Consider the following 144,179-nt stretch of genomic DNA (forward strand, 5'->3'; position numbering starts at 1 on the left):
GCCTGGCTCCACCTTGGGGACTCCCAGCAGGGACCATCCCACAGGGAAAGCCAGGACGGGTTCCCCAGCGTTATACAGCGCCAGGAAACCTACGGGTAGCAGTGCGCTTTACAAGCTCAAATATTAATTAATTATCTTGCCAGTATATGGGGCTTAAACAGTTGTGAGAAAGGGTCCTCTTTCTGCATAGTGCGCGCCCACTTTTTGATGAATTGCTGATGTTCTTTGACAGAGTGTGCTCTGGGGCTACTACTAATCAGGTACCCAGGGCCTATGTGCCTTCCCTAAAATTGCATTAAAGCCTAAACCCATATAACAATTGCAACAGTCCAGTGCAGACAAAGTCAAAACAGACTATGTTGGTATTCATCAGATAAACACAATAATTGCTGTGGTTTTTCTTGCTTCTTTTAATGCTTCTTGGCATAAAGAACAGCCAGCCGAAACGTGTTTCGTCAGAGAAAAGATCTCAGACTCTTCAGGGCCAAGTCGTAATAGCATATATTGATGATTACACATACCGTCTGAGCATCTCATACTCCAATATGGGGTCGATGAGGAATAGATAATTGCTCCGAAGGGCAATGTTTGAGGCCAAAGTATCCAAAACCGGTCCTCTGTGACACTTCCGGATTAATCGAGCAACCGCCAAGACATGGGGTCCACGTCTGATTCATAACTCATCAACACTTATCCTGTGTCAAAGAGGACCAGTTTTGGATACTTTGGCCTCAAACATAGACCTTCGGAGGAATTATGCGTTCCTCATCGTCCCCATATTGGAGTATGAGATACTCCGCATATATTGAAGATTACAAATACCGTCTATTACGACTTGGTCCTGAATGTAGGAGAGTAGGGTCTGCAATCCTATGATCACCCAGATTTTTTGCTTTTGTTTCACTGGTTTACGACTTTCTCTGGCTGTGGGCCTGCCAATCAGACCCACAGCCTGGCTGTTCTCTCTCTAAATTACAACATGTACCCTAGGTGCACTTACCAATTGGTACTGGGCCACCTTATCAGACCCTGTAACTCAGGGCATAGGTGTACCCAGGGCCTACCAGGGGCTGAAGCATGTATTATGCCACCCCTGGCTGGCCTCCTAAATTTGACACAACTGGCTGCATGACAGCTGGGGCAAAGTCGTGTAATCACCCTTTGCTGTAGATATAGTATACCTATATCTAACCCTAAAAATGGACACACAGATTCCTATCAGTCACTCCTATGGCAGGCCTTGACAATCCTGAAGGCAGAGTGCTTGGAATCGTGTGAGATGGTGCTCTGGCATGAGCTGAGCCTGTCTGCAGCTTGCGGAACCAAGTCCTAATAGCTGTTCCATGATAACGCATACCATATACTCTTAAGTGCATTATAATCCTCGCGGTTAAATGCTATCTTTGGTATTGCTTTATCAAAACATGTCGAGTAAGGTGTCATACGAATTGGAATACTAACCCCTCGCCAATTCTGGCGACGGGGTTAGCATTCCACCCTTCTAGAGGGACACGACATGTGTGTAACTGTGAACCCCGGTTAAAGTTAAACGAAGCCTCAGCTCCACAAAGTGGATGCTGCCACCACAGACATGAGTCTGACCCCCTGCAGCTGGGAGTCCTTCCAGCGAGGGGAGCCTGGACAAAGGGTTTCCTGTTGAGGGCGGTGCTAGCACCGTCCCAGACAGGGTTTTGTGTATCCTGGGTAGGCAGGGCTTTACAGGAAGGTGACTGCTGAGTGGCACCCCGGTGCTCACTACGCATAGGCCGGTCAGAACCAGTTCCAGGGGCACACAACAGCCCCTGGCCTGGGGAAAGTCCGGCATGGGAGAGGGGTGTAACCACCCCCCTCCTAGTCCCACCCATAGGCAGGACCTAGTCACCGGGTCAGCCCCTTTTTTTAGTATAAAGATAGGAGCGGGCCCCCTCTTCAAATTAGATCATCTTTGGAATCAAGACACGACTTTCTGCGAAAAGGACATCAAGATTTCTTCTTCAAGATTCTCCCTTGTGGCTAAGGAGTAGTCACCCTGCATCCGCAGGCACCATCAAGAACACTGCGGTCTGCTGCAAGTCCTTCCTCAGGAATCAGACGACACAGCTCGACGAGACCCGGCTTCCCTGGCACCTCTGACCTCTACTCACCTCTACAGCCAAGCTGAGAACCGTGAGTGCGACGAGACCTCGAGGGACCGACGATCGCCAAGACTGCACGACTTCTTCACAACAAGCCCGCCGAGTGTCCCTCTGGTGAGTGCTTTGGGGTCCGAGAAGCCCCGACCCTGAGCAGCTCCAGCACCGAAGATCAGCCCTCCAGCATCTCCACGATCTGCGTGGGGCCCTTCTGCTTTTTGCTGCTTACCGCGTTGTTTGGCTACTAGCCCGCTGGCTTGTGGCCTTCTGAACGACGCCCGACGACATCACTGCTGCTGGTCTGGTTGCTCCAGTCTGGCCCTTGCTTCCTTCTTCAAGAGAAGCACCCCGGACCATCCTGGTCCACTCCAGACGTCATTTTGAGTCCACCGCGTGGGCTTGAATTTGCCAAGGCTTTGTTGCCCAATCCTGGGTCCAGCGACGCCGACAGCTTCATCCATCGTGGGACAGCTCGCTCCTCCATCCTGGTCGCCGACAACGCCTCCTGGTCCGTGAGATCTGCAGAGCACAGCGTCACCCACTCACCTAGTCGAGGTGACTACCATCCGGTGCCCTCCTGGTGCCCCCTGACTACTGGCTAGTAGTCTCGAACTTGGTCCCCTCTGCTTTCAGGTGTCATCTATCTTCAAGATCCAGGCTTGGATCACTTCGAACTCTCTTCACTGGTCGCCTGCCAGCATCTTTCTTCCAGGCTCCTGGTCCGTCTACGAGGATTCCCGACGTCTTTTGAGACATATGCAGCTGCAGCCCCTGGGCTAGGTAACTTCGGCATTTCGGTGCCCCAGCATAGCCTCACTATCCAAGGGTCAGAATCCACTTTCGTTTTCCTCCTACCAGGTCGGGTTCGCCCGAGAACACTAACTCTGTGAAATCTAGCTACCATAGACTTTGTCCCGCATCACGCGTGAGAGTGCCCACTCTGCACCCGAGTCCCCTGGGTCTCCTAGAAGTAATCTAACGATTCTATAGTCAAGTCCTAGCGATTCCAAAGCCTATTAGTACTGTACTTACCTGCTAGTAATTTCGCATTCCACTTTCAGAGTATATGGTTTTCCGTGCCCCTCGGGCATTTGTAAATACTGTGCTAACTTAAGTATTTTCGTAAGAGTTTTGTTTTGTGCTTAGTACCCTGTCCTCATAAAGAGTACAGGGCTGTTGTGATTTTAATAAATACACTGTTTATTTTCATAACACTTGTGTGGTGTCCTTTCACTTGGTGTTCAAGGGGTATATGTGTGGTATAACAGCTGGCTTAACACGCCCTCTCGAGTCTTTAGCCTTAGACTGCTCGTATCCACGCTACTAGGATAGCTGGTCTATAAGGTTGACTTACAACCAATCATCAATAAGGGTTGCTGGACTGATACATAGTGTTCACTAGAATAGTGAGCACTGCATATCAGGCCACCTTCTCACATTGGTGAGCAGCGGTTGGGATTTGAGCTTGCTGTTGTTTTACCACACGTATCCTAAGAATATCTTGTTGAAAGATCACATAAGTACTTCAGGTACATATAACTTAGCTTAGAATACTCTGAGTTCTACTGAACCAGCTGTTGTAGCTCCACAAGGCTTAGCACACCTTGGCTGCAACTCTTAGCAAGGGATCAGTAGGCAAACACATAGTGTAGGTAGGTGCATCACTTACACCACACTAGAAAGCATGTCTAACCACGGAGAGTCTACTGAGACCCCTCAGGTGGTTGAGGACCCTCCATAGGCCTCTTCTAGATATGCAGCCCTTAGCTTCCAGGAGATGAGACAAGTGTGTACCTCCAGGAAGCTAAAACAGGGGTCTAACCCCACAATCCCATTTCTGATTGGTCTCTTAGAGACTTATGATGCTAGAAAGGCTGAGAAAACTCTTAGCTCTTCTCATCCAGAAGGGGACATGCCAGCCCTAGAAGGAACCAGGGGTGACCCAGATCTCATCCATCTCTCAGGTGAGGAGGATGATGATCAGGATACATCTGGGGATGAGGCAGACAAAGGTCCAGAAGTAGTTAGTCAGCTAACTAGGGACAACTTAAGCAGACATGAGAATGGTACTAGGAGAGCCCTGGGACCCCTCTCAGGCCAGCTTAACATTGGGAATGGACGAGTTAGGTCTCTATCAAGAGGCTCTGGCAGATCCATTCAAACCAATGGCTCTCAGAACTCTGCTTTGAGGAGGATGACCTCCCCTCAGAGGAGAGTGTATGAAGCTAAAGAAAGAGCAGCCAATCTGAGGATTGAAAGGGAAGAACTTGCCCTGGCCAAAGAGAGGCTTGCCTTTGCTAGAGAGCAACAGTTAAGTGGGGTAGCCCCCACTGGTGGCAGCAATGTACCTAGCAATAGGGAAAGGAGTTTTGAGACAAAGCACCTGAATAAGATAGTGCCCCCCTTTAAACAAGGGGATGACATCCACAAATGGATAACTGCTTTGGAGAGGGCCTGCACTGTGCAGGGTGTTCCCCAAAGTCAGTGGGCAGCTATCTTGTGGCTCTCCTTTGAAGGTAAAGGTAGAGATAAGCTCCTCACTACTAGAGTTGAGGATGCTAACAATTACCAAGTCCTGAAGAATACACTGATTGATGGGTTTGGCCTAACCACTGAGCAGTACAGGTTGCTGTTCAGGGATACCCAGAAAACTCAGTCTCAGGATTGGTCTGATTTTGTAGATTGTGCCACTAAGGCTTTGGAGGGCTGGTTGCTGGGCAGTAAGGTTACTGATTATACAGGATTGTACAATTTGATCATGAGAGAACAAATTGTAAACAATTGTCAGAACCAGTTGTTGCATCAGCATCTTGTTGACTCAGATCTGACCTCTCCCCAAGAATTGGGAAAGAAGGCAGACAGATGGGTCAGAACAAGAGTTAAGCAGAACCAGGGCCAGAATCAAGGTGGTCAGAAGAAAGCAGACCAGAAGGGTAAAGATTCAAAGGGGGAACAAAATGACCAGAAGTCTTCGACAGGTCCCCAACAACCCAAAGAGGGTGGGGGGTCAGGCTCCCCAGAAAAAGAAGAATCAAGAAGGCCAATCTAAAAGGTGGTGCCAATACTGCAAAAGTAAAACTCACTGGTTTAGTGAGTGCACCAAGAAAGGAGGAGGGCAGACTCCTGCCACTGCAGCCCCTAAGGCACCTGTGCCCCCTAGTACAGTCAGCAGTGGTAGTGCACCTCCCAAGGGTTTAGTTGGGTTAACCTTGGGTTCTGAGGGGTATGACAACTTAGTTGGCACACTCACTCAGGCTGTCCTTGTCTGTACAGGGGATGTGGATATATCCCCTGATGTAAGTCCCAATACTTTGGGCAAATACAGACAGACACCTTTCATTAATGGAAAAATGGCTCAGGCCTATAGGGACACTTGTGCCAGTGTCACAATGGTGACACCTAACTTTGTGGACCCTGGACAGATCATGCCAGGTACAGATTTCCTGGTGACCAATGCAAGCAATGTCACTACCAGTCACAGTATGGCAATTGTAGCTTTCTCCTGGGGAGGGGTAACTGGCCAAAAGAATGTTGTAGTTAGTTCAGACCTCCCAGTAGATTGTTTGTTGGGCAATGATTTGGAGTCATCACAATGGTCAGAAGTGGAGCAGAGGACTCGCATGGAGATGTTAGGCTTGCCAGCACATGTGTTTGCTGTGACTAGGTCACAGGCCAGAAAATGCCCCACTGAACAGGTTCTGGATCCTGGAACAATGGACCAGACACCTTCCAAGAAGAAGAGCAGTAGGGTTAAGGCATTGCCTTCCCCCTTGCCCCAGGTTGTGGATCAAGTCTCAGAGGAGGCTGACCTACAGGAATTGAGGGAAACTGAGCCTAAAGAGTTCGAACTTGATCAAGTTGAATTTCTGGGTTCAGGTGGCCCCTCAAGGGAAGACCTGGGGAAGGACCAGTTAGACTGCCCCTCTCTTGAACCCCTCAGACAGCAGGCTGCTGCTGAGGCTGCTGGGAACGCCACAGGTACCCACAAGGTATACTGGGAAGATGGACTCCTGTACACTGAGGCAAGAGACCCCAAGCCTGGCATGGCCAGGAGGCTGGTCATCCCCTTGTCTCAGAGAGGTTTCCTCCTTACCTTGGCCCATGAGATTCCCATAGCAGGTCACTTAGGCCAGACAAAGACTTGGGACAGGCTTGTCTCACACTTTCACTGGCCTCACATGAATGAGGATACCAAGGAGTTTTGTCGCTCCTGTGTCACTTGCCAAGCCAGTGGTAAGTCAGGTGGCACAACAAAGGCCCCCTTATACCAATGCCTGTGGTGGGGGTGCCCTTTGAAAGAGTGGGGATTGACATTGTTGGTCCAATGGAACCCCAGACAGCATCAGGGCACAAGTTTATACTGGTGGTAGTGGATCATGCCACCAGGTATCCTGAAGCTATTCCACTTAGGACCACTACAGCACCTGTAGTGGCAAGGGCCCTAGTTGGAGTGTTCTCCAGAGTGGGCTTCCCTAAGGAGGTTGTCTCTGACAGAGGTGCAAACTTCATGTCAAGCTACTTAACTGCTATGTGGAAGGAATGTGGTGTCAACTACAAGTTCACCACACCCTATCACCCACAATGCAATGGGCTTGTTGAAAGGTTCAACAGGACCCTAAAAGGGATGATTCATGGACTACCTGAAAAGCTCAGGCGTAGATGGGGTGTCCTGATTCCCTGCCTTCTGTTTGCTTACAGAGAGGTCCCACAGAAGGGGGTTGGCTACAGCCCTTTTGAACTTTTGTATGGGCATCCAGTAAGAGGACCCCTGTGCTTGGTGAAGGAAGGATGGGAGAGACCTCTCAAAAAGCCTGCAACCAGCATAGTGGACTATGTACTTGGTCTCCGCTCCAGGATGGCTGAGTATATGGAGAAGGCATCTGAAAACCTTAAGGCCAGTCAAGAACTCCAAAAAGCTTGGCATGACCAAAAGGCTGTCATGACTGTTTATCAGCCAGGACAGAAGGTGTGGGTGTTGGAGCCAGTGGCCCCAGCAGCACTCAAAGACAAATGGTCTGGGCCCCACACAATTCTTGAGCAAAAGGGAGAGGTCACCTACCTGGTGGACCTTGGAACTCCCAGGAGCCCCCACAGGGTGCTCCATGTCAACAGGCTCAAAGCATATGTCGACAGGAAGGACATGAGCTTGCTCATGGCCATAGATGAGGGACAGGAGGAAGAGAGTGACCCTCTCCCAGACCTGCTCACTCAGAATCCTGATGATGGGTCAGTAGATGGTGTTGTCTTTTGTGGCAGCCTCTCTGAGCATCAACAGAAAGACTGTAAACAGGTTCTTCAGTCTTTCAGACATATGTTCTCTCTGACACCCAGTCAGACCAATTGGTGCACCCATGAGGTTGACACTGGTGACAGTCTGCCAGTCAAGAGTAAAATCTACAGGCAGCCTGATCATGTTAGAGACTGCATCAAAACTGAAGTGCAGAAAATGTTGGAGTTGGGAGTCATTGAACCCTCAGATAGCCCTTGGGCTAGCCCAGTAGTTCTAGTGCCAAAACCTCACACCCAGGGTGGTAAGAAAGAGATGAGGTTCTGCGTAGACTACAGGGGTCTCAATGCAGTCACTAAGACTGATGCCCACCCAATACCAAGGGCAGATGAACTTATAGATAGATTGGCTTCTGCCAACTACTTAAGCACATTTGACCTGACAGCTGGGTATTGGCAAATCAGGTTAGCTGAGGATGCCAAGCCCAAGACAGCATTTTCAACCCCTGGTGGGCATTATCAATTTGTGGTAATGCCCTTTGGTCTGAAAAATGCACCTGCCACCTTCCAAAGGTTGGTGAATCATGTCCTCACTGGGCTGGATGACTTCTGTGCAGCATATCTAGATGATATTGCGGTCTTTAGCTCCACCTGGGAGGATCACCTGGTCCACCTGAGGAAAGTGTTAGAGGCTCTGCAAGCAGCAGGCCTCACTATCAAGGCCACCAAGTGCCAGATAGGGCAGACACAGGTTGTATACCTGGGCCACCTTGTAGGTGGAGGCCAGGTTCAGCCACTGTAGAGCAAGATACAGTCAATCAGGGACTGGGCTCCTCCAACCACCCACACTCAGGTTCGAGCTTTCTTGGGCCTGACTGGTTACTACAGAAAGTTTGTCAGGAACTATAGATCAATTGTGACTCCATTAAATGAACTGACAAGTAAGAAAATGCCAAAAAAGGTTCAGTGGACAGCAGGCTGTCAAAAAGCATTCGATGACCTAAAGCAGGCCATGTGCACAGCACCTATCCTCAAGAGTCCAGACTACTCCAAACCATTCATTGTCCAAACAGATGCTTCTGAGTTGGGTGTGGGAGCTGTTCTATCTCAACTGAATTTTGATGGTCAAGACCAGCCCATTGCTTTCATAAGCAGAAGGCTGACCCCCAGAGAGAAAAATTGGTCAGCTATTGAGAGGGAGGCCTTTGCTGTGGTTTGGGCCCTGAAGAAGCTGAGGCCATACTTGTTTGGCACTCACTTCAAGATTCAGACCAACCATAAGCCCCTCTTGTGGCTAAATCAGATGAAGGGTGAAAACCCCAAACTGCTTAGGTGGTCCATTTCCCTACAGGGGATGGACTTTACAGTGGAACATAGACCTGGTACTGATCATGGCAATGCCGATGGGCTCTCCAGATATTTCCACTTAGAACAAGAAGACTCACCTGGTCAAGGTTAGCTTATTGTCCCAAAGTTTGGGGGGGGGGTCATGTAGGAGAGTAGGGTCTGCAATCCTATGATCACCCAGATTTTTTGCTTTTGTTTCACTGGTTTACGACTTTCTCTGGCTGTGGGCCTGCCAATCAGACCCACAGCCTGGCTGTTCTCTCTCTAAATTACAACATGTACCCTAGGTGCATTTACCAATTGGTACTGGGCCACCTTATCAGACCCTGTAACTCAGGGCATAGGTGTACCCAGGGCCTACCAGGGGCTGAAGCATGTATTATGCCACCCCTGGCTGGCCTCCTAAATTTGACACAACAGGCTGCATGACAGCTGGGGCAAAGTCGTGTAATCACCCTTTGCTGTAGATATAGTATACCTATATCTAACCCTAAAAATGGACACACAGATTCCTATCAGTCACTCCTATGGCAGGCCTTGACAATCCTGAAGGCAGAGTGCTTGGAATCGTGTGAGATGGTGCTCTGGCATGAGCTGAGCCTGTCTGCAGCTTGCGGAACCAAGTCCTAATAGCTGTTCCATGATAACGCATACCATATACTCTTAAGTGCATTATAATCCTCGCGGTTAAATGCTATCTTTGGTATTGCTTTATCAAAACATGTCGAGTAAGGTGTCATACGAATTGGAATACTAACCCCTCGCCAATTCTGGCGACGGGGTTAGCATTCCACCCTTCTAGAGAGACACGACATGTGTGTAACTGTGAACCCCGGTTAAAGTTAAACGAAGCCTCAGCTCCACAAAGTGGATGCTGCCACCACAGACACGAGTCTGACCCCCTGCAGCTGGGAGTCCTTCCAGCGAGGGGAGCCTGGACAAAGGGTTTCCTGTCGAGGGCGGTGCTAGCACCGTCCCAGACAGGGTTTTGTGTATCCTGGGTAGGCAGGGCTTTACAGGAAGGTGACTGCTGAGTGGCACCCCGGTGCTCACTACGCATAGGCCGGTCAGAACCAGTTCCAGGGGCACACCAGCCCTTGGCCTGAGGAAAGTCCAGCATGGGAGAGGGGTGTAACCACCCCCCTCCTAGTCCCACCCATAGGCAGGACCTAGTCACCGGGTCAGCCCCTTTTTTTAGTATAAAGATAGGAGCGGGCCCCCTGTTCAAATTAGATCATCTTTGGAATCAAGACACGACTTTCTGCGAAAAGGACATCAAGATTTCTTCTTCAAGATTCTCCCTTGTGGCTAAGGAGTAGTCACCCTGCATCCGCAGGCACCATCAAGAACACTGCGGTCTGCTGCAAGTCCTTCCTCAGGAATCCGACGGCACAGCTCGATGAGACCCGGCTTCCCTGGCACCCCTGACCTCTACTCACCTCTACAGCCAAGCTGAGAACCGTGAGTGCGACGAGACCTCGAGGGACCGACGATCGCCAAGACTGCACGACTTCTTCACAACAAGCCCGCCGAGTGTCCCTCTGGTGAGTGCTTTGGGGTCCGAGAAGCCCCGACCCTGAGCAGCTCCAGCACCGAAGATCAGCCCTCCAGCATCTCCACGATCTGCGTGGGGCCCTTCTGCTTTTTGCTGCTCACCGCGTTGTTTGGCTACTAGCCCGCTGGCTTGTGGCCTTCTGAACGACGCCCGACGACATCACTGCTGCTGGTCTGGTTGCTCCAGACTGGCCCTTGCTTCCTTCTTCAAGAGAAGCACCCCGGACCCTCCTGGTCCACTCCAGACGCCATTTTGAGTCCACCGCATGGGCTTGAATTTGCCAAGGCTTTGTTGCCCAATCCTGGGTCCAGCGACGCCGACAGCTTCATCCATCGTGGGACAGCTCGCTCCTCCATCCTGGTCGCCGACAACGCCTCCTGGTCCGTGAGATCTGCAGAGCACAGCGTCACCCACTCACCTAGTCGAGGTGACTACCATCCGGTGCCCTCCTGGTGCCCCCTGACTACTGGCTAGTAGTCTCGAACTTGGTCCCCTCTGCTTTCAGGTGTCATCTATCTTCAAGATCCAGGCTTGGATCACTTCGAACTCTCTTCACTGGTCGCCTGCCAGCATCTTTCTTCCAGGCTCCTGGTCCGTCTACGAGCATTCCCGACGTCTTTTGAGACATATGCAGCTGCAGCCCCTGGGCTAGGTAACTTCGGCATTTCGGTGCCCCAGCATAGCCTCACTATCCAAGGGTCAGAATCCACTTTCGTTTTCCTCCTACCAGGTCGGGTTCGCCCGAGAACACTAACTCTGTGAAATCTAGCTACCATAGACTTTGTCCCGCATCACGCGTGAGAGTGCCCACTCTGCACCCGAGTCCCCTGGGTCTCCTATAAGTAATCTAACGATTCTATAGTCAAGTCCTAGCGATTCCAAAGCCTATTAGTACTGTACTTACCTGCTAGTAATTTCGCATTCCACCTTCAGAGTATATGGTTTTCCGTGCCCCTCGGGCATTTGTAAATACTGTGCTAACTTAAGTATTTTCGTAAGTTTTGTTTTGTGCTTAGTACCCTGTCCTCATAAAGAGTACAGGGCTGTTGTGATTTTAATAAATACACTGTTTATTTTCATAACACTTGTGTGGTGTCCTTTCACTTGGTGTTCAAGGGGTATATGTGTGGTATAACAGCTGGCTTAACACGCCCTCTCGAGTCTTTAGCCTTAGACTGCTCGTATCCACGCTACTAGGATAGCTGGTCTATAAGGTTGACTTACAACCAATCATCAATAAGGGTTGCTGGACTGATACATAGTGTTCACTAGAATAGTGAGCACTGCATATCAGGCCACCTTCTCACACTGAAGAGTCGGAGATCACTGTTTCTCTGACGAAACAGGTGCGGCTGGCTGTTCTTTGTGCCAACAAGCATTAAAAGAAGCAAGAAAAACCACAGTGAATATTGCGTTTATGTGTTGAATACCAACATACTCCATTTTGACTTCATGTGTGCACAGGACTTTTGCAATTGTTATATGTGGTTGGTTTTCCAAAGTAAGGGGTTAGTAGGGTCGCCCCTTTCCTGTCAGCTCAATAGTAAATAGATCTGTGTCCATTTGACCTCCGTATACCTTGCAGAGCGCCCGTGGTTCCTTTACACTAAAACCCTAGTTCTTAGCATCAAAGCCTAAACCCAATTGGCATCTCTGACCACAGGTCAGCTCCATGGTAAATGGTACCACAGGTACCCAGGGCACGGTGACCAGAGAAGGCCTCTAAGGGCTGCAGCAATTATTGTGCCACCCTTAGAGGTCCTGTACCCAGATACTCACACACTGCCTTACCAGGCAGCGTGTCTTGGTGCATAACAAAGTGAAGAGTCGACATGGCACACATCCCTGGGTGCCATGCCTACAAACCATTGCCCTGGCATAGATCAGTCACCCCTCTAGCTGGGTGCACTATACCAGTGGTGAGTGTACAGGTGCATGAGCCCTGTACCCCTACAGTGTCTAGGTCCATTCTTAGACATTGTTAGTGCAGTTCTGCCATTAAGAGTATATGGTGCTGGGAGTTTGTCATTACGAACTCCATAGCACCATAATGGCTACACTGAAACCTGAGAAGTTTGTTATCAAACTTCTCAGCACATTAAACCCACACTGATGCCAGTGTGTGATTTAATGTAAAATACACGACATAGGGCATTTTAAAGATGCCCTACTGAAACTCAACCCACTTCTAGTGTCCCGACTAAAGTGGCCGCTTAGGCTGCCATCAACAGACATGTTTCTTGACCCCTGGGTCAAGAGCCTGCTGCTCTCGGGGGCCTGAAACAATTCAAATCCTGGGACGAGGTGCCAAGCCTCCTCCCCCAGGATAGGCAGGGTTCACGAAGGGAAGCTTCAAAGGCATGCAGCCTTTGTGAGCTTCCCCAGACCACTTGCTGCTTTCAGTAACGGGTCCCCACTGGTACTACCCCCACTTTAGGCGGGAGAACCGGCGCGAAAAACAATTGAGGGAGAGAGGTGTGCCTACCTCTCAGGTGGGGGTGGGGGGGGGGGGGGGGGGGGGGGGGGAAGAGGTGAAGCACAACTCCGAGTCCCTGCAATCTTGAGGATGGGGGACCCAACCAACCGGGAACAGGCTACTGCCCTCCTCCCACTAGAGGATACCCACCCCAGGAAAGGACCATTGGTCCCTACCCTTTACCTACCTGTAACACCCCTAAATCTAGTATTTAGGGGCACCCTGAAGCTGGCGTCCCCAGATCCAGAAACAACAAGAAAGAAGATAAGGACCGAAGAGCCGTGCAGTGCTAACAAGAGGACGACGCCCACGGACTTGGCCCCAGCTCTACAGGCCTATCTCCCCATGAACCTGCTCCTGCAAAACCCCGGTGTGTCCTGCAGCCAGCAACCTCAAAAACCCCAGAGGACCTGCCTGTCTTCACTTCCAAAGACTGCTTCTCCCGCGAACACCAGATTTGTTCAACTGCAACCTCTGGCAGCAGCCGGAAACCGGAATCCAGCCCACTCTGCACCGCCAAACCCAGCCAGAGTGGAAAAACACCTGCGATCCTGAACATAGATCCGGCGACTCCAGACCTGCCTCAAGCCTCCAGCCGACACCTGCAGTCAAAATCCAGAAGGCCCTCTTAACCGCGACCAGGAGCTGGTAAGATGATCTGACCCCAAAAGGCACCCCTGCACCCGACGCCTAACGGGCTTGTGTGCCCAAACCGATGGTGCCTAACCAACCCCCAACTTACCTCTTGAAGTGGTGGTCGCACACAGAAGTCCTTAGTCTCCCGGTCTGCAGTGCTTTTGCAAACCAGAGGTTCTCCATTGAAAACAGGGAGTCCAACATCAAAACAGCACTCTGCACCCGGCTGTTTGGTTCCACCGCTGGCGCGCGTCACGTAGAATCAAGCAGCCGAGTCTGAAGCCGGAGATCGAATTCTGAAAAACACATCGAGGACACGACGCTTTTACTGAAGCCAATGAGCCACGCAGTAGTCCTACTCTGTGAGGAGAAGTGCAGAGAGTGAATAAAGGAAACGACCCGCTGACCAGACACCAAGGCAGCCATGTGGCATCTGAACTTGTAGTAACGAGAAGTTCAGAGCGCTGCGTCAACATCCAACTAGTGTAAATCGTTGACAGAACAAGGGACCGAGAAAAACAAATAAAGTTCCAAGACATTCCCCGTTCTACCACGCAAGGTAGACAGCAGCACTGGGAAGAGAAAAAGATATACAGGCCACCTCCAGTCCATGTCCTGAGGAGAACCCCAGAGCAATCTAAGTGTTCGAAACGCGTTGACTCTACGCTGGAACAAGAATTATAATGGGTGGTTCAGGGATACAGCCTAAATAATCTTTCCCCGCAACGATACTCCGCCAAAAAAGACAGTTTCTAGTGTAGTTGACAGGCAGGCCCCAAGTATTGATTGGCCGCTTGTTATTGTATATGAAATATCAGGACTGGTGCCCCATGAACATAAGATTTGGAGGCATCCCCCACTTATTTTTCCCTTGTTTATATGGTGTATATATGAATGTCTTTCATTTTTGATTTATGTATATTATATGCCTGCATCAATGGTGTCCAATGTTTTTGATAAGTGTCTCATTTTCGCACATATTGAATTAAAAAAAAATATGAAAAAAGTAAAAAATTATCAGAATGAAAATGTTGCCCGCCTAGGATTATTGGCTAGGTGTGGTGTGAACTGATTGAATTAATTGACCTGAATCTAGGTATCCAGTACCGAGTTAGAAAAGTAACGTAAAAAGTAACTGGACTGTAATTTACTGAAAAGTCTATTAATTTCAATGTACTGTATTTGCTAAGTATTTCAATCTACTGCAACCCCTGTAAATCAAAGTACAACTCCTATTGGATTTTCAAACAGTTCTACATTCAGTAACTTATTACTATAAAGTATTGTGCCAGGCTTGCTTGGTTCTAAAAATAAAACGGTATATATTTTTATACAAAAACAATTGGCCTAGAGTTCAGTTCTTTAGTGTGTGGATTAATTTGCTGACTGTGTGTACAATAAATGCTACACACTGTCCTATGATACTGCCTTACTGCTCGACCACTGTGCCACAAATAGAGAATAAGGTTCTATTTAACTTTAACCTCTGCCTACCTCTAGGGTCACCTGGACTCTATACACACTATACCTTATTGTGGTGTAGTATATATAGAGCCAGTTTCTTAAAACAGTGTAAACAGCTTTAGTAGAAATATTGTAAATGCATGCAGCCAGGGGTAATTTAAAAAAAGTACTACACAAAAGCGAATGATCACAGTAAGTCGGCTTTGGGAACTGATAAGAGCTCCCTTCGAAGATATAATAAATAAAAGAGATTTTACAACAAAACCTAAAAAAGTAGTGCCATGTGTGGGGTGGGAGTACATACAGTTTGTAAAAGCTTTCATGATGTTATAGCAAAGACAAGTAACCAATATATAGACCATTTGGGAAGCAGAACCCATGTGATCATGTTTCATTTTGCATTTGTTGCGAATATTTTAAAGGGCAAAGTATCATGCATGCAGTGAGGTCACCTTGCGAAAAGGAACTGCGGTCTCAGTAGTTTAAACCTTTGCATTAAAGTACAACACCAAAACCGATTCACAATTTTACATTTATTTAGAAAAAAACGTTCCCCACAATACATTTTACCAAATAGGATTTGGCTTGTACAAAATATATATATATATATAAAAAACACAAAAAACCTGTTCCTGCAGATCGAGGACTTCATAAACATGGAGCACAGGAGCAGAAATAAATATTGTGGTCTCAAAACACATACTTTTCTAGCATAACTTACAAAACAAAATGCCCACACATTTTATCCCCAGATAGCCATTTCAGTCCTTGGCCACATGATCTAAAACAACTTTAGTCATGGATGCCAAAGGACCATTAAATAAACGTAAAAGCACCAAATGAAGTGAGTTTTAACATATAGAAAAAATACTGTGCACATACTATTGCTTTGAACTACAGCCTGTGCACACATCTGTCTAAATGGTGATTCATCTATCCTCGACACGCAAAAACCTCTTTACCACATTAGGAAGAAGTCATGCTTAGAAAAGATTTGTATTCATGATGAAAGTACTGCCAGGGACCCTTTTTACCTTCTTAACTAGTCATAGCTCAACGAGTTATGTTGTTAAACAACAACAGTTCATTACATCTTCCTGTGCAGACTTGCAAGACCCTCGAGAAATGGACCCAGGAGCTTCTAGACCGAACATGGATGCTGGCAATGCATGCGTTCTCGTTAGGTAGGGTCATTATACGTTCCGACCCTTGTTATAAAGAGTTTTGGTAGTAAGAGGTCTTTTACCCTGAGCCTCATCGGTTTACCAGCAAGGAGAGCAGCATGAAGTAAGGAAGAAGTGATCTGTGCAAAATGCTCTGTCCAGATATAATCTTCACCAGACCCAAATTCACACCATCTTTACTCAAGAGATGCAGTGAACGCTGGACAAATCAGGATGTTTTGCTCTAATGATGGACCCGATCCATGGGAATGGCAAATAAGGACACACAAGGAATCAAACTGTAGGTGTATTTTTAGGGGTAATACACATTTGTCCTCATATCACAATCCCCATGGCTTCATACTGAGCCTTAGTGCAAGTCATTCTCTTTGGAAGTTCTTGATTTGCATATGTGACAACTCCCACTATGGGAGCCACTGCTTTTAAGTAATAAAACAAAATCCTGTTAATGCACAACAATTTTTTCCAGCGGTAAATATGTTGCAATGGTGCTTTCTGAGAGCAAATCGATTTCACTGTCCGAGTCTTTATCCTCAGAGGCTACTGAAGGAAGCTCATTCTCTACAGAGGATGTGGTCTCCTGACTAAATCCACACGTCTCTCTTTGCAGTGCCTTCTGAAGCCTCTCAATACCTGTAAAGGAATAAAGTAAACAGTGTTATTGCATATCAGTGAAAATGCATTCTGTCCAAAAGTAGACATCCTGATGTAAATAATAGAATATGCTATTTTTTTACTATTGTAAAGTATAGGGGTGCAGTGAAGTATAGGGGTGCAGTGAATCATGATAAGTAATGCCTTAGGAAGGGTCATTATGCCCCCACCTCTAAACATGGGATTTAAAATGAAATGAAATGAATGAAACTTATATAGCGCACGACTTACCCTGGGGCATCTCAGCGCTTGCTTAGGGAACCCGTCCTGGTATTCCCCTGTGAGATAACCCTGGCAGGGTATCCACAAGGTGAAAGCCAGGCATCCCACCGCGAGGGGCTGTTGTGGAGATTAAGCAAGCTATTGCCCAGAGTCGCAGAGTGTGAACCCGTGAGTTGAGATGGCACCGGAGCGAGAATTAACGAGTCCGTGGAATTTTGAGCCCAAGACCCGCCGAGGCGGGGAATTGAACCCTGGTCCCGGGCCGAACTCAAGCTCCAGGTCTGCCGCCTCTAACCCCTGAGCCACACTTCTCCACTAAATAGCATTTTACGCTCAGTGCATACGCATATATGTTCTGTGCAACCTGTGACTTCGTAAACAGCGCTTTTTTCAGCTCAATTTCACTGTACTGTGGTACTTAAATGGAATTTCAGCTATGTAATGCAGCAATAAACATATGGATCTCTGAGTACAGCGGCTCTAAATAAATCTCCTTTTACACATTGCTAGCATTTAAATCAGCAATCAAACCATCTGGCATGTTTAAGTGGAACGTCCAGCCCAATGAACCATTCTGCCTATAGGTTGTGAAACAAGGTCTGTGGTGCAAGAGTCATACGTTTAATGATATTACAGAGTCGTCTTGATTCATACAAGTGGAGGAGTTACATATGTATTCTCTATACAAGAGCACTTTCAAGGCTATAATATGGTAGTCATGTTCTCAAACACTGGAAGGCGCATTTTGTTTATAGCACAATGTATCAGCAAGATGTTACTTATAGATGCGTGGGGCGCATATTAGTTTTATCTGTATTTAATGGCATTTTTATATTTCTGTATTTACTGGCATTTTTATATTTGTTTTAACAAAAGGTATGTTTACAAAATGTGTTCAGTAAGGTAAAAACGACATTGAAGAGGATTTGTTATAGAGAGAGTTATTTCCCTATGTAAAGAAATGGTTACATACAATCTTTAATGCAGTGAATAGTGTTTTTCTCATTTCAATTTTGCTGTACTGACACCTAGTGATAGAAACCTTAGGATGCCGAACAGTTATGGCTGTGTTCGGTTCCCATAAAACCCTGGGGTCATACCTGTGACCATAATACATGTAAACTAAATGTCACTGTTGCTTTCGAAATTTCCCACATGCACTGCACCCAGTTTAATTGCCTATGGGCACACAGATCACATCGAAAACTGACAGTTGTGTGGTACTTCCATACTCGGGAGACCCAGGGTTGGGGGTGCAGAGGCGATGGTCAGGCCTTGGCCAGGAAACTAAGGGAGTTGCCACAATTTGGAAAAAAAGAATGCTACAAATCTGACAAATGTTATGTTCAGCACATTCTGCTGCTAGTCAGTGACAATAAGGAATGTCTGGCTGGTACCCACCACATTCCTTGGGCTATACAGAATTGGAAAACATGTTATGTTATATGGATTTGTACAGCGCACTAATCACCCAGAGAGGGTAACCAAGCGCTTGGGCAGGTGGATACGTTTGTGGTCCCCAAGGTGCTTATATGAAGAGTGATGGTCTTCAGCTTCTTGAGGAACTCAAGAATTGAGGAGGAGGCTGTGATGTGTTGAGGGAGGTTGTTCCACGTTTTCGGTGCAATGTAGGAGAATGAGCGACCACCAATTTTGCTTCTGTGGATGCAGAGGATGTGTGAGAGTGAGGCAGAGCATAGGTATCTGGTGGGCTGATGCGGCTGTTTATTCAGGTATTCTGGTCCTGCATTGTGTAGGTCTTTGTATGTGTGCGTGAGAAGTTTGAATTGGCTGCGCTCGTGAATGGGGAGCCAGTGAAGCTTCCTGGGGTGGGGTGCGATGTGGGTGTGGCACGGAAATCGAAAAAGACTCTTGCAACAGCCTTCTGGATGGTCCAAAGTCTATGTAGGAGTGGTTTTGAGATTCCAGTGTAAAGAGTGTTGCCGTACTCCAGCCTGCTGGGGATGAGTGCTTGTTTGACAGTCCGTCTGGTGTTCTGAAGTAATAATTTGAAGGTTTTTCACAGCATGCATAGGATGTGGAAGCAGGAGATGGACACTGCGTTGACTTGAGCCGTCATGTTGAGTTTGTCAGTTAGTATGATGCCTAATTTGCTTGCGTGATCTGTGGGTGTTGGTCCTAATTTCATCGGCAACCAGGTGGAGTCCCATGAGGAGGCCTTATTGCTGAAGACCAGCACTTCCGTATTTCAGAGTTGACCTGCAGACAGTTCATTTGCATACAGTCTGCTAAGATGGTCACGCAATTGGTGAAGTTGGGTCCGGTGGTGGTTGTTTTGTCCATCAGGGATGAGGAGTGGGTGTCATCAGGGCAGGTGGTGGTGGTGAGGTCTTGTGATCGGATGATGTTGGCGATAAGTGCCACATGTATGTTGAAAAAGGTGGGGTTGAGGGACGATCCCTTTGAGCTTCCGAAAATCAATTTCATGGTCTCCGAGGTGAACGGTGACAGCCTGACCCTTTAGGTTCTTCCTGTGAGGAAGGATCTGATCCATTTGAGAGCAGATCCTTGCATGCCATTGTCATGGAATTTTCTGAGGAGGGTGATATGGGAGACAGTGTGAAGGCCGCAGAGAGGTCCATGATGATCCAAATGTCATCTGGGGCGGAGTTAAGTGCTGTTTTGGTGCTGTGGTTCTTTCTGAATTGTGATAGATTGTTGTTGTCTAGAAATAGTGAACTTTGAAATGGGTTGCGAGTTGCCTGACGTTGGGCTTCTCAATCACTTTGGTTGGGCTGGGAAGCAGGGAGATGGGTCGAAAGTTGCTCAGTTGATTCAGGTCAGCTGTGGGCATCTTGAGGAGGGCATTGATTTCTGCAAGTTTAGATTTATCTGTGAAAGTGACGGATGTGATCAAGGTGTTGATGTGGGTGCAGGTGGTCCTCATTGGTGATGTTCCCAGCTTGTAGTTGTGATGGAGCATGGTTCCGTTGGGGCTCCTGAATAGATGGTCTGCATGATTGCTGCAGTGTCATTTCTGGTGAGGGTTGTCCATTTGGTCATGTGGCCTTCTTGGGCGGTGGTGGGTAGGTTAGCAATGAGTGCTCTGGAGTTGGGTTGGTGTGCGAAGTTGCTGTAGATGTTTGTGCTTTTGCTGTGGAAGAAGTTGGATAGGGTGTCTATGAGCTGTTGGGAGACAGCGATGTTGGTGACAGTAGCTGAGGGAGAGGTGAAATCTTTAACGATCTAGAAGGTCTGAGCATCTGTTGGGAGCTTCCTTCGATGCAGTCCACTAATAATTTTTCTTGGTGTCTCTTATTTGCTGATGATAGTGTCGGAGTACAGCCTTGTAGGTAGTTCTGTCAGTGGGGTTGTGGCTGCCCATGCTTTTCCTTTCTAGCGGTTTACAGTGTTTTGGAATTCTTTAGTGCACTAGCTGGGCCTGCTAGTATGATCTACTATGCTGGTTGGGTTTTATGGGTGCCAGGAAGTCCCCGCAGTTCTTGATCCAGTTGTTGATGTCCTTGTCAAGGTTGTCTGTGGGGTTAGGTTGATCCATGCCGAGTGCGCTGAGCCAGTCTGTTTGTGACTTTGCCTCAGCTGCGCCTTGGAATGCTGAACCTGGTAGGGGTGTTGACTTGAGATGTGTTGATTTCAAAGTGCATGATAAAGTGACCCGTCCAAGTGAGCAGTGTGGTGGAGTTGTATTTAATGTGACCACTTGTGGTGAAGATGGGGCCCAGTGTGTGTCTTGTGGTGTGTGTTGATTCTGGGACGAGCTAGGTGAGATTAATTTTGCTCAAGCTTTCGAGTACTGTGAATCAGGTACTCTTTCAGTCTTTCGGGTGAAGTTGAGGTCACCAAGGAAAATCTAGGCTCTGGGGTCAGGGGTGAGCAGAGAGGGGTGGGGGTGGGGGGGGGGGGGGGACTGGGCGGGGCGGGGGGACCGTGACCCCAGGAGTACAGCGGAGTATCGCTGGACAGTGATCGGACCAGGATTCCTGGCACTGGGCACAATCCAGGAGCAGACAGGCTTGCCTTTGGCGTGCCCGCTGCGTCTCGTGGTGCAACTACCATTAGGATGGGGAGAATGTTTTGGCCGGAAAACCAGTAACCCTGTCCAGAAGGATGATAGCAAATTTAGTAATGTCGCTTCCTGTGTAGGTGGATGAGGAGATCCAGTGATGTCACTTCCTGCGACGATGGGTTATGGGAAATGTAGTCCTCTTGCTTAACTTCTTTTAAAGACTGTTTTGGCAAGAAAACCAGAAAGGTCTTGGATGATGGGAAAAGTGATGTCACTTCCTGTGCAGGTGAATGAATAGAGATTCAGTGAAGTCACTTTCTGTGCTGATAGAAATAACAGCTTTTTTACTTTTATTATAGTCCTGAATTCAATACCCGTCATCAAATGGGCAGTGCTCCATACAGTGATTCTGCCACAATTCAGTGATCTGCGCTTATATTACATCATTGAAAGTGCACACTACATTTCCTAGGAAAACCCACATCTATTTGGTACGGCTAGACTTTGGTCATTCAGGTCAAAAGTAAAACCTCCTTGTTTGATGACACAGGGTTTACGTTTGTCCATGTGATAAATGCAACAAAACATTGTGCAGATATTTTCATTCTTTCAAACAAATTTGCTCATTATAACTATGCTTTTAAGCTGCAATGACATATTGATGCAGGGTTTGTAACACAACACAGCCTTACATCTGTCAAAATATGCATCGTTTTTAAGTGTGTGAACAACATATCAATTTTTAGGTCTAGCATTTGAGACAGAGCTTTAGCCGTTACCATACTATTGTTTTCCCTAAAAAATAATCATACATTATATACATAGTAAGAGAGTCTTTTGGTAAGTGGGTTTCATTATTAGTGTGTTAAATTGCCCTTCACACTTTGCTACCGTCCACTTCCAGAGACTTAATGTGCAATAGGTTAGCCACATTACCCAATGGCTCCTTTCAATTTGAGTGTCTGCACAAAGTCTGTGCAGGTTGTTGACATCTGCCTAAAATATTACCTTTCTCTTCCGTTTCGGAATCAGTTCAAATTGTGTTTTTTTTTTTTATATTAACTTATAATGGCAATTTATTTTGCCTGCACTATGGGTGCCAAGTTAGATGTTGATTTATCTTCTTGTGTTTTTACATTTGCTGTAATGATTTTTAAGTGACACTGCAACAGTCTAGGTGGCTGCAATTTTGAGTGCAAGGCTTGGTAATGGTTTAGTCTGGTTTCCTCAAGAAAAATAAAATGCACGGAACTGAAAAGATTGTTCTTAAAAACAACACTAGTGAAATGGTCAACACAGTGCATACTCTAAATAAAAAAAATTCATTGCAAGCACAAGACAACCATGTGTAGGTGGCTGCACATTATTTTCCATATTATTTTACGGCACAGGCTTGCATGGAAAAAATAAATAAGCACTCCACCAGCGAAGATCAGATTTATTGGCTTTGTTAAAAAAAAATTAATATATACATACATATATTATATTATATCTCCCCATATCCCGTAGGTGAGGAGATGAATATATTTTACACTGAAAAACACATTATAAAGTGTTCCATGATCCCACAGATGCATAGCTGTAATTTTAGGGATATCTGAAAGAATCCTACGATGAAGAAAAAAGTAAAGTACTCTGCTGGGGAGCAGTGGGCTGGAGGCAGCAAGTCACTAGCATGTAAAGAAAATACAGAACAAATTACAGATTGCTGCAAAAACCTGGGGCAGCGCAGTACAGAAGACTCTACACTTCAGTGCCTTAAAGCTCAAAAACTTGGCAAAATCAGAATCAATAGGCAGAACATCTTAATTAAGCACCGTTGGAAGCAGCACATACCGTTGCTAATGGTCCAAAGCCAAACTCCAGGTACTGCCTACCACCCCCGTGTGGTCATTTTCTGTATAGCTTACAACAGCTTTGAGCAATACTGCAATCATTCCGAGCCTAACATTAAATGACTGTCACTTTCCATAACAAATAGCATCTTAAGCGGTTTTCTATTCCTGCCACAAAGTAATGAAACAGTTAGATCTACTCCTAACGGGATAAGGCTAAACAAAACAAAAACAAAAAAGTCACTTTGCAAACCAAAAATAGTAAGCCACAAAATGGTCTGAATGCATACACATATCCTTTCGTCTACGTAGGCTGTTTACTTTTTATTATTAAAAAGTTTCCGGTGTTAATCTCAAGGAATCATTTCAAAATACGCATTTGTAAATCTCAAGGAATCATTTCAAAATACGCATATGTAACATGTGCTTCACATACCCCACTGATACACTATTCTTTAAAGTTCATGCATTTAGTTCATGCATTTAGTAGACGGCTTATTTAATCAAATCACTTACACAACTTAATATTGTCCATTGAATCCGAAAAGACCAATCTAAACCATCCAGGTTCATAGCAGTAAAATGCTTGACCGGGGCTGATGTACAGTTTTTCTTCAAGAAGTGTCCTCCATAATTCCAGTTCAGATTCAAACGTTAGAGTCTTCATAAACTATGAGGCAAAAATGTGAGAAATAAAAATTTTTTTTTTAAACCTGTCCATTTTAAAATGCAGTAACACAATTAGAGTGCGGCATTTCAGAACAAATACTTATCAGTAAGAAACCAGTTACTTCTTTATAACAATTAACATTTTAGGCATAGATCATATAAACTATAAATCATCTTGACCAGAGTAAGCCCACAATGCCAAAATATATAGGTGCCACTTTTAAACTCTGTTTGCACCCTTCTACTTTGTGATTTAAAAAAAAACCACATATTTGTGACAACTCCCTTCCTTCACCAGGGAGGGTTCAACGTGCCATAATTATTACTACAGGTAAGCAGCTAGTTACTTTGCCGCACGTATCTATTCTATGTGCACATGCTGTGTATAGATTATTTAGCGGTCTCCTCCTGGCCCTGGGTCTCTGGTGTTCTGTTGTGAATGGAATTTTGAAGGGTACAAGAAAGATCAAGAATGTCAATCATAAAGTTAGTGATGAATGTTTAGCATAAAAATCAATCACAACGGAGAGATATAGAATTTAATTAAATAATATTAAAATTTCCACTTAAGCTCTTATTACAAGTGCCTCGAAAACTATGATGTGGCTGGTCACGAGTGACCTGTACAATCAGAATGTTCAACTATGTGGAAATCCTGCTGTTCTGTGGTTTATAACCCAGGGCTTTCACCCGCTGTACACGGATGAAGTTTCCTGGAAAAGTACTGGGGAAAACATGTGGGAATCGCACAGTAGATCAGACTGCCGGGTGTTATTCTCCAGCAAGTTGTATGCTCTGTTATTTCCCTCATCCCAGAATTAACCGGGACCCCCAATAATGCAATTCAGAAAAAGGGAAATAATTTGGGTTGTTCCAGACCACTAGTACGGGGGTCTTATTTGGCATGAAGCCTGAATTTTTAGATCAAGAGATTCTACTCTTTGACTTTATTCTGCTCACTTAAGATTGGTAAATGGCCTTCTTGAAAGTTACCAAATTCGAGAATGGCACTTAAAAGGCTGAAGCACCTCCTTATAAAAAAAATTCTGAATTAAAGCACTACTTGAAAAATTCTGGAGTAGCTGTTTAGGTCTCGCCTTTACCATTCCGCAGGAATGGGAAATGGGGAGAATTCAAGTCGGCTATTTTCTCTTCAAACCAAAGGGCTTTCAGCCCCGCGGTTTTCATGCTGTTCACGTGAACCACGTGATAACATGCACGCGCATTCAGGGCCAGCCAGCCCAGCACATCAAAGGGCTTCTCCTCCCCTAATTATTCATGGCCGGCCGCAGGCCGGGCGTACTTTCAGTTTCCCGAAACGGCTTCTCCTCACCTAATTAGGGGAGGAGAAGCCCTTTGATGTGCTTCACACCAATGCCCCTCACAGTCATTCCTCTTGTTTGTATTTGCTTTGGCTGCCATTCTCAGACTCCACGATCTGCTCATGTGACATGGTTGCTCCACAAGACGCTTTACACTTTACACTCATCTGCCTGAAGTGGGAGAGCATATGTCATAAGTACATATGTCCTCTTCTTTTGCCTCTGAGTTTTAAACAAGCAAAGCTGGTCCTTCTGTACTTGCAGCCACTCACTACGCAACGCCACTCACACATGCAACGCCACTCACACATGCAACGCCACTCACACATGCAACGCCACTCACACATGCAACGCCACTCAACTACGCAACGCCACTCAACTACGCAACGCCACTCAACTACGCAACGCCACTCACACATGCAACGCCACTCACACATGCAACGCCACTCACACATGCAACGCCACTCACACATGCAACGCCACTCACACATGCAACGCCACTCAACTACGCAACGCCACTCAACTACGCAACGCCACTCAACTACGCAACGCCACACACATGCAACGCCACTCACACATGCAAGGCCACTCAACTACGCAAGGCCACTCAACTACGCAAGGCCACTCAACTACGCAAGGCCACTCAACTACGCAAGGCCACTCAACTACGCAAGGCCACTCAACTACGCAAGGCCACTCAACAACCCAACGCCACTCAACTACGCAAGGCCACTCAACAACCCAACGCCACTCAACAACCCAACGCCACTCAACCATGCAACGCCACTCAACCATGCAACGCCACTCAACCATGCAACGCCACTCAACTACGCAACGCCACTCAACTACGCAACGCCACTCAACTACGCAACGCCACTCAACTACGCAACGCCACTCACACAGGCAACGCCACTCACACACACAACGCCACTCACACACGAAAAACCACTCACGTTGCCAATAGGTCTCGCAGTACGAAAGTTGGAGCCATTACAATTGCAAATAACAATGCCTTTCACTTTGGTTATCATTTTAAATACATAAAGGGCTTTGTCATTTACAAAACCAATAGCTCCAACTTTCCTACTGCGAGACCTATTGGCAACGCCAGTGCTTGTTTTGTTAATGTTCCCTCTATTACCATCCCCTCTACCTAGAACATGGTAGTAATTAATTTTAAATGAAAAGGCTACTGTTACAGTTTTGAAAGATATTTACAAGTGGTACCTTAAACCATAACTTAAACCATAACCTGTAGGTGAGCCGAATTACTCTCAAGTTTTACAGCTCTTTAAGGACATTAGAAAATGATTTGCGCACTATATAAATGTTCTAACGGACTACCAAGATCAGCGAACACAGCCACTGTAGCTTGTTGTATAGCAGTTTTTAAAGATAGTTTCTTTTGGCTACATTGCAAAGATATTGTAGTTTTTGTGGTCGAGTATGGTAATCGATTTACTCTACATTCAGAGAAAGTGCAAGAGGACAGTACTGTCCCCAAAAATATAGGGCCAGATGCATCAATGCACCGATTCCCTAATTTAGAATCAATGTGATTCACAATCAGAAAAATCGCAAATCGGCATGCATGAAAGTGTGAACACTTTGTGCAATTCCATGGGGATTGCAAATGACCTACCTTATGAATATTAATGAGGTAGGTATTTTAAGACCCCCTGGGAATCGCAAAAATCACAGGGATGGTGGCCTGCTGGGGTCAGCAGACCACCATATCCTTGATTGCTTTTAAATAAAGCAATTTTATTTTGTAAAGGAGCCCATTTTCCTTAAAGGAAAACGGGATGCTTTACAAAAATAAAAATGAAGGTTTTCCTTTCATTTTTTAAGAGCAGGCAACCACTGCCTGCTCTTATAAAACATGCTTTTACAAGCATTCGCAAAGGGGAAGGAGTCCCTCAGGGACCCCTTCCAATTTGCGCATGGGTTACCACCTACTTGAAGTAGGTGGTAAAATGCAAATATTTTTCGATCGCATTTCGGTCACAAAACATTCCTACGTACCAATGCGATTCGGTATTAGGAAGGGACGCCCTAAATAAGCCCCTTTCTAATAGCGAATCTCAAACCCATTTTGCGATTCGGTAACATGTTATCGAATAGCAAAATAGGGTGTGCTGCATCTGAAAAGCATTTTTTGCGTTTGCAAAGACAAAAATGCTTGAGGCATGTGCCCCATAGTGTTTTGTGAAGACTCCAGAGCAGAACACCCGGATTTAGGCTTTTCATAGTTGGAGCTAAAAGCATTACCAAGTTATGGTACAGAGAATTGTGAACCCATGGTGATAGAATTTGGTTGGAGAATCATGGTAATGCAATTTGGAACCAGTTCATAATTCCGAAGACTACCGGCACATCAGTGGCAGTGAGTACCTGGAGATATGATGCCCCGTATTCGAATCAGAGTTGGGAGTGTTTCCAAATTTTCTCTCTCCCTCCCTGTGTCCCCCAGAGCACAGAGGTGCCCGGAACTGTGGGTTCAGGGACCACCAGACTAGAGCATGCTTGCTGAAACACGAAGGTGTCAATTCCTAAAAGCGATGCTTTACAGAAGAGACTAATTACATTCTTTAGCGCAATCCAATGATTGATTTATATTTCACCAATCAGCGGTAAAAGGCCTAACAGGATTAGCTGGTTTAACAATGTGTGAGTTATGGTTTGGATGGCTGCTGTGGAAGTTATGGTTCATGGTACTAACCATAACTGGTAACTTACTACGTTTTATCTTAATCAGCAACCATAACAGAACTTTAACTGTGCTTTTTTAATGCGTCTCTCTCTCTATGTATACATTTACATTCCTACACACACGTTCGTATAAACACCCCCCCCTAACGTTGCTCACTATAGGGAGAGATTTTACATTGCAGACGCCTAAGGCGTTTTAAAAGGGACATCACAGGTGCAAACACAGCCAGTTTTTACAGTAGTTTTGCTGCCCAATAAAAGGTTATGCTGCTTTATCTCAATACTAAAGTATATACTAGTGTAGAATTGCTAGAAGCATGCTTACTTTTCGGAAGTCAGCCCATACGAATAGTCCGCCTGAGCACCTGTGCACTGGTATTCCAATCTCATTAAGCCCATTAACCAGAAAGTTCTGTGCCTCTCGGAGTCGCCGTTTATTGGTTGGAAAAAACACATTATCTAACCAATCTGTTAGGAGAGAAAACGTATATTATTTTTCTAAACTATACAGTTGAGCAAAGCTAGATGTAGCGATATATTAATTTTTGTTTACCTCTATCACTGATCATTTCACTTAGAACGTACTGGATGGGGCCTGCGCACTGGTGGAAAGATGCTAGCTTCGTAACTGCTCGGCAAACTTGTTGGTTTGCGGTGTGCAACACCCCAACTCTGACGCCAGCCATTGCAAAATCCTTAAAGGAAGGAAGGATTAATGTGTTGATAAACATCTACAATAACGCATGGCTTCCATGTTAAAGCGGAACACCTCGGACCAAAAAAAATATTTTAGTCCATGTTGCACTCTCTTTTGCAAACAAACTGCATAAGTAGCAGGTCTGAATCATATCGTTGCAAGTACAACATTTTCCATCCAACATTTGTGCATAATTCATCTTAATGAACACATTATTACAAAACACTTTGATAGCAAAATAAATGGAAATACAGGGGAAATAAAACAAAAACCAAGCTACATAAAGTGCTGTGCTGTTCAAGAATGCAACAAATCCACATAAAGGTGGGTTCCTACTGCAAATGAGTGTTGTTGTGCCTACTGATGTGTAGTTTTTCCATGGTTTTATTTCCAGGTGTACCGCACAGTGAATTTAGGGGCTTGTTTCAGGACACCACGCCAAGAAAGAGGAACTTACGTAGGGTGCCACCAGCAAAGAGAGATAGGTTGTTAATTAGCACTGCGACTATCCGTTTGCCAAGGGAGTGCAAGGGACCAAGGGCTCTTGAATGGAGTATACGTTTTCTCACTATAGGTTTCTAGTTACTGTCAAGTTGCTAACTGTATAAATTGGAAATTGAACAAACAAGTTTAAAGTCGCAGTTTAGGGTCTGCACGAAAAGAAATTCGAAGGGCTTATAAAACCTCAGCATTCAATGTAAAAAGGTGCCCAATACCAACTCTATCCATTGCATTGGTACAGTATTTGTTGTTGGCAACACTGCCACACGTTTACAATTCATTAACATTTCTGCTGAGGTTTCAGTCTGTTGTAAAGGCAAAGGTGACTACAGCCTGACTGATGGTTCTGATTTGTGCGCTAGAGATAACAGGCACACAATAACGGTTGCACATGGAAATTGCTCTAGCGTACCTACAGCTGATCAAATGGAAAAAAAGTATTTATAATTCAGAAATATTTTCTGTTAATGTACATAGCATTTAGTTGTTTTGATTTGACATTGCTGAATTTACTTGATAATACCTGGTCAGTGATACCTAAATGCCTATCTTAAGGTTAGGTTTGTTATGCTAAAGTATTGTTCTTGCTCCAAGCCCATGTCGGATTTGCGATATTAATTTTATACACAATAGCGGTTTTATTGTGAGGTAATTAGTGTACTAACGTGCATATGAAAGAAAGCGTACCCGCTATACAATGTGTGCAAACATGGATTTCTTGAGAACAAGAACTTCCCAAAAAGAGTGGGGTTATGGTTACTTTCAAGGAAACAAAAAAGAAAACCACCAAGACTGTAGAATATTGCAGCAATAGTATGCGAATCTGTCAGATAATATGGACAAATATTTAACTTAGCCCAGTTTTGCAGCTGCTACGTTCAACCAGCAAACACAAGGAGATGATAGACGGGGCACTGAAACTTTTCGGACACTCACCCCCAGTCACAGACCTGGGTTGAATCCATAATCGTTCTTTAGCTCACTACGCAACCCTCCGTTCAGAACCAGCTATATGCAAATCAGTCTTGACTCTGTGCCGCATGGGAACAGTCCAGCCCGCACTACCAAGCCAGGCCTTCCCTGAACCGGAAACACGCATCTTGGAACTGGTTTTGGGCTAACACCCCTCATCTGCCAGGCTAGCTTGAATTCAGTGGCAAAGTGAGCAAGGGACCCACGTCTGGGCATACCCTGCCAACTTAGGGCAAACAAAGCAAACACAAGGAGATGATGGATGGAATGCTGAAACTTTTCAGACACTCATCCCCAGTCAGGTGTCGAGCAAAAAAACAAACAACCCCAAAAAAAAAAAAACATTCCTTCTCCTTCCCTTATATGATGTCCATAAAAAAAGGCATCTGCAGCCTTTGCAATGCAGGAAGTCAATCTGTGCCAACACCAGAGTTGCAAAAAGATGGTGTCCACCTGGTCTATGATTTTGGATGGCTTAAGGAAGAAGTTAGGTAACTTATATGCTACTTTTGGATCCAATGAGATTCTTCAGATGACCATTTCACAAATGTCTTTGACGCTCCTAGTGTGCTTCCTGTCCTTCCAATAAGAAGTCAATTAGCAGGGTGTGCATATTCAGTCAGTAACACGTTTTTAGGTCGAGCCTATTCCATCCTATTCGGATGGTGGGCGAGATTTATAGTAAGGCTTCCGAAAAGTCTCCCCAAACTGCGGATTCGATACAGTTCATGTGAGCCAGGCGCGTGCACATCACCAGGCACATCCCACACCATGCCTCGGCATCAGACTTCAAAGGAAGCCACTCCCCCGCACACCCATCAGACTTCAAAGTAAGCCGCTCCTCCGCCCCCTTCCGCGCAATGCCGAGAGCTTGTTTAAGCAGCCTTTTGGCAACTGAGAGACTCGCGCACCTCTCTGATACTTTGCTGCATTCTTTGTTCCCAGCCAGCTCTTATTGTCGCAGTGTAGGTTGTTCTACAACAGCAACCAACATCTGCTCATTACTTCGTAAAAAAAAAAAAGACGATTTTAAACCACTCTTATTTTAGGAATTGTTTACTTCGTTCACTGCCCACGAGTTAAAATGGTAGACTGCACTAGCTTATAAGATTCAAACTTGAGCCTGCAAGCACAATGTTCCGTCATGCGAGTCCTTGTAATGTAATTACACTACGTCACTCTGAGCCTGGCCTGAAGGACTCTATAACCTGCCATATTGTTGTATGTTTCACAGAGAGTGCACAAGAACCTGAGTCCTCTGGAACCTGCAATGCTGCCATTTGTGAGCTTAAGAGCACTAAATCAAAAGCACTCTAGAACCTGCAAGATTCCTGTATGCTTGAGAAAGAGCACAAGATAATGACCTCTCGGGGACCTCCAGTACTGCTGCCTGTGTGCTTTGGCGAGCTATTGTTCATACCTCAGTCTCGCCTCTCCTGCCTGTGCTTCATCACCAGAGCTCCTGTTCAGCTATATGCCATCTGCTTCTGTTTGTTTTCTACTGCTCGTATTTTTCCTTCTCATGCCGTGTACAGGAATATTTCTATCATCAACCGCCTTGTGAACTCGGAGTGCACACCACAACATACCTCCGGCTCCAGCAGGGAACAGCTTCTGTGGGTTATCTTCATAGGAGGGAAACTGACTGCAACTTTTAAAATCGTTTACATATATGGCAGCAATGCAGTGTGGCTCACCGTATTAATTTTGCAGCTAGTGGGCACAATTATCATCTGTTTTTGTGCAATATCAGGTCTGATGTCCTGTGTCTGTCTTCATTTAACCCACAAACCTCCCCTCATTCAGCGCCCCACCCCCACAGTCTAGAATTACTTGAGCATGACAAGTAAGAAAGGTTTCTGCCGTCACCCGACTTGTGTGGTCCCTGTGCAGTTACTGAAACTTTTGTCTGTCTACCATTTAAATGGCCTACTTAAGCGAAAGCATCAATTAGCACAGAGCACTTACGTAGAATCCCTGTATTTAGTTCATGTGAGCCAGGCACGTGCACATCAAACACCATCAGCCTGTGAGCCTCTCTCCACACTCACACTTCAAACGAATCCGCTACCCGCCCCCCCTCCGCGCAATGCTGAGAGCTTGTTGTTTACACACAACACCCCAGCTGCTTTTGATCCGGAATCTGCTCCCGAGACCCGTCCGCGCAATGCCAGAGCTTGTGGTTGCCTTCCTTCTCTAGTCAAACTGTATGCATACTGTGTGATTTTTTTGACCAATTGATCACTATGTCGAAGGATTAGAGCAGCCGGAAAACAAACCTAGCTCATTTACTAATCAGTGTTTTTTGAGAAATCTGCAGAGTAGTTAAAAGCACATATAAGGGATGCCCTCTCAGCCGGCATGATGAAGCGAAAGAGGCTTCTCAGTCGGAGCGCACTGCCCACTTTAAATGACTGGGAGGCTGGCTTCATAGGAAGGCCAGAAGTTTATTATCTTCTAGTGTGTTGTAATATTAACCTATGACGTCACAGCACTTCTGTTCATGCGCCGACCATTTGCTGCCTCCGTGACCTGAGAGAGTAGGAATTCTCACCAGGGGCCAATGCGCAGCTCGCAGTCCGGGGGTGTGTTCTGCAGAGTGACCCTGTAGAGGGCGCTTCTTATTCACCATTGATATTTCCCCCGGACGCGATACCACTACCAACATCTACAGGGTCCTTTCATTTTCTAACCGCACCCTGCTCCCCTATATCTCCTCGTTCCCGTATTCCTGTATCACTCGCTGAATGCCTCCTACTTCTTCCTCTCCTCCATTGGTATTACCCTTCCTTCATTTTCACACTCCTCATGCCTTTCCATTGTCCGCGGATGTTTCCATTTCTCACTGCATATCTTCCTTCCACTGTCTCCCTTTTCATCTGCCTTCCTTGTCCCTCCTCTCCCACTGTACCCCTTCACGTGCCGTTTATTCCTCCTTCTTCCCGTTTCCACCCATCCTTCCTTTTTTCTTTATTCACCCTTCCGCTCTATCTCGCTACTTCCACCAATCGCCTCCATTTTCCACATGTAACAATCCGCTACCACCTCACTCTCTTTTTCCATTGACGTAACCATTCTGCAGTGTAACTAGCCCTACAATTCTCTTTTACGTCCACCTCCTCTGGAGTCGCTCTCCCCTCCCCTTCTCGCCATCATGTATTTAATAAATGATTCGATGTACTAGATATATCAGAACTCTCCATGTTGAATCTGCTTAGGCCTCCTTTCACAACTTGAAACAATTCTCAATTTAAGTGCAAAACAATGTAGCAGTGTAGGTTTAGTGTACAGGTGAAGATAGCCAGACTGCCACTTGGCATTCAAAAAGTGTGTTCTTCACTCAAGAAAGATTTGCAGAAATATTTTCGTGTGTGGAATTCTCCTATAGAAAAATTGGTGCTGCACTAGTGGGAATGCCATGAAACTGAGTGCAACAACCAATGCACATTGATATTCAAACGCTTTTTCCCAGGACTATTTATAATCTGGAGAAGGCATATCATTACCCCTCTCTCTCTACACCTCATCTCTCTCTACACCCCCCCATCTATCCATCGCCCTCACTCCCTCCATCTATCCATCGCCCTCCCTCACTCCATCTATCCATTGCCCTCCCTCACTCCATCTATCCATCGCCCTCCCTCACTCCATCTATCCATCGCCCTCCCTCACTCCATCTATCCATCGCCCTCCCTCACTCAATCCATCGCCCTCCCTCACTCTATCTATCGCCCTCCCTCACTCTATCTATCGCCCTCACAGCATCACTATGCGCTACCACAGCATCACTGAACGCCACAGCATCACTCGTCGCCATCTCAACATCACTCAGTGCCACCACAGCATCAATCTGTGCAACCATTCAACAACAAATGGTTCAAATATGTTCTCTCAATGTTTCAAGCTTTATTACAAATGTCACAAAAAGATGTTAATATTTCACTTCTGTTCTTGGATTTTTGTCACAATAAAATACACTGAATATAATCTTCACAAAAGTGATTTACAAAAGTTTAAGCTATTGCCATTATAAATTACAATAACTTTTATTTAAGTATTATTTAAAAAAAAATAAAAGCCATTGTTATTTGTAATATCAATACATCTCAGTCACGTAAATAGAAAACATGTTGCATTACAAATGCTATAGGTGTCACATTTGCAAAAGTTAAAAGTATTGTCCTTGTAAATTCTAAAGCTATTAATTTCGCTATTTTCAAAACCAACACATAAATAAAAATTTGTCATTTACAATACCAACAGAGCAAACTTTCCTAATACGAGACCTATTGCATTGCAAATGCTTGTTTTTAATACTACCATGGAAAGTTGTATTGTACAAGTAGCACTGATCATCTGAATATCAAATCTTAGTCCATGGACTTCTAGACAGACATCCATGTGCAGTCTGCATGACACCAAGAGGATACCTGTCAATCTGCTGGATGAGGAGCCAGTTTTAGAATGGGTTATTAGTTTACAGCCAGTTTCCTGGCAGAAACCCTCTTGCCTTTCTTTTGTCCAGTACCACTTTTAAGTACTGAATGATATGCAATAGCCAAGGACTAACTTTCCACATTGGTGAGGAAATGGAGATCTTAAAGGTTCATTTTAGTTCTCAACCTGGAGAGTTAGGGTCGGATTCGGCAGACAGGATATTCGTATTAACAAATGCATTTTATCCTATGGCACTTGTAATACGGTGGACGGGATACCCCTCATGTTTCTAACAAAGTATTGTGTCCGCTAAAATTTAATTCAGGTGCCAAGTAGCCAGTTATTGACACAAGACTAGATAAACATCCCCTAACGACTGAATAAGGGCGTCTCAACCACCATGCACTTGGAAAAGGCTCAAGGCCCGATTTCAAACAGAAACAAAGGACTGTATACTCGTAGGGATTCTTAGCAGTCATGTATCTTAACAAGTGTCTGCTTCAAACACACCGGTTCTAAAACACATTCAATCTCATTGAAATGTATGGGAAAATACAAGGCGAAGTGGCAACATTTTTCATTTCTCCCTCTTGGCCCACTGGTTTCATTTCAGATCCAGAATTGGATTAGAAGTGTATCTTCCTGACAAGAAAATAGCATTAGTATATTATCTCTCTTCTACGATGTTATGCAAGAGCATGCCACTCTTTACGATGTGCACTCTGACCCACCTCGCCTAGATAAAAAAATTCCTATGGACTTTGTGAAACATGAGGTGGTAAACACGTAAATCGTATTTTACTCTTCCATTCAGCAAAATATTTAGCATAGATTTGTCTTCTTATCCTTCATCGTTGCCAATGCTCCCCCTTACAAGGAGGTTATACAGTGTGGACAAGAGTGTAACGTTTATATGTGAATAAGTCTCTCCAGAAGTGGCTGATTGTTCTCTGCGTTTAAAGTGGTTTATGCCGGCCTATTGTGGCAACTAATGCAGGCTTTTAGTTTACAATTTGAACTGTATTTGTTTTCCAAAAATCCCCCTTTTCCACTTGCTTGAGAGTTTTGGCTTCTCTTCATATTTTGAATCACAGGAAGCAAATACTGCCAATAGAGGGCCCCAAGTAATGTATTTACATATGCAGTTAATGAAGTCAGGCACCGCCAGGTTTAACCCCTTCTATGCGGATGACGAACCCAAGCCGTCATGCACTACGGTGCTCGTGTGCTGATGACGGCTGGGGTTCGTCACGGCCCGCCCCTGTTCGTGCTGTTTACAGCACACCAGGGGAATCGCGGCCGCATCGAAGGGGTTAACACGTCATCGAGAGCCCATGGTATATTGATTTCATTAAAGGACACTCCTGATCTACGTTTTAAAAGGTGATCATACCTTCCTTCATGATGTCTTGGAAATTGTAAATCATTCTTATTTATAATTAGAGAGTAAATACATTAGTACATTGAGTACCAAAGGGTGTGATTATATCAAAATATAATTTTTGTGGATCTTGATACTCTGTTTCTACAGGGATGACACATTTTGCCATAGTTCCTTTCTCATGCTTGCTCTCTTCGTTGGAGTTTCAGGTGGGGATCCAAGTCAGTTTTATTTCCTTTTTTTGCAGCAACTACTGCTGGAGATTTTGAGACAAGGGCAGCAATCATTTTTTTGTTGCCTTTTAACAGTTTGTATTGTAAAAGGTGACGGAAAAGTGTCTTCGATTGATTCAGACTTCCTGGAATCAGAGCGATGGTTGGGTTTGCTTGTTGCTTTTTCCACCAAAGCGGTAATGGTTTCCAGTAATTAGTTGGATTATAGCCATATTAGAGACCCCATGAAAGCCATTACATCAGCTATAGTCAGACCCTCCAGGATTTCGCGGTTTGCCGCGAAATCGGCAATTTTGTAAAAATGCCATTTTTACAAAAGTGCCCGCAAAATCGGCACTTTTGTAAAAATGCCGCGATTTTTTACAAAAGTGCCTGTGAAATCGGCACATTGATAACAGACAGATGACTGTACAAAAAGTTATTCCTCATTCCTAGACCACGAGAACCAATGTCATCTTCTACTTAAAAAAAAGGCTCCAGTGCACATTAGCCAATCCCCAGAGGTGCATCCAGCCACTGTAAAGAGACACAGTAGCGAGGGAAAACGAGTAATATTACAAATGAAAAATTAATGTTCCTGTGACAGTTATCTCCCGCCTCTAAATATGCATCTTCCACAGGCCAATTTAACTAATATTACATAAACTGACTGCAGGTGTTAATTGGAAAGGAAGTGCCCTGTGGCATAAAATGTGCTTCGTTTCTTTTTGCAGAGGTTTGGGCTGATTGAATAAGTAAAAAAATTGATTTTGCATATATAGACAAAATAAGAACATTCATTGCAGACACTTAAAAATAGCACTACTTGCTGCGAAAATTGAGCTGTATAGCATTGAAGGTGACTGTTAACATTACTCAGTCTTGAAGACTGTTCTGTCATTGAATGGTCAAATATCGTTATGTGGCAGAGCATAGAAGTATGTCAGAGGCCCACTGGGTGATGTGGATATGGGTGCGCATTATCCTTTGCTACAAGAGATTTTATAGTTAATTGCTCTTTGGTGATGGGGGGGCTTAGCCCAAATTATTTGATACTTGTTTCACGGCAGAACTGTATACAAGGGGCCGAATTGCATAAGCACTGCATTGTTGCAGCACAATTGTGAACCGACACTAGCACCAAGTGGTGACTAGTGAGAAAAGGAGATTTGTACTGAACAAATGCTTTGTCTGGTTTATCGGTGTAATACTGCTCTCCACCAATGCAAAGGTATGTAAACTGGATGTTTGTCTTTTCCTCTCTGTTTGTGCTAGGAAGTTGGCCTGTTTCCTGTCAGAAGATACACCAGGGCATGTTACTATAATCTACAATCTACATTGCTTCATGTTGTTAAATAACTAAGAAAACTAAGATATCTGTATTTGTTGTAGGAAAAACGGAGTAATCAAATGCCGCAAAATTGCCGCTAAATTTCCATATTTGTGCCGCTAAATTTGATAATCCATGCCGCTATGTCCTGGGGGGTCTGTAGTGCGACTGAGTTGTGTGAGCGGAGTACTATCTTATCAGGATTGCATATCAGAAGTAGTGTGGTGTAAACTAATAATATTACCACTACTAACACTATTAATGCGTTACCATATAGCACTTCAAGCCACACTAGGTTTTAAGCAACATTTAACAGAACCACATACGGTAGTGGTGGATATAGTGTCGCACTTCAAAGACGATGTTGTCAGATACAGGTAAAGTGTGTCCTCTTCACATTTCAACAATTCTGATAGGTGCCACTCCGGGTAAGATACCCCACTACCCAGAGTATCGGTTAGAACAAGGCACAAAGTGACTGTTTGAAAATATAACATGTGCTTTTGAGTAAATATCTAATCCGGTTTTGTATATCAAATTCCGTGACAGAACGTTTCTCTCATTATCCTATGGTGTTTTCGTTGCTGTAGAAACCGATCTACAAACTGTACATGTAATATTTAGAGTGCCGGGGTCCTGTCTCGTGTATTTTAAGCAACATGTATTATTATTAACCAATTTAATGGTGCCCAATTTAACAACCATCAAGGAAATAGAAGGCACAGTCTCCCTTGCCGGAATACGAATTGTGACCAGATGATCCACATCACTGTTGCAGTGGGTGTCATTTCTCTGAAACATACTTGCAAATGCAGTCTTTTGTGCTTTTTCCCCCCCTCTTGGGTTATCTTCCTACATAGTTCTTTGCTCAATAGGTGTCACTTCCCTATAGTAATTTTTTGAGTGAGTATTTGGAGATTCTTCGCTGGGTTTCTTTGAGTGGGGTGCCGCTCTTTTCTTTGTGTGGCAAGAAGGAAGGCGATAGCTGTACTGCAGCAGTCTGTACATTGGGAGTCCTAAACCTCACTGTAAGTTACATGAGTACTTTGCTTCACAGGTGAGATGATAAGCAAAATATAACAATGTAGCGGTCACCACTGTGTACCTCAAGTTAGGTCTGAGTTTCCATAGAAATCACATTTTTTGTTTAGGTAAGAACTTTAGTGGCATTTGAGGAATTTACACTAAACTTTACAAATAAAGTTAATCTCCCACAACTCTTTCATGGAAGGGTTTGTGTCGATCTGTCAAGTGGAGACCCAAGAAATGGGTTGGGGGTGTTCAAAGCATTGATTTCCCATAGGAAATGTTACTCTTCCATACAGAAACAAGCGTTGGCAATGCCAACAGGTCTGCCTTCTATCCACAGTCAAGCCAGATCTAAAAATCCATGCTTTTAATGACGGTCTCTTCCCATCTTTGCTGCGGCCGTAGATAAACGCCATAAATTATCTAGTTAGCTACAATATTTTAATGGAATTACAATGGCAGGTGGATGCTCCTGAAAGTTCACACTCCGGCAGATAGTTAAATAAACAAAATTATCACAGCTTTACGAAGGGTAAGGACTTTTTCTTGAAAGCCCATATTTTTTTTATTATATATTTAACACATGTTCTCCTAGTTCCCAGCATGTTGGCAGAGCCAAGGCTTCTCTCCTGGCGGTTCTCACATAATTGTCTGGCAACAGCCGAGCTTTCAAACGAAACCATAAAAATGGCTAAACAGAATTAGAGATTTGGCACTAAGATCCTTACTCAGAAGACTTGCTTTTTGTAATTTGATGTAAATCCATTCGGCCATATTAGAGAAATGCATGTTTAAAGAGGTGCACAGGTTGGGCTTGTTGGGGTTACAACGTGTGTAAGTCCGGAGTATGCATGTGCATCTACAGCCACACATACTACGAACAAACACACACACAGGCATTGTTCAGGTGTGCTTAGGTGCTCCCTTTTCTACTGTCTGACAGTTGTTCAGTGATCGCTCTTAATGCCTAAACAATCCAATAGCATATAAAAGATACCTACAGGCTCCATGGCACCTCTGATGCAGGCCATTATGTATTCTGAATGTATCCTGTGGCGTCTCTTCTGTGTCTGACAAGTCCTGTGTTTGTAGTAATACTGAATATATTTAAAGCAGGCATTTTGTGGCTGTATTCTAGGACTCATCCTTAATTTCGGTGCCAAAGTCTAGTTCCAGCTCGTGTTTTATATCAGGCAGGTTGACTTGGGTCATGGAACGTATAGCTCTATATAGCCAAGTAACCTGTCCGCCATGACGGTCAGACGCACTCTTCTTCTGAACTATGAATATGTCGATTTTTTTGCTCCCTTTGTGATAAAGTGCTACAAGACCATAAAGAACTGCCAAATGAATCAGTACAGGACCACCTTTAAGTGAAATATGCATGCACGCAGAGCAATAAACATACTACAGTAGCTTACAAATGGAAATGTCTGGCTCTTAACTAGTTTACTAGCATAAACCTTAATGACATATGTACATATTCAAATTAAACATACCTTACTAAACCCCCACATGAAATGTGTCCGCTGCGGATCTGGTAAACTGGATACAAAAACAGAGAGTTATAAATATATACTTCCACACATGAAGAGCAAAACGTTTTTCTTCATTTTCAGAACTAAAACTAGAAAACAAACTAAAAGTAAGAATACATGCGTCTTGTTAATCATTCTAAAAGAACATTAGACAAAACCAGGACTGCATTAACATTTTAAAATGATAATTAAAAGGCTAACACCCATAACCGTTAAGTTTCAAACTTGGTTTGGGAACATATGTACGTCAAGAACCAATTTAGATTGCAAGCACAAATGGGATCTTTGAAGCGGAAAAATCTCAGCTCGCTCAAATTGTTAAGTTAGGGTAAACTTCTACTGTAGGCAGACACTGCACAATAGTACTGTACAATTGTAAAAATACAGTGTGACTCTTTTGGAAATTGAATGGGATGGGAGGAGACCGGGTGACACGGAGCTCAGGTTTTGTTTCTCGAAAAGTTTCTATATAAACACTTCAGCTAAGAACACAAAAACGTAATTGAATGCTGGATATGGTACACACCTGTAACAGTAAGCCTCAAGAATAGCTGGGTGTACAAGTTTATAACTTGTTGAGATGTGTTGCACGATTAGGATTTTTTTAGGTCGACTCATGGTGCAAAAGGCAGAAGAGTTATTTTCTGAATGGCAGGATGGTGGGTGCAGTTTGTGGCTCTGCAGGAAGGGAGCTCAAGAAGGAAGCTGTAGTGAATCAATGTTTTGCTTTGCTGTTGAGGGTTTAAATCTGAGTATTTTAACTAAGATCTATTACTCCGATCTCTTTGGTCTTCTGATACATGGGGGACGGGGGGAGGGGGTTCCAGCGAAGAGTATGAGGGACAATTCAAATGGATGGCTTAAAAGAAATGCCATGAGATTTTTAATGTGAACGTGCAAATGTTTGAAGTCCATGTAGTTACTCGAAGACACCAGTGATCTGGTTGAATTTATGGGTAGAAGACAGGGGACCAGCAGCTGAGTAATGTGCTGCTTTTATGGGGTCCAATGAGGATTGTAATAAAATCAGCCAGGACAGCATTCCCAACATTAAGGTGGGAAACACTAAGGCATAAGCTGCTTTTTAGCTGGGCAGAGGGAGAAGTTTGAGGACTTTTTGAAGTGGCAAATGGAAGTTAGCAGTTTTGGCAATTTTGTTTATGTGTGGCATGAGCAATAATTTAGGTTCAAGAGAGAATCACAACTATTTCACTTAAGCAGCTAGGGATCAGTGGAAACCATCTAATTTGAGTATATCAGTGATATTTAAGGCTATTTTTTTTCTGGAAAAATATGCATTGTGGAGGTGTTTAGCTGCATGAAACCAAGAACCAACGTTTGGTAAGGGTGTGGCAGAGGGTGGGAACGTTGTATATGAAAGAGGGTTCTGATGTGGAGTTAGTCCCTTAAATCCTATTCAGTCTGTTGATAGCAAAGGAAAGTCTACAGTGTGTTTTGGCTACAATGTGATGAATGACAGATGAGATCGCGTCTTAGATACCGGTTACTGGGGTGCACTTGTCTTGGATTCTGCAATCTGGAGCCCTCCCATTCTAGACTGAAATGTGACTTCTTGAATGAGAAGATGTGGTTGTGATCAAGTCACAAGTTAAGATCTTCCTAGTGAGGATATCAAGAACATTCTTTTCTGGAGAGGGTTATTGGCAAGCAGGTTTTAAAACATAGGGTAAGAGAAATGCTGCTGATTAGGACCAAATATGGCTCCTTTTGCTGCCCTGGTTGACTGGGAATAGAAAGAGTACCAGATTTTGCAGACCAAAAGAGGGAGACCGGTCCTGCATCATGGGAGATCTCCATGTGTATGAAGGGAGACTTGCCCTGGGGTGAATGGAGTGGAACTCTGCTTCCTCATCTCAGTTCCTCCAAGATTGTGCTGCGGATGGTGTTTCTGGTGGTGGCAAGCATGGCTACGTCAGACCCATTGCAGGAAACGGGAAGCAAGAGCAGCATGAGAGGGAAGGGTCGGAGTTGGAGGGGGTAAGTCCAGGGTGGGCAGCACTTCACAGAACCCCCATGCTAACTGAACAAAGGAGACTTGCACTATTTAGCAGGTAGTTAAAGCAACAGGTGATGCTGGAATCCTTTTCTAGAATTATCCTAATCCCAGAGTTGCTAGAGGCGCTGACCAAGATGGAGAACTGAACTCATGTAGTGAAGCAATACAAAGTAGAACCAATGTGAACTATGAAAGAACCTGGGAAGTTTAAGAGGTAGTCTATATAGAACATTCAGAAACTAGGTGCTAAGTTAGAGTTCTTAACACTATGCGATGCAGAGACCACTTAAGAATTCTGGGGAATCCATCCTTCTAAGAAATTACAGTTGTTAATAAGGAGGTGTTCCTGCTGGGTGGATGTCAAGGGTGTGCCCTGTAGGTCTATCATGCCCAGTGGATCTATACAGGAGGCCGGAGGTCTGGCAGCTCAGAAAGCGAAATGGTAATGTACAAGGTAGACTGAGAAAAGGGATGTAGAGCTCCAGTGAAAGATTAAAGTAAATGCTACTGTTCTCCAATCTCAACTCAGAGACAGGAGCTGAAGAGCCTCGATTTGAAAGGAAAGGCGTCTCTGTGGACACAGTGAAAGATTTGAATAATCTGAGTATCACCGCAAATCTTGGTTACCCACTAAAAAGCAAAGTTGGGCCACAGGGCAAGAACTATTGTTTTATGCAAGTCGACGTGGCCAAGGCCCTCCAGTCTAATGGAAAAGTGCAAACCAGGAAAATATATTAACCGGAGTGTGAAATGGAGGCACAGAAACTGAATGGGAGGTGGGATGTATGAATCAAACCTTAGGCCTTATGGGCATTGTGATATGCAGTGAGAAGACTACCAGCACACAAAGAACCCTTGTTATGTGGGTACTGGAACAGCTTTACTGAGCTGCACCCACCTTTTGGATGAGCAATTGGAACACAGCCCAAGTAATTACTAATGGCTGAGATTAATTGAAGCACTTCTCACCAACCCATTAAATTTTTGTTTTTCGATGTGGGGGGTTTCCTCTGTCGCCTTGGCAGGATGACAAAGCTGCAGGGACTTTAAAAAATCCATATTAAAATACAAAAACTCCTCAAAATGTTTTCTCCAGCTACTGTTTTTTTTTCATTTCAGTAAGTACGGATAGTGTGTTTTTGCTCCACAGGGGCAAGAATGTTACTACAGGCAGTTTACCAGCTTAAATCTGCAATTGAAAAGTCACTAAAAACAAATAAACCGGATAAAATACTGAAAACGTGTCTTTCTGGAAGTACGTGTTAAAAGTACATGAATCATTGTAAAAGGCTCCTACATTGTGTTAAATGAAGCCCAAAACGGTCACAATACTAAGTAATACATTGAGGTCCATCGAAAAGCAGTATTCAATTACTACTATTTAACCAAACATGATTATCTAGAAAGAGAGTGACATAAAAATAGAATCTTTAAATACTCACTCATCTAAGGAAAGCACGCTTGTGAAGGCAGAGTCATCATAAACGGAGAACATGTAGATTTCATCTACGATCACATGAAGTTTATGTCTATGGATAGATGAAAAACCATATCAGAAATGTACCATACAGGTTAGGCACTAATAAGCACTGGTCAAGGAAACTGTACTGGTGCCCACCTACACCTTTTGCATTCATCCTATAAGAGTTTCATATGCCTGTTTAGATATACACAATAAGACTTAACCACCTGAAATGCTGTAGTTAAATAGTGATTAGAAGGTCTTCAACTTGTTAAGCATTTATCTTTCCGGGTATAGCTCGTATGGCGAAAGAATTGCAGCGCAAACTGGCTGTTCTGCTGTGCCCAAATCTCATTTATCTCGGCTTTCTGTACAGAACCTGAAAGGCTGCATTTGGCTGGGTCTGGTTAGTCCCCTTCGGGTAGCCAGATCCCCGTCAGCCACTAGGACATCCAGTCAGGGGCTGTGGTGAGTGATGCAGCTTTTGCCTTTGCTTCTGTGGGCGCTGTTTCAGGGAACAGTTTGCAAGCAGCTGTGGTGATTCTGGCAGCTAGGGCATCTGCCAGATCCCACGTGAAAACACAGGGATAAGGCCTGAGTTTTCTGCCGCCCTGACTGTCCATTGGGGAGGGTGGGCAACATCCAACTGACTGGGTACAGGATGGGGACGGTGAGCAGGAACATAAGGTGAAGTAGTCTATAGTGTTAGAGGCCTAGACTACGCTAGGGCAGAATATAGCATGCTACAACGCATGCAAAAACATTGTATTCCGTAACAAAGTGGTTGTTACAACGTCCGCGTTGTTACAACGCGATGCCATTACCACGCAAGTCATTACATCGACTTGCAGTAGCTGGCGCTGTAACACTAGGAATGTATAATTTACTATTCCAACTCCAGCTACACAACAGTTGTGAAGGTGCTGGAGTAGTAAATTATACTATTCCTTATGTTAGAGCGCCATCTACTGCAAGTCGATGTAATGACTTGCGTAGTAATGGCATTGAGTTGTAAAGGCATCACGGTCTAATGACTGCGATGTAAAGGTTGTTTCCCGCTAGGCCAATATGCTGCTACCTACCATCCCCAACCATGCATTGCAAGTTGCTTGGTAGGCTAGGCTGGGCGAGGTTTTATGCTATCCTGCAATTACAATTGATAATATGGGGCCTGGAAAACACTGTCTAGGTCATGGGAATCCTCCAACTACACAGCATTGACATGGGAAACAACTACCTAAACTGTCCAGACAATGGAGACCATTACTTAACTGGTTTTCTAGACCATTAAAAACATGCATGAATAGGTTTTGATGGAAAGGCCTGACCTGCACTTCCCACGTACAATGTACTCTGGTAGCCTCACATTAACTTACTGACACATCTATAGTCGGTTTCAGTCTGCCATTACTTTTTTGTTAGGACATTTCATGACGCATTGCGATCTCTCGCTCTGCTGTTCAATTCCTGACTCTGGGCACCAGGTAAGAGGTGATCAGCTTGCCAAGATATTGGCAGCAGATATTAACAAAATGGTATTTTTTGCTAGTGGTATCCCTTCAACATTTAAGGTTGGCGATGACAACTACTGCATGTTCGTAAGTGATACACTTTATCCTCTCTAAATCATAAATGGTGTACGAATACGGTCTTGAAATTACCCCGATAATCAAGTTTTTTAAAAGCATAACAGCAAGCACTGAATAGTCATGTGCTGCAGTGCCTAATATAAAGAGTTATTTCCAAGTACCTTTGTCCTTTGAAAAAGAAATCGAATTCTTAGTGGACATACGCTCAAATCATTTGTAAATGTTCCACCCACTTTTTGTGTTAAATCTTCATCTAATATTAGCAATGTGCACCAAGATACTTCAGATCATACAAATGGCATAACCGGATTCAAACACCCCATTTAACAACCATTCCATTTAAAAACAAGTTTCATGTCGAGTCTGAAGCCAAGCCAGTTTTTTCCCACACCTCTCACTCGTTATTATTGGTTACCTTAAGCCAACACTACATAATTCAAATTCGTTTTTACTGTCTAGAACCCCGCCTCAAACTTTAAAAAAAATTATATACATCTGCGGCCATTTTATCCATTTCAAACGTTTGCACTGTCTCATAACTTGGTTATTATTTGCTATGCTCTTCCTCCAACTCATTCCACCCCCTGAGAATTAAATTCGGATTCATTCCCCTTATAAAACATTCTTAAATCCAGTTTTACATTTCTCTTTTCTTTGTACTATCCATATTCTGCATGGATGAAGTAAATGACAAATAAAACAGTACTACCACACATTTTTTCTAGTGCCTAAGTGAAGCATTAGCCTAAAAATGTTATTGGTTTACACCGCACTGGAAAACTATAGGTTGCCCTAATAATGTAATTACGCCTGCTGTGCCAAAGTTTGCCCTAGCTTTTTAACTTACGCCTTCCTCAGTGACATTTTGTGCAGCAGAGCCAAAGAAAGCCTTACTCTTTGTATGGACCAACTCTCCACAAGAAAAAGAACACTAGGTTTTCTTATATAACCCTCGCCCACCAGTGTTGCGCTTGGTGGCATTCATGGTCATTGGGCCCATCTTAGTCCGCTGCAGAATGAGGCATGCTACAACCTACATGTTAAATTACTATTTATTCAGGATACTAGTTGGTATGATTGAAAACAGAAGATTAAAAACAGTGGGACAAGAAAGTGTAGGTCAGAAAGGCAGGCACATTATATAACAAACACTCCGGTTTTTACGTAGAGACTTGGGTAGCCCATGCGTTGCTCTGCGAGCCATGCTGTATGGAGTACGTACTTGAAGCCCCGCCCACTCTCCACGCATATTAGTCATTGGCTTGGGCCATTGTCCTTCGTATATGCAGACTTCTGATTCGTTATTAGGCTCATCGGTCCCTCCTTAGTACCACCTTGTCTTAATTTAACCTCCCATGAGGACTGGCCCTTTTACTTCGGTCGTTACACAGTACGTCTTCTTAGAGTCTGTAAGCACTATTTTCTTTAATGAGTTTCCTCTTACTGCAGGGGTCTGTGGTGCGGAGTTGTGACCACTGGCTTGTTTTACTCGTACCAGACGTTGAAGCTCTTCAGTGGAATGGGAGACAGAAGGGGGCAACTCAGCAATGGTGTTTAAGCTATTTGCACTGTAAATGACAATGTCTTTTATTTAGGTTTTAAAAACCAAAACATAAATAAAAGGCATTGTCATTTACAATGACAATAGCTCAAACTCGCTTAAATGCGAGACTTATTGCATTGCAGATGCTTGTTAATCATACCAACAAGAGGCCTGAATAAATAGTAATTTGGCTACTAGGCAGGTATTTTTAATCACACTTTCCACAAAAGACCCCCCCACTTCTATTTTACCATCATTTTACATCATGTAATAAACAACAAAATAGTGCTCCCAAGTAACACATAGGTCATAGTGTGCCCGGTTCCGCAGTGGAACAGGATGGGCCTGATGATTAAGCATGCCACTAAGGAGCAACCCTAGTGGGTGAGGGTTCTATAAGAAAACGTAGTGTTTTCTTTTTCTCGTGGATAGTTAGTCCATATAAATAGTAGGACTCTTTGGTTCTGATGCAATTGATAGGAGGACGAGCCTCACTGATTCAGTCTCCTCTCTCCCCCTTTGTTTGACAAACATTTTGTGCAGACTTTCAGCTGTGCAGATCTGCTTCAAATACACAACTGCTGCATGGAGCCGTTGCAACATATCCCCGCCATGCAAGGGTGTGGTCTTCTTTCTGGCCAACGACATCTGGCAAAGATACTTGATTGCCTAGAGAAACATGATTGAAACTGCTTCGTCAACAAGGTAACCTAATTAGTGACTAAATAGGCAGTCCGCTGTAAAAGGTATATACCGGGATCAAGTATGGAAGATGTAGCAGAGGGAGTTAATCCCTCCTCTTAAATTTGGACTGTATTTTTCCGAGCACACACTACCAGATTCCAACATTTGAAAACTGAAACTAGCAACATCTACTTAAAAAGATACTGCTTACAATTCCGCGTCAACTATAAAAATATTTGTAATCTGTGCTATACCTGCAGTATTGATCGAGCTGCAGTAACAGACTTAAACAGGCTAGCACTTAAAGTCATTTAGTAACCTCAAAAGGATGAACGAGTGAGTATTATCAAATAAAATTTTCTTGAACTTAAAACTTCTGGAATTCAAACATGAGAACAAACTGCACACGGCAGACTCCTTAAGGTAAATATATACAAAACGATCAATTCATGGATCTCAAATTCGCCTATTCCTTCCTTAAGAGGCACAATGAGAGGGATTGAGTTAGTAGAAATCATCAGCACTGAAGGAAGATATTTTGGAAATGGAAATAAAAAGGTGAAACATACTGACCAATAGCAAATTATGGGGGTGAAATGTAAGTGAATGAATATGCTACAGCTGTAAACTGACATTGGAGCAGTAAATTCTGCTACATATGATGAAGACAACAGGAGTAGAAAAACCGAGTAGGAATAAATATAAACATTGAAAATATTAAATCATGTACTTGATCTAGGAGAATGAAAATAAGGCAAACAAATTTAGCGTGTAGGCAGAAAGCACGGGCAAATGGAGATTAGCCACATCAAAATTAGGCTCCCCTGGAATTAGGAACTCTAGCAATTCAGAGAGACAGTGCCTTTTGAGCCTACTAAAGAGAACTGTATAGAGAAATCTGAGCCAGTAGAGCAGAACTGACTTGCATACTTTCTCTAGTCTGTGACTATGTCCAGCTTTCGCTCACAGACTTGATATATTACTGGAAGTGGCCAGGCCAAATTATGGAAGGGTCGGGGGTCAACAAAGTGGAGAGATATTCCTGGCACAGTTATATAAACAAGGACTCCGCATGTAAATTTAGGTTTTAAAACGGGAGTCTGGCAGGTATCGGAGGCATTGTTGGACAAAACGTTCACTCTGTATACATTGTGTGTATGTTTTGAAATCAGCGCTTTTGAAAAGAAGTCCGAGCCTCTATTTAATATATTGTTGATTTTCCTATAACAGAGAATCTGGAGAGTTGATGGTTGTGATGAAATCAGAAAGTTTAGGGGAGAGTGGACGGGGTGCTTCTAACTAATAATGGCAGCTAAAATTGGGATATCACACAATTCGAGGAAACTAGAAGTTCCAGAGTCAGCGTATACAACGCCAAAGAGGAGGACTCAATAGAAGCAAGCCCATATTTTCAAAGATTTGTCACTGGTTAATTACAAGGCACAATACGGAGTGGTATTTTTATGGCGAGGGGGATAATCTGAAAGATGGACTAGAATAGGAGAACTTGGAATACAGTGTACTAGTGACATCGCAAATGTATCACAAATGGGAGTGTTTGGCGAATCTAGACAACAATTTGGTTGTGCTGCCTATGGTAGGCACTTACATTGAAATGAAGGAATAAGCCGTGGTTACAACCAATGAGATTTAACTACCCATTCTAACTTTAGATTTGCCCTTTATATATATATATATATCCAGCAAGTTGACAATTTATTTTTCAAAGTGTGGTAGTACTGATGGAAGGTTACTCACTTCTAATCCAATTTCTCCACTGTAGGAATCTTCAATGAAGTCAAACCACAAATAGTCTTCCCCATATTTGGAATCCCAGAACAATTTTACTAAATATATAAGGCAATTCACAAAATAGCAAATCTGCACCCTTACAAACGAACAGGAGCAGATTTTTTATTTTTTGACATTCACAACAATTCCCAATTGTATGACTGGAATGGATAACAGTTTTCTATACACCCCCTCACAGTTTGGCAGGGACAGTCTCTCTTGCCATCCTGGAAGGGAGGTTAATCCAGGCCACCGTTCCCTCTAGGCAGCGCGCGCACCTCCCCTGACGTCAGCGCGCACCACCTAGCGTGGAGCACGCACACAGGACGTCGCTAGAGAGTCGCGCCGCCCGCCGCTTTTAAAAAGCGAGTGGCGCGAACATGAGGCACTTTTCCAGTGGTGGCAGTGGAGCGGGCGTGAGGAGTGCAGGTAAAGGAGGCTTGGGGGGCCTGGTGGAGATTATGGCGATTACAGCGCTTACGGCTGTGTGGGAGCGTGGCAGACTGTGGCCTTTTGTTTAAATATTGTTGACAATCCGAGCCCCTTCACGGGCTCCGTTTAACAGCAATAAAAGGCCACAGTTTGCCCGGCGCTTTACTAACAAAAGCGTAGACACTTTCCAAACACAGCGCGTACTTTAACGCGTTGTGTTTGGAAAGTGTCTGCGCTTTTGTTAGTTAAGTGCGGGGCAGACTGTGGCATTTTGTTTAAGTATTGCTGTTAATCGGAGCCCGTAAAGGGGCTCTGATTATCAGCAATATTTAAATAAAAGGCCACAGCGGCTGGGGAAACGAGCGGAACAGAAGGCAAGAGGGCAGAAAGGCACAAAGACGAGTGGAACACAGGACAGAAAGGCACAAAGACGAGTGGGACAGAGGGCAGAAAGGCAACAAAAACGAGTGGGACAGAGGGTAGAAAGACTGGGAAAGAGGGCAGAATGGCACACAAAACCAGTGGGAGAGAGGACATAAAGACACCAAAAACGAGTGGGACAGAGGGCAGAAGGGCACCAAAAACGAGTGGGACAGAGGGCAGAAAGGCTGGGACAGAGGGCAGAATGGCACCAAAAACAAGTGGGACAGAGGACATAAAGGCACCAAAAACGAGTGGGACAGAGGGCAGAAGGGCACCAAAAACGAGAAGGGACAGAGGGCAGAAGGGCACCAAAAACGAGAAGGGACAGAGGGCAGAAGGGCACCAAAAACGAGTGGGACAGATGGCAGAAGGGCACCAAAAACGAGTGGGACAGATGGCAGAAGGGCACCAAAAACGAGTGGGACAGAGGGCAGAAGGGCACCAAAAACGAGTGGGACAGATGGCAGAAGGGCACCAAAAACGAGTGGGACAGATGGCAGAAGGGCACCAAAAACGAGTGGGACAGAGGGCAGAAGGGCACCAAAAACGAGTGGGACAGAGGGCAGATAGGCACCAAAAAGGAGTGGGACAGAGGGCAGAAAGGGCACCAAAAACGAGTGGGACAGATGGCAGAAGGGCACCAAAAACGAGTGGGACAGAGGGCAGAAGGGCACCAAAAACGAGTGGGACAGAGGGCAGATAGGCACCAAAAAGGAGTGGGACAGAGGGCAGAAAGGCTGGGACAGAGGGCAGAATGGCACACAAAACCAGTGGGATAGAGGACATAAAGGCACCAAAAACGAGTGAGACAGAGGGCAGAAAGGCACCAAAAACGAGTGGGACAGAGGGTAGAAAGACTGGGACAGAGGGCAGAATGGCACACAAAACCAGTGGGACAGAGGACATAAAGGCACCAAAAACAAGTGGGACAGGGGACAGAGGGCAGAAGGGCACCAAAAACGAGTGGGACAGAGGGCAGAAGGGCACCAAAATGAGTGGGACAGAGGGCAGAAAGGCACCAAAAACGAGTGGGACAAAGGGTAGAAAGGCAAAAAAAACAAGTGGGACAGAGGGCAGAAGGGCACCAAAAACGAGAAGGGACAGAGGGCAGAAGGGCACCAAAAACGAGTGGGACAGAGGACATAAAGGCACCAAAAACGAGTGGGACAGATGGCAGAAGGGCACAAAAACGAGTGGGACAGAGGGCACCAAAAATGAGTGGGACAGAGGGCACCAAAAACGAGTTGGACAGATGGCAGAAGGGCACCAAAAACGAGTGGGACAGAGGGCAGAAAGGCTGGGACAGAGGGCAGAATGGCACCAAAAACAAGTGGGACAGAGGGCAGAAGGGCACCAAAAACGAGAAGGGACAGAGGGCAGAAGGGCACCAAAAACGAGTGGGACAGAGGACATAAAGGCACCAAAAACGAGTGGGACAGATGGCAGAAGGGTACCAAAAACGAGTGGGACAGAGGGCAGAAGGGCACCAAAAACGAGTTGGACAGAGGACAGAAGGGCACCAAAAACGAGTTGGGCAGAAGGGCACAAAAAACGAGTGGGACAGAGGGCAGATAGGCACCAAAAAGGAGTGGGACAGAGGGCAGAAAGGCTGGGACAGAGGGCAGAATGGCACACAAAACCAGTGGGAGAGAGGACATAAAGGCACCAAAAACGAGTGAGACAGAGGGCAGAAAGGCACCAAAAACGAGTGGGACAGAAGGGCACCAAAAAACGAGTGGGATAGAGGGCAGAAGGGCACCAAAAGTGAGTGGGACAGAGGGCAGAAAGGCACCAAAAACGAGTGGGACAAAGGGTAGAAAGGCAAAAAAAACGAGTGGGACAGAAGGGCACAAAAACGAGTGGGACAGAGGGGACCAAAAATGAGTGGGACAGAGGGCACCAAAAATGAGTGGGACAGAGGGCAGAAAGGCACAAAAAACGAGTGGCATTTGGCGCCGCAGACACGCGCGGTTTGGTTCCTGGCGCACATAGCCATGGTTGCAGCGCACAGAGCCTCCACTGCCGCACACAGAGGAAAAAAATTTAGAGGGCACATTGCTCCAGGCCCTTGCTGAAGTAAATCTCCGACTATTTTGAGGGTGGGAAATGCTGGATCGGGGTACCCACATATGTACAAAATGTGGCTGTTCACAAACATACAAAGCTAAAAACGCCTTATTCCTCCCACTTCCTGTTGCTTGCATGCAAGGTATTACTGTGTATTTGCCAACAGTCGGGCTGGACTAATACACCGTAGTAAACTCGTTAACGCATGAATAAAGGCATATTCGGCCATAATCATAAGTTAAGGACTGAATATCCCTTTGTGAATTGCCTCCATTAACTTTTTGGATAAAAAATACGTAAGTTGCAAAAGGTTTTATTTTTTCTGCGGACTGGCCACATTTATTTTTTCCCCATTACAAAAGAACCCATTAAATATCGAAACGTTACTAGTGCAACCTAAATTGCTTGCAATATGTTTAAAAAACCGAGCTAGATTAAGCAAGCATCCTCATAGGGCAGAAAAATGCAATTCTCCTTTCAAACCGCCAACGCCCACTGCTATTCAAAGAATAGCAAATAAAATTCCTCTAGGTTCCTGCACATGGGTGGGTCTATTCAGTGTTTATGACAACAATGAAGATTCCATGACGAAGACTCTAGTTATTCATAGTTCACACTTCACAAAAAGAGGTATTACAATTCATGTCTAAGTTACTTCAATTCTACAACGCCTGATTCACATAAAATCAAAAAGGATTAAACTAGCACATGCTTTATTTTTTTTAAATGAGATTTTAGATGATATTCCTCACATAACTGGTTTTTAGCCCTTCCTTATAATGAACATACCTTTCATTACAAAAAGTTGACACAGTAATGTGCAGGAAATGTACTTTCTGAAAATACATTTGCTGCTGGTGACTTTGGTAAGCATTGGTCTAAATTTTATTTGATCAAGCCAAAATCTGATGAACGTAAGACTTTGCTCCTAGGTCCCCTGCTAAGAAATGCCCCATTTACCTCAACTGAGAAATGTACAAAAATCACTTTTCCCAAAACACCATTAAATGACGTGCAGAGAGAATGCCTTAAGGCATGACCAAAGTTACCAAAGTCCATTTTACATTTATTTTACTACTGTAAGATAAAGCCCAAACAAATAGTGCTAGGACTCAAACCTGTGCCCAAAGTATAGACATTCTTTCAGTAACTGTGCAGGGTAAGTGTCCCCTAACGGATTGTGGGGGTTGATCAGGATTAATGCTCTGACTCTGATGCCCTGTAAAAAGAAACACCGAAAAGTAGGAGACGCCAACAATGACGTCCAACACAGGAGCGGTAAGGGTAGATTGTGGATTCCATTTCAAAGCAGCTAGCATTGTACATTTGCAATCCTCTAAAATAAGCAACCAGTGGTTCCCAAATTTATAGGTGTTCAAGGCTAAATGTAATATATTTGAACCATTACAAACTGTTCTTTTCTTTGGTATGATTTAATTGTCTGATGTATAACCGTCAAAGCTGAAGCTCTTCTGATTAGCAACAATCGCTTTAATACGGTATGTTCTACATTACACCAATACAACTTTGCCCTCCCCATGCCACCATAAATAGCCATGCCACCATAAATAGCCCCCATTTAAATGGAATCAAAATGCCATATCCATTTGGGAACCACTGATATAGTCAACTTTGCTCAAGTTTACATCCCAGCAGAAAAAAATACCACATTGTCCAAAAAGACAAATGAATTCTGTGCATTTACGGGGACTCAAAAATAATGGATCCACTTCTATTAGTTATCAAAATGTCTTCTTTAACACAAATTACTGCTTCATATTCCCACTGTTCCGGCTTCACCATTCTTTATAGCCTAAGTGTTGGGATAAACAGACGCTGGTATCACAGAAAGCCAGAATGTTGGAATGAATAGTATAACTAAAGAGAATTTAAAGCAGGTGTTCCTTTTCACAAAGTGTGAATATTTTCTGTACACATTGTTTACCAATATATACCCTGCCCCTTTAGACTCTAGAAAATCTTTAAGACTTTCAATCAAAAAGGCCACAACTTAGGGCACAGAAAGAACATGACTGGTGTGGTAAGGGACACAGATTTATGAAAATAGGTATCTAATAAGAACTGGAATGGCATTACTTGAAACATGTTTGGCGTGAGGAGTCTTGCCATTTGGGACTCTGCCACTCTTAAAATGTCCTTAATACTGGTATTGCTAGATTAAGTGGCTTTGGGGAATATATTCATTAAGAAGGAGAAATTGTAACTATTACCAGTCTTTTTCCAAACTGTGGACGGATACACTGGTGCTTAGAAGGAGTGATGACGTGAAACTAATTCACAATTCAACCACATAGGTTCAGGTAACGAGGGTTTCTTGTACAATGAATACAGCAGACTGCTGCGGGATGCGCACCTGGCTAGAGGGCTCACAGATGGTGCAATTGGAGTTTTAAGTAGCTTTTCTGCAGTGACCCACTAATGATCTAACAGGCTACTCTCCTAAACCACACACTGCCATACATATATATAGACTTTTTAACCACTCGCAAGAAATGTGTCACTTAATCCCATGAAAACAAGTAAAAAATGACAACCACGCACAAAGTCTGTTAAACATGACCAATTACCAACTTAATATTAACACCTCATGGTAAAAGGAACAGCTACTCACCATAGTAACTTCGGTATTCTATGTCCACAGTCCAGACTTCCACACATTACCAAAATATTGGAAACCTCAGGAGAGATGACTGGAAAACGCTTGCACCGTTTTACCATTCTAAGCTTAGGAAGCAAAACAGTCATCTACTGCCTGGAACTCTGCCCCTTAATACAGGACCTGAAACAGCTTTGTCAATTTCACCCTAACAAATAATCCGAATGAAAATTGACCACTGGATAGTGAGACAGGGGGTGTTAGAAGCCTGTCAAGGTTGCTGTGGACTAAGAATCCCAGATTTAGGATGAGCAACTTTCTATCCTTACGTTTTTCTCTTTTAAATGCTTCAAGTACAATGAGCATCAGCTCTGAAACTACATGGCAGCTTGCAGAATCAATGCAAAGTAGACACTGTGGCTCTATAATAGGTTTCCTATAAAGAATGGGTCTCTGGAAAGCCATAGTCTATGCTTCTACTTTGTTCGGATATGTATCACTAGCCTACAAAGGCAACAAACTTGTAACAGTTGTAGATGGAAGTTACAATCCAGAGGCAAATGGGGGCCAGGGAAAACTGTTTGCTCACTGGGGCATAAAAGCCCTATAGGTGACAAATAGCCTCCTTGAACGCCTTCATGATTATGGTTTGTAAGAGCCGGAATAAATTACAGCCTAAGGTACCACTGGCTGATATGTATGCCGAACAAGCTCCGAGATGGCTACCACCATCCAAGTTCTGCCCAGGGATCTCATTTTGCCCCCTCACAATATTCTGAGACAGTGATCTGTAGCAGGGCCATTACTTGAGCAATGGTGAAGAGTCAGTGATTCATGAGAAGATCCTCTCCACCACAGGAGAGAATAACTTGGACAAGCACAGTATCACCGGATGCCTCACTTTCTCACCATAGGACCACATGGCAAATGGAATCTTTTGTTGCCAGGGCGTGATGGGACACAACCAGGACTGTGGCATTTTGATGGGCAGCTGAACAGAGATCTGGTTGCAGTAATGCTCACAAGTGTGGAGAAGTGTGGCTCACTGGTTAGAGGAGGCAGACCTGGAAGCAGAGGTCAGCCTGGGACCAGGGTTCAATTCCCGGCTTGGCAGGGTCTTGAGTCCTAAAATGTCCATGGACTCGACAATTCTCGCTCCGGTGCCTACTCGATTCACGGGTTCACACTCTGCGACTCTGGGCAATAGCTTGCTTAATCTCCACAACGGCCCCTCGCGGCGGGATGCCAGGCTTTCACCTTGCGGATACCCTGCCGGGGTATCTCACAGGGGAATACCAGGACGGGTTCCCTAAGCAAGCGCCTTGATGCCTTCGGGTGATACGTGCGCTATATAAATCGCAATACAATACAAGTGAGACTTCATGCATAAAACCAAGGAGTGGCCAAACAAGCTGTTGCAAAGTACCATGCAACTGTTCAATTGCCACCAGAGAGGTGTGAGGTTAGCCCACAGAATACACCTTTTTGGCTCACATATGCCCAGAGATTTTGATCAGAGAACGCATGTGTGAATTGCTAAACAGAATTGAAAACTGGAGACTGAGTAGCTTGCAAGACACATGATCGGCAGTGCAGCTTAGTGAAATCCCTAGGAAAAGAGGGCTTTCCTTATTCGAAGAGTAGCATCATCGACCTAGGCACTCAGAGGATAAAGAAGCAGACACAACTGTACCTTAATACAGAAGTGTGAACCAAGGACAATAAGAATACAAACCTTCACATTTGCAGTTGTAATGTCCCAACAAGAGAATGAGAATTTCTTTTAAACATAGTCTCTGAAAGGTGTGGGAGATAGCTACTTTTTAAGGGACAGTACAGAAGTTGCAGTAAATGCACATTTTTAAGGGACAGTACAGAAGTTGCAGTAAATGCACACATTACAGGCATCAGCTGTAAAGGTGGACTGGATGCTGTAAAAACTTGGTGGGACTAAATGATGCTGAATAATAAAATTGAAACATAAGAAACGATTGCTCCAGAGAGTGTACCCTAGAGAAAACAAATGGCTAGCTGTTTTCAGATTAATAGCACTGTGCAGCCCCACTGTATATGAAAACTAAACAAGAAGTTTTAAAAAACAATGGAGGAAGGCACACTGCGATTCCTGGGTGTAACCAAGTCGGTCTCTGGTAAAAGGGATCTATGATTGAGTATTTACCAAAAAATGAAAAAAACAAAAAAAAAGGACCAGATGACGGTAAATAGGAGTTTGAAGTGCCAAGCAAGATGAATAAAGGAGATACAGAAGGTGGGGGTGGCTATAGTGGACATACTGGCAGACGAGGAAGAGGTTTAGTGAGCACAGTTGCTAAGAAAATATAAAGGATCTATGAAGATGAAGAAATGATCTATGAAGAACATGTGCTGCATCTTGCAGTAATATATGAAGTTTTTGATTGGCAGCATGCTAAGTCGGCCCTGGATTTCCCGGAAATCAGGAATGGTGGGGTAGGGCGACACTTGGTTGCATGGACGTCAATCTGCTGATACTGTTAATATCAACGTGATCTGATGGCAAATTTTATAGCGCATTTCTAAAACGTGTCCTTGAGCTTAAAAAACGACACTACGGAAGGTGAAGTAGGAGATGTCGCCTCTACTACCTTACGAACAGCAAAGTCATCAAGAATCTCCAGGATGTCATTGCATGAACTGAACAAAAGAACCGAAATGGGAAAGGAGTGAATTTAAGAGGCTAAAACTGAGAACGCTCACCCCTCCCAACTGAGAACACCGATACAAGTAACAAACGGGTGTTGCTAGATCTCAGCTGCAAAGGAGGCAAATAATTAATACATCTGCATCTTAAATAGACAGTGGTAAGCTTTAAAGGTGATGCAGATGGCCTTAGATCCTCTTGGGGATGAGCAGCCACTGTAACGTTGTCAGACCTGCCGATGGAGAAATAGTGGGCGGAGCACTAACCGTGACAGCAACATTTGAATTTGTTGAAGTCTTGAGAGTAAATAAAGGGATGAACCAAGTAGAAATGCATTTAAGTAATCCTGGTAACTTAAATTGGAGGGCTAAACTCTAATAGACAGGATTAGGTGCGCAAAAAATGCTAATCTTGTGCAAGACTTTTAGCTGAAAGAAGAAAGAAGACAGCTCGGTAATCTGCAGAACTAAGAAAAGGTCGTGGTCAAAGAAAACTCCCAGATTTCAGACCTTTGGTGGAGGCCAAAGACTAGCTGGAATATTTGAGGTTTATTGCTTGAAAAAATGATTATCCAGGTTTTGTCACTATTCAAAGCCAGGCAGTTTTGCCTCATCCAGTCAACCAAAACGATCATATAAATCATAAAAGGTTGTGCAGCGATTCTGCTTCGGAGTGTTAAGATACAAAAATGTGTGCTGTCAGCCTCACTCAATCTGAGACCAGCCGAAGAGATCGATTTAATGAGAAAGTGAATATATTAAGTTAAAGAGTAGCGGTGAGGGAAGAATCCTGAGAAATACCAGGAGCAACATCATTGATAAAACAGTAAGGAGAATTTGGACAAGTAGGATTTATCCTAGATCAGTACTTCTGGCGCAAACCTCGAAACCAAGAACAAAAATGTGATAATGAGAGGGTCTTGGGCCACCATGTCGAATGTGGCACACAGATTTCATGAGACCAGAGCCTAAGATTTGTCCTGGTTTGTCCGCAAATGCGAATCCTGTAGTACCAAGACCAATGTAGTCCCTGTGCAGTCAGAAGGCCTGAAAGCAGATTGGACAGCATCCAAAATGGAATTAAGATTCCACAAAAATAAATCTGATTATTCACTGACGTTTGATGGGGAAGTGTGACAGCAAGGTCACACAATTACTTGAAACTGTTGTGTCAGCAGAAGATTATTTAGGAAGTGACCTTCTTCCAAGCTTACCAAAGATGCAGCTATAGGGATTTGTTGTAGATGGCCTGGAGTTGATGGTCACAACAGAAATACCCCCCCCCCCATCTTAAAATACCAAGTGGAAAAAACTCACAATTCCTTACCATCTGGGTTTTGTTCTATACAGGGGAGTTTCCCCTACCCCAGCTTCAGAGGTCCCGGATATGGCGGTTCGAATGGACTAAGACTGAACCCTATCTAAGCAGGTGAGCAAGGTCTCTTCCATTTGCATCAACTGCACGACAGTGCTACACAAGATCCTGGCCTTTCTCCCAGCACAGACCAGATCATTGGTTGTTGGGGTTACCATTCTAAATCAGTTCTATTATTGCAATTCTCTGTTTTTGGGATCTACTGTTACTTTATGACAATACTTACATTTGATCCAAAAGGCTGCAGCTCGGTAAACCTTTACCACACTTAACATTACTCCGCCTCTGAAACACTTAGGGTCTTTCATTGGATTCCTAAATGCAGGCGAGTATGGTTTACAGCTATGTGCCTTGCCTTCAGGGGCTTTCACTGCACTGTTCGCATTATAAGTGACAAATTTCAACCTAGTCTTCCCTCCTGGAGCCTGTGATCAGCCAATGGTCATCTGATATTGCTCCAGAGGGTCCATTAGGGGTCCGAGCACTCCTGGTGACAGCTGCCAAGCTGTGGAATTCTTTATGCTTAGGAAGCAGGAGTATCTTTTAGAATTTCAAAAGACTTTAAAGATCCGGATGTTCCACAACTGCACTTTGAGTTGTAGATTGAATTTCCTTATCCAAAGGAAATTTTCCTTAGTTCTGAGAAATTCTGCTTTTCCAGAGCTCCGAAGGGAGGAGGGAAGATACATTGTTTATTGTAGTTTTAGTCCTTTAAAAGTACAACACACAAGTTGGGATTTAATTCTTGCCTACAGCTCCATCTAGTCCCTCAAAATCAGCATGACGGGATAATTTTTTTAACCCACAAAATGGGTTGTACATGCAAAGACGTTTTGAGGAACACCTAGAAGTACTCCATTTTCTAAGATTTTCCACTTTCTGCAGTATAGCTTAGTATGCATAATACACCAAACGTGCAGATAATGTAAGGTATAATATTTGTTTGGCCTTTTCATGCTGGGCGATTCGGACTATCGAGCGTCCAATGGTAGGAATGATTTGGTTTGCTTTTTCAATTAAGCCAAGCAACCATACCCTTTGGAGGACCAATACGAGCATTACTAAACAGAGATCAGGGTTTCTGCCCAACAGCTGCAAACATAGTAGAGAAGAATATAATGCGAGGTCCACTCGTTCATAATAATTTGAAGTTGGGACCCAAACAAGGTTTCATACCGACCGGGGGGAAATAAAACATGGATGACAAAAAAAAAAAAAAAAACATTGTGCGCGGTTGTACAAAGGACACCACAAATGTCAAAAAACCATATGTAACCTCTATTTCACAATCTTAAAGCTGCACAAGCTCAGATTTTTAGTCACCAATCTCAATTAAATGTTTCCCTTGAGTTGGGAATACGAAAAAGCTGAACATAAAGTTACAATAAACTGGCCTTTAACATTGCAAGAAAAAACTGTTTCAATTAACACCACGCTCCAACCTCCAAAACTCTTCCAGTTTTAGTCTCAGCCACCTTTTTACACATGAGCATTTAAAATAGATTAGTTGGATTTGTTTTTATATCTGATTAAATACTGTTGCCTTCATTGTGTTATTCTGGACGATTTGAATATATTTTTGTTGTTTTGTAAAATGCTTTTGCCCCTAGTAAGTACTCAGATGGGGATGAAGGCTATATCTTCAGTCCATAATGGGATAATAGTACTGCCAGTTTCTTGGCATCCATGCATGTTAGAGTACTGTAGCTTCACCTACTAGGTTTAAGAAGCATTATAAGTGGTGGAAACGGTACCCTTCACTGCGGTTTTCCACCACAGTAACAAAACTCAGGCGATCGGCCAAACACTCAAAATAGAATTAATGAAAGGTATTTATAATATTTAATTACTAGTACGCTCTAAAAGCCCAGGTTAACTTTTGAAAGCAAACGTTTTTCAGAAAAGTTTGCTTCTCAGATCCGATTAAATTACTTTAACTGGTAAATTTGGTATTGCTGTTTAGAAATTTGGCATAAAAAGAGCATATTTTCAATCAACTTAGAAAACCCCAACTAAATTATTTTTTCACAATTTTTAGGCTACTCACTACGTAGATCTAATCTTTCCACGATTATTGGAATCAAGTACATTCTAGGTGAATGCATTTCAAGTGCCAACATTGTTTCTCTTTGCATACCAAAAGGTCTTTAGAAAGGTGTTCGTTCTGCAGCGACCTGCCAATAACTGATGCAGTGCTATGTTTTTTTGAGGTTAGGCGTCCCTTCTACAAATGCTCCCGATAGTAGGCTATTGATTTTTCGATCTGGGTTTATCCATATTTATTTTATTAGTATTTGTAGAGGTTTCGTTTTCAGTTTGTGGAAAAAAATAATCCTCATCTGCTACATGTTCAAATTTTTTAAACTGCCAAACTAAACTCACATTTTAATGTTTGTAGAACTTAGTGTTTCATAGCAATACACAATGAAGTAATACACGCACTTAAAAGTGTCATAATTGCCTTAGCATAACTATCTATTCAACTTTCACAAGGAAATCTAATCTTTTTTTAGCACGGAAAAAGACTCTAAAAAGGAGATCTAATTACTCACAGTGAACCGTTTAGTTTACGATCTGTATTTATACGAAATAAACGAGCTTTTTTTTTAAAATAAAGGAAAAATGGGAGCTTTGAATTTAAGCAGTTTTTAGATTCTGTAATACAGTGCATTCATAGTCATGGTCACTCGAAGGTTTTTACATCATTTACACCTTTGAAAATGTATGTTACCCATTAGGACACCGTCTTTTTACTGGGCATGGGACCTGTAGGCAGAATAAAACACTTTATTATTCAAACTTTACCTGCTCCTTCGCGCTCTGCATCGCCATTTCCAATTTACCAACGGTTAACTCAAAGGGGTTTTCGCCATTGTTACAGGTCTGCATTAAACGGAATAAAAAATAAACCAGTCTTAGTAATTTATGGTAAAGATTCTCACTTAATGTATTCTTCTATAATAGCATATTCCCCATTCCGACCAGAATACCATATTTGCATTGTTACCAGATGACTAGGTCACTGGGATATAATTCTGCAATTCGTTGAGATGGGCTTGTTAGTCCAATTGGTTAAATTGAACTGAAGTAGTAGTACAACAACCACTAAGGTTACTGAACGACTGAAGGTGCCCCGGTTCCATCAAGAGATCTTGCAACCTACACATATTGAGGTCACTTTTCTTTTAATGAAAATATAAGAATCGAGTACAGCAAAAAGTAATTCAATAATCATGCATGATTCGGTAGTGCCCATATAAGCCCAGCACACATCTGCTGACAGAGTAAATAGAAACACAACACCGCATTAAAATGACTAGTTGGCAAAACATTTTAACTTGTCAATATGACATTACATCTGATCTAAAACACTTTCAGGATATCAAAATCATTTTATTAAAATAACATCTAAACAAACATAACAGCTGGTCATACAGTATTGCATATTGATCAAAGTATCATGCTCCCTCTGTATGCAAGAAAAAAGAAAATGTTCTGGTTTTGGAATAGAATATAAACTATACTTGGTCAAATTAGCTTGCATGTCTACAACAGAGTGTAAAACAGCCAGGGGGTAGGGGAGATGGGAATGGATTAAAAACAGTGCCAAAGTAAAACACTTTATACATCCCTCTCAGAGGAAGGCAAAAGAAACAGAAGCGGTTAGTCTAGTTGCCCGCACAAGTGTCCAAACCCCATGTGGTATATGACATCTATCTGGGTTTTGTATGGTAGGTGGTCTACAAATGGTTTGTATGAGGCTACTTGCAAGAACACAAACTGCTTGACACAAATATTTACTCCAAGCTTCACAAGAAAACCAAATGAAGCCACTAATGCCTCTAAATGCCAGACTGGGTTTGATCTCTTTATAGGGGATTTCCATTGTTGAGGAATGGTAAAAATAAAAGCCAGGCTTCGCCAAGCATAATTTTCCCTCTCTGTAGCCTGCAGAATTTTACTCCACCATTCTGCTTTCTGTAGATTGACTAACATAGTGCCTAACATAGTGCCTCCACTTCCCACATTTTTCTTCTTTCCTTGCAGCAGCCTGATGGCATTGACCACCACTTGATGGATTCTCTTGTTCTCCAAACCCAGTAGGTCCCTCAGTACCATACATATTTAGTTTGTAGGGAATAAGTGAGGTTAGATCTTTGCTGAACTCCCAAAACCCTCATCAGTTGTCCCCTGTGCAGACTATCAAGAAGTTTAACTTTAGAATCCAAGACATAAAGGCTTACAGTCACCTAACAATCACAGTAGTTTTAAATGCTTCATGGTTCCCCCACAGCAGCAGGGGTCTTTTATTTTGGTTCAGTTTCTTTAGGGGATACTTATCGCTTCCTGCCCTTTCTACTCCAGTCACTATTTGTTAGCCTCTCCATTTTCTCCACCGAAGTCCTCGCTACTCTCTGCATTATCTGACGTTTCCACCATTTCTACACTAATTGCACTGATGAAGCGTGCACGTCTCTGCTCCTCATTTTTCTCCATGAGATTCCCTCCTTGTCCCTTTCACCTTACCATGAATGTCAAAAACGTCCAGTTTCCATCTTAGCTTGCCAGTTATATTACCTTAAAATCAGCAGCTGGTATCCCAGGTACCTCCTCCAATTTCCCAGTCGTATATGCAGTTATTGTGTCTAGCGCGGCCCAGCAGCCTCAAATGAGTAAGCCTTGCTTTGTGGTTAATGTAAGGCCCTGATGGCAAAGGCCAATCCCCCTCAGGAAAAGATCACAGGTCGCCATTGTTCCCGGAGTCCTCTCGAGAGCCACCACTATCCAATCAGCGCTCTTAATGGGCCTAAACAGGGTCCCACTGTCCATCATCCACAGGTCTCCAATCCGCTGCGTCAGCAGCAGTCTCCAGTATGACTGTCTCAGGCTGAAGCAGAACGCTTGCCTTCTCTGTAGTCTAAGACAGCCCTTGGCTATACCTCTCCCATCTCCTAACCACTGCATTCCAATATTTCACTGCGATTCTAATTTAATATAATGTTTTTTTGTCTCATTTGGGGGAAGCCAACATAAGCATAAAAACAGGTTTTGAAGAAAACTAAGCTGCTACTTCATTTGTTACAGAAGGTCAAAGGTGTTTGTTGAGCAGCTTGTAAACATATCACGATAAATCTCTTGATATAGAGAAAAGCCAAGCCTCCCTTATATTTTCCCTTAAAGATTTCTAGACTTGAAGGATTTTATCTCCCCAGGTAAAGGGGAGTGATTCTTCCAGGAAACAAAATTTGAGGGGGAATACAAAAGTTGAGGAATTAAGTTCATTTAAATGTAAATCATCTGACTAAACCAGAAAATGTCAGGTTTAACTGACCTATCTAGGTCTTTAAATAGTGTCATGGAACAGCTGGAAATCTGCTTCTAGAGTTTGTCTAGCGACGTCGGAATCTTTCTTCACAGGTATTGTAATGGGTCTGGAGGAGATCACTAATCTTCTACGCATTGTTTCAAGGGCCTCATGTGAAGTAATGCATGTGTACAAGGAAGACTTATGAGAACAATGGGCCCCAAAAGACTGAAATCAGAACATCAGTAACAGTTTTTTATATGGTAGATACTTTCTCTTTTAGAGGATACACTTTTCGGTGCTCTGTGTTTCACGTGGCACCTAGATAGTGGAGTATTTGTACAGAGGTCTACTTTGTTTTCAGGCGATTGATACAAACGTCCAGTCAATGTAAATGCGCTGTAGCGATGTTGAACTACTGACACCTCTTTAGTGCTAGATCAACCATATAAGATGATCTAGCACGTAAAGGATATTAATCTTTGTTTTGTTTGTGGAGACGAGCTGCTAACACAGACCTGCACTTTGAAAAAGGTCTGAGGCGCATATTCCAGACTGGAGGGAAGAACAGTATACTGGTAATGGGATTCACCTACGGTGAAACTCAGGAATTCCATGTGCTTCTTCACCACTGGAATGTGGAAGTAGAGCATATTAAGTGCAGAGCCAAAATCCTCAAATTCGGTCTCTTGATCCAGTAGTTGCCTAGTCTCAGGCCCAGACTTCATATGAAGTCTTGGAGTGGGGCCTTTTTATGGGCACCAAAAAATCTAATAGATGCCTTTTCCTCTTTGAGAGGGAGGAAATTGTTCTATTGGATGCTTTTGCTCAATTTCATCAAAATTAACTAGAGCGGATGTTTGGGTGTAGGCTTCGGAGAGATTATTGAAGGAGGGGTTTGAAGAGTCTACCTCCCACCAGAGGGTACAGGAGACAAAGTCAGAGTGTAATTGTCTCCAATCACTTGGGAGCTCCTATGCCAAGTTACCAGGGATTTCCATAAGGCTCCGTCGTAAAGTTCCCTACTATATTAGTTGTGCTAGCTGGCTTAAATGCCATTGTTGCAGATCCATGGCTGCAGCAACGGTCTGCTGTATCAATAAATTGGATGTATGATGTTACCACGCGATCAAAAAGATCGCAGTACATCACAACGCAAGTCGTTACCACGACTTGCGCTGTAGGGTGCTGGACTTAGGAATAGTATAATTTACTATTCCAACTCCAGCCTACGTACAGTAGGAAAGGTGTTGGAATAGTAAATCTACTATTCCTTAGTCTAGAGCGCCCTCCAGTGCAAGTCGTGGTAACGACTTGCGTTTTAAAATCTGCGCTGTGTTTTGACCGTGTTGTAAAGGTTGTTTACCCAATAAATTTGATCTCCCAGTGAGGCTGTACCAAGATCCCTGGAGCAGATGTGTGTTTCTTCCGGACTACCAGGTTTATAACCGGAGTCCTATTTAGGTTCTCGTGTAAGTATACTAGACTCATGAGAAGGCCTGCAATTCAGCAGTCTCTGGGTTACCATTTGTTGTGACTTGGGCGAGAAACTTCTCTGGAAGTTCTGCAAAGCAGAGGACCAAAAGGCAACAGGACCGATGAGCAGATCAAGAGTGTAATATCTCCAATATGTAGACGCTGTGGCCTGAGGGACCTCAACCTCTATATGGCCCTCCCAATAAAAACACATAATGAAAGGTGGTGATGTAGCCTCTAGGTGATTACTTTGCAGGCTAGTCTATAGATTTATTGTGTTAAGACTTCTAGGACAAGTCTGACGAATGATGACTGGATGGGAGAGTCTCTCATACCTAAGAGAGAGTACAACAGGTGAGATGGAACAATTCGGGAGTCCAGATAGGGGTGATGGATGCTTTGGAAATAGCATTTTCCGAATGGGTGATAAAGAAGCACGCCTAAACCATTGCTGATCTTGACGGAGCGTCCAAGGGTATAAGTAGTACCTGAGGAGTATCGAATGCATAAATTACAGTCCTAGATGGCAGAGGTAACACCGATAGTAGAGAAGAAAAGGCATCCTAAAGGAAGGTGGCAAAAACCAGATGTTAGCAGCCTCAATGTTGAGCTTTTCAAATGGTAAATACCTCAATCTTTTTGAGGAGGGCCTCGACCTCGAAATCTGCAACATTGTGTGGCTTGACATCACTAGTAAGTTCTTTAACATCAGTTGACTTTCAATTATGGAGTACTTTTTTGGGGATTTGTCCTCTGCAACATTGGCATCACTCTGGCTGCTAAGCTGACCTTCGACATGTCAGCGACGAGCCGTATTTCAACGATGAGACATATGACGTTGCCCAGTGATCGCAAGACTGTGGCAGTACCTCTATTGCTTTAAGGATCTCCCTCTTTAGAAATCTTTATCTAGAGAGTACACACACTTAGAAGGTTCACCTTTTCTGTCTGACTTGTGATTCTTCCTCCGCCCACAGATCATCTGGCTTGTTTCACAGCCTTAAATGCTTTTTTTGTCATCTTCTGAAAAAATTTGCATTCCTTGATTGAATATGCGAAGGGCAAGCGCACACACAGAACGTGGGTCAGAGGCAGAATTCCTGATCCCAAACAGGGACACTTTACAAAACGTGAAGGTATCCAAGAAGAAAATTCCTTTTGGGCAACATGAAATGAAGGGGAAAGCTTCAAACGTGTTTAAGACACTAAACAAAGACTGCCAGTACGCCATCTCAAGATGAAAGCCTACAAAAAAATGGTGTGAAAAAGACCAAAGGCATTGAGAGACCAGTACAATGCATGGTAAGAGGTGGAGCCTGTGCATGTGAATGGGGTCTGATTATTTTAATTTATAAAATACGAGAAGTATTCCAGGGTCCTAGTACGCAAGCAGGAACATTCCTGGTTTAGGACGATCAATGAAGATCCTGCGATGCAGAAAGATTTGCAAAGAAATAAAGGCGCCCCACAACATACCAAGAACACATTTTTTTAATTAAAGGTGATAGATATAACGGAGTAGTTAGGAAAATTCTAGAGTCTAACCAACAAGCCAAAATCTTTGAGAGGTCCAAAGAGACTTTTGAAAAAAATTGCACCTCACTAACTCCAGGTGCTTTCTTAGATAAAGAATTAGGCTTTGCGCTTTTATCCACAAATATTTTTATTTTATCATAATACACCTGCTCCCAAAGAATACTAATTCTGCTGTTTGACCATCATTTTGAGTAATAGAGATTTTTTTCTGAAACAATCTGTATATAGGATCTCAACAAGAACATGCAACAGCTTTGCATCCCGAAAAACTTGCAGCTCAACTGTTTTAGCCTTGAAATACGTCAACATCATGTTGTGGATGTTGTATTTTTCAAACACGTTGTAGTACAAACACTCTTCCACACACTTAAGACTAATATGTATATGTATATGTATATATAAGTGCCTCCGAGTATGGCTGTCAGCTGAAAACATGATCAGCCCTGGTGGATTATTTTCTCTTCTTTTTATTTCTCAATTTTAATTCTAGGCTTGCATGTCAAACAACTCTTACCTCACTGAATAAGGGTACATGGACAGGTTGTATTCTACCATAAAGTTCCGTTTGCGCATTTACACTCCCATAATATGGCGTTGGAATGAGGTAGCCATCTAAAAAGACAGAAGAAAAAGAAGCTGGTTAATATTAAGAAATATAGCATATTTGACTCCCTAATAAACAATGTAAGAAACAACTTGAACTCATGCACTTAAGTATCCAAGTAGACCTTTTTCAGAAGTGACAGTTATATAACAGTTATCTAAAAATGCAATAATTTATTTAGAAGCAAATCAACTGAAAGTGGATTCAGAAAAATCTATACTTCTTCCCAATTAAAGGAATGTTGTTTACCTCTTACTCCGAATGGCTAAGCCTTTATGTTTCCAAACAGTAGAAATTGATTCTCCACGAGTTAATGTTAATTCTGGCGTGCAGTTTTTAGGTCTCGCCTGTCGATGCGCATGCGCATCGAGCTTGCGAGTCTATGGTGGCTTATCCACTCTTTATCCCCAACTTGCAAGGAATCGTGGCGATTCCTTGCAGTGCACGAGAAATTTAAGCTCAATGCGCATGCGCATTGAGCTTAAATGCGCGTGCACATGCCCCCAGCCGCCTGCCTTGCCTACTCTCCCAGCTGGTGCCGCTCCACCCCCTGCGGCATCAAAGGCTTTCACGGACGGCCGGCCATGCTTTCAGTTTCACGACCGGCCGGCCGTGTGAAGCCCGCTCTCCCTGCTCCGCCCCCTGCTCCGGCCGAGACGCATTTCTCCTCCCTCCTCCCCCCTCCTGGGTCAGGTTACCCTGCTTTGCGTAGACTCTTTCAGGTACCGCCCATCCCGCACATGGAGCAGTCGCAGTCCACTGAACCCGTCACAGCTGTCGCACCATTTCCATGGTCTTCCACTGGCGAGCCCTCCCGGACCTTCATTTTCATCTTGGCCGCCTTCCCCTCACTCTGCCGATCTCAGTGGTTTGGTTCGTTTTACCTTTAAAACGTGGTTTAACCTATACGGGGATGCCGGTTAGTTTGCATAGAAGCATTCGCCACCTTGCTTGGGTCTTACGGCCGGCCGGCCATGCTTTCAGTTTCACGACCGGCCGGCCGTGTGAAGCCCGCTCTCCCTGCTCCGCCCCCTGCTCCGGCCGAGACGCATTTCTCCTCCCTCCTCCCCCCTCCTGGGTCAGGTTACCCTGCTTTGCGTAGACTCTTTCAGGTACCGCCCATCCCGCACATGGAGCAGTCGCAGTCCACTGAACCCGTCGTCTGCATGCGTCTTGCTCTTTCCACTTGCTGTAGATATCCATATACGTTTTGTAAAGCAAGAAGTTGGCTCTTAAAGCCTTCGTTCATCGACTTGTCTCGCTGCATGAGCCGTTGGTACAATCTCTTGAAATCCACCGTGTTTGACCTGCTAGCCTACAGTATTGTATATCCGGGGGGCTGTTGATTTTTCTAACTTGTTTTCAGAGATATGGACCTGGAAACGAAATGTGTAGTGTGGCAAGAGCTTGCCTGACTTGGCAGGAAGATATGATAGTTGCGTGGGTAATGTCCACTGGTTCATTGATGGGATTTTTTTGCAAAGACCCACTTTTTTTAATTTTTGATGGAGAAATTCAGATTACACATTTTTCTGTTAGCGTGGTTAGTTGGTTCGTCTACCAGGCAATTCCCTGATATTTTCATTCCTAGTATGGCAGTCACTGGTATCACCCTCAACCCCTCACCCTCACTCACCCTCAACCCCTCACCCTCACTCACCCTCAACCCCTCACCCTCAACCCCTCACCCTCACTCACCCTCAACCCCTCACCCTCACTCACCCTCAACCCCTCACCCTCACTCACCCTCAACCCCTCACCCTCACTCACCCTCAACCCCTCAAACTCACCCTCACTCACCCTCAACCCCTCACCCTCACTCACCCCCTCACTCACCCTCAACCCCTCACCCTCACTCACCCTCACTCACCCTCACCCACCCTCAACCCCTCAAACTCACCCTCACTCACCCTCAACCCCTCACCCACCCTCACTCACCCTGACCATCACTCACCCTCAACCCCTCACTCACCCTCACTCTCACTCATCCTCACTCACCCTCACTCATCCTCACTCACCCTCACTCTCACTCATCCTCACTCACCCTCACTCTCACTCATCCTCACTCACCCTCACTCTCACTCATCCTCACTCACCCTCAACCCCTCACTCACCCTCAACCCCTCACCCTCAACCCCTCACCCTCAACCCCTCACCCTCAACCCCTCACCCTCAACCCCTCACTCACCCTCACTCCCACTCATCCTCACTCACCCTCAACCCCTCACCCTCACTCACCCTCACTCACTCACCCTCAACCCCTCACCCTCAACCCCTCACTCACCCTCAACCCCTCACCCTCAACCCCTCACTCACCCACCCTCAACCCCTCAACCTCACTCACCCTCAACCCCTCACCCTCATTCACCCTTACCCTCACTCACCCTCAACCCCTCACCCTCACCCACCCTCAACCCCTCACCCTCACTCACCCTCAACCCCTCACCCACCCTCACCCTGACCATCACTCACCCTCAACCCCTCACTCACCCTCACTCACCCTCAACCCCTCACCCTCACTCACCCTCAACCCCTCACCCTCAAACCCTCACTCACCCTCAACCCCTCACCCTCAACCCCTCACTCACCCTCACTCTCACTCATCCTCACTCACCCTCAACCCCTCACCCTCACTCACTCACCCTCAACCCCTCACCCTCAACCCCTCACTCACCCTCACTCACCCTCACTCAGCCTCAACTACTCCCCCTCACCCTCACTCACCCAAAACCCCTCACCCTCACCCTCACTCACCCTCAACACCTCACTCACCCTCACTCACCCTCAACACCTCACCCTCACTCACCCTCACTCACTCTCACTCACCCCCTCACCCTCACTCTCACTCACCCTCAACCCCTCACCCTCACTCATCCTCACCCTCACTCACACTCACACAGTGCAATAGTTTTCAGACCATTTCAGTTAGAGCTTTTAGAAATGTTTATGGCTTTTTTTTATTTGTAATACTTTAGCATTGGCTACAGGAAACAAAAATGCTAAACATTTACAAAAAAAACCATAAACAATTCTAAAAGCACTGACTCTAATGGTGCGAGACCTATTGCATTTCCAATGCTTGTTAGCTATGAATGATTTGTACATGGCCCAAAAGAGTGGAGGCAAAGCCAAGTCGACAATGAGCGGGCATGCAGTCTATCCGTGTGTCAAAATCTCATAAAGCACTTACGGCAAACTGACCCTGCTCTTCAGCTGAACATTGATGTGTTCATAATGTGTAAGACTTCAAGGAAACAATAAAACACTATATTGCGTTCCCAGATGCCATATTTGGAAATCTAAGGGACTGATTCACAATGGTATGTGAGAATGTGTTAAAGAGTCTTCCTATAGGACACTTTCACCTACTTTTAAAATTGTTAATTCAGCAACAAAACAAACTTTGAACATACAGATGGTATTAGTGGTACTACTTTCCGTACTACAAAATGTTTGTGACTCTGCCCCAGAGGGTTCAAACATACAAGTGTTCCTATTTCTACACACATCGAATAAGTCTCAAATAAAAAGCTTCAGTAGTTTACCATCTTCCATTTGATAATCCAACACGAACCAGAGCTCCTAAGGGAAACTAGCAAACTGCGAGAAAGCAAAGAGTAAACTCGGATTAACGGACTACGGAGAGTTTATTAGTAGTGACGCCTGTTAGCTTTGCTAGAAGATAGCACAGTCGTGTGAGTCATTATTGAGCAAATTTACAGCACTTAAGATGCCGCGTTCTCTTTCTCTTGTATGAATAGAAGTGACTGTACAGGTTTGTTCATATGCAAGATTAGGGCAGTCTACCCAAAATGTTTTTGGATGCAAATTACTAAGGTATTTGTAATGAATTTTAAACATTAGAATAACTGGGCCTGATTGGCACGTCTACATGTAACCTTAACACTCCTGAACAGGTCCCAGATTTTGAAGTTGCACGTGGGCCTCATTTTGAAAAACAGATAGAAAGAAGTTTAACCCTCATAGGTTCAAGAAGTTCAAAGTATTTAAAAGATCTGTAACAGGAAAATGCAACTACTAAATTATTCTTATAAATTCGGCTCATGTACTCAGGTAATATAGTACCAAACAATTGAAGGGTTGTCTGTAGGATCACTAGCTACTTTTTTATTCACCTTTCATGTAACTTCAAAAGCTACAGGGAATAACAAACAGAAGCATTTGTAGCAATGGCAAAATACAAAAGCCAGCATACATCACCTCAATATAACATCATGCTTTTTATAGGGTCAGTGCATATAACTGGTAAGTCACATAGACCGTGGAATAATGCACAGCATAGTGAATCCAGAAAAGATTAAGGCTGCAAAACTCTATATTTACATCTATGCTTGTTGGTTACAGTTTAACTTCCAGTGTTTTCCTGACTTCGTAATGACAAAAGTCAATATAATTTACACATACAATTCTCACTCTGCATTTTATAGAACAGACATTATATCCGAGTTGCTCCAATATACAGGTGTCGGGACCCAAATATCATGTGGTCTCGATGATCTATACTACTATTATAAAGGAAGAACTTTGAGGCGGGTAAACTCGGGAACCACAGCGCCAATCCACACACCCGATACATCGTTGTAATCCTCAGGGTGTGCAGATGGACATAGGCTATATAAAGTTAAAAATATGTTATATTTAAAAAATTTACATTATAAAAAAGAAGTAAAGAAGTCCCCTCGAAGTAGCGCCGCCCGCGACCTGCGTGCTGACGTCAGGAGCGCGGGGAGGTGCGGCGTCCAGGAGCACAAGGAGGAGCGGCGGACATGGTGCGGGGGAGGAGCGGTGACGAGCGGCGGAAATGGCGCGGCGGAGGAGGTGAGGAGCAGCGAACCGGCGGGAGGAGCGGTGACCAGCGACGAGGAGCTGTGAACTGAGAAGCGGCGGCTGAGGTAAGGCTCCGGGGGACAATGTCGGGCAGGCGGGGGTCCACTGAACCCGTCGTCTGCATGCGTCTTGCTCTTTCCACTTGCTGTAGATATCCATATACGTTTTGTAAAGCAAGAAGTTGGCTCTTAAAGCCTTCGTTCATCGACTTGTCTCGCTGCATGAGCCGTTGGTACAATCTCTTGAAATCCACCGTGTTTGACCTGCTAGCCTACAGTATTGTATATCCGGGGGGCTGTTGATTTTTCTAACTTGTTTTCAGAGATATGGACCTGGAAACGAAATGTGTAGTGTGGCAAGAGCTTGCCTGACTTGGCAGGAAGATATGATAGTTGCGTGGGTAATGTCCACTGGTTCATTGATGGGATTTTTTTGCAAAGACCCACTTTTTTTAATTTTTGATGGAGAAATTCAGATTACACATTTTTCTGTTAGCGTGGTTAGTTGGTTCGTCTACCAGGCAATTCCCTGATATTTTCATTCCTAGTATGGCAGTCACTGGTATCACCCTCAACCCCTCACCCTCACTCACCCTCAACCCCTCACCCTCACTCACCCTCAACCCCTCCCCCTCACTCACCCTCAACCCCTCACCCTCACTCACCCTCAACCCCTCACCCTCACTCACCCCCTCACTCACCCTCAACCCCTCACCCTCACTCACCCTCACCCTCACTCACCCTCAACCCCTCAAACTCACCCTCACTCACCCTCAACCCCTCAAACTCACCCTCACTCACCCTCAACCCCTCGCCCACCCTCACTCACCCTGACCATCACTCACCCTCAACCCCTCACTCACCCTCACTCTCACTCATCCTCACTCACCCTCACTCATCCTCACTCATCCTCACTCACCCTCACTCTCACTCACCCTCACTCATCCTCACTCACCCTCACTCTCACTCATCCTCACTCACCCTCACTCATCCTCACTCTCACTCATCCTCACTCACCCTCAACCCCTCACTCACCCTCAACCCCTCACCCTCAACCCCTCACCCTCAACCCCTCACCCTCAACCCCTCACTCTCACTCATCCTCACTCACCCTCAACCCCTCACCCTCACTCACTCACCCTCAACCCCTCACCCTCAACCCCTCACTCACCCTCACTCTCACTCATCCTCACTCAACCACCCTCAACCTCACTCACCCTCAACCCCTCACCCTCACTCCCCCTCACTCACCCTCAACCCCTCACCCTCAACCCCTCACCCTCAACCCCTCACCCTCAACCTCACTCACCCTCAACCCCTCACCCTCATTCACCCTTACCCTCACTCACCCTCAACCCCTCACCCTCACCCACCCTCAACCCCTCACCCTCACTCACCCTCAACCCCTCACCCACCCTCACCCTCACTCACCCTGACCATCACTCACCCTCAACCCCTCACTCACCCTCACTCACCCTCAACCCCTCACCCTCACTCACCCTCAACCCCTCACCCTCAAACCCTCACTCACCCTCAACCCCTCACTCACCCTCAACCCCTCACCCTCAACCCCTCACTCACCCTCACTCTCACTCATCCTCACTCACCCTCAACCCCTCACCCTCACTCACCCTCAACCCCTCACCCTCACTCACTCACCCTCAACCCCTCACCCTCAACCCCTCACCCTCAACCCCTCACCCTCACTCAGCCTCAACTACTCCCCCTCACCCTCACTCACCCAAAACCCCTCACCCTCACTCACCCTCAACACCTCACTCACCCTCACTCATCCTCAACACCTCACCCTCAACCCCTCACCCTCACTCACCCTCACTCACTCTCACTCACCCCCTCACCCTCACTCACCCTCACTCTCACTCACCCTCAACCCCTCACCCTCACTCATCCTCACACTCACACAGTGCAATAGTTTTCAGACCATTTCAGTTAGAGCTTTTAGAAATGTTTATGGCTTTTTTTTTATTTGTAATACTTTAGCATTGGCTACAGGAAACAAAAATGCTAAACATTTACAAAAAAAACCATAAACAATTCTAAAAGCACTGACTCTAATGGTGCGAGACCTATTGCATTTCCAATGCTTGTTAGCTATGAATGATTTGTACATGGCCCAAAAGAGTGGAGGCAAAGCCAAGTCGACAATGAGCGGGCATGCAGTCTATCCGTGTGTCAAAATCTCATAAAGCACTTACGGCAAACTGACCCTGCTCTTCAGCTGAACATTGATGTGTTCATAATGTGTAAGACTTCAAGGAAACAATAAAACACTATATTGCGTTCCCAGATGCCATATTTGGAAATCTAAGGGACTGATTCACAATGGTATGTGAGAATGTGTTAAAGAGTCTTCCTATAGGACACTTTCACCTACTTTTAAAATTGTTAATTCAGCAACAAAACAAACTTTGAACATACAGATGGTATTAGTGGTACTACTTTCCGTACTACAAAATGTTTGTGACTCTGCCCCAGAGGGTTCAAACATACAAGTGTTCCTATTTCTACACACATCGAATAAGTCTCAAATAAAAAGCTTCAGTAGTTTACCATCTTCCATTTGATAATCCAACACGAACCAGAGCTCCTAAGGGAAACTAGCAAACTGCGAGAAAGCAAAGAGTAAACTCGGATTAACGGACTACGGAGAGTTTATTAGTAGTGACGCCTGTTAGCTTTGCTAGAAGATAGCACAGTCGTGTGAGTCATTATTGAGCAAATTTACAGCACTTAAGATGCCGCGTTCTCTTTCTCTTGTATGAATAGAAGTGACTGTACAGGTTTGTTCATATGCAAGATTAGGGCAGTCTACCCAAAATGTTTTTGGATGCAAATTACTAAGGTATTTGTAATGAATTTTAAACATTAGAATAACTGGGCCTGATTGGCACGTCTACATGTAACCTTAACACTCCTGAACAGGTCCCAGATTTTGAAGTTGCACGTGGGCCTCATTTTGAAAAACAGATAGAAAGAAGTTTAACCCTCATAGGTTCAAGAAGTTCAAAGTATTTAAAAGATCTGTAACAGGAAAATGCAACTACTAAATTATTCTTATAAATTCGGCTCATGTACTCAGGTAATATAGTACCAAACAATTGAAGGGTTGTCTGTAGGATCACTAGCTACTTTTTTATTCACCTTTCATGTAACTTCAAAAGCTACAGGGAATAACAAACAGAAGCATTTGTAGCAATGGCAAAATACAAAAGCCAGCATACATCACCTCAATATAACATCATGCTTTTTATAGGGTCAGTGCATATAACTGGTAAGTCACATAGACCGTGGAATAATGCACAGCATAGTGAATCCAGAAAAGATTAAGGCTGCAAAACTCTATATTTACATCTATGCTTGTTGGTTACAGTTTAACTTCCAGTGTTTTCCTGACTTCGTAATGACAAAAGTCAATATAATTTACACATACAATTCTCACTCTGCATTTTATAGAACAGACATTATATCCGAGTTGCTCCAATATACAGGTGTCGGGACCCAAATATCATGTGGTCTCGATGATCTATACTACTATTATAAAGGAAGAACTTTGAGGCGGGTAAACTCGGGAACCACAGCGCCAATCCACACACCCGATACATCGTTGTAATCCTCAGGGTGTGCAGATGGACATAGGCTATATAAAGTTAAAAATATGTTATATTTAAAAAATTTACATTATAAAAAAGAAGTAAAGAAGTCCCCTCGAAGTAGCGCCGCCCGCGACCTGCGTGCTGACGTCAGGAGCGCGGGGAGGTGCGGCGTCCAGGAGCACAAGGAGGAGCGGCGGACATGGTGCGGGGGAGGAGCGGTGACGAGCGGCGGAAATGGCGCGGCGGAGGAGGTGAGGAGCAGCGAACCGGCGGGAGGAGCGGTGACCAGCGACGAGGAGCTGTGAACTGAGAAGCGGCGGCTGAGGTAAGGCTCCGGGGGACAATGTCTGGCAGGCGGGGGTCGGGGCAGGCGGGGGACGGGGAGTTACAACAAAACAGAAGGGTACAATGTACATCGGCCGAGGAAAGGCTCTGGGGCACAATGCGGGGCAGGCGGGGGACGGGGACTTACAGCTCCTGCCATGGAGATTTATGCAGAGCGCCTCAACACTGGGCCTTTGTGGTATCCGGGGACAATGTCGGGGCAGGCGGGGGACGGAGCGGCCGGGGGCCCGGGCTGCTGGGCAATGTCGGGGCAGGCGTGGGTCGGGGAAGCCCGATTGCTCCCGGACAAGGCCTGGACGGGCTGCTAGTTACCATAATAAAATGAATCATTACTACAGTCCTTAAACTTTCGGTACAGGCTCTCAGCCTTCAACAAATTGCCACTCTCCCCCTTGCAGATAAAACTATGCAAGTTTATTGCTGTACTGGAATCAGAGCACCACATGCCTGCTGGGACTCCTGTGTGTTCTCACCACTGAAAAGGCTATATTGCACTCCTCGGGGTGCTACTCGCTGGGGGCGCTGCCGGCTGCACTACCGTGGGCCAGAGTTAAAGGCTGAGCTCCTACCCGCTGCAGTGCGAGAGACCAGGGAAAGGCAAGAGTAGACGGGCACCGCAGCAGTCCAGGCGTTGCCTGGCAAATGAGCAGCCAAACTAGCCAAACTAGAGAAGCAGCCGAAGGAGAACGATGCACATGGCCACTCCGTCCCTCTGCAAAGGCCATCTATGACGGGAAGATCCATAAACCGGAACATTGCAGCCGCGCTAGGTCTACGTACTGCAGTCCTGCGGCCGCCGGAGAGGCCGCTTGAGAGCAGAGGAGGTCTCCAGCATAGACGCCTTCATGCGCTGATGGCCAGCGAGTACCGGGTGATGGGAGCCGCATCTCGTGTTTGCGGGCAGCCCCCTCTGGTGAATTCTGCCTAGAGAGGGACCCGAGCGAGGTCTCCTCGTCGGCGGCAGTAGGGCGTGTGTGCACCACACACCCAGATCGTGCCTGCATACTGGGTGTACAGTATCTTGTGGAGAACAGGGTGACATCGAAGGAGGCCCCCACTTTGTGGCAGAAGGAATTACCGAAATTCATGTCGATGGGGTGCAAGATTGCCTATAACCTATGGTTGATGCCGACCACAGGATATCATGTAAGGAAAGCTCAAGCACGCTACATCTATGGAATACCTACACGATCATGAGAATCTGGCGATTGGTGACCCACCTATTATATTGGGTGATGTTGGCATGGTGTGTGTTATGCCTAACCTAACTGCTGCCTTTCTTATGCCCTGATGCAATGTTGCATATTGTAGTTGTGTTTTCCACGCTCAGGCAGGGACAAAAAGGCTAATTCATGCTTCATTTCATGATACCAGATATAGGATAATGAACATTATTTCAGAGTATACCCTGTGCAACCTATGTTTACTTGATTGCACTAATGTTTAATATTATGACAATGGCCTGGGTGGCAAGGAGATTTGTGATCAATGTGACGCCATGAGGTGCCTAGTGGCACAGTTGTCATGTCTTTTGGGATAGTCCTGTCATGTATGCCCCCTTTTACATACATTGTCCCATCCAATCGACAATAAAGATTCTGGACAGGTGACCTTTTACCTAGTAGCTTGCTCCAGTCTCTTCGACACCAGGCTCTTAGTAGTTTTTCATAATCCCTGTACCTGATGTACATAAATATGTACTCAAGCACAGTATCATTATTCTGTATAAGGGTCACCATTTTTTTTATCATTGACCAACAGCCCGCTGTGCATGATCGCACTTGTTTGGAAAAACATTTATGATTGCTTTCAAAACATATAAATTAGAAGAAAGTCTGGAGTGACAACTCTAGTATATAAGACCCTTATTCCCCCCTACAAATCAGAGGAGAATTCCTTCCAAGCTGACACGGGGTCCTGCATACTGAATCTTTGACGCACAGATGTCGGACATCCCTTGCGGGTTGTGATCCTCAAAGCAGAGACAGGGTCCTTCGTTCTTTACCATCAGGTGAGGGGGTTGGTTCTACCCTAGGGGTTTCTTGGCTATACACACACACACACACACTGTGTGTATATATATACACATACATACACACACACACACACACACACACATATATATATATGCTACACATACAGATCTAGTCTAGGTACATTTAGCCAAATTACCTAGGGCACACATTTTAGGAATATGCAAGTGCTACTGTTTATCGGCACTGCTTACGCTCATCTTATTAGCACTATGGTAGAAATGCATCTACTATTTACTATATTATTACTTGCATTCTCTTTCGTACACTTCACGCTTCTGTCTCCAGATTGTCGTAGCAAATATGTTTTACAAAAGACTGACGCTGGACCAATAAATACTTATTGAAACGTCCTAAACGCCACCCTGTGTATTTTCTGTGAATAAGTGAGCACGAGTGACTGAGCGAAAAGTACTGTACTGTTTTCCACGATTCCTGAGGAATCAAGGTTGTCATGTTCAGTGGTTTCCAAAAACTACCTACACCACTGTAAGCTACAGGGTAGTAGTAGCACTGTGGAGCTAGCTGGTCTTATGGCTGACATATCCTGTGGGGGTGTCAGGAATATCCTGTGGGGGCGTCCGGAAGCGACTGGGACACCAAGCCCCCAGTTTAGTCATCCAAAACGTGTAGGTCCTGGGGATTCCTAGGAACTACACGGCGATTATGGTCTTAATTCTGTACAAAGCGGTACAAAAGGGGGTGGTGATGGACGGAGCATCTGAACCAATCAAACACTCACACCGTCAACAGATCTGGGTTTAATCCATCACCGTTCTTCAGCCCACTCTGCCACCCCAGTTCAGACATGGCCATATGCAAATCAGTCTGACCCTGTGCCTCATGGACACAGTCCAGCCTGGACCGGAAGGAATATGCTACATACCAGTATGCATCTGTTCTTGGCATGTAGGGCTGCTGACATTCATATCTGTGCATAGATCGCCGCCTAGTGTTGGGTCCGGATCTATGCACAGATATGAATTCAGCAGCCCACATGCCTCGAACGGAATATGCTACTTACCAGTATGCATCTGTTCTTGGCATGTAGGGCTGCTGACATTCATATCTGTGCATAGATTCGGACCCAACACTAGGCAGCGATCTATGAATTCAGCAGCCCATATGCCTCGAACACAAGCTTCCTAGGACCGGTTTCTGGCATTGCAGCCGTCTTCAGCCAGGTTTACTTGAATCCAGTGGCAAAGTGAGCAAGGGTCTCATGTCTGAGCATACCCTGCCAACTTATGGCAAACAAAGCGGTACAAAAAGGGGGTGGTGATGGACGGAGCATCTGAACCAATCAAACACTCACACCCACTCAACAGATCTGGGTTCAATCCATCACCGTTCTTTAGCCCACTCTGCCACCCCAGTTCAGACATGGCCATATGCAAATCAGTTGGATGATGGACGGAATGTTGCACAATGGCAAAACATTCACCCCCAGTCACAGATCTGGGTTTAATCAATCGTTATTTTGCTCACCAAGCCACCCCAGTTCAGACATGGCCATATCCCCTTTTGTACTGCTTTGTTCGCCATAAGTTGGTAGGGTATGCCCAGACGTGGGTCCTGTGCTCAGTAAGCCACTGGAGTCAAGCTATCCTGGCTGATAGCCAGAAACCGGTCCTAGGATGCTTGATTCCGGTCCAGGAAAGACATGGCTAGGCAGTTCGGGTTGGACTGTTCCCATGAGGCACAGGGTCAAGACTTGCATATGGCCATGTCTGAACTGGGGTGGCTTGGTGAGCAAAATAACGATGGATTAAACCCAGATCTGTGACTGGGGGTGAATGTTTTGCCATTGTGCAACATTCCGTCCATCATCTTGTGTGTCTTAATTCTGTACAATACAAAGGATATTTTTATATAACTTTGTGTGGAGTACCTTTTTGTGGTGTGCCTAGTGTGTCACTGGTGTGTGTGTTGCACAAACGCTTTACACATTGCCTCTGGAATAATCCTGACTGCTCTACAAAGCAACCAAGGGGGTGAGTAGGAGTTATGAGTGTGTAACTAACTGCCTTACCCTGACTAGAGTGGTGGGTTCTGCGTGGCTTAGGTGCATACCCTAGCCAACCATAAATCCTATTTCTAACAGTTACACTGAATTCATATTGTGCTTTGGTGCAATCATAGCCGCCTGTAAGCTCTAGGGGGTGTGATAGATACAGTGCAAGAAATTTTAATGGATCACCCTACTCCCACTAATTAATGATATCGCCCCAGTCTGCGTACGGCACTGCATTTATCAAAATTCATATTTTATTTTAGACGCACATTAAGTGCTCCTCTCTCTATCACCACTTGACCTAAGGCGTATATAACTAACAAATCCTTTGCGCTCTCCTTGAAAAATGAGGAAGCCTCCTGCAGAGTGGCCTTTAGCCTACCATACAAAAATATGCCCAGCAGTGAAAAGCTGTCTTGATTTATAAATGCTTGACTTGCTATAACTAGCCCTCCAGCGAACAAACAGATTTCCCAGTTATTAGAGATTGAGTTTGAATAGCTGATTATGCAGCTTAAGTTCTTGCAAGATGGAGAGCATTGGGTTGACTCCAGTGTAGTTGTGGATGCACATAGTTTAGACTGACCAGCTACCAAGGCCAATCTGTTCCAGCCCATATACTGCGAAAGCCAGCGGAGGTATAGTAGTTGTGATGTGCACAAAGCTGTGCTTGGTAGGCATGGATGTGCTAAATCACCCGCTACAACCAAGTGTACCACTAGTGGCTGAGAAAATTCTAATTGTCAGAAAAAGATTCCCCTTTGGGTGAACTTTTTAAGCTAACCTAAGTCTGGAAACACACATTTACAGTCAGTACAAATATCACAACTTCGGAGCAGCAAATGATGTAATCGATACAGTCATACAAAAAAATTTACATTTTATTTTGATATATTAAAAACAAGGTTAAAAACAAATTTTAAAAAAACAATATATAATGGGACAATACATAAGGAAAATAATTCCAATTCATAAGAGGGAAATACAGTAGTCCTAAACCCTATATAGGATCACACTCCAAAATGTATATTTGGTCACTTTAGAAGGAGTTCTAAATAAATGTCGGCCTTCCCCAGCTCCCCCACCTTATTATGTATTGTCTGGACTACCCACGTGTTTGTGGTATTTTGTGAAATACACTGTTGCGAAATACTACATCAGATAGATTTCAGGTAAGAACTGTCAAAGTTAAAATGTTCACGGGTGAGATAGGAATGCTGTTCAACGCAGTATCAAGATCAAAGATTGTATCTAAATAGTAAGCATTGTATCTAATAAACATTATTTAAATAAAGTGTTTCGAAAGGACCAGTAGCACAAATAATGAAACCCAATCAATTAAATATTTGTATGACTTTTAGAGGGTAGAGGGCGAGTTCTTACCTCCTGGATCACATAATACAGTTGCAAGTGCAGAGAAGATGGACGAACAGCCATTCATAATGACAATCTGAGTAGAGAAAAGAATCGTTTTTAAAAGTCTAATCGCTTGAATTGTGTATTTTGCAGGAGAGAAATTATCTATTGTGGTAAATTGAACAACCCGAGCAGATTCCTTCTTATTTTATTGCCAGAGACCCAACACAGCATGCAGCAAAAAAGTCTGGTCAACTGTCAAAGCTAGACATCCCAGAACATAGTTCTGCTGACAAATATGAACAATCCATAACAAACCAGTCTAACCCTTGCATGCCCCCTACCCCTTTTTAAAATACTCTTACACAACAGCAAACAAATACCTGTATACTAATAGCAGACCGATGAGAGGAAATATGTATACTAAATGCATTTACTCTATACCTCGTCTGCATTTTATGTGCATAACCCTCTTCATACTTCTGAAACATTTATTTTGTTGCAGTCTAAAGAACCTAGTCACCTGCTACTCCAGCATCGAGTCGGCTGACTGTTTAAGCAATTAACTATTCAAACCCTCAGTGTAGGCGAGTTGACACTCAATGTATTTTGATCCTTGTAGGGTTACTATGACATTGCAAAGACTGTATATAAAGAGCACACTAGGCAAGCAATGTATATTTGCTGCCTTTTTACTTCACACCATGTTTTACTTCCTTATTGGCTACACCAACATAGTGGTGCATGGTTGTAAGTAAATAGGTGGCATACCAACGTTTACATGTGTGAATGCGAGTAAGTATTAAATAACATAATAGCTCTTTAATAACTGTCTACAATAGTGATCCGAAAATGAAACTGGCATTGTTGTAAAACACTGACAAGAAAATTCTAGCTCTGTCCAATAGAAGGCCTCATTACTACACATGAAGTACACTAGACACACAATATCACGATTTCAGTAATCAATGTAAGGTGTCGGTTAGGTTCGAGAAAACATTTTTTTTAGATGAAAGTAGCCACTATAATGTATTATATGTGAAAGGGGAGGGACCAAATTTGGAGAAAAATACAAAACTAATGACACCCATACCACAGTGCTGCATGCTCAGATATAGGATCAAGCAATGTACCGATTTGAACTCTCACTTCCATGCAAATAGAGGAGTGTAACATACCAGAAACACAGATCTTGAAAGGTAGACAGAACATGAAAGAATATTACATAAAGCGACAAAATAGGCAACAACATATGATATTTGGCATGTGTGTATCTTACATTATCTGGACTCAATGGCTTCATAGCCTTTCCATACTGGGTGAGGAATCCGGCAATTTCTTCTCTGAATCTAAGTTTAATAAACACAAAAGAAAACGAAACAGGGTCATGGAGAATATGTCACTTTAAAACGTCAGTTGCAATTAAGATCTCAATGCTTCCTCCACTGAACGCTGAAATTAACGAACTACACCGTTTCTGAATATCTGCATTCTTTTTTAATATAATTAAGGGAGTTTACGGTCTAGGTAAAGAGTTACATATTTTGATTCAACAGATTTCGATAAATTAACAAACAAGAATACAATGAGCACAGGGGTGCAAACAGTTTCCAAAAACCTGTACCAAACATGGTCACCATCCATGTTTAAATTTTAAAATGTGAGTTATTGCTCTTGTGCAAGGATAGGAAACAGAGATACGTCTTAGAAGGGAGTGGGCAAAAGCATACACAGAACCCCAAGACCTAGAAATTAAATCTACAAAGAAAATGGTACGGACGGAATTATTAACTAATTTAATGCATTAAAAATTAAACCAGTATCGATCATTTATAGGATACAAAAGTTCATTTTTTTTTTTTTACAAACCATTGTTTTCAGTAAATTATTTTTTAAAGTAACAATTTTCGAAGAAGTCATTATAAATTGGTTCATTTACCGACTTTTAAACTACATATCGTCAGCATTTTAAACTTAGTTAATGTTAAATGTGTTTGGAAAACAAAAATCTAAATGAGCACCATTACTTAGCATAGCAATTGTAATTATTAAATGAACCTACATACCTCTTCATGCCACTTAGTTCAGAATACTGGAATAAACTGGCCTCCAAATAGTTCATGCCACTGCTGGAAAGCTTTCCACACACACAGGAGATAAATAAAGAAATTAGTATAACGCCACATTAGTTGTATCAGATTGATTTTGAATTCCACATGAAATGGATAATGTGTTCTCATAACAGCCCTCGGTTTAAATTTGAAGGTTGTCTGACGTAGCACATTAAATGCATGCCCGTTAGCTTGGCCAACACATACCCCGTTAAACACATGGGTGAATTAAAATTGTGGTACATAGAGAGCAAGTGATTTTGTTCATACAGGCACGTAAGGGTGAGTCTAAAAGGGCTGCTGGTACCCAGATGGAAACCCCTTTTAGAAACGCATGCCGACATTCTTGGGGTGTGCACCTGCAGAAGGATCCTCTTTCCTCTGCAAGTGTAACTCCATGGGAATGGAGAGGCAAGTGTAGACACTGCTACACAGCAATTCCTTGCTAGGCATGTGGGAGAATACACTTTCCTGCTCGCACATCTTAGGGTTGTGTGGTATAACTAGCAATGTGCTGAACGCCCATTTTTCTCTTCCTCCATATTACTTTTTCCCTCAATTCGACAACATGGCTGTGAAAACTAAAAAGGTCCATGTGTTTCTGATACCAAAAACATAAGGTTCTTCGTTTCTAAAGAGCTAGTTTTCCAATGATGTTGCAGCCTATTAATGGTACAGGTCCCTGTTGAGTGTCTCCAATGCATTTTGTGTGCCCCTGGCTCAAATCTCTGTGTCCAACAGTGCATACATTGTATCCCTCCCTATCGCATCACTATAACAATAACTTCAAACAAAGTCCCACATTTCAGTGAAGAGGGCACACAATAATAGTTACTTGGAGTGTGAGTCCTGAGTACTTCCTTAACATAGCAGAACTCTAATAAGCACGAGATGGGAGGACAACTCAACAGGGACGCATATCTGGCTACAAGATTACATCTTGTGAGATAACATCTACTTCCTATAGATGACACCAGCGTCAACGATGACATATCAGTGGTGACTCATACATGAAGATTTACAAATAAATGCGACAACTATACAAGATCTGAAGGAAAGACACGAGCTGCATGGAGGAAAAAACTATCAGTTTCAATGTTTTGCATTCAAAGAGAAACGTACCTTGTCCTGTAACAAATCGAAGCAAAGTTTGTTCTCGCTTGTTCCTATGTTCAGGATGCCCTTTGGAAAACAAATATAAATAGAGTTAACTGAAATGATGATCTTGTTCGACTTTTGGGTTTATTTTCCTACTATTGCTAAAGCACACAGGTAAACACTGAATAATAAAAATGTGCGAGGTGGTCCTATCATTAACAACGTTTCTAGCAGTTTAGGTCTTCCACTATGAGGATGTGAACTTCTACATTAATCCCTGCGAAGCCTATTGTGACCTTTGGTTAATGTGTTGTAAGTAGAACATGAAATGCCCTGCAACTGGACTTACTCTTAAGACAACGTAGAAAGGGAATCCAAAGGTTCAGAATATATTTGGACACAATCGAAAAGCGTGCAGGGGTAATTTAGGGTAGTACTAGCAAAGATGCAGCAGACTTCATCCAACCCTTCGAGCAACATGTTTTTTTTTTTTTTTTTTTTACACAGGCGAGTACCGATAAGAATGTAAAAAAAAAAAGTGCTGGCATCTGGTTTATACTGGACAATGTTCTACATAAACATGTGCTACGGTTTTACTTAGATGATTGGACAGAAAATGTACCGTGAGCTACTCATAATAACTGAAAAGTAGCAATGTCAATAGGTTTCAGCTCTAAAATGCCAACCTGTTGGCGTTGTCAATCCTTTTTTACTGTCATCCGCAAACAAGCACGAGCCGTGGCGCATGCGATCACATAACAACCTTGCTGTGGGGGTTTCTATTAAGAAGATCCATTCCAAGATCGTAAACATGACACCTGCTAGCTATTTTATTGTATTGTTCTAAAATGGTGGGTGTCCACGTTGGAACTGTAAATTAACATGAAGACAGGTGGAACATACAATGAATTGCTCAGTAGCTCTTCTCAGCTGCTGCGACCTTGTAAAAAACAGTAAAGTAAAACAATAAAGAAATGAAAATAAATATTTACAATGGGGGAGCAGAGGAATAGGCAGGGGAAGAGATAAATCACATGTATCTACTCCATTAAAATAGAGCCCCTGGAGTCAGCAGTGGGAGGATAGATACAACGTATCCAGGTGAGTGAAGGAGTTAAAGTTGATGAAATAACTGAATAGGGCAGTGTCCGAGATTTCCGTTAGTAACTGTGGATTAAACAATTATGATTGGTCAGGACAGGTAGAGACATTTCTGGTAAACGGCTGTGGGTATGGTAGCAATTTTTGTAAGGAAATAAAATTGGCTAGGCCGGGACAATATTAGTTGTGGGTGACTGAGTAGTGTTTACACTTAAGAGTGGTGTGCACATGAAAGGGGCGAAACAATCCTACCTGAAAAATAAAAAAAATAAGGGAACAGGGAGTAGTAGCTTGTAACCAGTTTATCAACCGCATGATTGTGAGGTACCGTATGATCAGTTTTTCTGAATGGCCCGTGGCTGTCTCCACATACCTGTATTACTTCTTTCGTTTGATTAGACCTCCTCTAAATATTATGTGGGCGTTTTCCTTAATATTTCCTTATCTCGCGGTCATGGTGTATGTAGATACATAAGTACTGCAGTTAGTGTTTTAAAGGACATACAAACCCTATGTGTAGGACATTTAAATGCAACAGCATGACCTGGCGAATAATCAGTGAAACCCCGAGACACAGGTGCGCCACATGCTGCCTCTGAGCCGTTCTGGGGCAGACCCTACTAAGAGAGGCTCGCTACATGGGCACGAATAGCTAAGGGGTCCAAATGCGAAAAAAATAAATACAAGAAAGGTAAAACAAGCATGCATATAAATGTAAAATCTAACAAGTAGCAAAGAACATACATCAAAATGGATAATTCAAGTATCGACTGAGCTAAACTTAAAAATCAAAAGGTGTCATGCAAAGGGATGTAAGACAACAAATCAAGATATTTTGAAAATAGATATGTGGAAAATACAGGTCTCAAACACAGGCAAGAATAAAAAGGTTCATTATGTAGTAATGCCATTGTAAAATGAAGTGCAAAACAACAAAAATAGGCGTGACATTAGGGTAAACGGAAATATCGGTCAAAATACTGCATCAAGTCTCAGGTACCAATGCAGCCCACAGGATTTTATATAAGTCTTGTTGTTGCGGCCTCGTTTTCACCGGCAGGCGTCAGCAGCCGGAGCGAGCCTGTTTGATCCGGTCAGAGCAGCGCTTCCGCTCTGCGTCACCGCGGCTTCTCAGAATTCGCAGGGTGACGTCTACCATCATGGCGGGGGCTTACCCCTCCCTGAGAGTTCGCAGCCAGAATCCGGCCCACGGTGGGGGCTCGACTTTCTGGTAATGTTCGATCTTTGACCGTCTGCGTGCTAACCCGGGAGGGCTGCACCTGGTGCCCGTCGACCGACTCGGGGAGGCGAGTCACTCCGTCTCACGGTTTTAGTGTGTTGAGAGGGTTCTGTTATTACATTGTTTAAATACTGCTTCCTCAACATAAAGATGTAAGCCCGTGTCTCATTATTGAATTGGGTTTATTGAGAACATTTTATATACATGTAAAATATAAAGCTAACAAATTAATGGGATCAGAATAGAATAGGTACACCTAAAGGTCGCATCACGATGCGGCTTTGCTTTTATATTACCGGTTGGGGAGGGGGGGGGGGGCTCACACTTCTTTTTAGACATCCACTTGTCGGGTTACCTCAACTTTTTATCTACTAGTTTCACATCATTTACGTAATCCAAAAGGTAGCGGGACATTTCCAATAGATGTTGAACAATAAACAAGGTATACACTACAACATTCATAAAACATAGACTACGGGGTTCAACAAGCTGTCAAATAACGTGGCGGAGAGAGGTATGACGCATACCATCCATTAGTGCAAAATACTAAACCAACAGGGTTTTACAATTAAAGAAATGTGGTATTTTCCTTGATGCTTTCTCCATGCTATGACCCTAGGGGCTAACGCCCCGCGGGTTCATCTTTAGTCGCCTGCCCCGTAATCTACTTTGCACTGTCTTCCCCTCCCTCACCTGCGGGTTATTCTCCCGATGGTAGGCGTCCTGCAGGTACATGGTGAAGCCCTGGTCCAAGATGCCCCGGCTGCCCGAGACGCGAGCCCCCCTGGCAGACAGACCCGCTTGCTCCGCGTTGAAGTTCATGCCTCCGGGCGACAGACAGTACAGTACGATGGCAGAAGCTGCTGGCTAGCACCCGCTCTGCGCAGACACCTTGTCTCTGCGATGTGGTCACCAGCTGTGCTAGTTCCAAGTGCTACTGACTCCTCCCGGTGCCCCCACTTTCTATAAAGTCTGCCGCGGGGCTCCACCTTTTACAGGGAGGGCTGCGGATGAAGGAGCAGCTGCAGACGGCTCCGCCTACTCTCCGAAGGACGGGTGGGACGTGCCATGGAAGGCACTGCTTGGGCATGATAGATTGTGCTCAGCAGATTCCATCTCAAATCATTATGTTTTTCCACGAATCGTATATAGTCGCTAATAGATTTCCAGGAATTCTGGATGGAAACAATGCGAGTGCAGAATTGCAGATGCACTGCACCAGAAGCTGCAGCTCCATAACATGAAACAAATACAATCCTTTTCTCCGTTGTGATTAATAATATGTTTTTTTGTTTGTAAGTTATAGTGTTTCAATTTACAGTTTTGGTTGCCGTTTTACTTTACCTGAAATATATCAACAGAATAAGACATGGTACTAACTAATCGCATTGCTCAGATTTACTATATTTCATACAGAGCAACATTGAATGAAAATCAGCAGGATTGCATTGCATGAATGGTAAAAAAAAAAAAAACCTGGCGGGACGTGATCTAGAAAGAGTCAAGCGCTAATGTGTCCACACATGTTTGTGCTAAAAAGCACTTTTCTGTAGGGGCTAAACTTTGCACAATGACAACGCTGCATTGCCTTGTGTGACATTAGACATGGACAAGCCAACAAATTAACAGGGAGAGATGAACTAGAACAGAGACAATCATGGTCTTGCTAGGCTCTTAGAGCCCAAGCACTAACCGAGCCCTGAAAATCTTTACCATGTAAGACATATAGGAAATACAGTAAAATATGATAATTCTCTTCAAAATTCAAAACAGACTGTTTCTTTAACACTTGGAAGGTTTGAAATTAGTAAGGCACCTTATAGCACAGCACTTAAAAGGATTACTTATTAAGATTGATTGATTGTAAACATGAACCATTAGTGAACTAAGAGGCAAGGCAGTTGTCATATAAACCATCTGTGGCCCAGGGTATTAAACAGTACACTATAGTCTATTACAGCAAACAAAATAGGTTTCTGTACAACTGGTATTCTGTACTCCGACATTTGAAAGTGCTTTCCCACTCCATAATGAAGAAAAAGGGGTTTTGGTGAAATACAATATTTGCCTATAGTCACAAAATTTTATGCAGGGAAGCCCACAATTTATCCTGGATTTCTGGTATCAACGGAATCTCATATTGATTTAAGAGTCTTGTCGATCCTACCTACTGTTTCTGTAAAGCGCTCTGATATCTGCAAAGATCTTGTTCGCGCTATATAAAACTTTAAAAATAAATAAATAAACTTGCACAAATCTGTTGTCTTTGCCTTTTATGTTAATGCTGTGTTGTTACCTATTTGTGCATTTTTTTGCAGGTTGTATATAGTATGAAATCAACCTAAACTTATAGGAGCGCTTTAAATAAGCACCAGTTACATTACATAAGGTCACATTAATTTTTTAAGTAAGGGGAGAGTGAGTGATTTGCCCAGAATCATGGATGTTGAGCCGGTGCTGAGACTCAAATCTAGTTCCCCCAGTTCCAAAGTTTGCAGCTCTGGCCAGAATGCCACATTCTGAGTACAGCAGAGGGTATCAGGCAGAAGCCACTTGAAAGCTCAGCTCGTTATGGGCTTGAGGTTCCAACAGGACCTTGAGCTGAGCAGGGCCCATGCCCAGGGTGCCTAGGTTTAGGGGGGCACACAATGGGCTGATCCCACTGCCTACTTTTCTTTATTTTTGTTAATGCAAGCTGCCAAACCAATTCTTTTTCTCAAGAATTCTTTCCACTGTCTTAGTTTGTCTCCCGCTCTTTTTTGTTCCCTTCTATGGTATCTCACCTCCAATTTAGCACCTTAATAGGTGATTCAGATCCGTGGAAGGAGGGAATATTTGTGTTCACGGGCTGATCACTGTTATGGCAATCACCCAGGTCTTGACTGATGCTGTGAACACAAAAGGCTCCCTTCTAAGACCAGGATCAGTGAAGGTGGCAGGACACAAACCTTCCATAACCCTCAACATTGCCTTAATTCTCCCCCAGGTTTGCTCCACAATATCCCCTGCTAGGGATCCTCTGATGAAGAAAGTGGTTACAGTTAGAATAGCAGCAATGACTATTTTGCTCATGCATTAATGAATGAATAATATCTATAAAATGCACAGTTACCCTCAAGAGGGTGTCCTAGCGCTATGATGACATATTGGGTGCCAAGCATCAGACAGTAGAGCAGGGTTTTCTCATTCCCACACAAAGCAGAGCACAAAAGCAGCTCTGTTAAGTTGTGTAATGGTAAACACTATTATATACACAGAGTCACAAGGGTAACAGGAGGGGGGAAATGTAGAGGTGGGATTAGAACGTTTTGCCCAGGGTGTATTTTGAGCAAAGGCAGGCTCTGGAGCTGAGCCATGCTTCAGGCTCGAGCCTGTCTCAAGCTTTCAGTGGCTTGCTCAGCTCTATGTCAAATCTTGTTTTGAGGTACATCATCAAATACAAATTGAAATGCAAAGACAGTCATCCAAAAGTAAACAGCGTGAAATGAGTTGTGCTGCCGTTTATACCAGAAAGCGCTGCCATGTGCAGCGCAAATGCCTGCTCAATTGTATAGTAATTCTGGTTCCAAGTGCACTGTTTAGTGCCCAGGTAGAAAACATTTGCCTCAAGGAAATGAGCGCCCCTTGCATTTTTTTCCCTTTACCTTTCAACATTTTGCTAGCCACCAGTTACTTGGGTACACTAAAGGCTATTCATTTTACTGTACTGAAGCTAAGGAGACTACGCCAATTGTGGCCCACAAATCAGAAAACCACATAATGAACATGCGATATCACTTTTCACGGCTTAGCAAATCTGTTTTAGTTAATGAATTGAGAACAGCCAACCTCGTGGCTTGGCAGTGGCCAATCTGCTACTGGCAGCAGCAGAGTACAAAAGGCACCAAAAATAGCAGCAAGTAGAGAAGACAATACAGCACTATGCTGAACATGTCATGACAAATCTTTCGCTGCTGCGTTCCGGCCTTTTAGGACTCAGATGTTCATGGCGAAGAAGAAATACCATTCTAGTGCAATTTCTAAACGCTAGCAATAAATACATGAATGAACCTGAAAATGAATGTGACTTCACCAGTGTGCCTTCACTGTGTATTTTCTACCGATTATTCTAAGTTGGGAAACAGTGCTTGGCACTTTTCTCACATTTCAGCATTATTTTTTTTTTGGAAAACCTTTATTTACAACACAGTAGTACACAGCTATTCAGCCATACATCCCGAAGGCTTGGCAGCAAGACTTTATGCGGCATAAAGTGGTGCACACAGAATACAATACAGAAGTACATGAGGTTTATTTTATATTATGAAATAAAGAAAGGAAACAATATAACAACGGAAAGGCACCTATAACGGTGCGAATGGCAAGGCAAAAAGAAATGAGTATGGCATCGCCCTACTTCAGGGCAGGATGGGCCTATATAGAAAGTAGGATACATGAACAGGTCAAATGCTTGGGTATCGAAGGGAGGGAGGAGTCAGGACATTATGTATAGCTAAGCAGCCGGAATCAGGGGCTAAGGGGACATTCGCTCCTCCAGGGGCGCTACGTCCGGCGGGAGGCAAATGTCACCTCTATATTCATTCCAGGGCCCCCAAATCTTGTTCCACTTTTTGGGCCTACCCCTGGCAACATACACCGTTTTTTCCCGGAACATGCACCAGTCCATGTTAGCCTTCCACATCTCTACTGTGGGGGGCAGAGCCGCTCCCCACTTCTGTGCAATGTCCCTTTTAGCCACCATGTTGCCCAGGGTGACCCATTGAGTTTGTGAACTGGTGTAGTCTGTAGGGCCCCATACATTCAATAGACAGCGCCGGGCTTCCGCAGGCAAGTCAACTCCCGTCACTTCATCCATCACTGTGTGTACACGCCTCCAATATGTAGCCACCGCCCTACATTCCCATATAATGTGCATGAATGTCGCTAGGGAACCACACCCCCGTCTACAGAGACCATCCTCAGAGTGTCCTATGTGAATCAGTCGGGGGCCAGTGACGTAAACCCTATGCAAGATTTTTAGTTGCACGAGTCGCAGTCTGGCCGGGATCGCCACCTCCTTCGGGGACGAGACCGCACGCTGCCAATCCTCGTTGTCCAGCTCAATCCCTTCCCGGGTCCACTGATCTCGCACCCCTAACAAGAGGTCCGTGCGTACGTTGATGAGTTTCTTATAGGTCAGGGAGATAGCGCTGTCGGGCATATGCCGTCCAGAAACCTGTCCTCCAGTGGGGAAGATTCAGGGATCTTTTCACCCTCCGGTGTAACCGCCAGGAGGGCATGTTTTAACTGAGCGTACCTGAAGAACTCCCTTTCCCCCAGCTGGAATTCACTCTGAAGTGCCTCAAATGTCTTGATCTGACCCCTGGACATCATGTCTTCCACCCTGGAGATGCCTATCAAGTCCCAGCGGTCAAACCCCTTTGTGTGCCACAAGTTGCCCAACAGATCTGAATCATAGAGTGGAGTCAGCATTGTGAGTTTGCCTTTCCATCCCTGTGCTTTCGTCACCGCCCTCCAAATGTGGACCGACGTTTTAGTGGGACCTGTCACTCTCCCATCCAGAGACCTAGAGTACAGAGCCCTGTAGTATTTCCCATCACCCAGGAGCCACCGGTCCATGGCAAAGCCCGGATTTACGGCTGGCCCATAGAATCCATGATTAATGGCCACCAATTGGGACGCCCAATAATACCTGCGGATGTCAGGCAGCACAATCCCTCCGTCGTACCACGGGAGAGTCAGTTTGGTAATAGCGATGCGTGGCCTGCCATCCCAGAGCAGGGCCCGCTGGAGGCCTTCGACCTCTCTAAAGTATCCCGACGGGACCAGGTCCTGGGTATTCTGAAGCACATACAGAAACCGGGGTAGGGACATCATTTTGAACAATGCCGCCCGTCCGAGCAAGGAAAGCGGCAACTTCCGCCATCCCTCCACATCATGCCGAAGACGTGCAAGAGGGGGGAGCAAGTTGTTCGTGTAGCGCACCGTGGGGTCAGCAGAGATGTTGATGCCCAGGTATTTGAACCCCTGTCTCGCAACATGTATGTTACAGTCCTGCGGGAGTCTCGGGACCTCACCCCTCAGGACATATAAGTGGGACTTCGACCAGTTAATAACGAGTCCCGAGTGTCTACCAAAGGTACCCAGGACATCACACACAACAATAAGGGACATACACGGTGAGGTGAGGTACAGGAGAATGTCATCTGCGTACAGAGACACCCTGTCCTCAAAGCCCGGGGGCCACTCAATTCCCCTAATGTCCGGGTGCCCTCTCAACCATGCCGCAAAAGGTTCCAGTGCCAGTGCAAACAAAAGAGGGGACAGGGGGCACCCCTGCCTGGTGCCTCTACTAAGGGCAAATGGAGCCGATGCGCGGCCGTTAACCGCCACCTTGGCAAGAGGGTTGGCATACAGGAGCTTAACCCATCCAATAAACCCCGGACCAAACCCAAACTTCTCCAGCTCCGCCCACAAGTATGGCCACTCAAGGGAGTTGAAGGCCATCGTGGCGTCAAGGGACGCCAAGATGGCCGGCTCCCGGAGGGTACGGACCCTCGCAAGGGCTCCGTGAAGTCTTCTCAGATTGAGGGCGGTGTTACGCTGTGGAATAAAACCCGACTGGTCCGGGTGCACCAAATCAGCTATTGCTCCAACCAGCCGGTTGGCCAGCACCTTAGCCAAGATCTTGGGCTCAGCATTCAATAGCGAGATAGGACGATACGACCGACACAAATCTCTAGGCTTTCCTTCCTTGTGAATGACCACAATGGTGGCCAGCCTCTGGTCGGGGGGAAGAGCACCCGACTCCAGCGCCTCAAGGAACATAGCCCGCAAGGGTGTAGCGACGCGGTCCGGCTTAATCTTATACAGCTCCACTGGGATACCGTTGGGGCCAGGAACCTTGCCGGATCGCAGGGAGCGTATCGCCTGAGCGATCTCGTCCACCGCGATGTCTCTATCCATATCCTCCTTCTCAGTATCCGATAGGCACGGGACCTCTATATCTCGCAATAAGGCATCAGAGTCCTCTTTCGACATCTCGGAGGTTGAGGTATAAACGGATAAGAAGTAGTCCGCGAAGGCGAGGGCAATAGCCCTGGGGTCGGTGACAGCCACGCCACCTTCCCCCAACACCCCCGGGACAACGCGGCTAGCCCTCTCCTTCTTATCTAGCCAGGCAATAAGCTTACCGGCTTTGTCCCCAACCTCATAGATTAGCCCCTGCTGCTCCCTACCCATGGCCTTCGTCGCCTCCGTAACGGTGGCGCGATACTCTGACTGTTTGAGTGAGAGCGCGTGAAGGAGATCCAGCGTCGGGCCGGCCTCCAACTGAGTATCAATCGCCGCAATGTCGGACTCGATAGTCACCACGTCCACGTCCCTGCATCTCCGCACTTCAGCAATAAGGGAGAACGCCTCCCCCCTCAGGACAGTCTTGAATGCCTCCCATAAGGAGACAGTGGAGGCGACCGAGCCCGTGTTTTCGGAGAAGTAGAGCTCCATGGCTTTGGCCAGGAGTCCACGAGTCTTGGGGTCACGAAAGTACCACAGGTTTATTGGGGCCACCCTCTCGGCCGACCCAACATCAAAATCGAAGGACACCCAGACCGGAGAGTGGTCCGAGATGCCCCGCGCCATCAATCTGGCCTCCGAGACCGCCGATGCTTGGGCCGCTAGTGTAAGAACATAGTCAATCCTGGAGAGGCTACCGTGAGCCCCCGAATGGAATGAGTATTGGCGCTGGGTGGGGTGTCGCAATCTCCAGCAGTCAACAAGTCCTAAAGTGTCAAGGAAGTCCAGGAGCCAGGTCTGCGCGCCTCGAAGGTCTCTGGATGGGTGCCGATCTAATGTCCCCGAACCCACTGCATTAAAGTCGCCCCCCAAAAGAAGCAGTCCCTTGGGAAGACCCCAAATTGCGCCCCCAAGATCTCTAAAGGTGTCCGTCTGTAACCCAGGGGGGACATAAACCGAAACTAGAGCCAAGTTACGCCCCTCCCACCTCCCCGTGACTGCGATGTAACGTCCTCGCTCATTGACCACCTTCGAGTCAATCTCCAGGGGGAGGGTCGAGCGCACCATAATCCCCACCCCCCGGGAGCCCGAGGAGAACCCTGAGTGTGCCACCATCTTGAAACCCTTTCTATTAAGTGCGTAGCATGTGTTCCCCACCAAATGCGTCTCCTGCAACAGTATTACATCCGGCACACACCTCTTAAACATTTGCAGTACAATACCCCTCTTAATACGGTCCCCCAGCCCATTAACATTCCAGCTTAGAACATTCAATTTCCTACCCCCCATCATCGAAATCCCCACTCATCCCGCCCTCGGCGGGCACTGCCATTACGTGAACCGAAACATACAACCAAGTGCCTTGCCAAAAGGAAAACAGAGAACAAGAAAAAGCAACCCCAGAACAAAAACAAAGAACCCGGCCACCCCCCACCCTGCACCCCTGCATCAGACTAGATAGCCCACCCAACTCGCAGTGTGCCTGTCGCCCCTAGAAAACTAATCTACGAAAAGCCCCGAGGAGAAAGGAGGTAACCCTATCCCCCCCACCCTCCAAATAGAAAAGTACAGGGGAAGCCCCCTTATGAGTACAGGAGTACCGAACCAAACAGCTGATGGTAAACCCATAGTCCAAAAAGAATCCTATAGCAAATCCTCATTCTTGCCGGTCTTGACCGCCAGAGGCTTCTTCCGATCGTTCCTCGGTGTCTTCACGTCGCTGGGGCAAGGTGTCAAGCCAGTCCGAGACCACCTCCGGCAGGTCAAAGAACAAAGCCCTGCCACCATGTTCGATTCGTAGTGTAGCAGGAAACAACATAGCGTACTTCATACCCATGTCCCGCAGCCTTCGTTTCACTCCCATGAAACTTTGTCTCCGTTTCTGCACGGACTGGGTGAAGTCCGGAAAGAAGTTGATGGCAGCGTTCTGAAACTGCAGAGGCCCGCCACTCCTCGAGGCCTGCAAAATGGAGTCACGGTCCCTAAAGTTAAACACGCGGGCGATGATAGGCCTTGGGGGGGCACCTTCCTTCGGCCGACCCCCAGGCATCCTGTGTGCCCGCTGCACGGAAAAGAACTTACTAAGTCCCTTAGGGGCTAGATGGTTCTGGACCAGGTCTTCAACGAAGGTCCACTGCTGAGTCTTCGGCCCCCTCCGGCACACCAATAATGCGGACGTTCTGCCGCCTAGCCCGACCTTCATAATCCTCGAGCCTCCTCGCAAAAAGGTCGTTGGTCGATTTCAGGTTGCGGACCTCAGTTTGCAAATCGGAGACGTCCGTGGTTAGGCTAGAGGTCTTAATGTCGAGCGACTTGACCCGCTCGTTTGTTTTGCCCAGGTCCGCTCTGATCAGGTTGACATCAATCGCCAGAGTGTCCACCTTGTGCGCCATCACTTCGTGCTGCTGGTGCATCTCGGCCTTCATGCCTTCAATGGTGCCCATGATGTCGCGGAGCGTGGGGTCTTGAGCCTCAGGCGACACCTCCCGATGCAGGTCCTTGGGTCTCGTTGAGGCACCAGGCGAGCCCCTCAGCTGAGCGTAGCGCTCCATATTGTTCGACTGTGAATACGTAGTCTTCCTGCTGACCCGAGGCTGTGTTTTGTCAGCGCCACCCTTGCCAGCCATTGTTGATCTCCGGGCCACCTCACCAGTCAACACAACGGGCCTCACCAGTTCACCAGTGTTTGGGACGATCTAACCCACACTCCATCCAGTATGCGCTCAATCCGCCACCACGCTAGCTCCGTTAGAAGCCGGAGCAGCCAGATCATGCCTCGTCACCTCCGTCTGGCACTGTCGCAGTCACCGGCCCCGGCTTGTGTTACTGTCCCCTGCAGTCCGCAAACTTCCACACGGTGTAACTGCACCTAGGAACGTCGGATTCGGAATCGGACAACGGGATCCGTGTCAGCGTCGGTTCATCTTCAATATATCACGAAACTCTGAGAGGATATGTGACAGGATTAATACGGAGGATCGGAGGGTCTTCGGAGCTCCGAGCTCACGCGGCCATCTTGGTTGCCCGCGAAGCTCCTCCTCACATCTCAGCATTATGGTTTACAAGTAGTTTGAAATACATCTTAGTACCGCCCCTCTTGTTTGTGCAGGAGCCAGAGTTCAGAAATACTCTGTTCTGAGGGTGCAGGTGCCCCATGACCTAGTGTGCCATATTTTGATTCTTAAAGTCTCCAGCTAGGGGATGGGGCACACATGGGGAAGAGTCAGTTTTCCTGGCAGTTCTATCTCTAACGACAGTTGCCTGGGATATTCATAGGCGATGAAGAGGTGTGAGGAGCATTATGTTGACAAACCACACAGCCCCCAGCTAAGTGCTGACTCTAGTATTGGGTTGGTCTTGACTACCCAAAGGGTCTCAGGTAAATGTGCCCATCAACACAAGAAAACCAAGCAAGAACTCACATCTACACCCAGGCTATGTCCCAGAGAGCTCTCTGTGGATGAGGAAAAATACCCATCAGTCACCATTCGGATGCGCCCTTCATCATTTGGGATTTTATCCGTACCACCCGTCAGAGGATTGAACAACTCTCCTAGGAGGTAAACCCGGTGGTAGGGGGTATCCTCACTAGAAAAGAGAGATGACAGTGTGATATACCACTAGATGTAAATACGTGGTAAAGAAAGATGGGACTGGGGTGTGCAGTGCTAAAGAAGGTGTCAAGAAAAGAAACCAGAATAAGTGGGTTTAAAATTGGTTAAGAATAAGCACCAAACGAGGATTTTAATTCAAATGTGCTTACCATACCAACATTAAAAACAGTGCGCCCGCGGGCTGTCTAATTATGTGGACAGCCTCGGGACAAGAGGTGGTCGACTAGTTTCAGCATATGAATGACAGATTATGTCAGAAATGCTTTCTTCAGGACCAAAACAATTTAAAAGCTACTACACCATGTGAGAAAAAAGCCTAACCCTAGAAACGTGAAACAAGTGCAAACAGTCACCTGTAGGTTCTGGGTATCCTTACTGTCTGTGCAAGGCACTGTGGGAAAAAAGGTGAGGAGAGGTTTAAATATGATATATGGGCTCGGACTTCCAACCATAAAATATGATTTGGGTAAACTAATAATTAGAAAAGGCACCATGTGGGTGCAGACAAAAATTATTAAGTACACTTGGATCAAAAGTTTCAGTATACCAAATGTTCGTAGAATCTTACCTTAACATGTAAGGTCAGATGGCCTCACCCCACCTGGCAGAGGCTCAGGGGAAATGAAGCACCGCTCTAGAAAAACATGTATAACACACGTTAAAACATTAGATGCACACACCGAAAAGACTACCAGGACTAACAATAACAAAGAGTAGATGGTCTTCTAGAACCCACTCGACTGATCGTAAGAGCAGGTATGCCCAGCGTATGTGGACAGCCCTGTTGTGAAAGTAGCAGCAAATGGCATGTGGGTTCAACTCACCTAACCGTCGGTACTCCTGGCTGGCGTCCTGGCCATCTGGGGAGGTACCGACGAGTGGTGGGGAGATGTTAATAAACCCTGCCGTAATTGGAGCAAAAGTCACGTGTGGCGCTCGCTCGTGTCTGTTAATCGGCATATGTTCCCAAAGGGAGAGAGGGAGCAATAAAGTGTAGCTCGGTTTGTCCAATCAAAAGCAGCCAGCGCGAAGATAGAAACACACCCACGCCGCTGTTGGACGGGCGGCGATGTGATGCGTTTACCACGCGTATTCCTATTTGGCAAAGACCCGGTGTGAGGCGCGCTCCTATTGGATAGCTAGAGAAACGCCTACGTCACCATAGCAACCTAGGCAAGCCATAGTAAAGAAACACAAACAAGGCAGTGTTTAACGTGCTGGAAATGCACGGAACTTTATGAAAAGCAAAGCGCTGGAGGTGTAAATATAAACGCGCTACGTGTCACTAACCATAAGGCGCTAATGAGGTCAAAACACGCTATCTATCTCAAGAGACCGTATATTGAGAATGCCTCTCAAAATTGGAGGTAGAAGGGGACCTAGCAAGTGACGAGGGCAAGGTGTGTAAAGCCCATCTACATTAATGAAGGCAGCCAGTGTAAGGAAGACAGATATAATGGTGTCTAAACTGTCTGGTTAGAGTGCTGTAGTTATTGGACTGTAGGATATGTATCGAGGGAAGCATGGCACAGAAAATAGATTGGGGTCCTGAGTCGCCCAATCATATTATCCCTGAAGGGCCTAGTGCACTATTCACTGAAACAGTGTAGTATAGACCCCACATATAGCGAGGTAGAATGACAATCATAGGGAAGACCATGGAATTTCATCATTCAGTCCCTCTCTATGTGTCTTCAGTTTGAGGACCCATCGCTGTGGGTCCTCAAACTGAAGACACATAGAGAGGGACTGAATGATGAAATTCCATGGTCTTCCCTATGATTGTCATTCTACCTCGCTATATGTGGGGTCTATACTACACTGTTTCAGTGAATAGTGCACTAGGCCCTTCAGGGATAATATGATTGGGCGACTCAGGACCCCAATCTATTTTCTGTGCCATGCTTCCCTCGATACATATCCTACAGTCCAATAACTACAGCACTCTAACCAGACAGTTTAGACACCATTATATCTGTCTTCCTTACACTGGCTGCCTTCATTAATGTAGATGGGCTTTACACACCTTGCCCTCGTCACTTGCTAGGTCCCCTTCTACCTCCAATTTTGAGAGGCATTCTCAATATACGGTCTCTTGAGATAGATAGCGTGTTTTGACCTCATTAGCGCCTTATGGTTAGTGACACGTAGCGCGTTTATATTTACACCTCCAGCGCTTTGCTTTTCATAAAGTTCCGTGCATTTCCAGCACGTTAAACACTGCCTTGTTTGTGTTTCTTTACTATGGCTTGCCTAGGTTGCTATGGTGACGTAGGCGTTTCTCTAGCTATCCAATAGGAGCGCGCCTCACACCGGGTCTTTGCCAAATAGGAATACGCGTGGTAAACGCATCACATCGCCGCCCGTCCAACAGCGGCGTGGGTGTGTTTCTATCTTCGCGCTGGCTGCTTTTGATTGGACAAACCGAGCTACACTTTATTGCTCCCTCTCTCCCTTTGGGAACATATGCCGATTAACAGACACGAGCGAGCGCCACACGTGACTTTTGCTCCAATTACGGCAGGGTTTATTAACATCTCCCCACCACTCGTCGGTACCTCCCCAGATGGCCAGGACGCCAGCCAGGAGTACCGACGGTTAGGTGAGTTGAACCCACATGCCATTTGCTGCTACTTTCACAACAGGGCTGTCCACATACGCTGGGCATACCTGCTCTTACGATCAGTCGAGTGGGTTCTAGAAGACCATCTACTCTTTGTTATTGTTAGTCCTGGTAGTCTTTTCGGTGTGTGCATCTAATGTTTTAACGTGTGTTATACATGTTTTTCTAGAGCGGTGCTTCATTTCCCCTGAGCCTCTGCCAGGTGGGGTGAGGCCATCTGACCTTACATGTTAAGGTAAGATTCTACGAACATTTGGTATACTGAAACTTTTGATCCAAGTGTACTTAATAATTTTTGTCTGCACCCACATGGTGCCTTTTCTAATTATTAGTTTACCCAAATCATATTTTATGGTTGGAAGTCCGAGCCCATATATCATATTTAAACCTCTCCTCACCTTTTTTCCCACAGTGCCTTGCACAGACAGTAAGGATACCCAGAACCTACAGGTGACTGTTTGCACTTGTTTCACGTTTCTAGGGTTAGGCTTTTTTCTCACATGGTGTAGTAGCTTTTAAATTGTTTTGGTCCTGAAGAAAGCATTTCTGACATAATCTGTCATTCATATGCTGAAACTAGTCGACCACCTCTTGTCCCGAGGCTGTCCACATAATTAGACAGCCCGCGGGCGCACTGTTTTTAATGTTGGTATGGTAAGCACATTTGAATTAAAATCCTCGTTTGGTGCTTATTCTTAACCAATTTTAAACCCACTTATTCTGGTTTCTTTTCTTGACACCTTCTTTAGCACTGCACACCCCAGTCCCATCTTTCTTTACCACGTATTTACATCTAGTGGTATATCACACTGTCATCTCTCTTTTCTAGTGAGGATACCCCCTACCACCGGGTTTACCTCCTAGGAGAGTTGTTCAATCCTCTGACGGGTGGTACGGATAAAATCCCAAATGATGAAGGGCGCATCCGAATGGTGACTGATGGGTATTTTTCCTCATCCACAGAGAGCTCTCTGGGACATAGCCTGGGTGTAGAGGTGAGTTCTTGCTTGGTTTTCTTGTGTTGATGGGCACATTTACCTGAGACCCTCTGGTACCGTTGTTGTTGATTGGTCCTTTTGGGGATAGTACCCAGAGCCTGGTCTTTAAATATTTCCCCTAGGTCCCCTTCCACCGTTTTGTGTTTGTGGTCTTGACTACCTCCAAGAAGACTGTTCCTTTGTTCTCTGATAACCCCAAAAAGCAGGTTTCAAAAAGAGGCTTTGTATTAACATAATAAAAAGAAAGCTATTAATTAGACACCCAATTTGATATATTCTAGTGGTAAAACTTAGGTTACAGTAAGAGAGTGATGAACTGGGTACCTTTTCACTCAGATACTGGGCATGATCGTGACCATCTTATTCACTGTCATGTTCACTGCTGATGAGACATGAAAGGTGGCTCTACGATACAGTGAGGAGCTTTCATTTTGAAGGGTTCATCATGCATGTCTCTTTTTGCAATATCTCTCGTACATTAGTCATGGTTTTGTAATAAAGGAGTGACATGTCTATATATTGCTATGGCTAATGGTTGATCAGTAAAAAATTATCTATAGTAATTAGGCAGCTTGTCTTGTCTGTTACTGTCAGTTATCCTTTCCATAGTCAGTGAGAAGAATCATGTCTGCGCTTTGTGTATGTAATTTTGGATAGTGGTGTAGGAGAGTAGGGTCTGCAATCCTATGATCACCCGGACTTTTTGCTTTTGTTTCACTGGTTTACGACTTTCTCGGGCTGTGGGCCTGCCAATCAGACCCACAGCCTAGCTGTTCTCTCGCTAAATTGATGTGTGTACCTTAGGTGCATTACCCAATTGGAACTGGGCCACCTTGTCAGACCCTGTAACTCAGGGCATCGGTGTACCCAGGGCCTACCAGGGGCTGAAGCATGTATTATGCCACCCCTGGATGGCCATCTAAATCTGACACAACTGGCTGCGCGACAGCTGGGGCAACGTGGCGTACTCGCCCGTTGCTTTAGGTATAGTATCCCTATATCTAACCCTAAAATTGACACCCGAGTTCCTATCAGTCACTCCTATGGCAGGCCTTAACAATCCTGAAGGCAGAGTGCGTGGAATCGTGTGAATTGGGCTCTGGCACGAGCCGAGCCCGGTTGCAGCTTGCGGAACCAAGACCCAATGGCTGTTCCATGATAACGCGTGCCATATTAGTAACTTCGGTATCGCGTTATCAAGACATGTCGAGTAAGGTGTCATACGAATCGGGATGCTGACCCCTCACCAATGCTGGCGACGAGGTTAGCATTCCGCCCTTCTAGAGGGACACGACATGTACGTAACTGTGAACCCCGGTTAAAGTTAACTGAAGCCTCAGCTCCACAAAATGGACGCTGCCACCACAGACACGAGTCTGACCTCCTGCTGCTGGGAGTCCTTCCAGCGAGGAGAGCTTGGACAAAGGGTTTCCTGTCCGGGGCGGTGCTAGCACCATCCCAGACAGGGTTTTGTGTATCCTGGGTAGGCAGGGCTTTACAAGAAGGTGACTGCGGAGTGGCACCCCGGTGCTCACTACGCATCTGCCGGCTAGAACCAGTTCCAGGGGCGCGCAGCCCCTGACCTGGGGAAAGTCCGGCAGGGGAGAGGGGTGTAACCACCCCCCTTCCTGGTCCCACCCCTAGGGCAGGACCTAGTCACGTACCCACCCCTTTCTTTAGGATAAAGGCAGGAGCGGGGACCCTTCCAAATTAGATCATCTTTGAATCAAGAACTACTTTCTACGAAAGGACATTCAAGACTCTTCTCAAGATTTCTCCCTTGTGGCTAAGGAGTAGTCACCCTGCATCCGCAGGCACCATCTAAGAACTCTGCGGTTTGCTGCAAGTCCTTCCTCAGGAATCCGACTGCCCAGCTAGACGAGAACCGGCTTCCCTGGCACCTCTGACCTCTACCCACATCGTCAGCTCAGCTGAGATCCGTGGGTGCGGCGAGACCTCGAGGGACCGGCCATCATCAAAACCTGCACGATTTCTTAACCAGCACGACCGCCGAGGGATTCTCTGGTGAGTGCTCTGGGGTCCGAGAAGCCCCGACCCTGAGCAGCTCCAGCACCGAAGTGCAGCCTTCCAGCATCTCCACGATCTGCGTGGGGCCCTTCTGCTTTTGCCGCTCAGCACGTTGTCTGGTTACTAGCCGCTGGCTTGTGACCTTCTTGACGACATCCGACAACCAACGCTGCTGGTCTGGTTGCTCCAGACTGGCCTTTGCTCCCTTCTGAGAGAGGAGCACCCCGGACCCTCCTGGTCCACTCAAGACGCCATTTTAGGCCCACCACGTGGCCCTGAAATTTGCCAAGGCTTGTTGCCCCAATCCTGGGCCCAGCGACGCCGACAGGATCAACCTCCGTGGGACAGCTCGCACCTCCATCCTGGTCGCCGACAACGCCTCCTGGTCCGGGAGACTGCAGAGCCTAGCGTCGCCCACTCACCTAGTCGAGGTGACGATCATCCGGTGCCTCCTGGTACCCTCTGACTACTGGCTAGTAGTACGAACTTGGTCCCCTCTGCTTTCAGGTGTCATCCATCTCTGATCCAGGCTTGGATCTCTACGAACTATCTTCAACTGGTCGCCGGCCAGCAACTCCTTCCTTCCGGCTCCTGGCTCGTCAGCGAGGACTCCCGACGTCTGTAAAGACTTGTGCAGCCGCAGCCCTAGGGCTAGGTAACTTCGGCATTTCGGTGCCCGCATAGCCTCCTTATTTAAGGGTCCCGAGTCCCTACCACTTCCGACTTGCCTTATCGGGTCCGCCCGAGACCACTAAACTTTCCGTGCCCTCGGGCACTTGTATTGATTGTGCACTTGAAGTATTTTCTTAAGAGTTTCGTTGTGTGCTTAGTACCCTGTCCTCATAAAGAGTACAGGGCAGTTGTGATTCTAATAAATACACTGTTTATTTTCATAACACTTGTGTGGTGTCCTTTCACTTGGTGTTCGAGGGGTATGTGATGGTATAACAGCTGGCTTAACACGCCCTCTAGAGTTTAGCCCGAGGACTGCTCGTATCCACGCTACTAGGATAGCTGGTCTAAGGTTGACTTACAACCAATCACCATAAGGGTCATTTGGACTGAAGCATAGTGATCGCTAGAATAGTGAGCACTGCATATCAGGCCAACTTCTCACATTGGTGAGCAGCGGTTGGGATTTGAGCTTGCTGTTGTTTTACCACGCGTATCCTAAGAATATCTCGTGAAAGATCGCATAAGTACTCCAGGTACATATAACTTAGCTTATAATACTCTGAGTTCTACTGAACCAGCTGTTGTAGCTCCTCAAGGCTTAGCACACCTTGGCTACAACTCTTAGCAAGGGATCAGTAGGTAAACATATAGTGTAGGTAGGTGCATCACTTACACCACACTAGAAGCAGCATGTCAGACAAAGGAGGAAACTCTGAGTCTCCCCTTGTGTCAGTCGACCTTCCACAGGTCACTTCCAGATATGCTGCACTTAGCTTCCAAGAGATGCGACAAATCTGTACATCTCGGAAGCTAAAACAGGGTGCAAACCCTACCATTCCGTTTCTGATTGGTCTCTTGGAGACTTATGATGCTAGGAGGGCGTGTAACACCGACCCTTCTCATCCAGAAGGGAACATGACCCCCCTCGAGGGAACCCGAGGTGCCCCTGACCTTATCCATCTCTCCGCAGAAGGTGAAGAGGAGGACGAGGAGCCAGAGACATCTGGGGACGAGGCAGACAAAGGTCCAGTAGTGGTTAGCCAGCTAACTAGGGACAACTTAAGCCGGCACGAGAATGGTACTAGGAGACCCCTGGGGCCCCTCTCAGGCCAGCTTAACATTGGGAATGGACGGGTTAGGTCTCTGTCGAGAGGCTCTAATAGATCCGTTCGAACCAATGGCTCTCGAGGCTCTTCTCGAAGAGGGATGACATCCCCTCAGAGGAGAGTGTACGAAGCGAAGGAGCGGGAAGTCAATCTGCGGATCGAAAGGGAAGAACTTGCCCTAGCCAAAGAAAGACTCGCCTTTGCTAGAGAGCAAGAATTGAGTGGGACAAACCCCACTGGTGGCAGCATTCCCCCACGGGAAAACAGGAGTTTAGACACTAGACACCTGAGTAAGATAGTGCCCCCCTTTAAGCAGGGGGATGACATCCACAAATGGATTACTGCTTTGGAGCGGGCCTGCACTGTACAGTGCGTCCCCCAGAGTCAGTGGGCAGCTATCTTGTGGCTCTCCTTTGAAGGTAAAGGTAGAGATAAGCTCCTCACTACTAGAGCTGAGGACGCTAACGATTACCAGGTCCTGAAGAACACACCGATTGATGGGTTCGGCCTAACCACTGAGCAGTACAGGTTGCTGTTCAGGGATACCCAGAAAACTCAGTCTCAGGACTGGTCTGATTTCGTTGATTGTGCCACTAAGGCTTTGGAGGGCTGGTTGCTGGGCAGTAAGGTTACTGATTACACAGGATTGTATAATTTGATCATGCGAGAACAGATTTTAAACAATTGTCAGAACCAGTTGTTGCATCAGCACCTTGTCGACTCGGATCTGACCTCTCCCCAAGAATTGGGAAAGAAGGCAGACAGATGGGTCAGAACAAGGGTTAAGCAAAACCAGGGCCAGAACCAGGGTGGTCAGAAGAAAGCAGACCAGAAGGGTAAAGATTCGAAAGGGGAACAAAATGACCAGAAGTCTTCGACAGGTCCCCAACAACCCAAAGAGGGGGGGGGGGGTCAGGCTTCCCAGAAAAAGAAGAATCAAGAAGGCCAATCGAAAAGGTGGTGCCAATACTGTAAAAGTAAAACTCACTGGTTTAGTGAGTGCACCAAGAAAGGAGGGCAGACTCCTGCTACTGCAGCCCCTAAGGCACCTGTGCCCCCTAGTACAGCCAACAGTAGTAGTGCGCCTCCCAAGGGACTAGTTGGGTTAACCTTGGGTTCTGAGGGGTGTGACAACTTAGTTGGCACACTCACTCAGGCTGTCCTTGTCTGTACGGGGGATGTGGACACATCCCCTGATGTCAGTCCCAATACTTTGGGCAAATACCGACAGACGCCTTTGATCAATGGAAGAATGGCTCAGGCCTATAGGGACACTTGTGCCAGTGTCACCATGGTGACGCCTAACTTTGTGGACCCTGGACAGATCATGCCAGGTACAGATTTCCTGGTGACCAATGCCAGCAACGTCACTACCAGTCATAGTATGGCGATTGTTGCTTTCTCCTGGGGAGGGGTAAATGGCCAGAAAAAGGTTGTTGTTAGTTCAGACCTCCCAGTGGATTGTTTGTTGGGCAATGATTTGGAGTCATCGCAATGGTCAGAAGTGGAGCACAGGACTCACATGGAGATGTTAGGCTTGCCAGCACACATGCTTGCTGTGACTAGGTCACAGGTCAGAAGATGCCCCACTGAACCGGTGCTGGATCCTGGAACAATGGACCAGACACCTCCCAAGAAGAAGAGCAGTCGGGTTAAGGCATCGCCTTCCCCCTTGCCCCAGGTCGAGGATCAAGTCTCAGAGGAGGCTGACCTCCAGGAATTGCGGGAAACTGAACCTAAAGAGCTCGAACTTGATCAAGTTGAGTTTCTGGGCTTAGGGGGACCCACACGAGAAGACCTGGGGAAGGACCAGTTAGACTGCCCTTCCCTTGAACCCCTCAGACAGCAGGCTGCTGCTGAGGCTGCTGGGAACGCCACAGGTACCCACAAGGTATACTGGGAGGATGGACTCCTGTACACTGAGGCAAGAGACCCCAAGCCTGGCATGACCTGGAGGCTGGTTATCCCCTTGTCTCAGCGTGGTTTCCTTCTTACCTTGGCCCACGAGATTCCCTTAGCAGGACACTTAGGCCAGACGAAGACGTGGGACAGGCTAATCTCGCACTTTCACTGGCCTCACATGAACGAAGATACCAAGGAGTTTTGTCGCTTCTGTGTCACTTGCCAAGCCAGTGGTAAGTCAGGTGGCACGACAAAGGCCCCCCTTATACCAATGCCTGTGGTGGGGTTGCCCTTTGAACGTGTGGGGATTGACATTGTCGGTCCAATGGAACCCCAAACAGCATCAGGGCACAAGTTTATACTGGTGGTAGTGGATCATGCCACCAGGTATCCTGAAGCTATTCCCCTTAGGACCACGACAGCACCTGTTGTGGCAAGAGCCCTAGTTGGAGTGTTCTCCAGAGTGGGCTTCCCTAAGGAGGTTGTCTCTGACAGAGGTACAAACTTCATGTCGAGCTACTTGACTGCTATGTGGAAGGAATGTGGTGTCAACTACAAGTTCACCACACCCTATCATCCACAATGCAATGGGCTTGTTGAGCGGTTCAACAGGACCCTAAAAGGGATGATTCATGGACTACCTGAAAAGCTCCGGCGTAGATGGGACGTCCTGATTCCCTGCCTTTTATTCGCTTATAGAGAAGTCCCACAGAAGGGGGTTGGCTACAGCCCTTTTGAACTTTTGTACGGGCATCCTGTAAGAGGACCCCTGTGTTTGGTGAAGGAAGGATGGGAGAGACCTCTCAAAAAGCCTGCAACCAGCATAGTGGACTATGTGCTTGGTCTCAGCTCGCGGATGGCTGAGTACATGGAAAAGGCATCTGAAAACCTTAAGGCCAGCCAAGAACTCCAAAAAGCTTGGCATGACCAAAAGGCTGTCCTGACTGTTTACCAGCCTGGACAGAAGGTGTGGGTGTTGGAGCCAATGGCCCCAGCAGCACTCAAAGACAAATGGTCTGGGCCCTACACCATCCTGGAGAAAAAGGGAGAGGTCACCTACCTGGTGGACCTTGAAGCTCCCAGGAGCCCCCACAGGGTGCTCCATGTCAACAGGCTCAGGGCATATGTCGACAGGAAGGGCATGAGCTTGCTCATGGCCATAGATGAGGGACAGGAGGAAGAGAGTGACCCTCTCCCAGACCTGCTCACTCAGAATCCTGACGATGGATCGGTAGACGGTGTTGTCTTTTGTGGCAGCCTCTCCGAACATCAACAGGAGGATTGTAAACAGGTTCTTCAATCCTTCCGGCATATGTTCTCTCTAACACCCAGTCAGACCAATTGGTGTACCCATGAGGTTGACACTGGTGACAGCTTGCCCGTCAAGAGTAAAATCTACAGGCAGCCCGATCACGTTAGAGACTGCATCAAAAGTGAAGTGCAGAAAATGTTAGAGTTGGGAGTCATTGAGCCCTCGTATAGCCCTTGGGCTAGTCCCGTAGTTCTAGTGCCGAAGCCTCACACCCAGGGTGGTAAGAAAGAGATGAGGTTCTGCGTAGACTACAGGGGTCTCAATGCAGTCACTAAGACTGATGCCCATCCAATACCAAGGGCGGATGAGCTTATAGATAGATTGGCTTCTGCCAACTACTTAAGTACATTCGACCTGACAGCTGGGGATTGGCAAATCAGGTTAGCTGAGGACGCCAAGCCTAAGACAGCATTTTCTACCCCTGGTGGGCATTATCAATTTGTGGTGATGCCCTTTGGTTTGAAAAATGCACCTGCCACCTTCCAACGGTTGGTGAATCACGTTCTCACGGGGCTGGATGACTTCTGTGCGGCGTATCTTGACGATATTGCTGTCTTTAGCTCCACCTGGGAGGATCATCTGGTCCACCTGCGGAAAGTGTTAGAGGCTCTGCAAGCAGCAGGTCTCACTATCAAGGCCACCAAGTGCCAGATAGGGCAGACACAGGTTGTGTACTTGGGCCACCTTGTAGGTGGAGGCCAAGTTCAACCACTGGAGAGCAAAATACAGTCAATCAGGGACTGGGCTCCTCCAACCACCCAGACTCAGGTTCGAGCTTTCTTGGGCCTGACTGGTTACTACCGGAAGTTTGTCAGAAATTACGGATCGATTGTGACTCCGCTTAATGAACTGACGAGTAAGAAAATGCCAAAAAAGGTTCAGTGGACAGCGAGCTGTCAAAAAGCATTCGATGACCTAAAACAGGCCATGTGCACGGCACCTATCCTCAAGAGTCCAGACTACTCCAAACCATTCATTGTCCAAACAGATGCTTCTGAGTTGGGTGTGGGAGCTGTTCTTTCTCAACTGAATTTTGATGGTAATGACCAGCCCATTGCTTTTATAAGCAGACGGATGACCCCCAGAGAGAAAAATTGGTCAGCTATTGAGAGGGAGGCCTTTGCTGTGGTTTGGGCCCTGAAGAAACAGAGGCCATACTTGTTTGGTACTCATTTCAAGATTCAGACCGACCATAAGCCCCTCTTATGGCTAAATCAGATGAAGGGTGAAAACCCCAAACTGCTTAGGTGGTCCATTTCCCTACAGGGGATGGACTTCACAGTGGAGCATAGACCTGGCACTGATCATGGCAATGCAGATGGGCTCTCCAGGTATTTCCACTTAGAACAAGAAGACTCACCTGGTCAAGGTTAGTTTATTGTCCCAACGTTTGGGGGGGGGGTCATGTAGGAGAGTAGGGTCTGCAATCCTATGATCACCCGGACTTTTTGCTTTTGTTTCACTGGTTTACGACTTTCTCGGGCTGTGGGCCTGCCAATCAGACCCACAGCCTAGCTGTTCTCTCGCTAAATTGATGTGTGTACCTTAGGTGCATTACCCAATTGGAACTGGGCCACCTTTTCAGACCCTGTAACTCAGGGCATCGGTGTACCCAGGGCCTACCAGGGGCTGAAGCATGTATTATGCCACCCCTGGATGGCCATCTAAATCTGACACAACTGGCTGAGCGACAGCTGGGGCAACGTGGCGTACTCGCCCGTTGCTTTATGTATAGTATCCCTATATCTAACCCTAAAATGGACACCCGAGTTCCTATCAGTCACTCCTATGGCAGGCCTTAACAATCCTGAAGGCAGAGTGCGTGGAATCGTGTGAATTGGGCTCTGGCACGAGCCGAGCCCGGTTGCAGCTTGCGGAACCAAGACCCAATGGCTGTTCCATGATAACGCGTGCCATATTAGTAACTTCGGTATCGCGTTATCAAGACATGTCGAGTAAGGTGTCATACGAATCGGGATGCTGACCCCTCACCAAGGCTGGCAACGAGGTTAGCATTCCGCCCTTCTAGAGGGACACGACATGTACGTAACTGTGAACCCCGGTTAAAGTTAACTGAAGCCTCAGCTCCACAAAATGGACGCTGCCACCACAGACACGAGTCTGACCTCCTGCTGCTGGGAGTCCTTCCAGCGAGGAGAGCTTGGACAAAGGGTTTCCTGTCCGGGGCGGTGCTAGCACCATCCCAGACAGGGTTTTGTGTATCCTGGGTAGGCAGGGCTTTACAAGAAGGTGACTGCGGAGTGGCACCCCGGTGCTCACTACGCATCTGCCAGCTAGAACCAGTTCCAGGGGCGCGCAGCCCCTGACCTGGGGAAAGTCCGGCAGGGGAGAGGGGTGTAACCACCCCCCTTCCTGGTCCCACCCCTAGGGCAGGACCTAGTCACGTACCCACCCCTTTCTTTAGGATAAAGGCAGGAGCGGGGACCCTTCCAAATTAGATCATCTTTGAATCAAGAACTACTTTCTACGAAAGGACATTCAAGACTCTTCTCAAGATTTCTCCCTTGTGGCTAAGGAGTAGTCACCCTGCATCCGCAGGCACCATCTAAGAACTCTGCGGTTTGCTGCAAGTCCTTCCTCAGGAATCCGACTGCCCAGCTCGACGAGAACTGGCTTCCCTGGCACCTCTGACCTCTATCCACATCGTCAGCTCAGCTGAGATCCGTGGGTGCGACGAGACCTCGAGGGACCGGCCCTCATAAAAAACCTGCACGATTTCTTAACCAGCACGACCGCAGAGGGATCCTCTGGTGAGTGCTCTGGGGTCCGAGAAGCCCCGACCCTGAGCAGCTCCAGCACCTAAGTGCAGCCTCCCAGCATCTCCACGATCTGCGTGGGGCCCTTCTGCTTTTGCCGCTCAGCACGTTGTCTGGTTACTAGCCGCTGGCTTGTGACCTTCTTGACGACATCCGACAACCAACGCTGCTGGTCTGGTTGCTCCAGACTGGCCTTTGCTCCCTTCTGAGAGAGGAGCACCCCAGACTCTCCTGGTCCACTCAAGACGCCATTTTAGGCCCACCACGTGGCCCTGAAATTTGCCAAGGCTTCTTGCCCCAATCCTGGGCCCAGCGACGCCGACAGCATCAACTTCCGTGGGACAGCTCGCACCTCCATCCTGGTCGCCGACAACGCCTCCTGGTCCGGGAGACTGCAGAGCCTAGCGTCGCCCACTCACCTAGTCGAGGTGACGATCATCCGGTGCCTCCTGGTACCCTCTGACTACTGGCTAGTAGTACGAACTTGGTCCCCTCTGCTTTCAGGTGTCATCCATCTCTGATCCAGGCTTGGATCTCTACGAACTATCTTCAACTGGTCGCCGGCCAGCAACTCCTTCCTTCCAGCTCCTAGCTCGTCAGCGAGGACTCCCGACGTCTGTAAAGACTTGTGCAGCCGCAGCCCTTGGGCTAGGTAACTTCGGCATTTCGGTGCCCGCATAGCCTCCATATTTAAGGGTCCCGAGTCCCTACCGCTTCCGACTTGCCTTATCGGGTCCGCCCGAGACCAGTAAACTTTCCGTGCCCTCGGGCACTTGTATTGATTGTGCACTTGAAGTATTTTCTTAAGAGTTTCGTTGTGTGCTTAGTACCCTGTCCTCATAAAGAGTACAGGGCTGTTGTGATTCTAATAAATACACTGTTTATTTTCATAACACTTGTGTGGTGTCCTTTCACTTGGTGTTCGAGGGGTATGTGATGGTATAACAGCTGGCTTAACACGCCCTCTAGAGTTTAGCCCGAAGACTGCTCGTATCCACGCTACTAGGATAGCTGGTCTAAGGTTGACTTACAACCAATCACCGTAAGGGTCGTTTGGACTGATGCATAGTGATCGCTAGAATAGTGAGCACTGCATATCAGGCCAACTTCTCACAAGTGGGAGATGGATTTACTTGCTGTTAAAAGACGCTTGCTAGCCAGTGAGAATCATCTCTCTCTGGCTGGCCTTGCACATGTTTCTCTGGTCAAGTGAAAGGGATCAATCATGCTGGTCATAATACATTTCTATGGTCAATCAGATGGCACGTCTTTCTGTTAATGTGTAGTCCATGTGGATGTGGATAGACTGATCTCCCGCTGGCAGGTTGAGTTCCTTTGCTCCAGTGCTTTATTGTAAAAAAAAAAGCGCTAGGTCTCTTCTTGGAAGGCTACTGCAGCCTGCACTATGCTTTGCCCCGGCCAGCGCTGCCAATGACCGTACCAACATAACACCTAACTGTTGCACTCCTACAAGTTTGGCAATTCAGACTATTTAAGGCCACACAAAGCTATAATTTTGATTTGACAGGCTGGTACTATTCATTTTCAATGCCAATTGACCTAATAAACATGGTTGTTGTGCTCATCTCAGACATCCCCACCATGAGGTGGACTGTCACTTGAGCCGGTGCGGACAATTAAATGCTGGTGCCGAGCACCGGAAATCACTGGCTCAAATTAAGCACTGCTTTGCTCAGTGATGAAGCCTTTTACCTGTTGTTAACAGTCATTTTTAGGTCTCGCTAGAGCCAGCGCATGTGCTGACCTAGCGAGACATTTAGTAAGCAGGCTTTTAAAGTGCTGCAAAAGGCAGCCACCAGCTTGCTCTTACGCGCACAAGCGCGCTCACCACGCTCCGCCTCCGTCTGTTGCTTGTTTTATGTCGAAGTCGGGCTAACATAAATCATGACACTTTGATGCAAATCCGAGGCAGGATGTGTCAGATTGAAAGAATCAATCAGAGTGCACTCTGAGTCAGGGCGAAATACATAACCAATTAGAAGATCAGAAGCGACTCTTACTGTGCCAGCTTTCCGCACCATACCATAGTGGGTCAGCCCAGGAACCTCTGCAGGGGTGAAGTGTACCAATATCAGGACTCCCCTTAGACCTGCCACCCGTACCCATCTCAAGTCTGTCCGTTGTTTTATAACCTGGTTGTGCATTAATTAGAAAAAGCTCTGTAGAGATTCAATAAATAAATGTTTAGCTCCTGTGCAGTGCTTCAATTGTTTCTAAACTCTACTCTCCGCTTCCTAAAAGAGCCTGGATTCCTCTAACAGAAACGCACATTTTTAGAAGATAAACTTCCCACATCACCTTTAGAGGTCTACGTTGCACTTTCGCTCTTTTTAAACCATGTTAAGAGTAACAGGAATTGTAGCTTTTCGGCTCTGTCTCTTGTTACAGACTTTTTGCAAACAAAGGCTTGGCTTCTGCTAGTCCAGGCTTAAAATACAAATATTCTGGTCCTTACACATCTGTCTGGCCAGCAGAGAGTCTTGCGCCAAAGTGGAGTAGCCACAGACTCGTGCAGTCCCTGCCTCGGACCAGCCTGGCATGTTTCCAGACCAACAGGAGATCTGGAGACCTGGGATTTGAACTGTAGCCACTGGTTTATGCTGGCTTGGATTTTATCATGAGGTCCTTATCATGGCACTAGGCCCGGGACACCCTGCACACAAGTGCCTGGGAACTTCTTTTTTCATTAAAACATCCTATTAACTGTTAAATTTGAATAAAGGGTTAATTTTATTTTTTAATATGCCCCCTTCCCATTGTTTAGCCTTCTGGGTGAGACTTTAATCTGCTCTACTGTATAGGAATCTCATGTCATCTCGGAATATGGCCTGCTCACCTGGTTGTTCGCTCTGCTTTCTCCTGTCCACTTATTACAGGCTTGGCTCTGCGATCTCCTGCCTGCTTAAAACGGTACACAAGGAATTCCGACAGCTGCAAAAGCTCAAGTTGCAAATATTTACAAATCTGTCATTTCTGGCATAATGCTCTACAGGATAGGGTTGTCAATGTTGGTTCAGTGTAAAAAATAGGAAGTCAAATCCTGCCAATGATTCTGAAAATGAATGCCCATTTAGTTACCCTTTGTCACAGTGGTAGATTAAACGAGATGCCGAGGAGTGACACAATTCGGCCCGGGCAGCCAAAGAAAAAGTGGCCCACATTCGCAGATCTCAACTTTTCTCAACATACTGCTTGGTTAGGATAATAGAGCTAAATAATGGCAAACATAGGCAGTGATAAAAGTATGTTAAAGCTTATATGTCCAGTGCATCAGTGCAACACCACCTCAGCAAATATTCAGCACTACCTCAGTATCAGCGCAGAGCCACTTCAGCACCACTTCTGCATCATTCAGCAGCACCACTGCAGCACAACCTAAGCATCACTTGGCAGCACCTAAGCGCTACCAAAACACCTCAGCATCACTCAGCCCAAGCGCAGCACCACCTCAGCACAAGCGCTGCACCATCTGAGCACCAGCACAGCATCACCTTTGCATCAGCTCTGCAACAGTGCAGCACTACCAGCGCTGTTTATGTCCCCCCTCTAAAAAAGACAACCTTCAACAAACAAGCATTAGCTAAGTCAGGTAGAATTTGCTAGCATTGCGAGGAGAAAAAAACGAGAAGGCATTTTTTAATGATAATTTTATTTTTAATAGGGTTGTTTAGTTGTACATAATATCTTTTTGGTTATATATAAGGTAACACAAATGCTTAGAACACCTTTTTATTAGAACATTTCAACATGCTGTATAGCAGCCATGCTGCTCTGCAACGTAGCTTAAAGACAATGGCACAGCCAATAACTCTGGCTAAACACTTATAAGGTCCCAAAGGAGAGACCTATTGGCTATGCCAATGCTTGTTAGATGGAGCCTACCAGACATGTTGTTAGCTTACCAAGACCATACAGTGGGCTTAAAACCTGCCTATTGCTTACAGTTGATTAATTTTATTGCCACTCTCATTTTCTTGCTTTTATTAGCTTGCATTATCCATTGTGAGTTGTTTTGCTCTCCTGGAGTACATCCTCTTTATTTGTGTTCTGTACTCCTTTACAAGGAACATCTTTTTTTCATTTTGCTTAAAACTCTACAAGAGTGCATATGTTTTTCAGCTGTCTCACTCATGCAGTTCTCTCCTCCCTCTTATTCCTTGATGCTCTCTCCTCAGTCTGTTTTTTCTTCTTCGTGTTGCTCTCGTTTCTTTTTGCTTAAGCACCATACAAGTGTATGTGTTTTCCAGCAATCTCCCTTAAAATTAAAGCGAATGGCACCCGCTTCATTCTGCTGCTGCGTGCATTGCTTCTGACGCAAGTATGCATCAGTGGAATGACACAACTGTCATTGTGCTTTTTAGGTTTCGCCTGGCCGTAGCACTGCGCAGCAGTGCTAGCGCAGGCAAAATCTTTTGATGTACAGTGTGGGGCTTTGTCCCGCCTCTCTCTTCCATTGGCTAGCTCCATAAATGGAGGCTAGCCATTGAAAATTATTGGTTGTCAATCACTCTTTCCCCGTCACGACGCGATTCTTGGGGCGTTTCTGGGTCTTTTTTTAAGTCCCGCCCTCTCCTCTTCCCATTGGCTGGAATTTTATCTTCCAGCCAATGGGAAGGGGAGAGCACGAAAAACACGCCCACAACCCCGTCCCTCCCTCCCCCATTGTCTTGTTTGACTTTCTTTCTCTCAGTGACGTCAGTCAAAAACACGCCCCCCACTGCCTGCAATAGATGCGCCGTGGCCACCATTTTGAAAGATAGCAGCTCTGCGGTCGCCTCTCCACCGCCAGCGCCATGTCACAGCAGCCTCCGAGCCCCGCACCTCCCTCTCATTGTGTCCGTGATGCCGCCACTCTCCGCGTGTTTTTTTTTTTTTGTGGCCCTCATTTGACCTTATAAATTGCTGTTAATCTTTTAGCGTAACAAATTAGTCTCTCATCACGGAGCCAGGCTCGGAATGGAAAGAGCCCCCAAAGGCCATCTCTCTGAAATTGGGGTCATTCTCATTTGCATAGCAGGAGCCCGCGCGCCATAATGCAGGGAAATGTATTCAAAGGCGGCGGCCGGTGTGATCACGCTCTTTGTAATTATAGCTCAGAGAGATTCCTCGCCATCCCCCAGCCTCCGTCCTGGATTAGCGAGCCAGTCGGAAAAATACACAGCGTTTAATTAGAGGCAAAAATAAATTGGTAATGAAATCGGGGCAGCATCAAACCGCAGTGTGAAAAGGAGGAAGAATTGTGCCCCCCCTCGGGCAGGGCTGCCTGTCTGTCCTTTTCTCCAGTGTGCCCTACAGCACTGCTGCCTGTCTGCCCTTCTCTCCCGTGATTCTGAGGGCATGGCTGTCTGTCCGTCCGTCCTCTCTCCAGTGCTCTTCTTTCCAGTGACTCACAGGTAACAACTGCTGCCTGCTCTATCTTTTGCACGGCTGTCTGTCCGTCCGTCCCTCTCTCCGGTCTTCTTCTTTCCAGTGACTCACAGGGCACTCCTGCTGCCTGTCCTCACTCTTTGCACTGCTGGCTGTCCATTTCTCCAGTGCCTGTCAGAGCACAGCTCTCTCTGGCGCCTCCCAGTGCAGTGATGCCTCTCTCCTTCTCTGCACGTGAGTCTGACTGCCTTAAGTACCCTGTGCAGGGAGCAAAGGGTCTGAGGACCTTTGTATCTGTATCTCTCCCCTGCCTCCTAGGACACTTTGGTATCTGCCCATCTGTTGCCTACCCCTCGGGTTACTAAAGATGCCATCTATCATATGCCTCTCAGGAACTGATGTCTGTATTTCTATGCCCCACTGCTATCTCCCAAGGCACTCATGTTTGACCATGTTGTCTGTATCTTGGCAATGTTGATTTATTTACATGGTGCCTGAAGCTACTGCTGCTGACTACATATATCCCTGGTCAGGATGCCTTTCTATTTCTCGGATGTCTTCTAGACCACTGCTATGTGGCCAACGCTCCTGTAGCTGACACTGCCTTCCACATCACTGCTTGTCCCTCTGCTCTGTCTGTCCCAATGCCCGGATGTCTGTCCATCCCTGTGGAGTCTCTCTATCTGCAGAGCTCTCTGCTGCCTTCTAGGTCACTTTCACCCCTCCAACTCTACTCTGGCACCTATGGCACTGCTGTCCTTCTCACTCTCCAGTGTCTCCTAGGGCTGCTGCGAGGGCGCAAGGGAAGGAGGGGGGGCGTAACGTAAGCTGAGCTAGTGGTTTGTTTTGTCTTCAAGAGCAAAATCATGAGCCAAGGCATCAGAACAGGTAAATCAAGCAACATATATGATAATGACTTTAAACGTTTTGCATTGGTTAGGTTGTTAGAATTAACTGACTGATTAGCTGCAGCTGCTCGAGACTTTGGGCCGGTGCGAGGCACAGCGAGACGCTGCGAGAGACCGCCGGCTCCCTTTGGCCGGTTTCCTTTGCAGGCTTCCTGCAGCTTTCCCCGGTCGTCGGCTCGCGCTTCCCCCCAGCAGTGTGGGTTGCAGGGCTGCCAGTGACTGTTGAGGAGTACTGGGGGCCGGGTAAGAGAAAACAGCGCGGCCCGACCCAGTAACATTCGCAGGAGCCGTGGAAAAATTGGGGAAGGCAACCCGTGACGGTAGAATCCGCGAGAGGCGCCCTCTGGTGGCAAGAGGCGCGTGAGGCGCCCAGTGACGGCCGGAGCCGCGGGAGGGTCCCGGTTGTGGCAGGAGCCGTGTGAGGTGCCCGGTGGCGGCAGGAGCCGCGTGAGGCATCCCGTGGTGGCGGCAGGAGCTGCGTGAGGCATCCCGTCCGTGGTGGTGGCAGGAGCTGCGTGAGGCATCCCAGGGTGGCGGCAGGAGCCTCGCCAGGCATCCCAGGGCGGCTGGAACCAAGGGAGGAGCCAGGCAGCAACGCAATAACTCCCCAGTAGTGGCCCTCACTGACTGGCTGTGAGGAGTGATTTTGGCCTGCGTCCTTCCGGCGGCACCTGGACAGAGCGAGCTGTTGGTGTTCTGAGAGGCGGAGGCGTCCCTTCTCCAACGGCACTTGGTATTTATACTTTTGGATTATTTGCTATGGACATATTTGTAAATGCTAGACAAGTAGTGACTGGAAACCTTGCACCACATTTCCTAACAGTGTGCAAATCCAACTATACTGATCTTGGGTGTCAGCAATATACACAGTTTATTACTAATGCACAAGCGTACACTGGATACCCTGATCTTGTGCTCAAGGCCAGGAAGACATTTCCATCCAAAGAAGCAGCACTCAGTGTTTATGCCGCACTCTACCTGGCCGTCACAGCATATGTCAGCAGAAGTCACAACTCATTGATCCCTCCTGCTGGACCCCATTACTAGTAAGATAGCAAATGTACCAGGAGCTTGAACTTTGTGCATTCCTGGTGTCCTGATTGAACTCTGTGGCAGCGGACTGTGGAAAGGACTCCGAAGCCCCTGATTGGCCGAGAGCATCTACGGGAAACAGCAGGGTCGGGACTGCGAGGTCCAGCGGGCCGTGCAGTGTGTCCAGTGGCCGCAGCTGGAGCCTCTCCCCGAACCCTCTCCCTTCGCACAAAACGCCTCGCGGGCACCGCTCCGCGGGTCCCACTCGTAGGCTTGAACTCTGTGCATTCCTGGTGTCCTGATTGAACTCTGTGGCAGCGGACTGTGGAAAGGACTCCAAAGCCCCTGATTGGCCGAGAGCATCTACGGGAAACAGCAGGGTCGGGACTGCGAGGTCCAGCGGGCCGTGCAGTGTGTCCAGTGGCCGCAGCTGGAGCCTCTCCCCGAACCCTCTCCCTTCGCACAAAACGCCTCGCGGGCACCGCTCCGCGGGTCCCACTCGTACGCTTGAACTCTGTGCATTCCTGGTGTCCTGATTGAACTCTGTGGCAGCGGACTGTGGAAAGGACTCCAAAGCCCCTGATTGGCCGAGAGCATCTACGGGAAACAGCAGGGTCGGGACTGCGAGGTCCAGCGGGCCGTGCAGTGTGTCCAGTGGCCGCAGCTGGAGCCTCTTCCCGTATCCCTCCCTCTGTCTATATTTGACACGCCCACTGACGCGCTAGCGGGACACACGCGCGGGACGAAGACCGGGGCGAAGCCCAGGCAAAGGGCGGGCCCTCTGAGGCCCTTAGAGGCTGAAGTAGGCTGGGCTGGGCCCTTTCCCTTGGTATTTCATATGAAATAGGTCTCCTCTCTAGAAAAGTTTGTTTCTAATTATATTCTCTGAAATATTGTATTTTCTGAATGCTTTGAGAGTAGAATATTCTGAACACTTCTTATGGTCCCATTGCTCTATCTTAGCCTCCGCGTGGTGTAAAATACCATTGCTTTATAACATTTTTGTGGTGCTTGTGTGGATTTCGAAATGACGGCAAAAAAATTAAGGTCAGGGCGTGTACTAGTGGGTAGGTCCTGTTCTAAGACAAAATCAAATCCCTTGCGTAACAAAGATACCGCTATTCTACAGTTAAAGGGTAAATGTCAATTGTATTGTTTATGGGAAAGGGGAAAGGATAAAGCTCTGTCTGAGGGGTTAAAGCCCGAAGAAATTAAGGGTAAAGACGTAGAGGAAGATATATTCTCAACAAAAGATAATAGTAATCAGGTGGATGCTTCGGCAACATCACTATTTGAGAAATCTTCCTCTGATACTGCGGTGGGAGGCCTTCCCGATTCCCATGATCCACTGAGGCACATAGAGATTGCTTCTGGGGTTCCCACATTAAATAATACTATACCCTCTTACGGCATCTTTGCGAAACTAACTGAGGCATTAGTACATAACCCCTCGCTACCTCCTAAGGAGGTTCTAATAGTTCCTGACATAGATACAAAGACTCTGAAGAAGCAGTCCGACATTGTACACAACTCAGCCTCGGTTCACACCAATACCAAAGACGTATTGGTAACGCCAGGGCTTCAACTTTTTTGTAGTACTCCCTCTAATAAATCAGAGTTTTCTATATCTCAGGTAAACTTTTCATCTTGCCCCGTTCTTAATATGAATAATATTCTACCTAGCTCTCCCACTGGAAATGACAATATAATATCCAAATCTTTACTCTCCCTAGAACATCTACTATCCTCCATCCTACTTTTATTGGAAAAATTTGTCTGCGGCTCAGATTGTGTCCTAGATACGGTAACCCAAATACTTAGGGTATTACTAAATAGTAATTATGGGACCGAATCTGGTTCGCATCATGAGTCTGCTAACTCTGACGTGAAAGTGAGTAAAAATAAGAAGTCCATAAATGAGTCCGAAGGCTTTCCTTTAGCCTCAGACTTAGTTCAAGTTGATCTAAATAAGAACTCTCAAGATTCCAATGAGAAAAAAATTGAGGTTTTCTCGGGGAGTAGTTTGGCTGGCAAATTAAAATCTGTCAGCGGTAATTGTGTTGCCGAACAAGATCTAGAAATAGAAATTCTGACTGACCCTGATAAAATGTTAAATAAAGATCTATTTCCTATTTTTACACCACAAATAAATAAAGTAAAAGAGGTTATTGTAGATTCTCCAAAAAAGGAGAAAAGGGCAGTAATAACCAAGCAAAAAAATATCAAAGAGAAAAAAAGAGGAACCCAAACTGTAGATTCTTTAAAAAAAGACAGAGGAAAATTACTTTTGAAGACAACATAGAGACCCTGTCTGAAAAAATTCCTCCCCAAGACTCTGTGTCCAACTTATCTCAAGAATTAATTGATCAAACTAAATCCGATAAAGTAATCATGACTATTGACTCTTTAGGGCCTTCTAATTATCCGGGGTATGGTGAAAAGTCTGTTATTGCAAATGGTTCAATACCAGTTCTTAATCCTTTAGCTACACCTTTTCCGGATAAGATTGCAATCGAACATGCCACTAAATTACCCACTCCCGAAAAGGAAAGTGTAGATACTGTCTTTTTAGATTTTATTCCTCTTTTTGACTTTGATCTTATTTTAAATAGATCTGTACTCCTTAACTGCTTTCGAGAGATTGAAAGATTGAAATTAATTCAGTCAAAAGATATAGACGTTGTATCACTTTTAAATTCCGATGCTGGGAAAATAGCAAGGGTTAAATTTCACTCAAAACTAGTATTAAATCATATTTTACAATGGTCTGAAGAACTACAAATAAGAGGGATTGATGTCAACCCATTTTTCTTTGTGGAAACATGTAATAAAAGATCTACAAACTTGTCGATAGCCCATGGAATAACTCCAGGCATTTCAGATCGGTCCTCAATACAAACTGAGGAATTAAAAATCTGTGTATCGAAAAATTCACGACAAGTGATCTATAAAAATCCTGTAAACCCCCAACCAACTCTGGTAGAAGATGATTCTAAATGGAGCTGGTTGCCTGGTGTTCTGTCAAGTAAATCCACCTCCGCTCGTAATCCGTATTCCAATTTTTAACATAGATTTAAAAATAATCTCGTGGAATACGGCTGGATTAAAGAATAGTCCCGAAAAATTGTTATATTTGTATACCTTAGAAGCTGACGTAATTTGTTTACAGGAGACTTGGGTGGATGGGAAATTCTTGGCGGAAAAGGATTACTTCATGCTGGATGGTAGTGCAGTCCCCTCGAGGAGAGGTCATGCCAAAGGAGGGCTGGCCTTCCTACTTTCCAACAAGATCAAATGGCACTACACTTATTACCTAGATCCTAATAACATGTTCCAGGCAATAACATTGTTAAACTTAGTTAAGGATGACCCACGGAAATCACTTGTACTGATAAATGTTTATATTACCCCAGATGCATGTTTAAATGTAGGTTTAAAATCGTTTTTTTCTTTCATACAGAATCTTCTTGACTCCAAGTCCCCCCTCACATTTTGTTATTAGGGGACTTCAATTGTAAAATCTCAAACTATAGCCTCGACTTGTTCAGGAATAAACTCAAGGAGGAATCTCTTCATATACCGCGAGCCCTATTTCCTGGGAACATCAAGACCAATAAGAGAGGGAAATTGCTCCTGGAGGGAATATTAGAGGTTGATAGTATAATAATAAATGGAAGGCTCCCCTCGGACATTCCGGCTAATTTCACACATAAAAGTAAGAACAGTGAATCTATACTCGATTATGTGGTAGCAGGCAACACCCTTTTCTATCTCCTGAAAGATCTGTCAGTATGTAACACAGAACTTAGTGACCATAAGGTATTGGTCCTTAGTGTAAACTTCAATCCCCCCGTGGATATATGGCACATTAATAGTGATCTGGTAAATTTTGGAGCCAATTCTGGGAGATGTTACTGGAACTTTGGGGCTATTAGGAGTTTGGCGAATATTTTAGAGTCCACTGTGGAGAATTTGTTTCAATGGGAAGGAAATGAACTACTTTGCTTCTGCAATTTTTTTAAAGTAGTAATTTCCATAGCAAAAAACTTGTATCCTGCAAAAACCCCCAAAGTAATCCCAAACTGCCTTTGTTATTTAGATATTGAAATAAATAAATTGGTTAGGGAGCAATATCTCTTTTACACCCCTGAAAGATACCATAAAATAGTTTTTTTAAGAAGAAGAAAAACGAGGGTGAAGGCTGGATTGAAGAGAGAGAACGAAGATTCCCTGTGGATTAAACTTCGGGAAGCTACCTATAGGGGACAAGATAGGTTATTATGGTCGATAATTGGTGAGGGTTGCGGCCTAAGATCTAGACCTTCACCAATCTCTATAGATGAGCAGATTTGGGTCCAATACATCGAGCAATTATATAGTAGAAATGGTTTGCCCCGTGAAAATGATACACTATATGAGGTTAATCATCCTTATGACCCACCGTCCGAAAATGACATTGAACTAGCCATTAAGAGCTTGCGTTATTCCGGCCCGATAGGTCCGGATGAGCTCCCCATCTTGGTGATAAAACAACAGAGTGTGCATTGGAGTAAAATTCTTTTTCCTGTTTTTAAATTTTGTTTTGCTAGTAGAACTGTTCTATAATCCTGGAAAGGGAGCATTTTAGTCCCCCTCTTGAAGAAAGGAGCTAGAGGCTTACCACAAAACTACTGTCAAATCGATCTTTTAGATGCTACAGGCAAGGTTTTTGCAAAATGCCTTCTTAACTCGATTAATGACTGGGTGCTTAAGGCTGAAATCTTACCCCATGAACAGACTGGGTTTAGGCAAAAGCATGGCATTCTAGATAATCTGACTGCACTGCAGGTTATAACAGAGAAATATGTCAAGGTTCGTGGAGGGGGGGTTTACGGCGCCTTTATCGACTTCTCCACAGCCTTTGATAAAGTGGACAGATCCTTGCTGTGGAGAAAGTTATTTGCTTTAGGAATGCCACCTATTCTTATTAATTTAGTTCGAGCCTTGCATTCAGACACCTGGTGTAGAGTGTTGATGGGCGGGGAAAGAGGGTTATCTAGAGTAATTTCCACAACAAACGGTTTAAAACAGGGTTGCCTATTGGCTCCTCTGTTATTTTCCTTGTATATAGCTGATCTCCCCCAGGTTTTATCTACAAGCAAAGGTATAGTTCCGATCTTGGGGGGTGCCCCAATTGCATGCCTAATGTATGCAGACGATATTCTGATCCTGGATCTCACACCAAGAGGTCTGAATAGTCGCCTGCACGCCTTATATGAATATGCGGAGGCACATCATTTAAAGATAAATATTGCAAAAAGTAAAGTTATGTGCTTGACGGGGAGGAAAAAGCCAAAATATGCGAACTTTCTCTGGTCTGTGGGGGGACAAAGACTAGATGTAGTACAATCTTATATTTTCCTTGGAAAAATAGTTACTAGTAATTTAAGTGAAAAAGCACATATAGCTAATAACACGCGGAAAGCTATTGCCCAAGGGAAGAGTATGATCACATTCTATAAGGCGACTGGTAGAAGGCACTTTGCGACATTGCTGGAGGTATATCGAGCAAAAATTCCAGCATCATTACTTTATGGCATGGAAATAGTTGACATGAAAAGTTGGAGCTTCATGAAGGCAACGGAAGGCAACATTCTACGTAGTCTAGCGTCTGTTAATACAGCAAGCTCCACAGCCGCCCTTAGACAGGAATTTGGCTTACGTAGTAGCTGGGTTCAAGGCTTATCGGGAATAGTGCGCTGGGTTTACAACCTGGCAAAGGGAGATCCTGGCACTTAAAGGTACCTTATAAAAACTGAGTTATTGGGAAATTTTAATGAATACTCGCTCATTGTAAAGAATTTTAGAATTGCTGCCGATCTTTTGCAACTGGATGAATCAGTTCTATTCACTCTATCGGCATATCAGCTGAAATCTACACTGAAGTTGGCCTCCTGGGAATTAGGTTTTAGATTGGATAAGGAGGCTTGTATAGCGAAGAAAGGTATTACCCCAGCCATAGTCTCTTGTCTAATGAGGAAAGCCCAACCATGCGTTGTTTGGAATCTCCCTCACGGAGTCCGGGGTTTACTGATTTTATTGAGGCAGGATTTACTTCCTTTGAACTCTCTAATGTCCAGATGGTATGGCTCCTCATCATTATGTGACTTCTGTAATATCAATATCCAGGATATGCATCATGTTATCTTTGTGTGCCCGGCCCTAATTGTGCATAGGCGTAAGTGGTTAAAACCTATTTGTCTTCAATTGAGTATTCTTTCAGCTACTACTTTCCTTGCTGCTATTCATAACCCTCCAAATGAAATGTTCTGTTTTAAATTGTATAATTTTTTTTAATGTCTCTTAGCGATATATTAGAAGGTTACACATGTTTATTTATGTCTAAACCGTCTATTTCTTGTTTTATCGTGCTCATGATTATATGCTATCGTATTAAATTTGTTAATTCTTTTATGTGGATCTCATATGAGTTCCAAAATCATAAATAAATAAAACAAACTTGACTTTAAACTTTAATAAAAATCATTTTCAACATTTCTCTGTGTTGCAATAAAGTACATATGTTACTGTCACGGAATTCTAGATTTGTAAAACATACTGTCTTCATGTTGTCATCTTATGTTATGTACCTTCTTACCTGTTGTTACTCTTTATGTATTTTTACAACCAGTGGTGCAGCTGTTAAACGTCCTGCTCATGACGGCAGAGCTGTCATTGTTTTCGTGTGTGTGTATATCTGGAGAAGCGACTGCTGCCGTCTCTTTGTTCTGCAGTAACACATACAATTCATAAAATATTATTAACAGTCGTAGTATAGTGTTACTGTCACTCGACTCAATGGTACTTATTTTACTGACATCGGAAGGAGTACTGCTGAGTTAGAACTAAGGCAATAATGTGCAGGCGATAAACCTGGCCCTGCCTCTAAGTTGTTGAATTAGGTAGCTATGTGCGTGCGTGTGTGTGTGCGTGTGTGTGTGTGTGTGTGTGTGCGTGCGTGCGTGTGTGGGTGGCTCTGTGCGTGTGTGAGTGGCTCTGTGCGTGTGTGGGTGGCTCTGTGCATGTGTGGGTGGCCTGTCCGTGTGTGGGTGGCTCTGTGCGTGTGTGGGGGGCTCTGTGTGGGTGGCTCTGTGTGAATGACTGTGTGGGTGGCTCTGTATGTGTGTGGGTGGCGTTGTGTGTGTGTGGCTCTGTGTGGGTGCAAATGCAATAGGTCTCGCATTTGCAAGCAATTAAGCTATTGGAATTGTAAATGACAATGCCATTTATTTATGTTTTAAAACAAAAGCATACATAAAAATAATGTCATGAGCAGTGCCAATAGCTCTAACTTTAACAATGCCGAGACCATTGTAAATGCTTGTTTTGACTGTTGTTTACAGCCGAGAAATAATGTCAAAAACACGCCCCCCCCCCAATCACAAAAAGACGGGCTTAGAGACAAATGGCAGCGCTTTGTGGGGGCATGTCCAAGATGGTGCACCGGAAAGTAAATCAGCGATTCCCGGGGGAGCAGCAACCGCAAATCAGAAGCATCGGGTGTGGAATGTGTATGGCTCTGCCCTGAGGCATCTGCTCGTGTTGCCAACAGCCGCAATACTCCATCCTGTTTGGTGCCTTATCCCCCGCTCGTTGTAAATCAGCATACAAGGTGCAGGGCGCACTCTCGAGCAGAGGACACGTCAGGCCTAGCTCTCCCAGCCTCGTCTCTGGCACTGGATGTGATGTACAGGACACCGGTTCGATTCCCAGCACGGCCGGCTCAACCTTCCATCCTTCCGAGGCCTGCATTCAACTGGACATAACACCACCTTCTATTTAAACACCTTAGAAACTGTAGAACTGTGGCGTGAATTTATATATATTCAAAGAGAAATATTATCACATCTACGTTTTGAGTAAGGGGACGAAACTCCAACAGGGTCGTTTATTTATTTTGGTTTATATGTAGCAGATCATAACCCCCACCTCCCCCCTGTGCTGTCATAGCGCTTTACAGACTAGAGTCAGTTCAGGAGCTATAGTTCAGTAAATAACAGTCCTGTAACTAAAGAGTACCAGGGGCATTCCTGGGTCGAAGAAAGTATTATATTAAAGGTATTAAAAGTGTGAGTATTTAAACTCATGGAACGCCGTAGAAACTCGCTCTTTTTTTGGGGAATATATCTCAACCGGTTTCTTCTAAGTCTTTAAAACGGGAAAAGAGTAAAGGTAACTTTTGGTTTCTTCTTTACTTCTAGCACCATTCACGTCCTTATGCGATGGTTCCTCATCTTTACTGAATCGGTAACTGATCCCGGCAAAATGCTCTTTTGACCTCCCTGGGGGGCAATTGGCAGTGCCTGTGTGGGCGGTACACTGAGGGACGATTGGCAGTGCCCGTGTCGGCAGTTCCAGCCTTGAGGAGGGTACACTGAGGGAAGACTGGCAGTGCCCATGTAAACAGTAATCTGAGGGGCGATTGGCAGTGCCCGTGTGGGCGGTTCCAGCCCTGAGGAGGGTACAATGAGGGAAGATTGGCAGTGCCCGTGTTGCTGCCTAAATTAAAGTAGTACCGTGTGATCTGCTTGCTAACCCACAACAAACAAACAACTGTTCGTAACAACGTGTTGTTCCTACCACAGTCTGGAGGCGCGGTAAATGTGAGGTGGTGCCGGTTTCCAATGTGATGCTACTCAATTGGCCGAGCCCTAAAGGATGAAGAGCTAAGGTGGCCTTGGCGGGACTCGAACTCGTGCGGTGCGGGCCATACAAATTTGGAGGGCCAGAGTTCAACGCAGTCCTTGGGCCACCCTGCGTTGCAACAGGGGCTTACACTTCCACAGTGCCCGCGCCAAGAGCCCCCACCCCTTCACGCAGGGAACCCAGCTCCCCGTGCCCCCTGCGTGCGTCAGAACACAGCTGCTATGCAGTGTGAACTGAGCTCCGGTTGACGCTGGGCACATCGCTACAGGGTGCATCGCGCCCTTTAGCAGTCTATGCACATCTCTACAATGCGCACTGAGCTCCACTGCAGGATGAACGGATATTCTCTACAGTGTGCACTGAGCTCCTCTGCAGGATAAATCTGTTCCTTACAGTGTGCATGGAGCTGGACTGCACTTAAGCAGATCTAATTGGCAGTGTGCACTGAGCTCCACTGCAGTATGAACGGATACTCTATACTGTATGGACTGAGCTCCAGGGTAGTATGAGCGGATATTCTATACAGTGTACACTGTGCTCCACTGCTGTATGAAAGGCTATTCTCTACAGTGAGCACAGAGCTCCACTGCAGTGTCAACGGATATTCTCTCCTGTGCGCATTGAGTTCCACTGCAGTGTGAACGGAACTTTTCTACAGTGTGCACTGAGCTTCAGTGCAGTATAACCAGATATTGTCTATAGTGTGCACTGAGCTCTACTGCCGTGTGAATGGATATTCAGTGCAGTGTACATTGATCTCCACTGCAGTATAACCAGATTTTGCCCCAGTATTGGAACTTTCATAGATTCCCATGCTTTGTATCATTCCCCGTCGTCGGAATGGGAGCCTCGGTAAATAGAAAATACCTTAGTAGTAAGCACAAAGTGAAAAAATAGTCCTAGGCCTCATCTCATTTTGTAGCCTATCCACCTCTTTTTGTAAAAGAGACCAAATTCTTGCAGTAGCCAATCAGAGCAGCCTCACCCCATAGAACCTTCCTGAGAGAGCCTCAGAGCCTCAGATTTTCTACTGCACGTTGTGCAAGGGAGTCTCCATTGAGCTCTGCTCAATTTTCTTCACTTCTAAGTATTTTTCTTCAACTTTTGCCTATTTGTTCGTCATGTCTGACAAAGAGAAGAAAGCACTTTTTAGAGCCTGTGCTACTTGCTCAAAAAAGAAGTTGTTTGTTGAGGACAAACATGAAGACTGCATATACTGCTTATATCCGGATCATAAGGCCAGGGACTGCAAGATTTGCAGAACCTTCTCCACCAAGACCTTGAGGGACAGAGAGGGACGTCTCCTCACTTGGCTACAGAAAATAAAGGGCCGTAAGGAAGTTATGTCTTCTGACAGTGAGGGCTCCTCTTCGATGGTGTCATCAAGAAAATCGAAGAAGTGGGGTAGTTCTCCCCCTACTACATCTGATGAGCCCCATGTCAAGGCCTTGCCTGAGACCTCCGATAGGTCTGATAGGCCTGCTTCCCAAAAATCTCCTCACCACGGTGAAAAGGAGAGGCAGGGAAAGCTTGAGGAGTCGCAACCTTCAAAAAAGGCTAAGAAGATCGTCCCTGTGACTTCACCACCCTCTGACAAGGATAGAGTGGTGAAAAAGCCTTCTACTGCAACTCAGGAGATTGTTTCAGACAAGAAACAGCGTTCGTCGACGGTGAAAACCACAGGTACGCCGACGATTTCTATCAAGAAAGACTTGTCTTTAAAATTGGCCTCGTCGACGGGCTCGTCGACGATGGCTACGATGACGGCACCTGCGCCGTCGACGATGTTTAAGACGCCTGATGCCTGTTCGTCGTCGACGAAAATGACTTTTTCCACGTCGACGACGATGACGACGAGAGTCGGGTCGACGAGGACGACGAGGACAATGTCGACAACGACCATGTCGACGACACCTGTGACCTTGCTGCTGACGACGAGTTTGTCGACGGTTCCGTCGACGATCCAACCATCGTCGACGATGACCATCTCCCCGTCGACGACTCAATCCTCGACGACTAGCGCAGTTTCTTCGTCGGCGCCTCCGTCGACGAAACAGTCTCTGAAGATTCAACCGTCGACGACGATTCCGTCGACGTCGTCGACGACTGGAAAACGTGTTTTTTCACACAGGAAAAGACAAATAACACCTGAAATGACATCTCCACGGCAAGTTCAACGGTTTCCTCCTACCCTATTGCTGGATGAGGACTCTGAAGAAGTGGCTAATAGCGATTTCGGGCGGCTTATAGCCCTTCTGACTTACAAGTAAAATTACAAGACGTCAGTTCTGAGGAAGGTGACATGGAGCAACAACACTATGTTCCACAAGATTATTATGACCAACAGGAGAGGCCAAGCATGCAGGTTCCTTTGCAGAAACCTCCACGTCAGTCTCAGCAGGAGATGGTGGCGATGCCATCCACTCTCATCTCTGATCTACAATTAATGTTACAGGACTATCGGAGGCGATTTCCTACTCCTCAGGAGGTTCAACAGGTACGCCCTCCTACCCAGAACCCCTAGAACATCCACAAGAGGTGGTGCCCATTCGGGATGATACGGATGATGATAATGCCTCATCTGATGTAGATCAGCAAGTGGACCCTGACCAGGACCAGAATATAGACTGGAATCAGGATGACCTTCGAGATCCAGACGTCACAGGGCCTGATACCGCAATCTCTCCTCCAGCAGATATCGGAGGTTTTCACAACTTGATGGAACGAACTTCCAAGAGTTTTGGTCTTTCAGTTACCACAGTTCAGTCCGAATATTTTTTGTATGATTTCAAAGAACCATTCCGGAAATCCGTACGTTCAATCCCCATCATTGAACCTGTTTGGTCCAAAGGCCTAAAAGCTATGCAGAATCCGGCCACGGTCCTCCCGGTGCTCCCCAGACTGGAGAAAAAAATATAAGGCACCAGAGGGCAGCCCGGCATGTCTACTAGGTCAACCAAAACTGGACTCGGTTATTTCCCAGGCCGCACAGAGTAAATCTAAGAACCCATCCACGCCGCTAACGACGCCACCGGATAAAGAGGGCAGGCGTTTGGACAATGTTGGAAAAAGATTCTCCACAATGGCCAGCCTCCTTGTTAGGGCGGCTAATGCTTTGGCGATTCTGGGGAGATACGATCGCCAGATGTGGTGTGACCTCTCCCCATTTGTGGAAGAACTTCAGGATGCATCTAAGGACAAGGTCAAAAAGATCTTACTGGAAGGAGAGCGAGCCTCTTCTGAGGTAATCAACTGCGCTATGGATATAGCAACTAGGGCCTTCCGAGCGCTAGCCGGCTCGGCAGTTCTGAGACGCCAGGGTTGGTTGCGAGCCACGTGGTTTAGACAGGAGGTACAAAATAAAATTCTGGATCTGCCTTACGATGGGGAGATGTTATTTGGCAAACACATGGATGATGCCCTACATGGCATAAAGAAAGATACGGATATGGCCAAGTCCTTAGGAACTTTACAATACTGCAAAGTGCCCTTTAAAGGAGCAAGAGGAAGAGGATTCTCCTCCTATAGAGGCGGCAATCAGCACGCTACTCTTCCAACTCCCAACCTGGCCACACATACACACCCCAGTATTCACAGAGGGGTTCTTTCTCTCGCCAGCCGCCGAGAGGACGACAAGGGCAGCAGAGGAGAGATAATACCAAGAGACAATAGCGGCCAGGTGGCTCTTTCTACTGTTCCTGTACCCTCGTTAACACCAGTGGGGGGCAGGATTGCCCATTGCCTCAACAACTGGATGGTTATAACAACAGACCAGTGGGTCCTAAACATCATCAAGAAAGGACACACGTTGGAGTTCCAAGATCTTCCTCCAACGAGAGCTCTGGACGCCTTTACACCCAAACATCTGAAACTCCTCTATCTCGAGGCCCACCAACCCTTCACCAAGGGGGCAATAGAACCTGTACCTCTCTCCCAAAAGGGCAAAGGGTTCTATTCCAGGTTCTTCCTGGTTCGGAAGACGAAGGACAAGTGGCGTCCGATCTTAGATCTACGACAGCTCAACACTTATCTCATCAAGTTGTCCTTCAGAATGGTCACTCTTCAGGACATCCTCTGCCTTCTCAATCCAGGGGACTACATGGCGACCCTAGATTTGGAAGACGCTTACTTCCACGTACCCATTCATCCAGCTCACAGGCAATATCTTCGATTTACAGTAGGCAAGAGACATTTTCAATTCAAAGTACTGCCTTTTGGTCTCCGGTCCGCTCCGCGGATCTTTACAAAGGTACTGGCTCCTGTGGCAGCCTTTCTCAGAAAGCAGTCTTTCGAAGTCTTCCCATATCTGGACGATTGGCTGCTAAAGGCTCCTTCGTTCCAAGAGGCGTCCAGGGCAGTCACGAGCTGCAGACAACTGTTCGAGCAGCTGGGCCTTCGGCTCAACAGAGAAAAATCGATTTTGCGCCCCTCCAAAACAGCAAAGTTTTTGGGTGCGATCCTAGACACGGAGTGCTGCCTGGCTTTTCCTTCAGAAGAACGCCAAACAAAGCTAATTCTTTCAGCTCGCCTTCTACGGACACGGAAGTTTCTGTCAGTTCGCAAATACAAATCGCTTCTCGGATCGATATCATCCTGCATACCATTGGTACCACACTGCAGGCTGCGAATGCGTCCACTGCAGGAACAGTTGGACAAACAATGGCGTCAGGTGACGGGCTCCTTCGACGACAGGATTGTAATCACTCCGAAAATGCAGAAGGCAGGCAGCTGGTGGTTGCTAAAAGACAATCTTTCAGTAGGTTTGCCATTCCAACTTCCACCATCTCCCATGGTATTGACAACAGATGCTTCCATGGAGGGATGGGGAGCGGTCCTCCAAGAACTGAAAGTCAGTGGTCATTGGAGCTCAGTCCAAGTCAAGTTCCACATCAATCTACTGGAACTTATGGCCAGTCGCCTAGCCTTGCAGGCTTTCCTTCCAAGGATCCGCAACCGTTCAGTGCTGGTTCCTACAGACAACACCACAGCCATGCACTACATAAACAAGCAAGGCGGAACGAGATCTTGCACCCTTTCGAAGGAAGCACAGAGGCTTTGGAATTGGGTGATCCAACACAATATCACCCTTTCAGCGGAACATCTGGCGGGTACACTCATTGCCACAGCGGACGCTTTGAGTCGCCAAAAGACTATCAGCCACGAATGGGAACTGGATCAGACCATTCTGAACGAACTGTTTGCACGTTGGGGGACCCCAACCATCGATCTGTTTGCAACTCCCCAAAACGCCAAATGCCAGTCCTACGCAAGCAGGGTTCACCATCGGGGATCCTTGGGGAATGCGCTTTTGATTGCCTGGTACGGCGCATTTGTTTATGCCTTTCCTCCTATTCCGCTGATCCCGAGACTGATATGCAAGCTCAAGGTGGAACCGTGCAGAATGATTCTGATCGCACCAGCATGGCCCAGGCAGTTTTGGTACACAGAACTTCTTCTCCTCTCCCAAGATCAACCGATTCTCCTGCGTCCTGTTCCATCACTGTTGACAATGGCTCACGGACAGGTTCTGCATCCAGACCTGAAGTCACTACAATTAACAGCGTGGCTCCTGAGTTCAGAGAGTTCCAGGGTTTAAATCTTTCAGGAGAATGTAAAGGCATTTTGGCCCAGGCCCGAGCACCTAGTACGAATAAAACCTATTGGGTTAAGTGGAAGAGATTCTGCCTTTGGTGTCGGAGAGAAGGTCTACATCCATATACTTCTGCACCGCACCAACTCTTGCCTTACATCCTTTCTCTTGCGAAATCTGGATTGGCTCCTTCTTCTGTAAAGGTGCATCCAGCGACCATTTCTAGATTTAGACGATCATCATCAGGTCCTTCCCTTTGGTCTGCAAGGATCATTAAACAATTCCTGAAGGGTTTGTTCAGGGTTTTTCCACCAGTCCGGCCTCCACCATCAGCCTGGCATCTTAATTTGGTCCTGTCACATCTAATGAAGGCCCCATTTGAACCTATTCATAGGGCCGACCTGAAGTTTGTCTCATGGAAACTGGCTCTTCTCTTGGCCCTGACATCGGCTAGAAGAGTTAGTGAGCTCCAGGCTTTCACAATTGAGGAACCTTTTCTACAATTCAAAAATGATGTTCTCATCCTACGAACAAATCCTAAATTTATTCCAAAGATACCCTCAGAATTTCATCTGAATGAGCCGGTGGTCCTAAAATCCTTCTTTCCGCGGCCCTCCATGCCAGCAGAAAGGGCTTTGCACTCTTTGGACATTCACAGATTTCTAAAGTTCTACTTGGAGCGCACAAGACTGTTCAGAAAATCTTCCCAGCTTTTTGTTTCATTCAGTGCTCCACGAAAGGGGTGTCCAATTTCTAAACCCTGCATTTCCCGCTGGATATCCAGTGCAATACACTTTTGCCATCATGAAGCGGGGAAACCACTTCAGCGAGCAGTTCGTGCTCATTCTACGAGATCAATGGCTTCATCGGTGGCTCTATTCTCAGGTGTCCCGATCAAGGACATATGTAGAGCGGCGACATGGAGCAGTGTCCACACCTTCACTCGCCACTACTGCTTGGATTCTTCTGTGAAAGAGGATGCGGCAGTGGGCCAGGCGGTTTTGAGGAACCTTTTCCAATAAATCAGTGAGCTTTCCTTACTAACCCGCCTTCCTGTTTGCATATTTTGTATTACTTGTGATTGTTCTGCTTTGTGATGCAAATGTGTATCTGTTTTTCTTATCAGGATTATGTATGACATTTACAGGTACACATATTACAAAATATGTTTTTCTCTTTACTGCTAGCTATTCTGATACAAAGCATGGGAATCTATGAAAGTTCCAATACTGGGGCAAGAAAACAAGTTACTTACCTGTAACTTTGGTTCCCCAGTATTGGTAACTTTCATAGATTCCCATGCGCCCACCCTCCTCCTCTGGGAAAGCTCAGCCTTATTGTCCAATGATGTTGCTGTTCACAACGGCTACGAAAATCTGAGGCTCTCTCAGGAAGGTTCTATGGGGTGAGGCTGCTCTGATTGGCTACTGCAAGAGTTTGGTCTCTTTTACAAAAAGAGGTGGATAAGCTACAAAATGAGATGAGGCCTAGGCCTATTTTTTCACTTTGTGCTTACTACCAAGGTATTTTCTATTTACCGAGGCTCCCATTCCGACGACGGGGAATGATACAAAGCATGGGAATGTATGAAAGTTACCAATACTGGGGAACCAAAGTTACAGGTAAGTAACTTGTTTTCTTCTCTACAGTGTAGACTGCCGTGTGAACGGATTTTCTCTACAGTGTAGACTGCCGTGTGAACGGATTTTCTCTACACTGTGTACTGATCTCCTCTGCAGTATAAACGGATATTATCTGCAGTGTGCACTGAGCTCCTCTGCAGTATAACCGGGTATTCTCTACAGTGTGCACTGAATATCCGTTCATATTGCAGTGGAGCTCAGTGCAGTGTGCTTTGAGTGAATTTCGCCCATACACATTAGCTCAACAGCATGCTTTGGTTGGTGGAGCAGTCTGGACTCACCTCTGAGGGGTGTATGAGTGCAGGTGCAGTCTAAACACAAACACACCCTGGATGATATGTGGGGATAGAGGGGGTGATTTATCACAGGGATATAATCCGAATCAATGGAACTTAACAGGAGTTATAAACTGCACCTATCATATATATAAATTAATCAGAGGACAGTGGTCGGTTATACTTACTGACCCTGTTTTGAAAGAGATTATGCCCAATAAACCAGAAGTGACCTACAGGCGGGCGTATAGCATGAGAAATGCTTTAGTTTCCAGTTCACCTGAAACAGCGAAAAAGGAAGATTGGTTGTCACCTCGGAAGGGTTTCTTCCGATGTATATCGTGTAGAGCGTGCAAATTTGGCACCAACACAAGATCATACACGACACCATTTGATGACAAACCCATCAACATAAAGGCCCACTATACTTGCAAAACTGAGTTAGCAGTATATGTACTCACGTGCTCGTGCAATCTGAGATACGTTGGTAGCACGAAACTACCTGTGCACCAACGTATCCTACAGCACCTGAGGGCAATAGTGAACTGTGACAAAAGTTATCCAGTAGCCCGCCATTTCGATCAATTTCACAATAGAAATCTATCCCATCTGAGCTATTTTGTAATAGATGCGGTTAGAACTAGCAGGAAAGGTGGGGACTATGAAAAACAATTAAGACAGATGGAGTCCCTGTACATAGTTCGCCTCAATACCAAGATCCCAGGAGGTTTGAACATGGGAGAAGATTTGAGCACCTTTCTTTAAATCATGAAATTTGTGTCACATTGTTTTATCATTTGGGCTAATCGACATATCCAGTCCGGCTGCCCCTCTTGTACAGCTTGAGACATCTTTTTTGCTGAATGTTAGTTTCTGCTCTCTTTTCCCTACTTACCATTGTGACCACTGACAGCTGATTACTCCATTTTTATTGTCACTCCATATAGAAGACGTCAGTCTGTGGCAGGGACTGATGGCTTCACCATGTGAAAAATTGTACATACCATCCTGTCTCACAAGTGAGCAAAAATGGGACATTATGCGTAAGCATATTTTATTGTAACTGAAACGGTTTAGTTAATTCGTTTTGTTTCCTATACCCCCTGATGTCTTCCTGTCTATCTAAGTAGGACATCTAAGCACTCCCTCACCTTTAATAATTTCATTTGAATTTTTGAAAGCGGTATAGTAATACATCATTTTTCAACTTGTCGTATAGTCATTATGCCCAAGCATTGATCCCCTATTTCAATTACATAACCCAGTGAAATGAACGTAATAACAGAAGTCATGACATGCTGAGTATTGCTGATGTAATAACCAATGGAATCTCTATTTCTTAAATTTCTTCAAAAGAATGACAACTGTGAACAAAGGCACATGTAACATATTGGAAGGAAATTGATTTAAAAAAAAAAAGTGTACATAAATGAAATGATAATATTTGTTGTAATCGTATTTGTACGGTTAATATGTTGCGTATTTGCACGGAAAAATTCTTGCGTATTTGCACATGTATCATTTGCACAGTTACAGTATCTATGCACTTGCACTTTAGATCAGATTTTTCCTTTCATTCAAGTGCCCTTGTCGCTAATAGTAATCGATGACTCCAACGAATGGCTGTCACATCAATTACTGAGCAATAATGTCATGTTCTGTTTGTACATAACTTTGTACCATTCCAAAATGGCCGAACTAATTGTAAGGTATTCCAGCAATGGGTTCCTATTATAGTCCTCTTTTCATTTCACTGGACGGCATGAGGAGGTTTTGGCGCGATGTACCAATTAACAAATGTATTATTTAAATGAATTGTGAACCGCTTACCCGCTGACAGTGAGCAAGGGCGTTCACGCCCGAAACGCGTCTGTTTGGCAGTGTGTTGCACCTCTGCACTTTAAATGCAATAAAGGAAGAAGAATATCCTAAGTAAGTCTGGCTGTGGATTCATTCACCTGTGTCTGCGCACTGGGTTTGGTGCGAAGGCGTCGCACAAACTTTCCGGTTGGAATTCATATATATATATATATATATATATATATATGGCTGTGTGGCGGCCATTGTCTGCTGCGGTGATGGCACGCAGAGGGGTCGCCACGCACAAGAGTGGTATTCACCACGTGGGTCAGGAGGAGGCAAAGCGGGACCCTCACCCACCCCAAGCAAACAAAGGCGGCTTTCAGAGGCTGGCGAGGGCACAGGGACAGCCAGGAATATGGCTGGATGTGTCCGAACGCAGCAAGCGCCACTTTCAGAAAACACCCTCTATGCAGAACTTAAAACGGTGCCAGATTGATGTTCTGAAATTAGAAATTATATAATTTTTTTAATATATATATATATATATATATATATATATATATATATATATATATATATATACAGAGACGCAAGTCCCCACAAACTTTATCGAAGCACCAAAGCTCAGAAAAAGTAAGCCAACATAAAGAGTATATTGAAGCCAATCCAGAAACGTTTAGGGTCAAGGCTTGAGGCCTTCTCTAGATGATTCTTTGCTGCCGCTGACCTTCTTCCTACAATTTGCACCTCTAAAGCAATCAATCGAAGGTGATGCTCAATATGTACTCTTCGAAGGGCCCGATTAAAGATACTGGCGCATGGTGCACCCCAACAGCATCGGATAAAAAGATATGGCCGCAGTGCATACCTCGAAAGCATCTGACCAAAGAAAATGGTGTGTTGCGGCTTTTGGCCGCATTTGGTGGAAAGTCATGGCACAACGCACAACTTTGAATGTGTGTGGGTACTGCACTCAGTATTACAATTTTTAACAAAATTAATCCGATGCGAGTGCTACCTTCGATTGGTGCCTGCTAACACCTATTGAAACATGTATTTAGCCTGGCACCTGAATGGCTGCCAGGGCTCTTGGGTGCACTCTTAAATGAGTAAACTCTTAATTAGCTTTCAACATTTCAATTCTTGTTTAATCTGTTATTTATACGATATATTGCATCAGTATATCAATCGTATTCAAACATTACAGACATTTATCGACATAACTCAAAGCAAGTTCATCACATTCAATTAGTCAACCAAAATATACAAAGGTGGAGAATTGACTACGTGTAAATAATAATGTTTAGTTTGCAGTGTAGTAAGTTACCCTATATTTATTCTTCGTTTTTCTGTAGATAAGCTGTTCATCAACAAGAACAACCTTATAATAACGGTAGGCAGGCTGAGTAAAAAGCCTAGTGCTCAACTAAGAACACGTTTTAAACAAACTTGCGTAAATACAATTTACTCCTTGTTGTAGAATTGATAACAACTTTCATTATAATATTGTAAGAGATAGCATCTCAATATACGAGAGCTTAAATCATTTAAATGATAATATTGATAAATATCAAATAACTGTGAAACCTCTAAACATCGAGAGTAATGAGTTTTCTTGTTCTCTTTTTTTCCTTTTTTCTTTTCTTTCTATTAATCTTCTTTTTCTTCATGTTTACCTTCGGCAGACCCCTGACGAAGGGGCCGCAAGGTCCCGAAATGCATTGGGTTGATGTATTTTATATTGTATATTTTGGTTGACTAATTGAATGTGATGAACTTGCTTTGAGTTATGTCGATAAATGTCTGAAATGTTTGAATACGATTGATATACTGATGCAATATATCGTATAAATAACAGATTAAACAAGAATTGAAATGTTGAAAGCTAATTAAGAGTTTACTCATTTAAGAGTGCACCCAAGAGCCCTGGCAGCCATTCAGGTGCCAGGCTAAATACAACGCACAACTTGACAGCATTTTATCAATGTTAATGGCATGGTGTCAGAGATTGTGAAGATGGTATGACCCACCACCACTACCACATCCACCGCAACCACCACATCCACCACCACATCCACCACCATCACCACATCCACCACCAACACCACCACATCCACCACATCTATCAGATCCAACACCACCACATCAATGTGGGTGTAAATGTAATAGATCTCGAATTTGCAAGAGATTAAGCTTTTGGCATTGTAAATGACAATGCCATTTATTTATCTGTTTTCAAAACCAACACATAAATAAAAAATATGTCATTTACAATGCCAATAGCTCTAACTTTTGCAAAGGCGAGACCGTAGCATTGTAAATGCTTGTTTTATTTAGACAATCCTGCACAGCTGCCTGATATTGGATAGCACTCTAAAAGTAATTGGCAAAGCCAATTGGTATCGTAGGAGAGAGCTACGAGCTTTTCAAATGCTTAGTCTGGTCAGTCTGTGGCCTCTCTCTTGATGTCAGTGCCTTACTCTTTTCAGTGAGAGGTATTGCCTTAGTTGAGATGTGCTTCATCTGTGGAAAATGGTGAAAATATTACAGAATGAAAGACCTTTGGTGTGATGGTCGGGCTATAAAGATATGAGGGTTATGGGGAGAGCTGTGAAGAGTTGAGGAGATATGGTTAAGAAGGTAGAAAAACCAATCTGGTGATGTGGAGAGATGTGCGAGGCTGCAACCGTATGCTTTTGAAAGTGATTAAGAGGCTTCTGTAGGGAATTGGGATATGATGTGGTTCTGTAGTAGGGGATCTCTGTGTATAGTCATAATCTAGTAAATAGTCCCGCCCATGTGCGTGGACCCCGGCAATCAAAAATAATCTCTTAAGTTGTCAAATCATGCAGAAACTGCAAAGACACTTAAGAGAGAATTTAAAGACAAATAATGCAGCCTATATCCACAGGCTACACTGTCCAGTACTTCAACTAAAAATTCCACCAAACAACACAACACACAACACAGCCTGCCCAGTTTCTACCATAGAGAAACTTGCCTCCACCAGCAAAAGACTCTGGAATGATAGAGAGGAAGGCATGGACAGACAAGCCCCATAGGCTGCCATTATGTGGCTTAAATAGGATACTGTGCCTTTAAGAGAACTTTCCAGAACTTTCTCCCAGTATCCCAGAATGCATAGCAGGTCCCTCTTACTTTCAGTTCTTTTTTCCGGTTCCTGCTAACAGGACCCTGGCATTGAGCTCTCCCTTGTTTCAAGGGTGTATTGGATTTTTGTCACTTTTTTGGATACAAGTGTTTGAATATATATTTCTTGGTGCTTCTCTTCTCTCCTGTGTGTTGGTTCAGGCTTTTTAGGGCTCTAAAATGCCTGGTCTTTTCGACAAATGCCCAGCATGTGGAAGGAAGAAGGCTAAGAGTGATCCACACGACGTCTGCATCGTCTGTCTCCCTGACACACATGTCCCTGAAGACTCTGACATCTGCCAGCAGTTTTCAGCAAGGACCCTGAGGGACAGGCTGAAGATTAGGCTTCAAGGCCTTGAAGAGGGACGGCTGCAGGCGGGTCTGGGCAGGCTGGGAAGGTTCCCTCTGCCTCTCCTGAGGCCTCTGGGGGGCTCCCCAGAGGCAGGAAGACCAGCAAACGGTCCCGGTCTCCGTCGGCGTCGATTGCATCGACGACGACGTCGAGAGGGATGATGACAGTGTGTTCCCCATCTCTCCGGGTCGAGACGGCGTGAAGATTCAACGTCGAAGGGCCTGGATAGGCCACCGTCGAGACCACCGTCGACGGCATCTTCATCGTCATCGTCGACCTATCGACGTCGAAGATGGAACCACAGGCATCGGCGCTCGCCGTCGAGGCAACACCGCCGGTCGCCGTTGAGACGAAGGTCGGCGTCGAGGGGCTCCTCGACGTCGAGGACCTCGAGGAGGAGGAATCAACGCTCGTCGTCGAGAATGGAACGGTCGTCGTCGAGAAAGAAGAGGTCGACGTCGTGGAGGCGGCGTTCGGCGTCGAGGAAGAAGAGGTCGACGTCGCGGAGCCGGCGTTCGACGCCAGAGTCGCAGAGGCGACGTTCGACGCCGGAAAAGCGACGCTCAGTGTCGAGAAGGAAGAGATCGGCGTCTAGGAGTGGCTCCAACTCCCCTAAACGGCGCAAGAGGAGTTCTGGCACTAGAAGTCAGGCTGGATCTAGTGGAGGACGCAAGAGAAAGCGATCGCCTGCTGAAGGGGCTGGGTCACAGTCCCCTTCGCCGAAGGAGTCACCGGGCTCGGTGTACTCGGTGGTGTATACACCAACTCGGCCGAAGTCGCCCCCTCCTCCTGTACCTAAGGAGGACCCTCCCACCAGCCCCCCACTTCCGCCAGGACGACCACTACCACCGCTTCCACCGCATGGGCCTGCCCCTCGGTCAGTGATACCCCCGGTCCCTCCGCCGAGGTCGACGTCATTGCTTCCTCTGCCGACACCTCCTAAGGGGACTCCTAGACCTAGGCCCCAGGAGGAACCGAGGAAGACGCCCACACGGAAACCTGTGGAGCGTCAACGGGCCGGGAGATCACGCTCTCGCTCTAGGAGGAAGGAGCGATCGCGCCAAAGGTCGTCCACGCGGTCGAGACACCGCCATAGGAGGCACAGTTCTCGCTCTCACACGAGGTCCTCAGGGACCAGGGACTACTCTCCGACCTTGTCGGGATCACCGGACACAAAGGTGTCGCCGATTGATGACCTGGTGGGGTTCCATGATGTCCTTTTGAGAGGCGCTGTCAAATTGGGCATATCTTTGACGGTGCTCACGCCTAAGACATCAGTCATTTTCGAGACACTGCGCCAGAAACACCTGTCTCGTACACTGCTGCCTCTGGTGCCGGGCCTGGAGGAACCGGCCATGGACCTTTTCCTCACCCCATCGAGATTGCTGGAAAAATACCGGGCTCCCGATTCGGACCCGGCCTCTCTAAGGGCGGAACCGCCTCCGGATTCGGTGATTGTGACGGCGGCCCGCAAACAACATGCCACCACCCCGTCATCCACGGTTCCCCCGGATAAAGAGTCTAGATGGATGGATTCAGCTGGAAGGAAAGTATGTGGAACATCGGCGACCTCTATGAAGGCTAAGAGTGCCACGGCCTTGTTGGGACGCTACGACAGCGCCCTCTGGGACTCCCTCCAGCAGTTTGCGGAACACTTGCCTCGCGAGAAGCGGGAAGACTTCCAGGAAGTGCTCAACGAAGGGATGCTTGTAGCGAATCAGATTATCAGCGCTCGAGCAGACTCATCCCTATTAGCTGTTGCATTAGAGACAGATTTACAAGCATCTCTCTGATACCTATCCGTTTTCCTTCCAGCCCCCCCCCCTGTCTTGATAAAGACCCGCCGGGACCACCAACTGGGGCGCAACCAGGGTCGAAACGTCGACGCTCCTACATTTGGCCAAGCTAACTCCAGGAATTTGGACACTAACCACTTGTCTTCCTTGGAATATTTACTTGTATAATACTGGCCACAAAACGATAGCAAATACCTCGTTCTTACTTCCCCCGGTCCCTTTCTCTGTGATTTTATTGTAAATAAAGTTTTGTATATAAATGTCACTATATGCATTGCACTTGTCACATTAATCACCACAGTCACTACTCACGAATTTAATGAGTACTCGTCAGTAATGTAGTGGAATGAAGTAATTCCAATATATTGTCTTTTTCTCTTGTTTTTAATATATATAAAAACCTTACCTATCAGAGAGTTTTGCTTGTTGTGTGTTTTGGAGCTGTCCTTCAGCCCACCCTAAAGAGATTATTGTCAATACCCAACAGAACCACTTGTTTGTTAATCATCCCTATTAGCGGCACATGGTTTTTGCCATGGGGTTAACCAGCGACGTCACGCCTGAGTCCGCCTTACGTCACTAAAACCGGACGCACAGCAAAGGGTAGCCAACCTCCCATTCTCTGGCGAGACCCTTTTTGGGAAACATGCGGATGACGAAATCGCCTGCATGAAGGCGGAGGCCTGGAGAAGTCCAAAGAAGCGAAGAAATCGTACCGCCCATACCAACGGCGGTTCGGTGGGCAGGGCAGAGGACGTGGCCAACCTTCGGGACAGTCGCAGCAACATCAACAGTTCCGTAAGCCGTTCCAGGAACGCCCGAAGGGCAGAGGAGGCCAACAGTCGGCTCCTGCGACCAAAGGCCCGGCCGGGTCTAGGCCCTGACCGCTTACTTCCCCCGGATCTGTTACCCACTCCGGTAGGGGGAAGCATTCAATTTTTTCTGGCAGAGTGGAGAAAAATTACTCAGGACAAGTGGGTGCTGAATATTGTTTGCAATGGATACAGTCTTCGGTTCACCAGCCCGCCTCCAGCAATTCCACCGGTCAGCTCGCAGTTTCAGCTGCGCGAGCTTCAGGCGGAGGCAGATATCCTGTTAAGGAAAAGGGCGATAGAAGACGTCCCTCTGTCTCAGAGAGGAAGAGGTCTGTACTCCCGGTTCTTCCTGGTTCCCAAGAAGGACAAGAACGAGTTCAGGCCCATTCTGGACTTGCGACAGGCAAACAGATGGATTCGCAGGGAAAAGTTTCGCATGCTGTTGTTGCATCAGATTTATCCTTAGTTGCAACAGGGAGACTGGCTATGTGCTATAGACCTACAGGATGCGTACTTCCATGTGCCCGTTGCACACAAACACAGGAAGTTCCTGTGGTTCCAAGTCGGCACCAATCATTATCAATACACAGTACTCCCATTCGGACTAAAGTCTGCGCCGAGAACATTCTCGAAGTGCATGGCGGTGGTAGCAGCACACCTACGGAAGAACAAGGTGTTTGTCTACCCGTACCTGGACGATTGGTTGATCAAGGCATCCTCCTTCTCGGAAGCGCAAGCACACTTCCAGAATACGTGCGTTCTCTTGAACAAGCTGGGGTTGCACATGAACATGTCCAAGTCTGTCCCGACTCCGGTCCAATGCATACAGTACTTGGGAGCCTCCATCAATACGCTGTCAGCAAGCGTGTCTCCTTCGGAAGAGCGACGATTATCACTCCTTCGGAAGGCTCAGGCTCTTATGACCACTCCATCTACAACAGTGAGGACTGTGTCTTCTCTACTGGGATCGATGGCCTCTTGTATCTTCCTGACGCCACACGCACGGCTGCACATGAGACCGCTGCAGGGGTTCTTGGAAGACCAGTGGGATCAGAGGAAAGGATCTTGGGACGACAAGATACGACTGTCTCTGCATGCTCTTCAGTCTCTGAAGTGGTGGTGTTCAGCGGAGAATCTCCTCAGAGGGGTTCCCTTCCACAAGGACATTCCCACGCAGACTGTCATGACGGATGCTTCTCTCCAAGGGTGGGGAGCGCACTCCGGAAACCTACAGATTCAAGGAACGTGGTCCCCGATGGAGGCCACGTATCACATCAATTTCCTGGAACTCAGAGCTGTTCACTTGGCACTGAAGGCCTTTCTTCCGTCCTTTCAGACCAACTCTCTGCTTGTACAGACTGACAATACTACCACGATTTATTACCTCAACAAGCGGGGGGGGCTCGAGATCATGCACTCTGTCGCAGGAGGCGCAGACGATCTGGCACTGGCTTCTGGCCAGAGGACTGACGATAACGGCTACCCATCTGCCAGGTGTGCAGAATGTTCAGGCAGACGCACTGAGCAGACTGATCCAGGAAAACCAAGAATGGGTCATAAACGACGAAGTACTAGGAGAAGTCTTCGCAAGGTGGGGAACTCCAGACGTAGATCTGCTCGCCACCGCCGAAAACAGCAAATACCGAGACTTCGCCTCCAGGTACTACCAGCAAGGGACGCTGGGGAATGCGTTATGGATCAACTGGTCGAACAGCTTTCTGTACGCTTTTCCACCCATTCCCCTGATTCCGGCGGTGCTCATCAAGCTAGCCCGGTCCAGGGCTCGGATGATACTCATTGCCCCGGAATGGCCCA

The 144,179-nt window shown here is 45.7% G+C and overlaps 2 protein-coding genes across 2 annotated transcripts; both read right to left on the reverse strand.

Annotated features, from left to right (window-relative positions):
* Nucleotides 1–15,354: 15,354 nt before the first annotated feature.
* On the reverse strand, nucleotides 15,355–87,845 carry LOC147688955 (1-aminocyclopropane-1-carboxylate synthase-like protein 1). The gene is made up of 14 exons (XM_086941861.1): nucleotides 87,572–87,845; nucleotides 84,562–84,621; nucleotides 83,395–83,465; nucleotides 82,608–82,677; nucleotides 81,356–81,422; nucleotides 67,030–67,127; nucleotides 61,004–61,081; nucleotides 52,646–52,746; nucleotides 42,979–43,065; nucleotides 39,481–39,526; nucleotides 27,976–28,117; nucleotides 27,748–27,890; nucleotides 23,236–23,389; nucleotides 15,355–16,653 (listed from the first exon to the last, which is right to left on the reverse strand). The coding sequence occupies exons 1-14, from the start codon at nucleotides 87,698–87,700 to the stop codon at nucleotides 16,466–16,468; spliced, it is 1,434 nt and encodes a 477-aa protein (XP_086797987.1). The 5' UTR covers nucleotides 87,701–87,845; the 3' UTR covers nucleotides 15,355–16,465.
* Nucleotides 49,284–51,493, reverse strand: LOC147688956 (uncharacterized). Its single transcript, XM_086941862.1, has 2 exons — nucleotides 50,524–51,493; nucleotides 49,284–50,392 (listed from the first exon to the last, which is right to left on the reverse strand). The coding sequence occupies exons 1-2, from the start codon at nucleotides 50,871–50,873 to the stop codon at nucleotides 49,357–49,359; spliced, it is 1,386 nt and encodes a 461-aa protein (XP_086797988.1). The 5' UTR covers nucleotides 50,874–51,493; the 3' UTR covers nucleotides 49,284–49,356.
* Nucleotides 87,846–144,179: the final 56,334 nt, after the last annotated feature.

Source organism: Lissotriton vulgaris, chromosome 10 (genome assembly GCF_964263255.1).
Source record: "Lissotriton vulgaris chromosome 10, aLisVul1.2, whole genome shotgun sequence".
Lineage (NCBI taxonomy): Eukaryota > Metazoa > Chordata > Amphibia > Caudata > Salamandridae > Lissotriton > Lissotriton vulgaris.

Bases quoted from the DNA above. Each gene is read 5' to 3' on its own strand.
- LOC147688956 (XM_086941862.1), bottom strand. From the start codon at position 50,873: ATGTCCTCTGTCCCACTCGTTTTTGGTGCCCTTCTGCCCTCTGTCCCT. The intron at 50,393-50,523 runs ACTTGTTTTTTT...GCCCTCTGTCCC, and splicing joins GCCCTTCTGCCCTCTGTCCC to CTGTCCCACTTGTTTTTGGT.
- LOC147688955 (XM_086941861.1), bottom strand. From the start codon at position 87,700: ATGAACTTCAACGCGGAGCAAGCGGGTCTGTCTGCCAGGGGGGCTCGC. The intron at 67,128-81,355 runs GTAAGAACTCGC...CTGTCTTTTTAG, and splicing joins TGTATTATGTGATCCAGGAG to ATGGCTACCTCATTCCAACG. The intron at 16,654-23,235 runs GTAAGTGATTTG...ATTCCTTTACAG, and splicing joins AATGGACAATATTAAGTTGT to GTATTGAGAGGCTTCAGAAG.